This window comes from Macaca nemestrina, chromosome 19 (assembly GCF_043159975.1).
Source record: "Macaca nemestrina isolate mMacNem1 chromosome 19, mMacNem.hap1, whole genome shotgun sequence".
Lineage (NCBI taxonomy): Eukaryota > Metazoa > Chordata > Mammalia > Primates > Cercopithecidae > Macaca > Macaca nemestrina.
In genome coordinates, this window is record NC_092143.1 from 51,923,059 (window position 1) to 52,067,237 (window position 144,179).

A 144,179-nucleotide genomic window follows, 5' to 3' on the forward strand; every position below is an offset into this window, starting at 1 on the left:
CCCAGCTGTCTAGTTCACCAATTCTTTCTCAAGTATTAATGTAGAGACAGTGCCCTTTGTGTCATTGGCTGCTGTCTTTTTACATGCATAGTTTCAAGGATGTGCCTATCTAAAATGATCAAACCTAAACACAATTATTGCCTTCCAATAGGGACACAATTCAAAGGCATCTCTGGTTACTATATCCACAGAGAATATCACAGGCTCCTTTAAATGCTGTTTGTCTTGGAATCCACAGTCTCCATATGTTGTATATTTTTCCTCTAATTCCATCATAATTCCACCCAGATGTTACCAGATCATCTATAAACTATGGACTACATAGTAAATTGAGTTACCAATACAGTTAGTGAAGAGAGAATAATTAGAACACATGCAAACACATATGAACAATGGCAATAATAACTAGGCACAGATGAAAGCTGCAGTCCTTTTTCTACTTCACAACACGTTAGCAGGTTTTGTTTTTTTGTTTTTTGTTTTTTTTCTTATTTTCTCTAAGGCATATTCTTATAGTCTTTGGCTTTCACCCAGAACCCTAGTTGGCCATAACTCTTAGTATAATGGTGTGAGACAAACCCCTGGTTTTTCAGAATCCAAGGCCTTTGTGGTCTTGCCTGTTCAATGCAGTGTCAGACTACTGCTAACTTTTACCACTGGTCATGGTCATACAAGAACCATAGCAGAGATCCCCCAAGTCCCAAATTCACCTGCTATGAAAATTCACACCTAAGATTTCTGCATAGCATGATAGCACCTATGATCACTTGTTTCTCTAAAATCATGGAGTTTTGAGATTGTTAATGTGCAGTTTTAGTTTCCATCTTAATGAAATGTAGGTCTTTTCTCTAGGTTGAATGACACTTCTTTTGCCTTTTATCACTGTAGAGGAGAAAAAGTAAAGATTTTGAAATTTATCCATGAAGAATAATCATGAGAGATTAAATCCAACAGCTCCAAAGCACGGTCTCAAGATTCAAGTGTTACTGCAGGGAAAAAAAGAGATGATGTTTCAGATTGCAGACCACATCTTATAAGACAAGTTCATCAGGAAAACCTCATGAATCCCATTTTAATAAAGATTCACTTCTAGAACAGTCACTGTTGGTTGCCAATCCCAATATTCATTTTTCTATCCCAGTTTATCAAAAGAATTTAACTTGTATTCAACTACCCACCCCTCAGGGAAGCTAACACTATTCTAAGTTCCTTTTTTCTTAGGTCTCACTGTATTACCCCAGCTGGAGTACAGTGGTGTGATCACAGCTACCTGCAACCTTGATCGTCTGGGCTCAAGCAATGCTCCTACCTCAGCGTCCTAAATAAGCTGGGACCACAGGTGTGTGCCACCACATGTGGCTTGATGATGATGATGATGATGATGATGATGATGATGATTTGTAGAGATGAGGTCTCACTGTGTTGCCCAGGCTGGTTTCAAACTCCTGGGCTCAAGCAATCCTCTGACCTCGGCCTCCCAAAGTGCTGAGTTTACAAGTGTGAGCCACCGCGCCCAGCCTTTCTCAAGTTCTGTCTTAAGCATAGGCTGGGCGCGGTGACTCATGCCTGCAATCCCAGCACTTTGGGAAGTCGAGGCTAGCGGACCATCTGAGGTCGAGACCAGCCTGGCCAACATGGTGAAACCTTGTCTCTGCTAAAAATACAAAATTTTAGCCGGGCGTGGTAGTGGGTGCTTGTAATCCCAGCTACTCGGGAGGCTGAGGCAGGAGAATGGCATGAACTCGGGAGGCGGAGCTCGCGGTGAGATCGCACTACTGCACTCCAGCCTGGGCGACAGAGCGAGACTCCGTCTCAAATAAAAAAAAAAAACCAACAAGTGTAGTAATTCCATTACACATACACTTACCAGTAATTGGTTTAAGGATGAGCATATAACCTAAAAGGTAGCTGTTTTGAAGAGCTTCTGAAGAACAAGAAAAAACACAAACCACGAATATATACATGAGATATTACTCACCTTGGAAAAAAGCGACAAGAAAGTGACTTCTACTTCTGCTACATGTTGCTTTGTTGCCATCAGATGTATGTAACTTCAGCAGTCCTTTGAAAGTGAAAGGAAGGTAGGGGTTTCACTTAGAGGAAAACCTGGAGGGCAAGCCCCCAACCCTGCATGGAAAGTGTCTGTCCTCCTGGGGAATGAGCCCAAAGTATGGGAAAACTCAGAGGAAGATAAAACTAACTTTCCCTTGGAGAGTTGTAAAATGTCTCAGAGAAGGTTAATTTTTCAAATGCAAATTAAATATTCGTTCATCAAGGACAAGTATGGCAGGAAAAAGTGAATCAAGCAGAAGGAATAGAATATGCAGAGGTGAAGAGGCTTAAAAGAGCATGTCAGAGTAGAGAAAATTTCTCAGTGGAGTATTTAGGGGAGAATGAGTCAGAAAATAAAGCTAGAAGAGTTGATCAAGACCAGATACTGGGGATCATATTAGGAATTGCTTTAAAGGGTGTGAAATTCAAATGCAACTGATGAGGAGCAGTTGAAAGTGCTTCAAGATGATACATATTCAGATTCGCTGTTAGAAAATTTCTTGAAAGAATGAATAGGACAATGTAGACTTAGGAAGCAGGGAAAACCATGAGCAGACAGTTAAAATAGTAAAATAGGAGAAAAGTGAGGGAACTAACAGAAGAAATTGGTTTCACTTAATTAACTCTTGCCTTTTAGAAAATTTTATGCCCTGCAGCTGATACAATACCATGTGGATTTAAAAACCTGGTTTCATTTCTGCCAATTTCTATGGCAAGTCTTTTTATAAAATGCTCACAAATATTTAATGTTTTCAACCTAGGATAACTAACAACTCTAATTTTTGATGTTCTTTCTCTATTCTTAAAGAATAGCATCAATTGTCTTTATGTTGTTTTTCCTCTTTCCTAAATTACATTGAAAACTTCTGCCAAAGGCATAAAATCATCATTTAAAAAAAAAAAAATTCAGTCAGCCCATCTGTTGCAGAAGTGCCACCTTCCCTGAAGACTGCTAACACATTTTTTCCCCTCTCTGGCAGTAAGTGTTGCTTCTAAATTGCCCATCAGAGTCTTTGAGAGAATCTCAAACTCTTCCCCCAATCTTTTTGGTCTCACTCTCTGAAACACAGGTAAGACTTAGACTAGGTAGATGGAAAATATGTTTTCATCACATAAATATTTCTTTCAAGTTTGGAATAACTTAGTCTTTTACACGCTCAAAATGTCCATTATATCTTCACTCTCCTAAGCCTTGCATGAACTTTGCTGTCTACATAGACTATACTAGTAGGCTTTGATTAACCATAGCACATCAGGCTCAGGAAAAAGGAGCCCTGGTCCTGGACCCTGACTTTAGAGAGCACCTTTGCAACCCTCCTGTGGCGTGGCAAGTGGTAGGTGTCCATGAAGCTGTACAGATGTGCTCAGTTGGAGCCTGTAGGCCTCATTTGGACAATGCTCCAGGTATCTGGAACCTTGAGATTTTCAGCCAAACAATCCCAGCCTCTTTTCCAAACTGTACATATCTCTTCACTAAGTCTTGCTTCTGAGGAAATGGCCATTGTACTCACCCTTGGGGAGGGGATGACCATAGGGTAACTATTTACAATAGATGTTTGATGTTCAGACTCAGTCGGATTTTCAGACTGCCATGCTCCTAGCACAGAACACTGAAGAGTTAAGTAATTCTCTAAATTCAAATCTATTCTTCCAGGTTTTTATAAAGGAATATTCTTTAAAATAGGAGGATCAAATATAATTTGATAGTTTATTATCTCGGTTTTTTAAAAAGTAAATATTTAGCATATGTTATATAGGTATCCGTTTGTACTATTGCTCCAGGAATCACATGTGGTAGGAAGTAGCAGATGATGAAGTATGATTTGGTGGGTTGTAGACAACTTTCTTGTTCTAAGATGTTCCTCTATAGCAAGTTGCTGCAGCTGAAATCTTACCATCATTGTTCCTTGTTCAAATGTAAATTCACCTGAGGGTATCACTTCTGTGGGATTGGCATATCTAAATTATTTCCAGATGGTAGTTTTACAGAATATATTTTAATAAGTGGAATATAGAAAAGCTATGAAAACAGATGATGGCTGTGTAGGTCTGAGAAAGACTCAGGGAAAACCACAGAGAAGAAGGAATGATAAAGGGAACCCACAAAGTGACTATGCACAATGTAGTGGACTTGCAGAGATGATGGCTCCCAAAGGTTCATCAAGTTCAGTTGCATCAGATCGTCATTTCTGACCTTCAGAACCCAAGTGCATTTTGCTCATGTCTTCTGTGGGCTTGGTCCAGGGCTAGTGTTTTTCTCAAATTCATAGCAAAGTGAAACAGGTGGGACAGGACTACTGTACCAAATTCCATCTCTGGCACTGGCAGGTTGCACGGCCTTATGAAAACAACTCTCTGTCATGAGTTTCTCTTCCCTAGGATAGAGAGAATATTTCCTGGCAAATCTTTTTCTTGAGGCATTTTTGGTTGGGTTTTACCTGTGTTTTTGTTTCTTCCTTTTATTTAGCTTTTTATTTTTTATTCTCTTTTTTTAAACTCAGATAATAATGACTTTGAAGGGGATCCTATAAAATAAAATATTTTGTACATGAATATATGAATAGGCTGCTAACGTTGTGTGTGTGAGTAGGAGAATGCATTTGTGTTGGACTTCTAATCACGTTGCATCGTGCAACAGGAAACACCACAAACTAATGGGTTGAGGTTGCTGTAACTGCTGTGGTTTAACACAAGACGGGGGCCACCCCCACCATTTGTAAGAGAATAGTACACAGAAACAGAATTCAATTAGGTCACCAAAAGCCAAGTCCCTGAAAGTCCTCCCCCAACAAGCTGGAGGTTGGATAGAACTCTGAGGTAATGGATGGTTTCAGGACCGTTGAAAAATCAGAGGAGAATTTTGGGGTGGAATTTTCCTTTTAGTGGTTGGATACGAAATGTTACCTAGAAGATGCAAAAGCACCTAAAAGTGCTTCTTATCAAATTCAAAGTTATTCTAAAATCAGATATAATTAAAATGATTATTATAATAAAAATTATGATTGAACGTTTACTGTATACATAATGTGAGATGGCACATATTGAGGGCTTACCATATGCCCGGCTTGTATTACATAAAACATGACCTCATTTTAGTTCCACAACAATTCCCCAAGAGTTAGGTAAAATTTTTATCCTTGTGTATAAGTAAGAATCAGGCAGGAAAACAGATTCCGTGACAGAGGTCTTGAAATGTTTGGAGGAAATGGAGTTAGTGGTAATGTCTGAATGAATGATAAGTGGCTGGGAAGCTGTTTGGAAAGGTGCCAGCAAAGCAAACTGTTACAGGAAAGGGTCTCGATCCAGACCCTGAGAGGGTTCTTGGATCTCACGCAAGAAAGAATTCAGGGCAAGTCCATAGAGTCAAGTGAAATAAAGTTTATTAAGAAAGTAGAGGAATAAAAGAATGGCTGCTCCATAGATAGAACAGCCCTGAGAGCTGCTGGGTGCTCATTTTGGGGGTTATTTCTTGATTATATGCTAAACAAGGATAGATTATTTATGCCTTTCCTTTTTAGACCCTAGGCGTTGCCATGGCATTTGTAAAGTGTCATGGTGCTAACGGAAGGGTAGTAGTGAGGAGGGCCAGATGTCACTCTTCTCGCCATCTTGGTTTTGAAGGGTTGTGGCCGGCTTCTTTACTGTACCTGTTTTATCAGCAAGGTCTTTAGGACCCGTATTTTGTGCTTACCTTCTATTTCATCCTGTGACTTAAAGAATGCCTTAACCTCTGGGAATGCAGCCAAGTGAGTTTCACCTCATTTTACCCAGCTCCTATTCAAGATGGAGTTGCTCTGGTTCACATGCCTCTGACAATACTACCAAAGACAAGGTTTGTTGTTTCAGTTCCAATCATGAGTTATATATTCAATGAAAATCAGAACAAAAACATTGAGCACCTAATATGTATTAGAGCCTCTACAGAAGGTCAGTGTATTTGTTTGTTCTCATGCTGCTAATAAAGATATACCCAAGACTGGATAATTTATAAAGAAAAGGAGGTTTAATGGACTCACAGTTCCACATGGCTGGGGAGGCCTCACAATCATGGCAGAAGGCAAATGAGGAGCAAAATCATGCCTTACGTGGTGGCAGGCAAGAGAGAGCTTGTGTAGGGGAACTCCCCTTTATAAACTCATCAGATCTCATGATACGTATTCACTCCTATGAGAACAGTATGGGGGAAACCACTCCCATGATTAAATTATCCCCACCTGGTCCTGCCCTTGACAGGTGGAAATTATTACTATTTAAGGTGATTTGGGTGGGGACACAACAAAACGATATCATTCAAAATATGAAATAAACACAATTCATGCTTCTTATGAGAGAGGCAGATATTAAAATATAAATTCAAATTTGGTGTGATAGTTGTTCGATAGTGGCATGCCAATATCAAGGGAAGGACTAAGTATCTCAGCACATGGGGATGGGGAATAACTTTACAGAAGAAACAAGGATGTGTCTACATTTTAAGGGGCATAGGATAATAACCACATATCTTAGAAGAAATGTTGCAGAAATTATTGGCAGAGTAAGCCACACAAAGCAACAAGCTTTTATAATATCTGACTAAAACAGAAAAGAGTAACTTACATTAGGAAATGATTAGATACAAATTAAACTGTTGTACATATCTAATTGACAAACTAACTTTTTAGCAGAATAAGATATTATTTTTGAGTCTATCAGATAAAGTATTTTAGGAGTCAAACTATCCCAAACTTAAAAAGAAAAAAATATTAAGACTCAGATGCAAAGAAAGCTTGATTGCTTTCCTCCAACTACCCCCTTGAATGTCCTTCTCGTTCTTCACAACCCATTTCTCTCATATTACACAACCCCAAGCAAGTGATACAATTCCAAAACAAATACCTCCTCCCATGCACTGAATAATACTTAATATTTCTCCTCAGGTGATAGGGAAAAAATAGGGTGCTTCTTGTCACCATTCAGATCTTAATAGTCAGGGAAGCTATATATACTCTGAAAAGACAAATGAGTTCAAAATAACATCTGAAAATAGCCAGAAGTTAAGAAGTTCCATAATAGGAAGCTGTAAAGTGCTACCCAAACAGATGAACAAGAGAAATCAAGCAGAGAGAAGCAGAAAGGCTGCTGATTACTTTGCTCTAATATAAATCATTCTGTTTGGGGCTTTGTTGGTATTACAGTCTCTAGAGTGTGTGCTACGCTGGGAACCTCTGGTAGCATCTGATTAGAAAGGTGCAGTTGTCAGTGCATTTCTACTCTTTGGAAATGTGAAGTGATGAAATATCAAAGTCAATATTTTTGCCAATCTTCCCTGCCCTTTGCAAATCTTGCATCTCTCCAGGGGCCTGAAATCTGCCGGTCCTGGAGCGGATCCATGTGTGACTGCCAACAAAGCCTCTCTAAGGAGAAGCTGAGTGTTTGATTCCACATTGGGCAGACAAACACACTCCCCTGTGTTCTCCCCAGTGAGTGGAGGAAACTCCAAAGGCAGACACAGTGATGGAGTAAAAGATACTGCAGCAACGAACCAAAAAGCTCTGTTGTGATTTTATTTCCCTATTTTGTTTTTTCTATTTTTTAATAAAAATATTAATATAAAATGGATATATTTTGAAGAGAACGATAAAAAATTAATTTGGAGCTTAGAGCAATGTGGTAGAGGAAATTCTGCAAAATTCAGTGGAGTACAATTTGCTCCTGCTAATACCACTTTTAGTAGAGTCTTTTTCCTTTAATTTCTTTCTAAATAATTATGATAAAGCCTGGCTTTCCCATGCTTGGCTATCTTACCAGTACCTTCGACTAGATATACCCTCAGAAAATTTTGAGTTGTCTTTTACTGATTTATTTCTCTTTTTATTTTTCTATCATCACTATTCCTTCAATGTTTGTTTCCTATATATTTTAAATATTAGCCTTTTGTAGAAATGTCAAGGTGATTACCATTTTCTGCACTATGAGGCTTCTCACATGACCTGGAAAGAGGTTGTACCTATGCTCTAGAAATCTAGCTGTCTATAGTAGTCGAGATATACTTTGAGTCCAGACTTGATAACAAGGAGTAAACTGCATGATTATCGTTCAAGAATTTTGTTAAGTGTACATGTTCTCAGGACAAAACCCTGGGATTCTGATTCCATATGACTGTTTTGGAGCTCAGGAATCTGATTTTTGACATGTACTCTTAGGTGATACTGATATAAGGGATTAGTACATCATACATCAAGATGCTGGTCTAGAGTATCATGCTCAAATTCCTTAGTGAGTTATCCAAGCTTCCTCACCATTGGCTGTCTAATGCATGGTTAGTTCTCAAAATTTCAAAGTATTTCAAAGGGTATTCAGAATCATTTTCTCACTCTCTCTTTCTTCCTTATGCCCTCTTCACTTGCCTCAATTTACATTATATTACATGATATAGTTTAGAACTCAGCTTTATTATCAAGCGCTCTTTAGAGTCAAAAAATCTTTCCTCTGCAGCTTCACAACCTTAGTTTCATAACCACATGCAAGCCAATTTACACGTCTGTTCTCAGTTTCTTCATTTAAAAAATGGAGATCATTTAGGTTGTCACATGAATTTAGGACTAACTTTATGGGTGTGCAAGCTGTGCAGTCACATAGAACCCCAAACTTACAAGGGCTGACACCTAATTTAATGGTCTACTCTTGGTGTCTTCAGGTTCACAGTAACTTTTAAGACAGGAATCTTGCATTTTAATTTTGCTCTGGGCCATACAAAAATTTTGTTTGGTCTTGTTTGTGTTAAAAAAGATAATTAGGTAACACTGAATTTTCATGGATGCATAGTTGTTATTCTTTTTATTATTCTTGCACATCTTCCTATTCTAACCTAAAACAGTTGGTGTCAGCTCTGCTTTGAAATGTTGGTTTATGAGTGGTGGAGGAGGAAAAATGCTGAAACATTCAAACCAAGATCTCCAATATAACCAAGAGGCAGATTTAGCTTTTCTGAGGAGAGCATCCCCATTCATCTGTGGTTCAAGTCCTCAGGCCCAGGGGCAAGCCTTCTGACTAGTCCCTTGCCTTCAGAATGAGTTTCTTATATCAGCCATTGAACTGATAATTATTTATATCTGCTTTGAGACTTTCAGTAAAATTTATTTCCATGACTTCTAAAATCAAAATAAATGTAAAGTCTTTAACCCAAATTAGCAAATACAGGATTATGCAAATACAGAAACTAGACATTAAAAAAAATTTCCAGCTTTCCCTTTGGAAAATCAATTATCCACATTTATAAGAACACCTAGTATTATTGTCTAAAATGCTGTACCTGAATTCAATAAGTATTCCATGTATAACTGTTAGTTTACTGGAAATATTTGGGATAGAGGAACAAATTCAACAAGAGAAAGGCTTTATAAAATAGATTTTAAAAGATGTAACAACTCAATGTCATTACTGATCTAGGTTGAATCTTGATAAGCAAACCATCAAGACAGTGTGATTGACAGAATAGTATTCATATAGGGCTTAAAAAGGTAGACATATAGACAGGGTGTGATGGCTCACGCCTGTAATCCCAGCACTTTGGGAGGCCGAGGCAGGCAGATCATGAGGTCAGGAGATCAAGATCATCCTGGCTAACAAGGTGAAACCCCGACTCTACTAAAAATACAAAAACTTAGCCAGGCGTGGTGGTGGGTGCCTGTAGTCCCAGCTACTTGGGAGGCTAAGGCAGGAGAATGGCGTGAACCCAGGAGGCAGAGCTTGCGGTGAGCCGAGATCGTGCCACTGCACTCCAGCCTGGGCAACAGAGCGAGACTCCGTCTCAAAAAAAAAAAAAAAAAAAGGGGTAGACATATACATCAACAAGAACCAAACTTGGAGTCCAGAAGTAGACTGACACATATGTGGTAAGATGTATTTGTGACAGAACTGACAGAGTAGTTCAGTAGGAAAACGATATATTTTTCAACAGATGGTGCTAGAACATCGGATATCCATAAGAAAGAGAGTAAACCTTAACTCCTACCTCATATGGTATACAATTTCTCTTAAAATGGATAAAAGTTCAAATGCAAAAGTTAAAGGTATAAAATTTATCAAATTAAACATAAGATAAATTATATAAGCATTTGGATAGGCAAAGATATCTTAGAAAACAAAGCCAGGAGCCATTAAAAAAAGTGAATGAATTGGACTTCATTCAAATTAAACACTTCTGTTTTTTGAATAATTCAATTATTTAAAAATGAAAGAACAAGCTGTAGAATTGTATCAATAACACCCTTCAACCTCAAAATAAGAAGACAAACCTATACAAATTTGGGCAAAACATGTGTGAACACATACTTTACAAGAGAAGATGTGTGGATGGCAAACAAGCACTAAGATCTCATGACCATTAGTCATTAGAGAAGGGTGCAAATTAAAACAACCATGGGATGCCACTAGACAGCCACTAGAATTGCTAAAATTAAAATGACTGGCTATAGGATGGCAAGAGTGTGGACCAAATAGATCTTCTATATTTGTTGGTGGGAATGTAAAACAGCACAACCAATTAGAAAATTTAGCAATTTTCCAGAAAGTTAAATATACACACAGTATATGACCCAGAAATTTCACTCTTAGGTATCTATCTAAAAGATATTTAAAAAAATCTCCAAACAAAGATTTGTTCTCAAATGTTTATAATAATTTTTATTTATAATTAACTGCCAACCCAAATGTTCATCAACAGGTAAACAGATAAACAAAATGTTGTCATCCATATAATGGAATACTACACAACAAACCATTGATACATGAAATGATATGACTGTATTTTTAAAACATCATACTGGGTGCAGTGGCTCATGCTTGTAATCCCAGCACTTTGGAAGGCTGAGGAGGGTGGATCATGAGGTCAGGAGTTTGAGACCAGCCTGACCAACACAGTAACACCTCATCTCTACTAAAAATACAAAAAATTAGCTGGGCCAGGTGGGGTGCGCCTATAATCCCAGTTCTTCAGGAGGCTGAGGCAGGAGCATCACTTGGACAGGGGACATGGAGGTTGCAGTGAGCCAAGACTGCACCATTGCACTCCAGCCTGGGCGACAGAGTGAGACTCCATCTCAAAAAAAAAAAAAAAGAAAAAGAAAGAAAGAAAGAAAAATCATACTGACTTAAAGCAGATAAAAAAATGTATGTACTATTTGATTATAGTATATAAAATTATAGAAAAAGCAAACAGACTGCAATCAAATCAGTATTTGCCTGATGCCAGGTGTCAAGGACGAAAGACTGAATGAATTTGAAGGTGTGCAAGACAATTTTGGGGTTAGTGGAAATGCTCTAAAATTTAATTGTGATGGTAGTTAAATATATGTGTACAGTTGTCAAAATTCGCCAAAATGTACATTTAAAATGGGTGCATTTTGTTGTATCTACATTTTACTTTAATTAATTTAACATGGATTTCATGTGGTTGAGGAATGTAATTCAAATTAATTGAATTAGCTGTCTATTACTACAAATCAAATTTTTAATGTAAAGCATATATTGTGCCAATTCAATACTTTACTAAGGTATGACTTTATGATAGTGACATTAAGGGAAGTTTGAAGCCATTTATAAACATAATAAACAACAAGGATCTGGTAAGGTTTAAGGCTAGGGCATTGTAAAATAAATTTTTCTTTGGAAGTTAGAGGTGTGTGTGTGTGCATGTGTGTGTCTGCATATGTGTTTTTTGTGTGTATACATTTCTCTACTAAGTGTTTTTTGAGTTGGGTAATGGAAGGAGGATATGAGATTTACAAACTATAACAGGCCTAGTGCTAAAGAAATACGGTGACAAAAAAATGCACATATGCTCCACCAATTGAAGATTAATTTGAATTAAGGAGCACAATTTGAAGATACCAGTTGTACCCATCTGCAACCATTCAGACTGTATTATCAAATATAACTAATGGAATTAAAGCTTGGATGTTACATGACATAGCAAATGAAAATTCTCATCAGGAAAGTGGTTAATTCTATAACCTTGGGTTTTGATGGGGAGTGCAGATATGAATAAAATGACACAAACTTTAAAAGTGAGAATTTCTTGTCAGTGAAGGAAAAAAAGACCCATAGCCAGTAGCAGAGGAAACTGGATCATAAACTTGTGGTTGTTTAGCTTTGCTGATTAATAATTTCTCTTACATACGCACACCTTTCTATTTAATTGATCTCTAACTAATTTTTCTCAAAGTGTGCTTTGCATAGCACCTGCAGAGAATCACGTGCATGTTGAAATTGGGATTCAAGAGATGCCACCAAGCACACTGAACTAAAATATTTGTGAGTTTTCTATTGGAGGGACAACAAACACCCAGGTTAATTAATCTGTGGTACCCTGAAGTTTGAAAACTTCAGTTAAGATTGCATCTATTTAAATACCGATTGGATTTTTATAAAGTTCTATAGCCTATAAAAGTAAGGTCCTAGTTTTGGTCATTTAATTCATCCCATTTTCTATAAAAGAAGTGTGAAAAAGAGCTGAAGGAACCCCGTGAAGAACACCTGAGGAGCCCGTATGGTTAGAGAATGCTATTATAATTGTTTAATCTTGAGGCATGAAATGGCCTCAGAAAAGCGGTAACAAGAATTATGGTTCCTCAAACTGCAAAACAATATGAATGGAAAATTAGGTTTATAACATGCATATAACATATACATATGTGTCTATATGTTCATTAAATTTTTTTGAAGTATCCACCTGTTACTTACTGAACACTATAATTGGTTAATTCATTCCTTGCTTCAGTAATTCCTCACATATTTACTGCCTACTCTGAAATTAGTATTCTGAGGGATTAAAAAATGCTATAACCAATGGAGGTTATTTTCCACTGAATGAGAACAGACAAATATACATCTCTTAAAAACAATATAAGTTATATCTAAAATTCTATGAAACACTATATAAATACTACATGAGTGGAGGTCAAAACACTGGATAAGAAAGTTTCATAGGGATGACAGGAAGATAAGAGATGACCTGTGCTTTAAGTTGATTTAAGGTTGAATAGAATTCAAACTGGGTTGTTTGTCATGGCTGTCACTTGGGAAGGGATGATATAAGCACGTCATAGACTGCAGGATAGGGTACTTCCTCAGTGAGCTTAAAGGGGTGAAGGTGGCATATCTCAAAGAGTCAGCAATATTGGGGTGAAAATAGGACATGAAGCTTAACTGCCAAACATTTTAATTTATTGGGGACACAAGTCATATACATTCCTAACATTGGTGAATAGTCAGTGGTCATTTAAAGAAGGAAGAAAATCATACTGGGGGGATAATCCTGAAATTAACAAGAGTGGGACTGAGTCTAGAAGAATGAGTAACTAATGTGAGTGGGAGGGGGGTATCCTACCAAAAAAAACTAGTGGATTATAAAAGAGATATTTAAGTATTTAAATAAACCAATTTTTGAAGATAAATACATTAAATAAACCAATCCTTGAAGACATCGGAAGGACCCCTACCATAAGGTATCCTGATGGTCATATTGAGGAATTTTCATTGATGGAGAGCCTGAAGAATTCCTGAAAGGTTTTAATCAGAGAACAAATGCAACAGATTATGGAAAAAAAAAATTCTTGCTGCAAGGTGAGAAGTAAATCAAAGAAGCACAAGGGTGGGTAGCTGGGCCAGTTACAAAGCTAATGTGGCATCATAATTCATTTCAGAAATGGCAGCGAATTCTCTAGAGTGGGAATGAATATGGGGTGGGGACTGAGATGTAGGAATGGAGACGAGTAACAAGAATCAGCAGCAGGAATCAGCAGCATTTGCTATCGGACCCTCACCACTCACCCACTCCCAGACTCATAAGATCCTCATTCCTTCCTTTCTCTTTTGATAGGGAAGTGCCAGAATATAAAAAAAGTAAATATTCCCCTTTGTTTCTTAATTTGTTGTATTCTTCATTCCCTGGTGCCCATGTGTATGCTTAAGAGTGTGTGTGTGTGTGTGTGTGTGTGTGTGTGTGTGTGTGTGTGTGTATGGTGTGTGTGGGGTGTGTGTGTGTGTGTGTGTGCCTGTGACTATGTGTCGATGAGAGACAGAGAGAGAGAAAGAGTGAGAAAGAGGTGGGTTGGGGTATGGGGTAAGGTTGCTTGTTCCAAATACAGGGGCGTTTTCTTGGACCGGTGTAATATCTTGTTGGCTAAATGGAGATGCCTGTCATCCTTCATTAATAAAAATTAACTGTAAATCTCCCTGCTTCCCACAGGAGGGCCTTTTAAACATTCCATCAGGGGCCTGTGGAGGACGTCTGGCGGCGAGTCAATCAAGAAGCTGCATGAACTGGCAGCAGAATCTATGAGGAATTTTAAAACATATATTTATATATACATGCATATACTCTTTTTCTTTTTCTATCTGCCATTCCCAGGCAGCCCTCCTCTGAATTAGCTTCCATGGTCTCTCCACAGACAGTTGTTTTTTCCGCTCTCCCACCCCAGCCCCTTAGGCTTCCCTCACCACCCCAGCATCCCCACCCTCCGCTGCCCCCCTAGTGCTGGAGCCCTGTGCAATATCATTTTCCGCATAATGAAATCCGGAGTGACATTAATATAAGTGTAATTTTATAGAAGGGAATGGCCCTGGCTGATGGTTTCTACCTGCTGTGTTTTGATGATAGACATCGGGATGTCACCATCTGTGTAATGAAATTTCACCTCCGTAATGGTTCAGATTATCAACCGTTTTTCCAAGCTGGCTCTGGGAATCTATTTATTTATTTATTTATTTATTTATTTATTTATCTGCAAACGGGTGCTGTAGGCCTGTTTATCATAGAAAGTATGGGTGAAGAGAGGATTAAGTGCATTAAGGAAAGTAAAGGAGAAGTGGATGTAAACATTGGCTATTGCCCCATAAATACGTTGATCGTTAGGTGAAGTTACTATGCCCAGTCCTGCAAATGAGTTTTTTCTTCTACATTAACCTACATAGCTCTCTAATTGGGACAGATACTGATAAGTTAATTTCAGATGAGTGTAAAATTAAGGTAAGTAACATATATGGAATCCCTATTATGTGAATGTGTAGAAATTATCTCATTTAACTTCCAAATAATATTGTCAAGATGCAATGACTTAGCAGGTATAAAGTTCCAGAAGACAAATATAAAACAAATATGTAATACTCAGCAAAAGGTAGCCCCTCTTACTCACTTAAGTGAGACTCAGAGAGGATAATTAACTCAGAGATGAAACGCAATTTAACCCAGAACCGTCTTCCTCATAAATTCATTCTCTTTTCATTACCCCAAGCTGCCTCCTATGCACTGAGGCCAAATTGGGGTTGGTGAATTGGATTCAGATATGTCCAAATGCACAAATATGGCTTTATAATTTCAAGTTGGAATATCAACGATTCGTGTCTCCAGTTGCTAGCAATGACCTAGATTTTGTTTGTTTTCTATTTCTCTAAAGCTTAGCTGTGACAACGGCATTAAACAGATAAAGGAGACAGGAGAGAGGATAAATATTGATATGTAATTATTTCAGTTAGATTGCAACCTGCTTATTCCATTACCTAACAAGTCCATTTGTTTACGGATAGTTAGAACTACACTTCATATGATATCCAGGAATAAAATATACATTTTTGATAATTTCTGAATATTATGACTGATTATACCTTCTACCCATTTTTTAAATAAAACTGCTAGTACTATTATTTCATAACCATTCAGTGCTTTACTCTTTTCAATTCTGATTTTTTATTTTTAAACTAAAAGTAAACCTAGATTTTAATTTCTGTCTCAACTGTTTTCATTAGTGAGATATTTAACTTTGAGGTATGCCACAAGTAATAGATAATAATAAGAGTTACATCATCAAATTTTTAAATTATTTACCTTTGTTGTAAATATGTTTGAGCAGATTCAAGATTACAATGTAATTTTTGATAATTGGAAATTCTCATATGACTTCTTCATATCAGTAGAAAAGAAAGGAATAGAGTTACTATTGCTTGCCATATAAAATTCAAAGTCTCTGTACTTATATCATGGCTTGCAGAACCCACCTGAAATTTACATGAGTCCTCTGCCAGGTGCAATGGCTCATACCTGTATTCCCAGCACTTTCAGTGTCTGAGGCGGGAGGATCACTTGAGGTTAGGAGTTTGAAACCCGCCTGGCCAACAGGGCGAAACCCCGTCTCTACTAAAAATACAAAAAAATTAGCTGGGTGTGGTGGTGCATGCCTGTAGTTCCAGTTACTTGGGAGGCTGAGGCAGGAGAATTGCTTGAACCCAGGAATTGGAGGTTACCGTGAGCCAAGATCGCGTCACTGCACTCCAGCCTAGGTGACAGAATGAGACCCTGTCTCAAAAAAGACAGAAATAAAAGAAAAAGAAGGAAAGAAGGAAGGAAGGAAGGAAGGAAGGAAGGAAGGAAGGAAGGAAGGAAGGAAGGAAATGAAGGAAGGAAGGAAGGAAGAAAGAAAGAAAAAGAAAGGGAAAGAAAGAAAAGAAAGAAAGAAAGAAAGAAAGAAAGAAAGAAAGAAAGAAAGAAAGAAAGAAAGAAAGAAAGAAAGAAAGAAAGAAAGGGAAAAGAAAAAAGAAAATAAATTTATATGAGTCCTGACAAAAGCTTGAGAATCCAGGATCTACTTAGGTAAGTGTAACTGGCATTCCAGCCTCTTCTGAATAAGGTGTGATTTTTTCCTTCCTCTTTCTTTCACCCCTTCTGCATAGTCACTCTTTTTGTGTTAACTTGGTTTGCATCTCATTCTGTGTATTTGTCTCACATCTCCCAATTCTATTGGAACCTCCCCAAAATGAGGAGCTAATTTTACTCATCTTTATTTCTTACGACACCTAGCATAATACACTGAAAAATTAAGGATGCCATTTACATGTGTTCAATCACCCTGCTTTAACCAGTATTAAAGTTTGAACATCATTCCTGGTTCTTCAGTTCTCCTGCATAGAGTCTTGAGCCTTTCTTCATCACCTCAGTCAGGAGACTCTGTGATTGGAGATTCCAAGAGATCATCCTCGATCACCATTTTATGTGGGCAGAGGAAAGAATACAAATGCTTAATACCTGGACAGATGGCCCGAGAGTCATTGGAGTGTGAAGCTGGCAATGTTTCCTTGGTGGTGAGCACATGCTTATCCACTTTAGAATAAACAAACCCAGTGGTATAGGTTTGTTTATCAACAGGAGGTAAGAGTAGAGGTGGGGGATAAGTTTATTTTCTTGACAACTTCCATCTGTGTCTTGGGCAAAAACCCCTGCTAAATCAAGATTAGAGTACTTCCCTTAAAAATGTGTTTACAGTTGCCTGAAACCTTTGCATTGATGAGAGACCAGAGCGTGGGGTACCGATCCCAGTTAATGCAGCCCCCTAATAATTTTGCCTATATCTAGGGGTATCTACAGCCTCTAAAATCCCATCTTACACTTTCCCTTATTTCATGCGATCTCCTCTCCAAATTAAACTGAACTTCACCCAGGTTGACCTAACCATTAAAAGAGGGATGAACAGTCCTTTGCATTGAGTGAGATGAGCTTATCCTAGTCAATATTTGTTGAGAGAAGCCCAAATCTCACTCACCACCTTTTGTCTGCTTTCAATTTCTGCCAACTCCCTCACTTTTCTCTTTTGGGAAGATGCCATTATCTAAGACTCATTAAGAGAAATTATTCACCATAATGACTACAATTGTTACATTTACTAAGCTTCTAACCCTGAAAAATCAAGTTCAAACATTCCTACGTACACATACTGAAACACGCACTTCCCACACATACAAAATCTATTCTTTATTTCTGGTCACATTTTGTTGAATGCCCTCCAGGGTATTAAAGCTTCCTCTGTAGCATTGACACTTACTCTCTCTTTCCAGATTAGAGGTGGAACATGAGCAGTTCAAATGCAGTCCTATCTCCACACATTGGGTCTGGAGTAACATCAGCAAGATAATTCCATATAAAAGTTGAGCTTCAATTAATTGGGAGTGCTAGGCCTATAAACTAAGGTTTAGGAAATTTGCCTTTGCTATAGCTTTTGAAGAGGAATGAGGAAGAAATCCAGGTAACTCAGGAAAAGTTAGGAGAAACAGGAAGAGTCAGTGGCCATAAACGGTATGAACAGATGGACTTCTAAGGGGCAAGAGGTCTTGTGTTTCAGTGTGAGAGGCCAGTAATCAAGGTCCTATCTGACAACAGTGAAAGTGAGGTAGAGAGTTCAGAGCTGGGATCTCATTAACTTTCTGTGAAGTTTGTAACAAGGGCCTGTTGTCACAGGTCTCAAATCTCTGATAGCTTCTGGGTTTATGCAAACTGTATTAGCTATAAGAATGATCTAGTCCCTTTTCCTACTGCTCTAAATCTACAATTCAGGCAGAAGGATGCAGTCACGTGCAGCATGTTCTTCTGTTCTCATCGCTTTATTTTGTATGGAATCTGCTCAGCGGCCTCCGTTGGTGATGTTTTTTCTATTTTACAGAGGAAAGCCAGGAGCCTAGTTATAACCTGATGGCATGACTTCTATATACCTATTGGGGGTGGGGAGGGGGAAGAAAAAATCTCACATTCAACTGTGAAATGAAATTAAAAGGTATTAGCACATATATTGTTTGCAATTGCATCCTACACTTTAAAATTTTGATTACAAAATCTTAAATATTTAAAACTTTACCTTATCTAGCCTGTATTCAAGGAAAGTTTTTTGACATTAGGAAGGTTGTAGACAATGTAGGCGTCTCAATAGGCGTTACTCAGAGCTTCAAAATCATCCCTCCAAACTGTTAGAACTGCAGAGCTTCTCATGCTGAAATTGCCTAGGGATCTCAAAGGCCTGCTCTGGTAACCCAGAACACAGAAACAAATGGATGAGATTTAGAGGAGCTAGCAAATCATAACCTATAGGCCCAATCTAGCCCATCGCCTGCTTTTGTTAATGAAATATTAGTGTTATGTATTGTCTATGGCTCTTTTTGTGCTATGTTTGCAGAGTTGAGGAGTTGTGATGTGGCCTGCAATGCCTAAATTATTTGCTATTTAGCCCTTGACAAAAAAAAGTTTGTTAACCCTCACGTAAATATGAACATATAGAAAGTGTCATGTAAACATCCTTTAAGTGACTATGCAAAATAGGGATAAACAACTAACAAAACAAAATAAAATGCCATGTATATTATTTTATAAGTAGCTAAAAAAATCTTAACTCATATGACAAATAGTGTGACATTTATCCTGAAGAAGAAGAAAGAAGGGGACACTAAAGTCTTAGTTTCAAGATAGTCCATCATAATAGAATTTTTGATATCAATTGTCCCAGTTTATAGAAGTAAAAGACAATGCAACTTAACTCAAAAAATAAATTGGAACTTTCTGTTAAAGGAATGAGTAAGTGTTAAAGTAAAGACATGCCTCATTCCCTAGCTGGAAACCATTTCCAAATCAGGTAATTTTCTTTACGAGGCATCCAACTCCACTTTTCTCCATCTCCAATGCCCACCTTGGCTCAAACCATCACTATCTCCCAAATGAATTATTAGGTTCATAACTGGTTTTGTCTATTCACATCAATTCTCTACAATGCTGTTGGAGCGTTTCTTCTACACACAGACTTGATTGCACTTAAAACTGTTAAAAGCCTTCATACTGCAGGGAGGACAGGGCTTAGACCTCTTAGTCTGGCCTATAAGGGTGTCTCTCATCTTTCCTTCTCCATTTCATATCATTGGTCTCAACTCTTGAACTCTTATGCTTCCCATCATAAAAGTAGTTAACTAATTGCTCTTTCATCAATGACTAAACTCTCAACATCCTCCCAGCTTTTGCCTTTACCTGTTCCTCTTCCTGGACTGTCTTTTCCCACTCCTGTCCCAATCTTCAAATAGCAAGGCTGAGCTAGATAGGTATCTTCCCTTAAGTCTTACCGATGGAAGCACACTCCATTTACTACCCCACTGTATTAATTGGTTACTTTTCTCTGTCCCCAAATAAGTGGAATCAGCTTCAGAACAGAGGTCATAGTTTCTTCATTTTTCTATCATTAGAGTTTAACATGCCTGGCACAATTGTGAAGCTCAATGAACTGTCTCCAATGACACAGTAAATGAATAAATAAATGGATGAAAAGAAGGATGAGAGAAAAAGACAAAGAAAGGGATAAAGAAAAAATTTGTGCCCTCTTGCCCAAGAAGAATATAAAAATACTGTTGGTTTGGGGGACATGAGGATGGGATCAGAGGCACATGCTACTGTAAGATGCAAGTGTATTTTCAGAGCAAATAAATTATAGTGTGTTTCTTGTATAGCAAACTGTAAACCTATCACCTCCTGCTGTAAATCTGACCCTCCATGGAATAAATCTGTCCTGTAATCTCAGTGTTTTTCATAAAATAGTATTCTATTCTTTAAAAGAGTAAAATGATCTAATCTGCAGTTCCAAAACTTCACTTCTCAAAAAAAATGAAAGGATTATTGAAATTTATATATTTGGCCATGGCAAAATGGCATTTATATTTTTCAGAGTTAAAATGAAATAAAATATATAACTTGTTGGGTTTTGCTTTCATGACAAATAGGCACTGACAAATACATACCACATTACCATCCTTGATTGCTCTGATGGAACTCATTTTCATCCTGTGTTCCTCTAATTACATGAAAATTGCATACTTTTTATGCATGACACATTTTGCACAGCTTTAGCAAAAGGTTGTGAAGAGAAGGAGAAAAAAAAAAACATTTATCAGTTTTTCCCCTTTCACAGCAGCAATTGATCATCTTCCCAGCAATCAGTCTCGCTTTATGGGCCTACTTTTCTCCACTATTGTTGTAACCAAGTGGCAGCAGAAGGCCCTGTATACAAGAAAATATGGTGGGGGCTTTTAGATCCTTTTCTCTACTCTTAATAGATGAGATTTAGGATGCCCTTGCTTTCCGATGGTTGTTCCTGAGTTTTCTTTGCTTTCCACATCACTGTCTGCCTGGATTTGAAGGCTTTCACCTTAGAAAGACTGATAGGACTCCTGTATAAGAATCCCATCCCACCCCTTATTTCTCATTCATTCAAACTACTTTACATTTATAGCAAATATTTAAAATTGTAAAGCACTTTTCCATACTTTTTTCTTTTTTCTTTTTTTTTTTTTTTTGTACATTTTAGCTCCACAATTAAAAGTAATATATTTAGGGAAGGCAATTTTAATCTACATTTTTAAAATGAAGAATGATTATATGACTTGCGGTTTACCTAAGTTGATGTGATTTATTTATTTTAAATCTTGAAGCTGGCTCAGACCTCCTGGCCCCCCTGTTCCAGCTTTTCCCAGAGTGTTTGACTTCTCTTTACTGAAGACCTGGGAAAAGAGTTTTTCTGCTACCTATCCCTAAAGTGCATACAAAGAATACATCAGTAACAAATACCCGAGCAAATTACAGGCCATCAGTTGGGTGTTTCTTTTCCCATTCTTTATTTCTATTCTTTCTGAGAAAGAAGGCATTGGCATTCAGAGGAAGCTCAGCGTCATTGTATTTAACTCGAAAGGGATTGTAGCAGGCACATCTCATTCCTTGAAAATAATGACAAATTATGCAATTTTTGTTTTACCCAACTAGATTGAAAATGCCTGGGGAATAGCCAAGCTGCCTGGCAAAGGGAGGCATTTGATGTTCAGGCTTTGGAGCTCAGGGAACGACATTGCTTTTTAAACAGGTGTGGGCTCCTAACACTGCGCTTGCTTCCCTTTTTTGGACAGGCACAGCACCTGACCAACTTCGGGAGAACAAAGCCTCCATCTGGACCAAAGGGAAAGAGAGCTGGTTGCCCGTGGAGCAGCAAAGAACAAGGCTTTGCTTCCCTTTGAAGCGCTGGCGTTCTTGTTAATCACCTGGCAAAGTCTTAATTTAAGAGGGACTCTTAGAGAAGGGGAGAATCCCAAGTATATTTGACTTTCATATCAAATCTGCCTACCTTTCATCAGCTTTATTAAAATTGGTGATGTCTCATGTATTAATTGTGAACCCCATTTGTATCTGAATGTGAAGTATTGCCTTGAGGTCCTCTGTCATTACTCTCTGGTCCTGGAATGTCCTCACATTGCTGCCTTCTCCATGGAGTAATTATTTCTGGGGATAAATACTGTAGTGTCAGGCACACTGGATTACAATTGTTGCAGGGTAAACACAAGGGGACTTTGGGTTTTTAGAATGCCTAATTAGATGTCAGTAAATGCACTGTGCGATGACTGAAAAATACAAGTCTGGAAAGTACTGCATTTTCACCATTGCAGGATACATGCATTAACACATTTCATATATTTATTTTTATGAAATAAATATCCTGAAGGAATTATCTTGCCCTGTTAGAAAGACACCTGAAATATTCACTTTGGAAAAATATGTGAATCCACAAAGCTATAGTCTTGGGAGAAGAGGTCAGCCCCATCTCATGTGTGGAATATGTCAATGATTCCTCTGCATGTATCTCACCCATCTTCAACAATGGAGTGCTATTAGCAATCAGAGAGTAAGTGATTTCTTGATGTTACACTTGATACTGGGTGTTGCATGCAGCCAAATGTGGGAAATACAAAAAAACTAGGGTACTTCTGGCCATAAAAGGGTTTGCAATCTATGTGAGAAAAATAAAATCATCTGTGAACATCATCGCAAAAAAAATAGAACTAAGCATTAAAACAAGGTCAATGAGAAATAAGAATAAGAGAGTTTTAGTCAAAGAAATAGGTAACAGGGTCCATGGAATGGCAGCTTAAGATAAACCTTACAGTTTGTATGGAGTTAGAAAAGGAAGGATACAGATGATGTGTTTTTAGTTTGATGAATTCAAAGAGAAAAGACATATAGCATGCAAGAATAAACCAGCAGAAATTCTAGTGGAGACTTTCACCATGTGATAGTCGAGTTTTGAAATGATCCCTGGATAAATGGAGACTTGACTTTAGTCAGTTATCAGATTAGAAATTAAAGATGAAGGTTGGTTTTTGATGAGAGGAGTGTTTGTATGCGTGCACACCATGCACGCTTGTGTGTGTACATTCAGAAAACCCCTTGCTTTCTCCTTGTCTCATGCTACAGATTTCCATGAGGTGCCACACCCAGATACAACCCATTGACCCGTGATTTATACTTCAAAATGTCCCTTTCTTTCTTCATCTTGGCAAGCTTTCACTTTGTGGCCTGTTTCCAGCTGACAGGGTACAGGAGTGACCAACAGAATGGTCTGACACCAAGTTGTAAGTGTGTGACCTGCTGTAACACATGCTCCTTCTTCCAAACTGCATATATTTGCAAAGGGTATGCTTAACCCTAGGAGCCAGGGGGATGCCTCTCTAAGAAACAGATAACTGAGGAGTTTGAGAGCAGGAGGGCATCTGAGTGTCCCTCAGTTTCCTCCAGATAAGTTGCTGCCTACTCACTGAAATGTACCCTAAGACAGGAAGGGGCTTGCTCTGTAGGCCTGCAGACATTACCAGGTCTATAAACAATGAAGCTTGTCATACTGGGGGTTGGAAGTGAAAAGCTAGGCAGAGAGCTGGTGCTAGCAAAATCCCATTTAGAGAATTGTTTATTATTCTAGTTTGTAGTTTATGCTTAGAGTATCTGTAATAAATAAACATGCTCCAGAAGAAGCACAACTTAACAAGGAGTAGATGAGACTGAATGTGGCGACTCCAGCCCTGTACAAGAGGCACTGGCCCATTAAATGAATGTTCACAGCTACTTCTTAATGCTCTCCCTCAGTAATCAATTTCTGAAAATACCAAATAATTTTGAAACAGCCCCTTCTGACCTCACTCTCCAGTGACGCTGGACCAGTCCTTGCTGATTTGCCTACCTAGTTTTTAATCAATCAGATTTGACATTTATGTTGTTTTGTTTCTTTCCTTTGCCTACCCCTGCACCTTTTCTCTTTCCCTGGCAATATTAAATGGTAGCTGCCCCCTGCCTCAAGGTTAGGGTCCAAAATGTAGCTTAATATTTATAGATTTGGGCATCTTTGGAAATAGCAGCAGAGGAATCTAAATGCCATTGCAAGGGGCTAGAACATTCTGATGCTGCACTAGGATTTGCTTTCTGTTCAGATAAAAAGACCCAAGATGCCCAGAGCCTGAACACAGATAGAACTTGAGAAAGAAAAGCTGTCAGCCTGAAATATCTCCTATCAGACTTTTAAACAGGGTCTGATTCAGACAAAAGGGTTAAAAAATCCAATTTGAGTCTTCTTTCTCTTTTTTGACTGATTAGATTATCCAGGTCATCCAAAAAATAACATCTCCAATTTCCCAGTGTATAAGAGATAATGTTTGTGAAAGGGTTTTTAGAGAATCGACTTTTTAAATATACACTGTATAAAATAACCCTCCTATTTATTTGTTCATTTTTTTCTTTGAGATCTCAATTCCCTCTTCTTGTTTTTCTCCTCCTCCTTTTACATTCTTTTATTTTCTTTCCTGCTCTTCCTTTCTCTTGTCATCATTCTTATTTTGAATATAATTATAGTTGTTAATATGTATCTTAGTAAGGGTGGAATGCTGGGGATGTCAGAAAGGGAGTTACCATAGAAGGTCATAGGAGTTCATGGTTTTATAAAGAGGGAAAGGAGAAAGAAAGGTTAGGAAGATCAAACGAAGATTAGCGAGATTGGAAGTGATGCTCCATTAAAAAAATTAAAAAGCTTTAGATAAGAGAAGAAATTGCTTTGACAGATGAGAAGATCACAATTCACACACAAAAAAGTTTAGATTCTCAGGAAGCAAGTTGATAGTTACTGAAAAATTAACTGTGATGATGAGGAATATACTCAAGAAGTAAATATTTGTCAAACAGTGGATCACACAAAAATTTAAAATTTAAAATTTAAATTTTTTTAGAAAAACATGGGCCAGGATCTTTGCCTATAAGATACACAATCTTAACAAGTTTTAGAGGTCAATAGTTTAACAAACTAATAGCAAATGATATAGGTATAAATCAGTGACCTGGAAGACTGTCTGGTAAGGGTATGTCTAAAATGACTGCTAGAATAAGACAATGCTATTAATATGAATTATGTCAAATAACAAATATGCTAGGCAATTAGTAGAAGGGAAGAAATCAGTTGTGGTCCATATAAAGAACTGACCAAATAAGGAACTAAAACTATAACTATACTGTAGCATAGATCAACAACTAGAGCCAATATGGGCAAAGTCCAGCTGCCTGAGTTTTATTGCATGGTTCTTGAGCTAATTGTTTCAGCATTTTAAAATGGTTATAAAATAATCAAAAGAAGAATACTATTTTATGACACTTATAATTTATATGAAATTCAAATTTCAGTGTCCACAAAAAAATTTAATTGGAACACAGCCAAGCTTATTTTTTTTGGTCTGCAACTGCTTTCATGCTATATAAAAGAGTTTAATTGTTGCAACAGAGACCATATGGCCTGTACAGCCTGAAATATTTACTATCTAGCTCTTTACAGAAAAGTTTTCAACTCTTGATCTGTAAGCTCTGATTTTGGGAAAATTGGGTTCTTGTCCATATATTTAATTCAATTAAACAGATATTAATTGAATGTCTACTGCTTTCAGTGATGTGTTCTGTAATATATGAAAATACATTGTAAATGTCTGTTCCTTTGGGATTTCTTTGATGAACAAAATTGATAGGAGAAGTTACCATAAGCCCGATACAAAGAATGAAATAAAGAGGTCAACATTAAGACTCTGTGAGAGTTTTTCTGGCTCAAAAAAATAATAATAAAAAGGAAAGATTATTCTAAAAGGAGATCACACCATGAGTTTTGGACAACAGGTATCAGAAAACACATGTCCTAGAAAAAAGTATCTGTTTAATATGCCCAGAACATGTCTGTGTGCAAGGAAGAAGTAGCAGAATCAAGGTTAAAAAGAAACACTAATTTGGCCAGATTATTAAGTCCCTTCATGTGATGCTAAGAATTTAGATTTTTCTCCGGATAAGAGATCATGAATTTTTGACCTCAGATTGATTGTAAAGAAGAGTGAGTTTGGGATATATTTCAGAGAGAGAATCAGCGAACCAACTAAATATTGGAGCGAGGAGACCGAAATGGGGAGGTTCCTGGATATGTTGCCTGCATGAACAAGGGCCTTCGTAAGGTGATGATGAAGGAAGTAGTAAGAGCATGGGGAGGCTGAGGTCTGAGGGTAGGTTTGAATGGCCTCTGGGAAATTCATGGGCACAGATTTAAGCACAGGAAAAATATATCTCTGACTGGACAAGAAGCATTGGAAATGATCATTATAAGCCAGGAGCCAAAGGCCTGGGATAAGTGGGATATCCAGGGAAGGCAAATCAAACAGAAAACAAGGGGTACACGGGGCATGATTAGAACAATAATACTCTTTAAGAGTTATCAAATGGATATAATATCAAATCCTCCTAAGCCTCCTTCGGACTTAAGACCTTATGGAACTGAGAGTTAGCACACTGAGTGCATGAGGAAAAGAGAAAAGAGCTTATAAAGGGCTGCATGCCTCTCACCAAACATGACTCCGATCACAGTCATGGTTTTGGAGAGAGTCTTCCCTGTGCCCTTGATTCCTAATTATGAGCCTAATTTCCTATGGTTACAAAGGAAATAAAAATAATTTTTAAAACTTTCAAAAAGCGGGGTGACTTTGTGGCCCTCTGCTTCTGGGACAGCAACCTCTCCTCCATCCCCAATTAGTTACATTGTCAATTCTTGATTTCTCACCCTTTTCAGAGGCTGATCATATTTTGTTTTCTACCATCTCCCTTTATTTCTTCCTTTGCCAGTTGCTAAGCACTCCCTTGTTGCTAAGTGGGATATGAGCACTTAATTTACTCCATTCTTTTTTCTCATACCAGATTTTAGAAATTGCAGATCCTGTTTAATCAATGTGTAAATGCAATGCTTTTGATGTATTTTTCCTAAGAGCAATATTTTGATCATTCTTAATGATACTTAATGAAGTCACCGCATGATTTCTGATTGTACCTAATTGAAGCTTGTGACTTGCATTTAAATATTATCATCTTACAGCTTTAGGTCTATGAGATGAAAATTTTCCAGGGCCCAAAAATATTAGAAAACATAAAGAATTGATGTTTTATTTTAAATTACAAATTATTCTAAAATATTTTTATTTGTAAGCTAATGTACATCTATGAAATTAAGTGAAAACTGAAGCAAATTTTCCAAAGTGTGTTTTGTATGTTGACGATAATGGGAGAAACCTCTTTGATGAAGCTGTTTAAACACTAGTTTTGTCAACGGAATCTAAAAAGCCTTAATATTAATACTTTTATATGGAGCCTACGTTGAACTACATATGATATCCAAGATGCAAACAAAGCCTGGCTCTCGAAAAGGTAATATATTAGGAATTTATTTTTTCTTGAATCCTCCTCTACTGACCTAACCTCAGTGATTTGGTGCCTAAAAACCATTGGGCCAAAATTTTAACTGGATCCAAACTGCCATTCTTCTGATTTTGCTTCCCTTTCATCAACATGTGTCCATCATGTGCCCTGATCCCCCAGGGTCCTTTTCTTTCCTACAAGACAGTGGGTAGTAATGATTTAATCAGAGACAATAACCCCTGCTAATATGTTAACTAGCTAATATATGAACCCTCCTAGGATAACACATTAGGCTTGACCCAGATCAGAAAGGAAAAAAGAAAAAAAAAAAAGAACTCTAGCTCCACTAGAAACCCTGAAGGAATAATGCCATTACAGAGACTTAACCCCATAGGAAGCCAGTGGGGGAGTTACTTAAGGGCAGCTTTTAACATTCTCCGGTATCATGTGGTAGTCTTTATGTTGAGTCAATGGTGGAAATAAATAGTAATTGTGGTGCTGACAGAAATCAATTTCACTAGTTGTTTTTAATACCTCTCTCAGGGATTTCCATGAAGAATCATAAAGCACACCCAAAGCATAGATTTTGCTTAATATCTTTATAAGAGGAGAGAAGGCACCAAAGTCAAGGGTGGGGGGAATACTTTTATCATCTACATCACTTTAATTTATTCTTAATGCTTTTTCTAAATATTAAGGATTTATAAAGATATCTCCAATAATATATTTGTTTTTCGAGTCAGCTGGTTAAAATACTGGTATTTCTTTCTATTTTATAAATAAGGAAGTCAAAGCCCAGATGATTTAAATTAAATAAGGCTCAAAGTTTAGTAAACATGAAAGCTGGGACACAAATCTAATACTTTTAGTTCTAAGGCTGGGGCATCTCTCTGTCTACACAGGTATTTACCACCCTATTCCTCAGAGAGATTGGGAAATGTCAGGTGTAACCAATACACACATGGAACAGTACTAGCAGGTTGGACCTGACTTCTGGGGCACTGAGCCCTATCCTTACCTCCAGCTAGCTTCTGACTTCCCAACTCCCTAGAGAAAAACACTAAATCTATTGAAGCAGAAGGAGTCCAAAAGATAACAGTAAATGTGTTTTCCAATAGACATATTATCTTAAAGGTTGTTAGTTACTATAGTATGGATACTGTAGTAGTACTGCTAGGAGTAGTGCTAACCATGGTATAACTAGTGGAAGCTTGATCATTACTTGGACACACATTTGAGGATTAGGTTAAGACCCCACTGAAAAAAAATGCATTCCAAATGCCATACTGTCTCAACTAATAGACTTTAGACAAATAATCCATTTGTGGCTTTAAAAACACCAGTATAAGACAGCAACTTTTCATCAAGTTTCTTAAAATACAAATATGGAAACAACATATGACAGAGTCTATTATGAACCAAAGCAAATTCTAATAGACATAGTAAGAATTCAGACAAGGAAGGGAACATTGCTACATATGAAGCATTGTGCTAAGTTATTTGCATGGATTATCTTGTTTAATCTTTTAACACAGCTAGGAGACAGATAACATCATCATTCTCATTTTACAACTGAAGAAACTGAGACAGGAGGATAAGTAAATGGCTCAAGTCACACTGAGAGTAAGTAAGTGGTCAAGACAAGATTGAAATCCAGGCATCTACCTTTTGAACACAAACTGCATTCAGCCTCCTTGGCCTTGGTTCACATTCACACATATTAAGAGCTGAAATATAACTGGGAAGGCATAAAGTGGGACATCGTTTTAAAAAAACCTTACATTCTACTCTGGGGAAGTGATACAACATGGCTTAAATTACAGTAGCATTAGAAGTTCTCCTACTTCTTGAGCTGTCATATACAAAGACATTATTAACTGGTCATTACTAACTTTGAAGCAATTCTCTGATGTGCTATATTGGTTAATATTTTTCTCAACTCTGTGGATAAAAAAGAGTGTCTCAAACTTTAATATGCATATGAGACTTTGTTAAATAGCGTACACATTCATATTTGTTAAATAGAGTATGCACTCATACATACTTCGGAGCATCTACTCATTTGTAGATACTCATTTCTGAGTATCTACTCAGAAGTTCTGGGCCGAGGACCTAAGAGTGTACATTTCTTACAAGTTTCCTGGTGATACTGACATTGCTGATCCATGAGCCACATTTTAAGCATCTGGGATGTAGATTATATATTTATCTAACAGGCAAATGATAAAAAGCTGTTAGAAAATAAATACTCAAACCATTTCAATTATTAAACTTTGAATGGATTAACTAAAATTTGAGAACACTATGATTATTGGCAATAAAGTGCCCAAACTGGAAAGATAGCATCTAATTAAGAAGAATATATAAGGGAGCATTCAGTTAGTTAAAAAAACACAAATAAAAAAAAATTGATGCCAACAGATTAATCAACTCTTTCAAAGTCTCTGAGCTGTGAATGGTCAAGACAGAATCTAAACGCATTTAGATCTGGTTGCAGTGTTCATTATCATACTGACTGTGCATACCATTTCTGAAAGGATGCAGATTAGAGTACGTATACATGCTTTATTTTAGGACACAAAGGGTTATTTGAACAAGCTAACAGCCTCTGAGGGAAGAAATGTAATACAATGTCAAGAAAAAAAGTCTAAAATATTAATTCTGTTGAGTCCTTGCACTCATACTTACCAGACTACACTTGTAGTTTCGTACTTAGCAATGGGTCACAGTTTAGGTGTGATATTGACAACATAAAATATGTTCAAATGAAATAAAGAGTCATTTTTTAAAGTCTTAGAAATATGTCAAAAGAGCTACTGAAAGAAGCAGTGATATTCAGAGTGAAGGAGAACATACCGAGGGATGATGTTAGTTAGTGAGAGACTGTAAAGAAGGAGTGGGATTGTTCTGTGCATGTTCTGAGAACACCATTACAACTAATAAATGGAAGTTGTAGCAAAACAATTTGTCAGTTAAATATAAAATATTAGCATTGGTAGCATTCAACTGGAGGCCAAATAAATATCTTCAAGTAATCACAAATTTGAGATTCCAGTCCTGTGTGAGAGGTAAGAGTGGATGGCTTATGAAGATCCACCTCTAAGTCTTTGTGTATAAATACTGTGAACTTAGGAATCACGTGATAAAGTCTTTTTGCAATATAGTACTCAAGAAGCAGTTTAGCTAACAGAATAAATTAAAAGAGTATTTTATTATTTAGTTACATGTTGAAGGATATTAAAGGAAATCTAATTTATGACTCACTGAAAAATTGTATAAATTGCTTCCTCCTCTCTCTATTTCTGTTGTATAGCTGTTTAAAATAACCCACATGCTCTAAACCGTAGAAATTTCCGCTTCAGATTAGTTACATATGGCATTTGTTTTCTCTCTCTCCTCCCTCCTTTCAGCAAGGAGAAAATCGGGAAAGAGAATCTGTTTTTGAGAAAGTGAAAAAAGATTTGTTAGCTACATTGAAGGGAGAAGCAGGTAACAGTTTTTTACTCCTCACCCATGAGTCCAGGGTTGGAAGATTCAGAAAGTCTTTGCTCTAGTTCACTCTGGTCAAAGTCCAGCTTGGACTTCAGCATGCATATATTTCTGGGGAGGAATGCATTGTAGCAGATATTAGGAGAAGGAGTATCAGGGAAAGCTGGCTTACTTCCTCTCAGTTATGGAACAGAAATACAATTATCACTAAAGAAATGGAAGCGCCATTCCCTTCAATTCTACCACTTAGAATGGTAGGAAAAAAATGTTGGGAAACATTAGAATGTTGGGGGAAAAAAAAGAATAGCAATCTAAAATCCTGTAAATGCCAAATTGCCTTCCTTTCTTTAAGGATCGAACTCGCTTCCTTAAAGAAATTATCATCATTCGATGACCATGGAATTTCTCCCTGGCTATATATAAAATAGAATCTGCAGAGTTGGTAACAGTTTAAAAAGATCAATCAATACTTCAGTCAATTTTCTGAGCGCTGACTATGTGCTCAGTCACTTATTTGGTGTTCTGAGAGGATATGAGAGAGAAAAGATCTGGCCTTCAGAGGGCTGTGTTTGAGTTCAATACTAGCTAGTAGTCAAATTCTCTTTCTAAATCTTGAATGTGTTTATATGTCTGTGTATGTTTGTGTGCGCTTATATCTTACATGCTAGTGTGTTTAACACCATGTGGAATGGTGTTAATCTGCCAAAAGCAGAACCACACGAAGGTTTGTTGTTATTAACAATTTGGGACAAGACATCAGTTAAAGAGCTTGCATTAGAGGCACTAGTTCTGGGAATGTATTTGTCTGCTTATCAAGAAGCTTCTACTGTTTTCTGTAAGTATAATAATGCCTAGTAAGCTGCTGCAGATTTCCACATCATATGCAACTAGATGGTAATGTACCAATGTGTGGCTCTCAGCAGAAGTTGGAGTAGTTAGTGTCTTTTGTAATGGCTCTACTGATAATGGCTAATACACTATCACTGAATCATCATAGAAACCGTGATAGATACACCTACTGTATACATAATGCTTATTGAATACTGCATACTGTTAGGAAAATGGCTCATAAAAATCCTCAATGTCTTTTTTGTCCTCTCCTCTTTTTCTGTTTCTCCTCCTGTGTTTGCTCAGTGTCACTGTGCTATGTAAATAACTGCGCTGGGGTATGGGATGGATGAATGAGCATATGGATAGATATCCCTGTCATTTTTGTTGATAGTTCTAGAGACAATTCTCTTGAACAATGAAAAGTATAAGTTTAGATGGTCCAATCAACAAAAATTATGTGCCAAATGTAAAAGAGAAATGAAGACAGTAGAAAATATGTAATATTTATACGGCCTCATTTGTTAGGCTCTGTGAGACAGCTTATGATGTAATAGAGGACACTGGATTGGGGAGTTAGAACACCTGAGTTCTTGTCCCGATGGCTACTGACTACTCATGTAACCTTGGGCAAGTCGTTTATATTTTCTGAATTTTGAAATGTGCATGTGTGAGTGTGTGTGTTTTGGGTGAGGTTTGTGGTTAGAGTCTAAATCCACTTCTGGTTTTCACATATTTTTGTTTTAGTGCATTGATTCCATCAGAAAATTATTCAGCAAGCATTTATTTACTTTCTTTAAAAAAGTTGTGTCCACCTGTGAGTTGGCTCATGTCTGTAATCCCAGAACTTTGGGAGGCCAAAGGGGGTGGATCACCTGAGGTCAGGAGTTCAAGACCAACCTGGCCAACATGGAGAAACCCCATCTCTACTAAAAATACAAAATTAGCTGGGTGTGGTGGCACATGCCTGTAATCCCAGCTACTCAGGAGGCTGGGGCAGGTGAGTTGCTTGAACCAGGGAAGTGTAGGTTGTGGTGAGCTGAGATCATATCATTGCACTCCAGTCTTGGCAACAAGAGTGAAACTCCATCTCAAAAAAAAAAAAAAAAGTTGTGTTCTTTAATGTGTAGAGAATATAGAAAGATAAAGGGCATTGTCCTTGCCATTGTCCTTGCCTCACTTTAATTCATCAGAAAAAAATATATAAATCTAGAAATCAGAAAGTATATAACTAAAGGCTTGTTCATGAATTCAGATCATATAATGAGTAAACATGAGGTTACAGAGAGCAATGGATGTGGTAGGATAATTTGTGAAAAGCAGTTGATGGGAATAATTCAGCTATGCAGTCTCACCTCTCCACAGAGTAATTCTCTGTCTTCCTTCCATACCATGTAGTCTGCTCACCTGAACACCTGACCTGATACTAATCATTTATTCTTTGTCATGGGGGATAGAAACAGTATTTCTAGTCTCATTTTAAAGTGTGAAAGTTTAGACATTAGCAAAGGATTACAATTGACATGGGAGCAACAAACACGGAAACTTTAAGAGTCACACCATGGAATCAACAAGCTATCCTTTTTATCATCACAATTGTTACTATTAGAAAATAACTTTCTTGGTTGCAAAATTATGGGTGTAAAATTAGGTCCTGTCCAGGATTTCAGTTCTCTTCTCTCCCAGGTAGAATTGCTTATAAGCACAGACTTCTAACTTAGAGATTTCATCTGTCATGTGGCAGAGTTCCATAAGGCTGGTCCTATTATACCAGCAACGTCATGAGGCTTTCAACATAGCTTTAGTAGACAGACTTTCGTTCCCTTTTGGTCAGAGTCTGGTGGAAGTTCTCTCTCAGGACCTGCCAGAATGGTAGGCAACTGTGGAAGCAGCAGCAATTAGTTAATAAAACTGTATTGTTCCTGACAGCTTTTACACATCTATTTTCTTCTGCTGACTAAGAAGGTCACCCAAATTCTATCTTTTCCAGCATCTTATTTTTGGCTGGATCAAGAAAGAGCAGTGACAAACTCTGCAGAGATGCCACAGTGGAATTTTTAACATTAATTAGAATCTTTGTTTTTCCTAGGGAATCTCATAAGCAAAAGAAAGAGGTTAAGTACAAGAAAGAATCCGACATTAATTCAAATTTAAGTCTTGGCTCCTACAGTGACTAGCTGTGTGATCTTGGGGAAGTTATTTATATTTTCTACACCTCAATTTATTTATTGGTAATAATAATGAAAGTTACTTAATAGGGTTGTTATGAGGATTTAAAAGGTCTATTTAAATAATTTATCACAGTGCCAAAATAGCAGTAAACATTTGTGGTTGTGGTGGTTGTAATCTTTCTTGAGGCTAGAGAATGATGGATTAAAAACCAAGCTTCTATGTGTAGGAGGAAAGACACTACAAAGTATTTGTCTGGTGGCTACTCCTCAACCTTCTTTGTTTTTGTAAAAATCACAACATAATGGCCTTCCTGAAACATGGGTATCTTAAGAGAAACCAAGGATAGGGAAACCCAAGAAAGCTAGGAAATCATTGCAAAAGGTCTAGGAATTCATATTTAGGATAAGCAGAGACTATAGGTTGAACAAATTACAGATATAGATATAGATAGATAAATAGATAGGTGATAGATAATGTACTAGATGTATTGCATGCATATAGTACTCAATGTAGTAAAATATATGATTAAGAAAATACAAATTTATTTTGCTAGAAACTGAATTATGCTAAACATGCTATAAATCAGGAGAGATAAACAAACACCTACTACTCTGTGGAGGCTCAGAAAAATATGGGTCATGCAAAAGGCATCCTTGCAACGGATTTTCTGGAAACTTCTGCTAAAGGCAAATAACAAAGTGACCTTTATGAAGGTTCCCTACTGTACTGGGTTCTCCATGTCATTGAAAAAGATTTTTGGGGGACAAAAAGATATGATTACAACTGAGATAGGCACCAAATACATAAAGTTGGCTCCATGAATATCTTCACCATTATTAAACCAACACCTAAGCTACCTAATGTCTATGTTTGCCAGAGAATTAAAAACAAAGAAAATGAGAAGAAGCTGTTGTTGTTTTTTTGACTGTACAGATATTTTTTGCTTGTTCTGCTGACATGCAATATTAGTAAATAAAGAGGAGAATATGACTCCTTGATCTTCATTCCTACATAAATAGTGCAAAAATGGAAACTTGAAGGATATGACTAGAGTAAAAGAAACAATATACAATATTATGCCCTTTTGGATAGAATCAAAATTTTGTGGCAAAATTTTGCTGCCTAAAACCCTGAGACAGGAGACTAAAGCTAATTCCAATAAATGGAACAAGTAGAGGGGTAACTTATTTTTTCATATATATGCTATACTAGTTTGAATTAAGTGGTAAGTTTTCTGTTCTTGAAGGTATTAAAACTACGATGTGCTGGGAAAATTGGAAAAAAACATATCCTATTCTAAAAGAATAGGCTGGATGACCATTTAAGTTGGAAAAAAGGATTGAAAAGGAGTCCTGAGGAAACACTTGATTTTTCCGTTTACCTTGGATTGATCTTAGTAGGAAATTTTATGATTAGTGTTAAGTGCAGGCAACATGAAGCACAGAGCTGGGGCAATAACCAAAAATATAATTCTGTTCTTAAGAAAAAATATCAGACCCAATTGCTTCCTTTTTGGCCTGACTTATTTAGATCAGTTGATCAGCTCGAATTTACCAAGGGTTAGTTTGAGATCCCCCTTGGGAGAATGTAGGCTTTTATAAACCCTTTTGTGGAGGAGTGTGAGAACTGAGCATGGTGAGATATAGGGCTAGGGGTCTTGCAAATGTCCTTCATGCCATGTTGAATCTCCCTATCCTGCTTCTAGTTTCTCCAAGGCCCTGAAGCCCTGCTGTTTCTTACTGACCACAGAGGTCACAGCAAGGGCCCTACTCGCATATAAGTTATGGTAAATTATATTCCTATTAGATTGGTCCTTTCCCCTAGAGCAATAATTTTCGATAGCAGCAGTATAGGGCATCTCTGAGAGCATTGTGGAAATTTAGCTTATTGGAGTTAGGGGTTGCATTTGTGTTTGGAGGATGCTACTGAAATGTAATGGGGTGGAAACAAAGAAACCAATCTATTGCCATGAATAAAAATCTCACACGAAAAAATTATCCCAAGCCCCACCCAACTTCTCAATGGCTTACCAGTCTTTCATGTATGTAGGCCTAGACTCTACATCTGTTTTGTATGTAGAGTTCGTTGTAATATATGTTGGCTTTTCTGTAAATGCAACTGTCATGCATATCAAAGGAAGACCTTTTCTTTTTTTCCAGAACTTTATCAAAATGTTTTGTTATTTCAGTAAATAATGTCACTGGTGACAGCACCACTCCTGGTATTTTGACTATCAATCTTACCTGATATATTATTCTGATTTGTACTTCATTCGTTCACAAATATTTCATGTTTAGGTGAGCGCCTCCAACTACCTCATCATGTTTCCTGGTATAGCACTGCCTTTGCATTTAGATATTGAAATACATGTTGTCTTATGACATATAATTTTTAATTTTTTCTAAATATTAAAGTTGTTACATTTCTTTTAAAAATCTGTATGTTTGGCCGGGCTTGGTGGCTCATGCCTGTAATCCTAGCACTTTGGGAGGCTGAGGCGGGCAGATCACAAGGTCAGGAGTTCAAGAGAATGCTGACCAATGTGGTGAAATCCCGTCTCTACTCAAAATACAAAAAATTAGCCAGACATGGTGGCATGTGCCTATAATCCCAGCTACTTGGGTGGCTGAGGCAGGGGAATTGCTTGAATCTGGGAGGCGGAGGTTGCAGTGAGCCGAGATCATGCCACTCCAGCCTGACCCACAGAGCAAGACCCCGTCTCAAAAAAAAAAATCCGTATGTTTATAAGTTATGTTATTCATTAATTTCATTTCAGGATACTACCCTAGCAATACTAGTGTTGTACTGGAGGCATTTGTAGCTGTTAGCATTGAGAACAAATGCTCTAAAGAATTTCCTCTTCCAGGTATAAGGCTTTCTCTAGTCTTCCAAACATCTAACTTCTAAACTTCTAGATCTGTGATGATTAAATTTATGATCCTTATCCTTAGGAAACAAATCCATGGAATACCTGCTTATACTAATACCCTGCCAAAATGATTTTTCCAATTTGTTTATGTACTTCTTGGAAAATTATATGATTTAGTCATATGGGAAAACATACGATGTAGTCAGGCCGAGGTACATTTTTTACCTACCATCGTTACGTATGAATCATTATATGCATTCGGTGTCATGTTATGCCTGAGCCCCAACTATTTTAAAGTGTGAGCTTCAGATGGATCAAATTTATTCTTGGTGAATAGAAAATAACAATTTTAAAGTAAGAAAAAATGGTTCAGAACCAGAATTGAAGCTCCAACTAAACTACTTCCTCCATAATTCTCGGAAGGTTCAGTTTAGTGTTTAGTTAATTAAGTGAAAAGGAAGACACAGAGGAGGAAAAAAATGAAAAAAAAAGAAAGGAAAACCTCCATCCATGTTGAAATGTAAATTTCACAAAAGTATTTGGTGCCATCAGCAATGAAAAGCCTGTGGCAGGCCATGTATGTACATACCCTCTCCTCTTTGAATTGTGCATGACGTGGCTGGCAAGAACACCTACTCTTAATATCCATTTCTCATGGCTAATATTAAGAGATTTTTTTTATACCTTTGAAAATTGTTTCTCTCCTACTTTTTAAGGCTTTGTCTCTGTTTTTCTCTTTCCCTCTCTTTCTTCACACACAGACACACCATAGATGTGCACACATTTTTACTTTTCTTTTTTTTTTCTTTTTTGAGACAGAGTCTTGTACTGTGCCCATGATGGAGTGCAATGGGACAATCTCGGCTCACTGCAACCTCTGTCTGCCTACTGGGTTCAAGCGATTCTCCTGCCTCAGCCTCCCAAATAGCTAGGATTACAGGCGTGTGCCACCACACCTGGCTAATTTTATATTTTTAGTAGAGATGGGATTTCACCATGTTGGTCAGGCTGGTCTTGAACACATGACCTCAGGTGATCCACCCACCACGACCTCCCAAAGTGCTGGGATTATAGGCATGAGCCACTGAGCCTGGACACATTTTTACTTTTAATCAAGGCTCAATCAGGGCTTTTCCTTGAGATTTTGGGACACCTTTCATATGCCTTGACTACTCTGTCTCTTCTAATTGTTCTCATGCATGCCATGAAGCCATATTCAATTTGCATCTCTCCTCTCTAGCATATTAATTCAACTTAACAAATAATCAGTAGATATTAATTGAGAATCTCCAAGGTACAAAATATTCTGCCATATGCTCTAGAACACTTCTTTGCTTAAAGACATTATATTTAATTTGGATAGACCAGAACACATATAAGAGTAGTAAATCAATTTTCCTGGTTATCAGGAACTTTCACAGATTTTCCTTCCATAAAGCCTCAAAATTGTAAAGTAGGACATGTTATCATTATTATCTTTACTTACAAGTTAATGCAATGAAGCTCAGAAAGCTTAAACGAGGTTCCTGAGGGTGATGAATGATCAGCTTAATGTCTTGTCAGTTGATTCTTAGGTTTAAGTTAGTTCCGTTGTTGATGCTGCTTCCTAGAAAATAATAAACAACAATAAAATCATTCCCCAAAGTATTATATAATTACGGTCCCTCTAGGGAATCATCAATGAATATCCTTAAGCGTTCATAGAGGAGAGATACCACTATAAGTTTGATAGGTCGGGGGAAACCTGCTAAACCTAATGGAAATGAATAAAGCATCTGTTTCAAATACACAGGGCAGAGGAAGTTTTCAAACGGAAGGGAGTATAATAAAAAAAATATTGGGGCAGGAATACATGAGACTTACTTGAGGAAAAGAGAATATCTAATATCAATTGAGTGCTTAGTAGGCCCAGGCACTGTTCCAAACACTTTACCTGAAATTATTTATTGAATCCGACCAGTACAATCACAGTTTCACAGACAATGATCTAAGAAACAATAACTTGTTCAATGCCTCACAGCAGAGGAAGGGTTTGAATTCTGAAGTCTGGCTTTAGAGCCTGTACACTTGTCAGGTTTGGCCATGCCACCTGGCATCTCCAACACTTTGGTGAGGTGGAATATGTCTATATCAATCTATCTACAACTAAATCTAATCTATATCATCTATAGCTATCTCTCTATCTATATCTCTATCCAGGTGAAAACAACCTCAGTTTTTATATTCTTCCCTTCACCTCCTGAATATATTTGTACATTTCAGTTTTCTATGCTTACATTGTTTTAACTGTAGGGCGTGATTGGTCTGTTGGCTTTTTAAAGCATTTCCCCAGCACATACACAAATTATAATGCATTTCTTTCTTACTAGAATTCTCTGATACCAACACACCAGATATTATTTCTATTTCAGAGACGGAGAAAAATGCCCTATTGGAGGGTCATATGGTACCAACTTGGCTCTCTGCTTCTTATTGTCTTTCATTCACTGCAAGTTAGCTGAATCACAGCCTGCTGGGACATGTCACCATCTCAGATACCTTTCATTCTCTCTTCTCTCTCCATGTCTGGCTTCTACTTGGTCGTCCCAACATGCTGCATATCTGAAAAAGGATAGGAAATACATTCGTCTAAATTCTAACCCTGAAAGTGGAAGAATAGAAGAAGACAGGAGAGAGGGAAGGAAGCTCCAGAGTCCATCTTCCTGCAGCTGTTGGACGTGAATGATTTAGTTACCCTAAAATTCTCTAGAAGACCAAGACACCACATCCCATGAAAGCCATCACCCTAAGGAGGGGATGAACCCTGAGGGAGCCTTCAGGAATGGAAAAAAAAAAAAATGTATTATGCATGACCAAAATAAGCGTCAGGCCTAAGCTTTTGATCTGCTATTGACTCAATTGGCTATAACCTCTACAGAATTGTGTATTTCAATTAAAAACAGAAGATAAGAGATAGAAAGCGGGAAAGTGTGAAACTTTGGGAGATTTTCAGCAATAATAGACTTTTACCAAATTAGCTGGCCTAATTTTCGGGAACTTTATCGCCTCTACAATCTGTCAGGGCTGTTTTTCTTTGCTATCTTCTCTTCAAACAATTACAGGAAAGAAGTCTGAAAGGGTGGCCAGGTCTGGCCTAGCGGCACCTGGAGGCCGAGGCTCATTTTTCACAGCAAACTCCAGGCATTCAGCACTGGGCTAAGGTTTCCATCTTCACTCATTATAGCATGGGCTTCTTTAAAGCAGAAATGCCTGCCAAGCCCCAAATACACATGTCCCATAATGAAGACAAATGTCCCCTTGAAGTGAGTTCAAACTGTGGAATTAATTTTGCTATGGAACTTTATTGCCGTCTAATTAGAGTGACATTTGGTCCGTCTAGTTATATCTGGAATCAAACCAGAGACTTGGAGGTAAAAGCCCCTTGGCCAGGCATGGTGGTTTGGCTGGTGCGGTGACTCACACCTGTAATCCCAGCACTTCGGGAGGCTGAGGTGGGCAGATCACCCAAGGTCAAGAGTTCAAGACCAGTCCAGCCAACCTGGTAAAACCCCGTCTCTACAAAAATATAAAAATCAGCCAGGCATGATGGCAGGTGCCTATAATCCCAGCTACTCAGGAGGCTGAGGCGGAAGAAACACTTGAACCCGGGAGGCAGAGGTTGCAGTGAGCAGAGATCATGCCATTGCACTCCAGCCTGGGCAATGGAGCAAGACTCCGTCTCAAAAAAAAAAAAAAAAAAAAAAGCCCCTCTATGAACTGTCTCCCTTCCAGAACTAAGCTGATTTATTGTGTAGAGTTGGATGGTATTCCTTTTGATAGTCCTGGTCTTCACAGCCTGATTAATATTGAGCTCTTTACTAGTAAAAGATGCCAGAACTTGGAGATCTGTCTTTTAAAATGTGGCGAGTTTTTACTCACCCGTGTTCCATTTCTGGAGTAAAATTAGCGGTGAGTACCAGGATGGGCTCTTTTCTCACCCTCTTCCCTGGAAGAGTGAAGCTATAAGAACACAGATATGGCAGATGTGCAATGTATGGTGCCCTTTCTTTGGAGAGCTGACTGGCAGGGGACAAGGATCACAAGGTATTGAATTTGGGGGATTGTCATCTGGAAATCTCAAATCTCAGCATTTAAGCTATGTGGAAATAAATATATAGAGCCTACCCTTGGCATGTAGAATCCCTGTATTCTGTGATATTTCAAAGAGCATGGAGTCCAGGTGGTAAATCTTCATATAGACCTATGAGGCTTAAGTGAAGGAAAGGGAAGTGAGCTACCAGAGGAATGAGATAATGTGTACGTTACAATTCCTGTGGCTGAAAGCCTGAGTTTCCTCCCATCATGGACCTCAGATAGCAGATGTCACATCTAGATCTGCCTTGCACGTAATAGAATAATTTTGTCAGGAGCCCTCATGAGGCCTGCCCTGCCTCAGGACCCTCACATTCAGGGATAATGTTTGTCTTTGTTCAGCCTTAAATAGCCCTTCGCCTTCCCTATTCTCACACCTTCCTTTTCCTCCATGGTAAGTGAGATATTTTGATATCCAAAATCAATAAAAAATGCACAGTGCATAAGATAATGGGATGTGGGTTGCCTATTCAGTTTATAAATTTCCAGATTACTGAGCAACATCTTTCTTCATAAATGCCCTTAGCATTATTAGTTACACTTATTTTAAATTCATAGAATGGTAACACCAACATTTCTTTCATACCTGAATCTGGTTCTAGCACTTGTTCTGTCTCTTCAAACTTTGAATATGTTTCATAATTATTTGTTGGAAGCTGGACATCATGTACTGGTAAAAGGAACTGCAGGAAATAGGTCTTTAGTGATGAAGTTACTAAGGTATGAGGTATGGGGAAGCAGCCTAGAGTCCTCTGACTAGGTGTTAGTCTTTTAGTGAGCCCGTACCCCTGGGCTGTGAACTTTGTGAATGCTTCTCAGTTTTTTTGTTTGTGTGTGTTGGTTTGGGTTCTTTTCTCACCCTTAGGTGGGGCTGAATATCTAAAGGGGGTTGGATTTATATATTTCCCTTCTCCCAGGTGAGTTAGACTGTGATAAAACCCCAATAGGTTAAGCTCTGGTAAATAATTTCTCTTGCAAACAGGTCTTATTAAGAATGAAATGCTGTGACTTATTTCAAAATGATTACCTTTGCCCTTCTGCAGAAAGAACAAGGGGCTTTTTCTCCAATCTTCTCTGTGAGAACTAGCAGAGCTTCTAGAGATAAAACTCACAAAAGTGGGTCTTCCTCACTAAGATTGCCCCCTTTCCTCCCATTTCTGTATCTGGGACTTTCAAACTCTCACACTTGTCTACACTGAGCCTGCAGCAATTTGTCAATTACAATTTAGATTTTTCTACCCTGGTACTGGTTCCTGTGAAGGGTTCTGATTTGGGGTTACTGCTTTCATAAGTTGTGAATCACTGTATCTCTCTGTCTCTCCATTTTGGGAGCAACAGTTTGCTCTGTGACCTCAATTCTCTGATAGATCTAAGAAGGTTGTTGGTTTTAACTTTGTTCAGCGTTTTACTTGTTTTTAGGAAAGAGTGAAAGCTTCCAAGCTCTTTACATACTGGACCAGAAACTAGAAGTACAATATTTTCTTTCAAATATCATGTTGGTTTGGTACTACAAATCCTCCAGTATTCCTATATTACTTTGCCTAATATAATAATCATTACCGTTATTGGAGCACTATTCCTATACGGGATTAGATCTTGATGGTTAACTCTGTTATAGAACCGAACTGGGGTCTACTTGTCCAGCACAGTGATACCAGATATCCACACTGAGGCTTTGGCAGTGACAGAAAGAAAGGCATTAAGTTACAGGGTGCCAACCAAGCAGGAGCTGGCAGCTGTTGTTTAAATCCTGACCTCTCTGATGGCCTGCAGGCAAAGGTTTTTAAAGGCTGAGGTCACATTCAGGAGAGAAAATTGTAAATCAACACACAGCTGTTACACATTGGTTTTGGCCTAAGGACTGGATATCTTGAAGCAGGGACTTACAGGTTGTCGGTGGATTCAAAGGTTTTCTGATTTGCAATTGGTTAAGGAAGAGAAGCTTTGCTTAAAAATGTGGATTCAGCAGAAGAAAAAAAAATGTTGACTGGCTCTGGGGTGTGATTCCCTCCAAGCCCCACCGGAAGAAATTTAGAACAAAGAACAATGGTCAGAGTTCAGTTTTCAGCTCCTCCTTATCTGAGGTCTGTGTGCCAGCAGATCTGGATATATTTGGTGGGGGTCCTCGGTGGGGAAATCCAGTTTCTGAAAGATAACTCAGAGACATATGTTAAGATATTATCTTTAGTTTCAATAGGAAAACCAAACATCTCTGGACCCTACTCCTTGGCTATTGTTTTAGGTATTACTTTCTCGCATAACAAGTTATTTATGTACTTTTCATGGCTAGCTTCCCTTGAAGAAACTCAAGATTTTATTTTATTTCTATGCCTGGGAAAGTGGGGGGCATGCAGATCCCCAAAAAGGGACTCCCTGCTCCATCTCATAAGGTTATGTATGGATTTTTATACGTCAGCCCAGCTACGGCAAACTTAAATATCTACTGGGTCAAGGCAAGCAATGAGCTAAACTGACCAAGGCAGATCTGGGAGAACCCTGGCACTCATGCTCTTGTCTAAAGATGGCGGTGCTACTCAGCCCCAGAAGCTATTGCTATGAAGAAAGGCAGGCCAACTCCTGCTAGATTGTCATACTTTTCAACAAAAGCTACAGCTATAGATACGTTTTTTTTTTTTTTTTTATGTTAAATTTCTAAATTAGCTAATGGTGTCAGCTACTTCAAAGACATTTTAATTGATCAAAACAAAACATGTCTGCAGGCTATAGTCATTTGGTGGGTTCCCCGTTGTGGAGCCTCTGAGTTATGGCAAAAAATGTAGGTGCTTTACCCAGTTTTGCAGTTACCTATGCTATGGGAGTAAATACTCTTTAGAGACTAATATATTACTCCATGTTGAAAATAGTTAAATCAGTCATCCTTTACTCTTAAGCACAGTACTTAAGAATAGGTCATGTTTATCTGTTCACCAACTCACACTGACAAAGAACCATGCCGTTAGATCATTGTGCACTAGCCAGTCACTCCTTCTGTGTGGATCAGCAAATACTCACTGAAAAGTCTTCTGAGGCAATAACTGTGCTGTGTTCAGCTGATTTAAGATGAGGAATAAAATACAGTCTTTTATTGAATGCTTTATGTATATCCATACAGTGATATGCTATACAGCTGTAAAAAATAATGAGAACATGCTCTATATCTTGATATGGAACAATTCCAAGATAAAATATCAAATTAAAAATAAAATGCACGACAGTATACTGAAATTTGCCTTAAAAGGGGATATATATGTGTCTGTGTCTGTGTGGGTATTTACGGATCTAAAATGTCTATTAAAGAACACATGGTAATTGATAAAACTAGTTGCCCTAGGAGGGGAATTAGGAGGAAAACAGCATAGAAAGAAAACTTTTACCCCTAGGTTAAGTTTGCTATATGCCCAATTATGCCAATAAAATGGCAAACATAAAATATCCTTTAAGAAAATATCTGTCAGTGGGTTCTTACAGCCATTGACTAAGTTAGATTTCATGGAGGCAGACACAGAAAGATACACTGGCATCACTTCCATCCCCCACCACCCAAACAAACTCATACATTTTAAAAAGTTAATAAATAAGTAGAAAATTAACACTATGCAAATATATTTCAGAAGCAAAGCTCTCCATGGCCCAGGCAGCTTTTGTTTGCAAGAAACCAGCATTGTAAACTGTGAAACAAATCCCAAATTGAATTTTCTTGGTCCCCAAAACATATTCTGGCTGCCCTGCTGATGAGAGACCCAGGGAGCCACAGCAGAAATCTCTTAGTTATTCATAAATTCTCTCCCTTAAAAAAAGTTGTTGTTGTTGTTGTTTTAAACACAAGAGTGGAGATGAACTCCAGAGCTCAGAAACCATTTTCATGCAAAAACAGGCAGCTCAGTATACAAATAAAGACCTAGCTAGAAACCCTGAACAGAGCAACATAAATACTCACATCTGGTATAAATAAATAACAAGATACATTGTTTTACGATTAATGCCCAGCTCATGAATAAGTACACACAATGGAGATAGAAATATTTAATTTTGTGTTGTAGAACATAATTAGAAATTATTAAACGAAGTCAGAACACAGAAGGGACTTCTCAAAATGCACAGGCACCGGGTACAGCCTGGGTGTGTTTGGAACCAGTTTTGTCCAATATCAGATTATTTCGCTTTTTAAAGACAAGAAAAGCTACAACCTTAGTGTTTCATTAAACAGTTCATGAGAGTCATTCACTCTCCCTTTTTTCCCACTCCCTTCTGGGAGTTTAATGCACTGTGATAAGATAAATATCTGCCTTTTAATGATGATCACACCCTATTAAAACGTCTCACCCTGTTACCGATAATGCATGAGATTATGAAAGATGGAAAAAGTAAAAGTCTCATTTTCTCCTCCCTGCTGATGCCATTTGTTTACCTTTAGCATTCCCCTAGCTTACACAATGAAACAACAGAGGCTAATTTTACTACATTTCTGTTTATTCTACTTTGATTTCTCCCACAGATGAAATCCCTGCCAGTTCTATTATTTTCTTCTTAGATCAAGAGTCCCAATTTTGTTTCATAAAATGTAACTGGACTTATCACTACAGCTTGCTTTAATCAAATAGGATAGAATTGGGTAAAACGAGGACAAATTGCCAGGGTTCATTAAGATAGCACAGAATGCCCAATCTGGAAGTGTGGAGAGGGGATGCAGATCAAACCCACCACAGCTCCTAGACACATATAATTGCAATGTGGCCACCAATACGCATGGATACCATGGTTCAAAGAATCAGGGGAGTGATTTTCTTCTGATTTTAATGTTTAAAGACTGTTCTGAATCAGAAGAGTGGGAAATTTATTCAGACTTTGTTTTTAAGTTTTAGGAGTAAATAAGTCAAGAACAAAGGCCAAAAGAAGAGCAAGTACAAAGAGTGCTATGATGCGATAAAACAGGACCCAAATGGTGTGATTCTTGGCTTTGTATGGCATGTTTCAGAAAGCAAAGGAAGGGCTTTTGTCCTCAGTGGGTATTGTCCCTTGCTCTGACTCTCTGTCTGAGTAACCTTTCTAGCTGATTTACTCCTTCCTAGAGACCAAAATGATAAAAATACTGAATCTCTTCTTTCTGGCCTTTTCCTCCATTCCCCTGCCAGCAACTTAACTCTTATTTGTTTTGAAAATTAGCCATTTAACAGAGCATTGCCTTTACCAGCTATTTGTTCTGCTGACCTATGGTGGAAGCTGGAATTGGTACTGCAAATGTGCTTCTCTAACAGGTCTGTTATTGCATTATTCCTTTATGGGGGCTTCGACGTAATTACACCAAATGTTGTTATAAATCCCACCGGAAGCCACCTCTCGGCTGACGTCTAGAGGACACTTTCAGTGTATATCTCCCTCATCTGCCATTAGCACGCCTCCATGTTCTTCCTAGTATATTAGAGGGCACACTGAACAGAAACAAGGACTACATAATCCAAACGGAGAGTTGAATGATTTGACAAGAAGCCAACCAGCACTTAGAGGAAAACTAACTACCATCAAAACACTTCCTTCAGAACAAAGGTTGAATCATAACCTTATTCCCCTAGCATATGAATTAGAAGAACAATTGTCTGATTATGATTAAAAAAAGAGCATTACATTTTATGTTCCACCATAATTGGTATTTATGACAATTTATGTAAACAGTAATGAAGCCTATGTGATTTTTGCGGGGAAATTGCATTATGACACCAATGATCGTTACTGTTAATTTTCCTGAAGATGATGGCAATCAGCAGGCATAGTTTCATTGTAAATAGGTTAATTTAAAATTCAAACACTGCTGCTATTTCAAAATGAGTTCACATTTGATTTCTGAAAGCTTTGGCCCAGTCTTTTTCCATGTCAAGATAAAAATGCATAGATGATGTGTATCAATGTATAAAACCTTGTTCTTCAGGGTTATGTGGGAATAAGCATGTATGTGATATATATGCAAATGTGTGTCTTACATACTACATATCCTTTTAATTGTTTCCCTGTTTTTGTGCTATGGAAATAAGTTTCAAAAACATATTACTAATGTAATCACAAAATATGGTTATCACAAACTAATTTGCTATGTATTAAATAGTATAAGTGAAGAGTGACATGTCAGCATTTTCTGTTATTTCTATTGTGTATTGAAAATTGCCAAACCAAACTTTTAACAAGAAATTAAAACATAAAATGTTCTTTCTTTATTGACCTTGGGCTCCTAGCTAGTTTTGAGTTAAATTGTTGTTCTACCAGTACATATTTTGGACAAGTCAGCTAATTTTTTTTATTTTAATATATATGCTTCTTACATGTAGATCAGTTTCTGCCAATTTGTCCAAGCAAAGTGAAAGGGTCTAATTTTCATCTTTGAACATTTGAAGAAAAGGGTAATTAATATTCTTGAATACACACACATTTGTGTGTCAATATATATATGTATATATTTAAACAATGAATGTCATAACAATAAGATATTTGGAATTATAAGGAAAAACAAGAAAAATTTTAAATGCTGACCAGTGTCTACTTACTTTAAGTAGTATTTGAGTAATTATAACATATTTTCACATTTTTGTACTATAATATATGAAAGTTGTGCTAATATACGCTACTAATTCTTCTCAAAAGTAAAATAGTATAGACTATGAGTGTGAATCATTGCGATAAATGTTATTGACAACAGAAATTAACATGCATGTAAATAGTTCTCTTTCTTTCTCACTCTCTGTCTTTTCTCTTTGAAACCAGTCTCTTGGTGGCCAATCAACTGCTCAGAGTATGTTATTCTAATGAGAAAAAACATAGGTATAATTGTTCAAAATGTATCATAATTTGACTATATTAATTCTACTAGTTTGATCCTGAAAATTTTATTATTTTGGAAGAACTTGTGTGACTATGCCTATCTGTATATGTGGTACTTTTAATTAAAATGCCATTTTCACAAAAACATGCCCAGTTTGTTTTACCCTGGACCACTTATTTCAAGAAATAGGGATTAGAAAACAAATATTAGGTATCTAAACACCTGAAAAGCTGGAATAAATCTAATATGATTTCTAACATGAATATTATGAAGTAGTATGAAATCTAATAAGCTTTCAAAAACTTAGATATGTATACCCTGAAATCATATTGCTTCGTATTGATTATAATTTTTGAAAATCAATAATTAAATGTTAAAGTATATTTACTTGTGGAAAATATCCATATACCTATATGTGAAGTAATACACTATATAATCTGAAGCAGGTACTTCTATTTCTCCCAAGAGAGGGAATACAGGATGTTGAAGAGGTTGTTCAAGTGCTTTCTACATTTTTCTTGCAATATTCCTTTGTAACTTTTTTTTAAATTCAACTAACTGTTGTTAGTGGACTAGTTCTAGCCAACTCTAATGCTGTAAAGGGGAAATATGAAAGAAAATCTGAAAATTAAGAAAATCATGTATATTTATTAAATGTTCTGAGAATTAGCAGAAGGCTCAGTTGAATTGCCTTCTTGAGCAGGTATTTCTTCCATAGGAGTTTACATTAGAATTACTGCTCTGAAATATACTCAGAGTGATAGTTTGCTACTTAACACATTTTTTTTCCTTTTTACTATTTTTAATCAGCAATTCTCTGCTATGAGTCTAAGTTCCTGTTTGGTTCCTGGGTAATCACATTTATTGTTCTTCCATTTCCCTACACACAGAATAATTCCTAAATCCAGACAGATTCCTTAGTCAGAGAGAATGAATTACTTAACACAAACCCTTTCTCATACTTTAAAAACAGAATCAATACAAGGAAACAAACTAAAACATATATTCTGTTACTGAGAATTCAGTAGTGTTGAGTCTGTATTTTCATATGAAAAATGAGAGTCTCAATTATTTCTCTAGTTGCCTCCTCATAGAAATGTTTTACTATACTATCTCAGGATTCTTGGACTTTTCAAACTTTTAATAATGCCACATTCTATATGGGTCAGATATTAATAAAACCTAATTATGCAACTAAGTTTGATTTAGTTAATGTAGTAAAACAATTGGCAAGTTACTAATCAAAGAAAAGAAACTCAACCAAATTGATACATTAAGTAAATACAACTTAACTTGACGGTAGGGATATTTACCTCAATCATAAGAACAAATGAAAAGAAAAGAGAAAGAAAAAAAAAATCCCCTCAGGCAAAATGGTAAACTAACCTTAATGATGATTGTGTCAATTGACAGATCTTCTTTGTGTATTCCTGTGGCTCATGAGTTGTTTTGGTTATACTATATCATAAATGAGTTCTGAATCTTAGGTTTGATGTCAGTATGGGTTATTGTAATTAATTTTGTAGGCAATATATTTAGTTTTCACCAAACTATATTTCTAAGCTTAAATACAACTGGTGCTCATAAAATTGGCCTCTAAACCAACTGAAATATCAGAAATGGCTATTGGTCAGCAAAAAAGAAGTTGTGGCTCTGTTAACCCACAGTCTATTAAAAAACAAAGCAAAACAAAGTAAAAAAATGAAAAAAAAAACACTAAAAAACAAAAAAACCACCACCTCACTACTTGCACCATATGATGAGATTGCTTGTTCAAGATAACACCTCCCATGCTCTTTAGAACTTATGGATGTTTAACCAACATACTACAGGTGTAGAATAGGACTTCAGACCTGCACATTCTAAATCCACAGGGTCCTTACCTTATAGGTTGGGCACTGTAGCATAACTGGTAGAATCAAAGAAGTTATCTATAATAATTTCATTCATTCATGCATCTTCTCATGATCTGCCAATAATTTGAATTCAAAATGTTACCTGAATATGATGGATGAATTACACAGATGTTAAAGGTTTTGGCTTATGAGAGACCTTTGAACATCCTTTATTGTGTTGGAAGAGTATAACATGACAGCAGTTTCCCATGTCTTTACCTTCTTGAAAGGGAGGACATAAATGCATTGATCATAGCATGTGGACAGTGTTACTAACATTTTCCAGTGATCCACAGAACATGTCCACACTATAGCTGATCAGCTGGTGTTTCATACTCCCAATTGTATTGGGGTGGGAGCTTACTAGCAATTATGCAAACCTTATGCTCTCTGTCCTAATGGGGGAAAATGACTGACAAAGTGACTTACCTCTAGAGTTTTTGATCTGAGGATAGTCAGAGAGAGTCTAATTTCATTTGTTGGTATCTGTCTTTCATCACTCATGGCTGATGAGAAAGAAAGAAAATCATACTCAAAGAACATTCTTTTATTTCCGAGAGGAAAAGGAATTTGACCACAAAGATGACAGAGTTACAATTCTTTACTTTTAAGGGGCAACCTTTGGAGGATGACTCTCTCACTCTAAAAATGCAGGCATTGCTTTTTTCTTTTGTACCCTATTAAGAATTGTGCGTGAAACCACTCAGAGTAGATGGGGACTCTGGGTCAACAGAACAGTGAGAAAGGTGACAAATAGCAATTCATTTCAGTGTTTGTTTTCTTGATGATGGCTGCCTCTTTCTCCTGGTGTTCTCATGTTTCTGGGGTGCTACACAATGAGTTCTATGTCCTTTTAAATGGGGGCAGAGCTGCCACAGTGTAAACTAATAAATAGCACATTTGAAGCCTTCTTGGTCGTAAAATACAGCAGATTCCTCTCAGTTACTTTATTCATCCTCACAGTTCTCTTTTTTAAGGGAAAGAAGTTATTTTTTTACTTTATTCTGACATATAGGGATTAATTTTTTTTTAAACTAGTGCTGTTTCCTGTACCTTTAATGATGTACAAATTTAGACCAAACATGTATTATGCTTGCTAAATTAGATTTAAACTTCTTATCCTAAGAAAATGTCTACAGTTTTTTATTTGGTAATTGGGCTATTTATGATATATTAATTTTATGTTTTACTTTTACTAGAAAAAGAATTTGGCAACGGAGTGAGAAAGAAATAGAGAATTTTCAAACTGACCTTATTCTAGATATGTGAATAGAATCACACCAGTCAGGATGCCAAATCTACCTAAAAGATAAAAAAAAAAAAAACACTTCTACCCAATCAATACACTAATTTCAGTTGTCTTATAATTAATATATATCAATCTATTCAAATAGATATTCAGTGATCTATACTGGTCTCCAAGACTTCCTGAAAACCACTAGGGAAAAACAACAGCATGCCAATGTGTGTTAATTGCACTCATATTGACATTTTCTAAGTGCCAGAATTTCTATGATAGTGAGAAGTCAAATATTAGAATGCCAAATCCAAGAAAAGTGATATTATAATATTGATTTAATCAGATAACATTTTCTCCAAAAATGCAAATCGTCTTTTCCTTTAATCAAAGTCTCATATATTTTCTAGCTCAATAGCCCTAATATAACACCTGCTGATTTTAGGGACCAATGTAGTTCTCACATATTTTGACTTAAGACCTTTTCCACTGTTTACATTACATTGTTTTAACCTAGCTTATATTTATATACTATCATTGCAATCACTTGACACTCTCTCTTTCCATAATACCTTAGATTGGGTAGTAGTTGAAAAGATTTGCCACTCTCATAGGAGGATGAATACATTTTCATTGATGTCCAGCTAAATTTTGTGATCTCTTTCAGTCAATGCAATGGAAATTGAAGAGGCCTGTAGCACTTCTTATTGGAAGCATAGTAAGATTAAAAAATAAAAATAAGAGGTCAGGCACGGTGGCTCACCCCTGTAATCCCGGCACTTTGGGAGGCCGAAGTGGGTGGATCACAAGGTCAGGAGATTGAGACCATCCTGGCTGACACGGTGAAACTCTGTCTCTACTAAAAATGCAAAAAATTAGCTGGGCGAGGTGGCGGGCACCTGTAGTACCAGCTACTTGGGAGGCTGAGGCAGGAGAATGGCGGGAACCCGGGAGGCAGAGCCTCCAGTGAAGCGAGATCGCGCCACTGCACTCCAGCCTGGGCGACAGAGCGAGACTCCGTCTCAGTATATAAATACCTAAATAAATAAATAAGAAAAATAAAAATAAGAAAAATACTACAACATGTGCTTTGCATTGTACTCGTTTTTTCCCTCAGTCGTGAACCTAGCAATGTCATACACAGAGAGAGCTCTGCCGAATGAGTGAAGACCTTTTGAAACTCAGCCACCTCTGACAGACAGTGAGCATGCAAACAGAGCAAGAACTAAACTTTTGTTATTGTAGACTGCCGAGCATTTAGGAGCTGTTGACTATAGAGGCATAACTTAACTCGTGCTTACTGCTGCATAAATTGACACCAGGAAAGGAATGGTCCTGTGTTGTGACACACCCTAATAAATGTGGCACTGCTTTCAAGACAGAGTAATACAGGCATGGAAACAATTTCTGAAGACGTTGTTAGGAAACAGTAAAAGTTTTGACAGAATTCTCCGGTGCAATAACTTGAAAGACAAGATATCTACCAAATGGACTTGGATTTGAACTAAGTTAATTCTGGACACTGGAATTTTGTAAGCATGCTTTGGTTGCAATGGGCTATATTGACAAATGACTAAAATACAGAGGCGATTTAACAAACAAACAAACACATAAGCAAAAGTGGTTGTGGGCTGGGCATGGTGGCTCATGCCTGTAATTCCAGTTATTAGAGAGGGCAAGGTGGGAGGACTGCTTGAACCCAGGAGTTCAAGACTATCCCAGGCAACAAAGTAAGACCCTCATCTTTACAAAAATGAATGAATAAATAAATAAATAACTGAGTTCGGTGGCATATCCTTGTAATCTCAGTTACTTGGGAGGCTGAGGCAGAAGGATTGCTGGAGCCTAGGACTTTGAGGCTGCAGTGTGCTAGAATCATGCCACTGCACTCCAGCCTGAGAAACAGAATCAGATTCCATCTAAAAAAAACATGGTTGTGTGCAAATTGTACAAAGGAGAGAAAAAAGGACTGGAAAACATCCAGAATTCAGGATATTGTAATATTGAAAGCTACTTCAAGGTATCACCAAAACAAGAACAAGTTAAGCAGATCTTTGGCAAACCAAAGTACACACGATGAGGTGCACAAAGAGAAAGGGATAACTTAAAAATAACGGTAGGAGTGACTGTTGGTAAATAGAATTGTCTAGAATCAAAAAGTTAAGAAACAGAACAAGTTTTTGAAAAGAGTCACCACTGAGAGACATCCTGGATATTTGAGGCTGAAAATGACCATGGGGGCTCTCTGACTTTTTAAATGTAAGCCTCAAGCTAAGAGAGATTCTCAACCAACAATAGGTAAACAGAATGAGTTTTTTAAAAGAACCATCACTTAAAGCCATAGTAAATATCTGAGGTTGAAAATGACCATTGGGCTCCCTGACTGTTTAAATGCAAGCTGCCAGGTAAGAGAGATTCTCAGCCAGCAATAAGACATATCCCCAAAGAACTGCGGATTGGGCAGCTGTTTATGGGAGAGTAATATCAGCGGTTTAAGGTTTAAGGATACTCCCAAAGCCCAGAGTAGAGTTTCCTCATAATTCTACCCAGCACTACTGTAGACCAGTGATAACTATGTATCTTCCACTCCGTTTCCAAATGAGAATGTTTATTGCAGTTATCATGTCCTCTTCTCAACAATGCATTTGCTATCTGAAGAGACTGGATAATCTCACTTTGGAGACATAAATCTCTGGAGTCAAAAGATCCACATCTGAGTTTGATGTAGAAATCATCATAAGATCATGGATTTGAACCTGTTGCTATGGTTGGATAAAACTGTTGTGGTTTTTTTCCCCCTTCAAGTTGGGTAAGTAAAGAGCTTTTATTGAAAGAGGCGATTGGTTTTAAACACATGTTCTGCTATGCACTGTGGGTGTATGTATATATACTTCTCTGCATGTTGGTGTGAAGTTGTTCCATTTGATTTATGGTGTTCCACCCTGTGACATTATATTTACCCTTATCTTTCTGCTTGATATCAGATTCAACAATGTTATATGTTTTGGCAAATGACATGAGAATAGAAGTGAAGTGTTTTAAGAACACATTTCAACACAGAGTCTTTTTACCTCTGCTGCAAGACTGGAAATACCTTCAATGGAAAGCAACTCCATTAGATTGGATGTTAGAGTATCTAGTACCTGTTATTGCAAGCTACTGATTTATATACATCACCCTTTAAAAACCTTAGCTGTGAATGTATGAAATCATTGTCTTTATCCTTGTGATATTCCAATTTGTTGGCCTGTACTTGAGAAAGTAGACAACTATACAATTTATCATCAATATAAAATTCATAAACACTAACCTAAACTCTGTGATCAACACTTTGGAGAAATTCTACTGTGGAATTCAAGTATGCTTGTTCTCTCACTATAACAACTGCTACTATGTGTATTTCTTTTTTTTTTTTCATAGCTTTATTGAGGTATAATTGACATACACTAAACTATACATGGTTAGCAAATACAATTTGGGAAGTTTTGAACATATTATACCTATTTCAAACCATCACCATAACCAAAACAATTAACACATTCATCACCCTCAAACATTTTCTTGTAATACTTTGTAATTATTTCATTCTGCTCCTCTCCACACTAAGAGAGTCACTGATTTATATTTTTTCAGTTTAGATTAGTTTGCATTCTCTGGAATTTTATGGAGTTGGCATTAAGCAACATATATATTATTCCTTGTCTGGTTTCTTTCACTCACAATTATTTTCAGATTGAATTCTGTCATAGTGTTTATCAACAGTTAATTCTTTTTATTACTGAATAGTCGGTATCCCATTGTACAAATATGCTACAATTTATTTACCCATTCATCTGCTGACAGATACTTGTTATTCTTTTTTCTTCAGTTTTGCCTATTAAAAATAAAGCTACTTAAAAATCCATACACAAATCTTACTATGAATTTTTTTTTATTCTCGTGAATAAATGTCTATGGATGGAAATGGTAAATCAAATGATAGGTATATGTTTACCTTTTTCAGAAACTATCAAACTGTTCCAAAATGGTGTTGCACATCTTTTATCAGATTTGTCCCTAGTATTTCATATTTTGATGCTTTTATATGGTATTTTACATTTCAATTTGCTTATTCATGGCTAATATGTAGCAGTGCAACTGAATTTTATATTAATGTTAATTCCCATAAACTTATTAATTTCATTTATTAGTTCTAGTAACTTTTATGTAGTAATATCACATTTTCTACATAGATAACCAGTTTTCTGGAAAAAAAAAAAAGAGAGTTTTAGCTGGTTTTTTTTTTCCAATATGGTTGCCTTTATTTATTTTTCTTGCCTTATTGCATGGAATAAAACCTATGCTACATGTTGAATAGATGTGGTGGACATTTTAGTTTTGTGTGTCTGATCACAGGAGGAAAGCTTTAGCCTTTAAACATTGTATTTTGTTAGCTGTATGTTTTATAGAAAGTCATTATCATGTAGAGGAAACTTTTCTCTTTCTGGAATGTTGAGAGTTGTTATTATTTATAGATGCTAAATTATATCAAATGCTTATCTGCATCTATTGAAACAATCATATTTTAAGGTTTTTATTTTGTTAATTTGCTGAATTATATTGACTGATTTTTTATATGTTTAACAAACTAAATTCCTGGAATAAACCCCACTCAGTCATGCTGTACTCTTGTTTTGACATATTTTTGGTTTTGATTTGCTAAAATCTTGATTAGAATTTTCTCACTTGTGTTTATGAGGGATATCACTTTATATTTTACTTCACTGGTAATGTCTTTGCCTGGTTGTGCTAAATGGGTAATGTTAGCCTTGTAGAATAAATTAAAAATTATTCCTTTGTTTTTGTTTCTTCTGAATGAGTTTGCATAGCATTGATGCCATATCTCCCGTAAATGTTTTGTGGATTGTGCTAATCAAATCTGGGCCTGAACTGTTCTTTGTGATATAATTTTAAAAGACAAATTCAATTTCTTTAATAGAAATGTAGCTATCAGCTTACCTCCCTCCCTCTTTTCTTTTTAACGGAGCTTTGCTATAATGTTTTTCAAGCCATTTGTTCATTTAGTTTGCATTGTTGCTTATTGGCCTAATGTTAATCAACATGTTCTTTTTACTGTTTTAGCAACTGCAGAATCATTACTGATGGTCATGGTCTTATCCTTGATATCAGTAAATCTGCATCTTTTTAAATTTTTCCTGATTAGTTTGTCTAGAGGCACATCACATTTATTGATTCTCTTCAAATAATCAGCTTTTGGTTTTGTTGATTTTTCTTTATTTTTTTAATTTATATATCTCTGTTCCGATTTGTATTATTTTCTTTCTTCTTTTTACTTTTAATTTGTTCTTTGTTTCTTAAGGGTAAAGCTGAGCTCATTGATTTGAGACAATATTTTGCTCTAATATAGTTATTTATTGCTATAAATTTTCCCATTTTAAAAGATGCTTTACTAATTATAGAATTCTAGATTGATCGTTTTCTTCCATTACTTTAAAGACGCTTACCTTATTTTCTCACTCGAATTGTTCAGAAGAGAAATCTCTGTCACTCTCATTTTTCCTCTGTGTACCAAGTAACTTTTTATTTAACTACTACAGATTTGCTCCTTATAAATAATTTTGATTTATCACGTATTTTGTAGTTTACCTAATATTACTTTTCTTTGAGATCCATTGAGCTTCTTAAATATGTGGTTTTATAATTTCCAACAAACTGAAAAAAAAAAGTCTGGTCATTATTTTTTCAAATATTTATTTTATTTCCCCTTAGGGAACGCTAATTAAACACACACAGACACACACACATACACATACACACACACACACACACATACACATGCATGCACCCAGCACATACACACACCCACACATACACTTTTTCAGTTTTTTATTTTTCTCTCTGTGTTTTATTTTTGATTGTTTCTATGACAATATACTTAATTGCCTTGAGTATTCTTGTTTTTATTTTACTTTATTATTTTTTTAAACAACAATTCCCTTGTTACTGAACCTTGAGTATTCTTATCTATATTATTCTCAGCAACAACTGAGGCGTTGAAATTTTCTGCACCAGCTCCCTGTGTTCCAATGCCCAAAGGGCAAAGTGAACACATCTGCACATGAAGTGGGTTGCACAGCAGAGGAACACTGAATTTTTGGAATCCAGGTATTTTATAATGGTCAGTAAGCTTGCTAGACCTCTGCCCAGAAGCAGATACAGCCTATTTCTTAAGGCTTTAAATAAAAGTGTTCTTTGCTCTGGAATGAGACAATATGCCTAACTTCCAAGGCACTTTGCTATAGCAACATTCTCAAACAGGTAGTTCAGAAGCAAGTGCAGCCCATTCTTACGGTGGCAAGATGCACAGAATTGTGAGAGCTTCATGGAGAATTGTTTCCTAACATGCAATGGCTCATAAAGCTCTCTAAAAGCAAATAAATTGAAATCCAACCAAATTTTTTTTAGGGAACTGTATTAGCAATGGAGCCACAAACCTGGACTGAAGATTTAAAAAATAATAACATTTTTAAGCAATTAGAAAAAAAATTAAAACAAACAAACAAATAACAACAACAACAACAAACCTTAGATCATCAAACTTGGTAAGTATGAAAGCTGTGCATCCTCAAAGAAGACATTTTTACAAACGCCTTCTGATATGGTTATAAAAAGTAATGGACAAAGATTTATCTTTCAGCATGAGGCCTCAGAGCCCTGAAGAAGAGGGGAAATAATTTTTAACAAAGTCTGATTATGAAACAGCTTGATCTTTTGAGCTAGTATATTTTAAAGGTTTGTTTATAAAGCAATAACTGATATTATTACTTTAATATATAAGCCAAAGTAAATGCTGTGAGTAAAAGTTTCGTTGTCTTTGACCAAGGATTCTTGTTTTTTCTGCTAGCATTCATGGAACTGTGAGAGGCTAACATGTTAGCTTCCAAGTAAGGTAAACCCTCAGACTCTTCAAAATGTTGACAGTACATATGCTTAATACTTGCCTGTAATATATTTCTCACGTCTGATTAATTTCTTTGTTTTCTCATCCCCATAACTCTGTCTCTCAGTTTAACGGTAACTTGTATCATCTGAAATAAAACACTTATTATGAAAATAAGACTTTTAACTTGATCTTTGATGCATAGTGAATAATTTGTTTCAACTGAAAAGTTTTAATAGTCTATGTTTTCTTTCAGTCTTTCTTCTTTCTCTTTAGGGTTCAGAAGTAGTGGCTTTTCCCTTTAAGGACTGTAATCTCTGTATTTTCGGTATTTTTTTCCAATTCTGTTTGAAAAATCAATACATTTTTGCCTGAACTCATCTTTCTTATAACATCTTGCTAAAGGCAGGCAACAATAGCCACGCCACACTAGCTCTCTGAGCACTCTTTTTAACCACTTGTCCTAGAGTTACAGATTCAATAGCTCTATCAAACACTGTGCAGAGGCACAGGAAGGAACAGATTACTTTCTTTAATTATTTAATTAATTTAATTAATTCTTTAATGGAATTGTCTTTGCAAAAACTTGGAAGGAAGACACATTTTGTCTGCCACTGCACGGCATGGGTCTGCATCTTTCTAGCCTATGATACGTATCCTTTCACAGCCCACTACTTGACTGCTCAACAGCTGAGCCAATGTCACTCATTATATTATCCTTATTTTTACTTTATAGCCCCTCACTTGAAGAAATAAACATCTATATTTGCTAGGTAATAATAACTTTGAATTAAGCTAACTATAAAACGTAGAGTAGCACTACATTTCTCAAGAACGTGAAGTATAAAGTAGATGTTCCTATCCACAGATGGTTTTTCTCCAGGCAATGATTCAAGGGCCAAGGCTTGTTCTGTTTTGAAACCCTACTATTATTAACACATGCTATTCACACTCACTATTCTCACCTGTACTAAGATGTTAAATATTGGAAGCTTGTCAAAAATCACCATGGTGATTACAGAGGCTGGGGATAGGGGAAATGGGTTAATAGGGAAAATGATTATCAAAGGGTACAAAATCTCACCTAGGAGGAATGGATGGATAGATAGATAGATAGATAGGTAGATAGATAGATAGATAGATAGATAGATAGATAGATACATAGATACATAGATACATAGATACATAGATAGATAATTTGAGTTATTTTCTACACCATGGTGAATATAGTTAATAATTGAGTATTGAATATTTCAAAATGTAAAAATTGAGAGAATAAACTTCAAGTATTATGACCACAAAAAAGGTTAAATATTTGAGGGTATAGGTAAGTCAACTAACTTGTTTTAAGTAATCCACATTGTATTAATAAATTATAACATCACTTGTATCCCATAAATTTATACAATTTTAATGTGTTCATTTATAATTTAAAAAGTCATAATCATGAATGGAAGACTGTACTGGATAAGGCCTGAAAGTTTCATACATTGCTTTCTGTTGTGTTTTGCTAGCCACCTAACTGCAAGGGAATATGGAAAACACAGTCTAGCTGTTGGCCCAGGAAGAATAGATAACTACCTGGCCAACAGTTTTTCAGTCTCTGCAATAGTATACATGTATATCTCCATCACTAGAAAATAAGCTCCATGAAGACAAATTTTATGTATACTTGTTTAGTAATTATACTAAGTGTTTAGCATTTAATAAAATATTTGTTAAATAAATGAGTGAAAGTGAAGCAGCGTCTGGGGTAATGCCCAAGGTTCGTTGCCTCATGCCAAGAAAATCAAGGACACAGATACACACAAGGAGTGGGTTTAGGAGTAGAGGTTTAATAGACAAAAGAAAGAGAAAGAAGACTAGCTCCCTCCCCCAAGAGAAAGAGGGGTGTTTGAGTTGGACTTCCGCCAGCTGTAGAGTGCACCAAATTTTATGAACAGGCTTGAGGAGGCGGTGTCTAATTTACATAGGGCCCACAGATTGGTTGGACCAGGTGTGAGATGCACAAGGAAGCTGGCAACCCCACCCTAATTTTCTTATTATGCAAATGGGTTTTCGACTTGGCCAGGGTCATGTTGTCTGTTCCTGACTGCACATGTGGTTGGAAAGGAAAAGGGAAGATAGAACCACGATTTTGAACATCTCTAGTAGCATTTTCCTATTGGCACAACTGCTGGCATTCACCTGTGCAAGCTTCCAGCTTGCTTGTCTATGTCTGCAGCTCGATTTTACAGGCTGCTCTTTGTTAGAAAAGAAAATGACTTTGAGGCTGCTTTCTAATAAAAAGAAAACCTTACTGAGGACTTCGGTACCCTCATTATCTGCCTAAATAATTTCTTTTTAACTCCTATATCAAAAGAATTAAGGAGATTTAATATGACCACACATCCCTGGAGATAACAATACCAGCACCACAATATATTTTACTTTCCCATTTTACAAAGTTCTGAAGTGTAGAAGCAATATGAAAGCTCTGAAGACTATACTCATTCAGTGTTCTAGATAATTTTTTATCAGTAATCCTCCAGAAGTTTCAGTGGCTGAAATTATAAATATACTCAGATATGCATTGATCTTTAGAAATGTAGTAATATAAAAATAACGTTAAAAATATTCCCCAGTTCTATTTACAGATGACCTAGTCTTAAACTTAGTTGGATCATACCTCAGATTCAGCTTCCTCTAACATGTGTAAGTATGCTCTTTGTCCAGATACTTGAATAACAAACATGAAAAGTTCTTACATACTGTTTCTTTTCCAGCTCTAGCTAGCTCTTGTTCAGCTCAAATGTGATTACCATCTTATTTGTTTTTTTGTCATAAACCAAATCAGGCTAGGTTTATGTGAAAATTTGAAGTTTATTTGCCTTGTTAATACAATAATATAGTTTAAAGAGTTTTTCAAAGCTGAAGACAGTTTATGTTGCTCATTGAACAAAACATGTCTTCAAAGACAATGTCACCTCCAGGCCATTGTAACCATGGTGATTATTTTGGTATGAAAACTTGCGTGTGCTTGAAATATTCTTATCATTGGCTAAGAACAGTGATATATTTCCACATTGGGAGAAGGATGATGAGAAAGTCTGGAAGATAGCTCTGACTGAAGATTGTGGAGCACCATCTACATTTCTTTCTGACAAGGTCGACGTCAAGGGCAACATTAACAACTTGTTCTCAGTCTAATGACACATTTAGATTAGAGTTTGCAATGTACACAGTCTCCATTTTTTTCTTCTGTTCATTGCCAGATAAGATACTTGATAGGTATCTCCACAGTAACCTTTCAGAATTCATTTATTTAGATGAGTCAAAATAATGAAATGCCAAACAAATTAAGAATGATATTTTTATATCAACTGAAAACAATTTAAATAGTCCTTATGCATAAGCTCTGTGACATGAATGATCTTTTTATTTCATGGCTTAAAAAAGTGAAGAATTTGTTAGTTACTATTGCTGTGTTTTTGTGTACAGAAGGAGGAAGAAATGACTGTAAACTGAGGATTCACAGCTCCCCTTTTCCATAGGAGTCTCATTAGACCTACCATCACCAATAAAAAGTTAATAATACACATTTGCAAGATCTATTTAAATTTCTAATGTTTAAAATCACAATTAAAGTTGTCTTTTCCTTTGTTTTCATTCCTTTTGAGGAACTTCAGCTTGTATTTCAGGAAGATATAAAGTAAAAACAAGGTCAAGTGTTCTAAAATTGTTGTCTTTTTGTGATTTGCACCAAACTAAGGTGTCATAATTTGCTTTTCTCCCCTTCTACTCTGTTCTTCTGTAGTTCTTTTTCCCTGATGAATCCTACCTTCTTAGGATACAGAGTAACTCAGCAGCTGCTTGCAACTACATTTCTGGCAGAGTCATCCTCTCTGAATGCTCCGACAAACATATCCTGCGTGTACCCCTTCTTGGTGAAGTCTCAGTGAATATATCATGAATTTCAGCACTTTGTACAGTCCTCAGATTGCTTCACATCTATATGTCTTTAAAATCTCACATTGATTTTCTTAAGCAGGAACTATGTAATATCTTTCTTTTAAATCTCTCATGGCAGTTAATGTTACATGCATAACAAACATTCAGTAAAGAGATATTGAATTGGATCAGTTAAAGATAATTGCCATTTATGACCCTGGAATTGTCTGCTTTATTGACAAGCAGACACTAGTATGAATGAAGCCTGATATTTGTTGAAAGGTTGCTGAATGCCATTTTGTCTAACTTTCCATTTATTCAAGATGGCTCCCAGCATTCTCTCGTGTTCAGTGGATAACTAACGTGGGACTACAACAGAGAAGCATGGGCAGATGAAATGCCATACTCATTATCATGTGTAAATGTCAACAGAGTTCATGTTTAAAAAAAAACACCTTTTAATGTGAGAATAGGCATTGGGCCATGCTTCCTCATGTACCATCTGTCACATCACCTTTGAAGTCCTACTGAATCCTCATCCTTTGAAGTCACACACTCATCCTTCTACACAAAAGAAGCTGCTACATGCGGCAGCAGCCAAGAGATGAAAGAGTGTGCCTCAGCTATGCTGAATATACTGTCGGTGTTTTAATTTAAAGAGCTAATATTCACCTTTGACATAGAAAATTGGCCTCTGGTTATAGTTCTTCTAGAAGTATATTTGGAGCAGATGGGTGCAACCTTTACAGATATTTTCTGGCCAAGTAGTCATTTCAACTGTAAACTTTTCTCATAAATGTTCATTACAATATGATAGCAGCTGTGATAAAAACAATTAAACAGAAGTAAAGATGACAAAGACTCTCTCCTTGAGCAAACTTTAGAGAGGGTCCTTTGAGCCTTTTTTGAGCAGGCCTCACTCATGGCCCCTGTTTTCAGCCTGCCGAGTCCAGTTTAAGCAAAAATCCTGTTAAGTCGGTTAAGGTATAATCTTTCCATTTTGATATCTGATTACCTTTGATATCTGATCAATTTCCTTTCCCCACATTGATATCTGATCACCCTGACCTGCCTTCAGCAAGAATCCAATTAGTTAGTTTAAAAATAATTATCCTATGCTGACGTCTCCCTTTTGTAATTGTCCATCTACTGACTCTTATCATTCTGCTGGTTGGCTGTGAATCCAACCAGTTCTTGCTGTATTCGTAATTAGGCTCAATTATTCTATACTGTGATCTCTTTTCCCCCAATTTAACAGTTTCTAAATTATATCTGTTTTTACTACTTTCCCTACTATCTGGCTCTGGTTCTTTTTAATAAAGCAGATTATCTCCTTGTATAGATAATATGACTAAAGAAAGATATGGTACATAGGATTAGGAAACTCATCCTATAGTTCTGTCTGTGATATTAAAAATGCTTCAAATTGTTAAGAAATAGATTAGGTTTTGTTTTTTTGTTTTTGTTTTTTTTTTGAGACGGAGTCTCGCTCTGTCGCCCAGGCTGGAGTGCAGTGGCTGGATCTCAGCTCACTGCAAGCTCCGCCTCCCGGGTTCACGCCATTCTCCTGTCTCAGCCTCCCGAGTAGCTGGGACTACAGGCGCCCGCCACCTCGCCCGGCTAGTTTTTCGTATTTTTTTTTTTTAGTAGAGACGGAGTTTCACCGTGTTAGCCAGGATGGTCTCGATCTCCTGACCTCGCGATCCACCCATCTGGGCCTCCCAAAGTGCTGGGATTACAGGCTTGAGCCACCGCGCCCGGCCTAGATTAGGTTTTGACAGAAATAAATGTGTTTTGTGTATTTTATTTTTCTACCAGAAGAGGTATTTTCAATTAGAATATACTTACTAGGTGCCTGCTACGTATTGTATAATATAATAAGCCCTTGGTGCAAGAAATTAAATACAAGGAAACCCACTCTTTTATTTCACACACATATGTAAATATATATATATACACACACAGACACACACACACATACACACATTTTAAATTTAGGTTTGGGAGTACATCATGTGAAGGCTTGTTACATAGACAAATGCGTCATGAAGATTTGTTGTACATATTTTTTTTGTTTTTGTTTTTGTTTTTGTTTTTGTTTTTGTTTTTGAGACGGAGTCTCGCTCTGTCGCCCAGGCTGGAGTGCAGTGGCCAAATTTCAGCTCACTGCAAGCTCCGCCTCCCGGGTTCACGCCATTCTCCTGCCTCAGCTTCTCGAGTAGCTGGAACTACAGGCGCCCGCCACTTCGCCCGGCTAGCTTTTTGTATTTTTTAGTAGAGACGGAGTTTCACCGTGTTAGCCAGGATGGTCTCGATCTCCTGACCTCGTGATCCGCCCGTCTCGGCCTCCCAAAGTGCTGGGATTACAGGCTTGAGCCACCGTGCCTGTCCTGTTTTTGTTTCCAGAGACAGAGTCTCCCTCTATCACCCAAGTTGGAGTGCAGTGGTGCAATCTCGGCTCACTGCAACCTCTGCTTCCTGGGTTGAAGTGATTCTCCTGCCCCAGCTTCCCAAGTAGCTGGGATTAAAGGCATGCATCAACATGCTGGCCAATTTTTTTTTTTTTTTTTTTTTTTTTTTGTATTTTAGTAGAGATGGGGTTTCACCATGCTGGCCAAGCTGGTCTCGAACTCCTGACCTTGGGATCTACCCATGTTGGCCTCCCAAAGTGCTGGGATTACAAGCATGAGCCACTGCACCCCGCCTGTTGTACATATTATTACATCACCCGGGTATAAAGCTTGGAAGCCAATAGTTACTTCTGGTCCCACTTATAAGTGAGAACATACAGTATTTGGTTTTCTTTTCCTGTGTTGGTTTGCTAAAGATGATAGCCTCTAGCTCCATCCATTTTTTTTTTTTTTAATGACTGCATAATATCCTGTGGTGTATATGTACCCCCTTTTTTTTTTAATCCAGTGTATCATTGATGGGCATTTAAGTTGATTCCTTGTCTTTGCTATTGTGAACAGTGCTGCAATTATGATTCATGTGTCTGTGTCTTTATGGTAGAATGCTTTATGTTTCTCTGGGTATATACCCAGTAATGGGATTGCTAGGCAAAATGATAGTTTGCTGTTAGCTCTTTGAGGAATTGCCATACTGCTTTCCACTATGGTTGAACTAATTTACACTCCCTCCAACATTGTATAAGGGTTCCTTTTTCTCTACAACTTCGCCAGCATCTGTTATTTTTTTACTTTGTAATAGTAGCCATTCTGACTGGTGTGAGACCATATCTTATTGTAGTTTTGACTTGCATTTATCTAATGATGAGTTATATTGAGGCTTTTTAATCACCTGATCCTTGAAAGATGTTGAGTGATTTGTGTGCTAAATTAGTAACGACTGGAAAATATTGGTTGCATGTATGTGTTCTTTTGAGAAGTATCTGTTCAGCACTTTGCCCACTTTTTAATGGAGTTGTTTTTCTCTCATACATTTGTTTAAGTTCCTTACAGATGCTGGATATGGACCTTTGTCAGATGCATAGTTTGTAAATATTTTCTCCCATTTTGTAGGTTGTCTGTTTACTTTGTTGATAGTTTCTTCTGCTGTGGAGAAGCTCTTAAGTTTAATTAGATCCATTTGTCAATTTTTCATTTTGTTACAATTGCTTTAGGTGCCGTTGTCATGAAATCTTTGCCGTTCCTAGGTCCAGGATGGTATTGCCTACGTTATCTTCTAGAGGAAACCACTATTTCGATGAGTACATGACCTTGTGCTAAACAAAATTAATAAACATAAATAAAATATACAATGAAGAGGTGCAACAATAAGTTTCTATAGAAATTAATATTACTTTTACTAAGGCCTTGAAAGAAAGCTTCCTGGAGGCGGTGGCATTTGAGCTCAAGTATGAGATAAGTATAAGTAACCACAAAACGTAGAATGGTAGTGAGTAAGAAAGAATAAAAGGGAAAACAGAAATGGAATTTAGGGCATTCAAAGCGCAGGGACAGGAAGAGAGAAAGAACAGGTGTGAGATAGATAGATTCAGGTAGTTCTCAAGATGTGATCTTTAGACACACTTTGGATCAGAAATCACCTAAGATGATGGAAAATGTACGTTTCCAAGTTGTTGAAACTACTGAATAATCCTCTTTAACAGGTACTAAAAAATCAGAGTTTTAAAGACACTTTCTACTTTATTTTTTATGTAAATAAAAATTTCAGTCTTTGGCTGAAGACACAATGTCTGCTGTTGCCCTCAATACAATTCAAAATATACAAGCCAACATTTTCCAGTCATTACTAATTTAGCACACAAATCACTCAACATCTTTCAAGGATCAGGTGATTAAGATGATTATTCAGGGAAGAGTGAGGTGCAGAGGCTTCTACTTTTTAGAAAGAAAAATAAACCTGTATAAAATTATGGCACCAATATAGAGAACTAAGAACTTTGGAGGAACATGCTGGAAAAAAATCCTGCAAACATAACACTGAGAGAATTGCTGAGCTCACAAGAAAGCAAAGGGAATCTCTAAGGAAAAATAAATACTTTTAAAAAAAAAGAACTACATAAATAAATGATAGTGACTTGAAACAAGAAGAAACTGTAGACAAAAGAAATGATAACCTTAGGGTAAAATGGCACCAGTGCTGGGATCCACAGAAAAAAATTGTATAGATTCTGCTGTGTTAAAGAACTGTATTTGAGACAGAAAATTAAGCTGGTGTACTTAAATAAAATAAAAATAGTGTCAGATCAATGTCACACCCTACAGAACCAAGAGCAAAACTTCTCTGGAGTAAGGTACAGCGTTACACAGAATAATTTCAGTAAAACATATCTTTCAATCCCAAATCATCAGACAAGTAAACAAGTCACCAGCCTTAAGAGGTAAAATAATAATAAATACAGACTCTAAGGGCTTCATAAATTGATGTTATTATAATAAATTATGAATTATTATTCATAATTATAAAATGTTCACAGATATGTCTAAAACATAAAACGTTCAGAGATATAAAATCTGAAATAAAAAAATCAACATATATTATATATATTCAACATTGTGCTACAGTTACAATTCCTAGACAAGAACATAGGCAAGTAAAATAATTACTATAAGAACTTAAAAGGAAAAATATCTATCATAGGCTGGGCACGGTGGCTCACGCCTGTAATTCCAGCACTTTGGGAGGCTGAGGCAGGCGGATCATGAGGTCAGGGATCAAGACCATCCTGACTAACACAGTGAAACTCTGCCCCTACTAAAAATACAAAAAAATTAGCCAGGTGTGGTGGCGGGTGCCTGTAGTCCCAGCTACTCGGGAGGCTGAGGCAGGAGAATGGCGTGAACCCAGGAGGCAGAGCTTGCAGTGAGCCCAGATGGCACCACTGCACTCTAGCCTGGGCGATAGAGCAAGACTGCAACTCAAAAAAAAAAAAAAAAAACTGTCATAAATAAAAAATAATATATCTACATAAAATACAACAAATTATCTATAAAATAAAATCATTAATAAAATAATTTAGCAAAGTGGTTAGATGTAAGTTCAACTACAGAATGCATTGCATGTTAATATACTTGTAACAATGTAAACTAAAATATTAATATCCTTTACAACATAAATTTAAAAAGAGTCAGATATCTAGGAACACATTTACCACAAGATGCAGATGACCTTTATAGAGGAATTTTAAAATTTGATAAAAATTCATTAGAGGAGACATAATACATACGAATAGACCACAGTTATAAGAAAAGCAATATTGAAATATGTCTATATTTCTCAAATTGTGTTAACTATTCCAAAATAGAAAAAAAAAAAGAAAATAAAAGCTATAATATACTTGACAAGCTATTTCTAATATATGTGTAAGGACAAAGTCACACCAATAGCCAAGATGTTTCTGAAGGAAAGGTATAGTAAGACATAGTGATTACAGCAACTTATTTGTGCTGCGATAGTCAAAGTGATAAATGCACAAACTCACCAATGGAATGGAATAAAAGGACTAGAAACAAACCCAGACAGAGATGTAAGATAACATTGTAACATTTTGTTGTTGTTTTTGGAATTTAAAAAATATTTACCTGGCAGGGTGCTGTGGTTCACGCCTGTAATCCCAGCATTTTGGGAGGCTGAGGTGGGTGGATCACGAGGTCAGGAGTTCAAGACCAGCCTGGCCAAGATGGTGAAACCCCGTCTCTACCAAAAATACAAAAATTAACTGGGCATGGTGGCATGCAGCTGTAATCCTAGCTACTCAGGAGGCTGAGGCAGGAGAATCGCTTGAACCCAGGAGGCGGAGGTTGCAGTGAGCCGAGATTGCACCATTGCACTTCAGCCTGGGCAACAAGAGGGAAACTCCATCTTTAAAAAAATTTTTTTTTTTGCCTTACACCATACTTATTTTTAGGTGTATTAAAGACTTAAATGTAAACATCAAAAATCAGAGACTCTTGGTAGAAGATAAAGAAATATAGCCTTATGACTCAGATTATGATAAAGTTCTTCCTCTAGATACAAAATCCACAAAACATAACAGAAGCGGTATAACGAACCATATTAAAAATTAGCAAATTGTATTTATCGAAAGAACAACCATAAAAAAGCAGAGGAAAGTCAAAACTGGCAGGAAATGGCTCCAGCTCACGTAACTTACAGGGAATGTGTGTCTATAATATAAAATAATTTTAAATTATTCCAGCCAAAGAAATGCACAGATATATTTTTAGAGAAGAGAGAAATTAAAAGTGGGCAATACACATACGGAAAGACACCATGTTTTTGACCAAAATATTAACGAAAGTTTTATCTGAAACTATCACGAATGTATGAGTGTGGAGCAACAAGAATCCTTCACCACTGCTGGATTCAGTAGTTATAGAGTATCAGTGGGAAACCATTTGACAGTCTTCTGGAAATCCATATATGGGCATAAATATTACTGATTAGTTCTTCTCTTACAAATATGATTCTCTAACCTATACACACAAGAGAGGCACACAAGACTATTCATTCTGTAATGTGGTAACTGCAACATAACTACAGAAAAATATGAAAATGATCCAAGCAAGAGAATACATATTGTATATTTGATCAATAAATGTTATAGAGCAGAAAAAAATGTACAAACCGAAATAACTCACAAATATAACAATAAATGTTAGAAACATAACATTTAATGCAAAAAAAAAAAAAAGCCCACAGATGGTATAAAATCAGCAGGTTTAATCCCATTATATAAAGGTCTGTTACTGGTGAGAGGCCTCCATAATCTCTATTTAATTGAATTCTGAAAACAATTGTAAAGTATGGGCTCTGGGTAGAGCTTAACTCTTGGTTCTTAAGCACACTGGGTTTGATCCTCTGTCAGTGGTCTGCTGAGACCTGGTCAGCACAGAATTTCTGACAAATAATTTCCCTTAAAGATGAAGCCCAAAATAGCTTGTGTAGCATGGACAGGACTGAATGCTCCATTCTGATAATGATCTCCTATGGCTAGCGAAAATAAGTTTCGAGGCAAAGCGGACACATTTATTTTCAAGGCGGGAGACTATTTTTCAATCACATTGTCCAATTTCATTTTCATTAATGCTATTAGAACAAAACAATTTGTGGCAAGAAATGAAAAGTAAATAAACAACATTAACAAGATCCCAGTGTTACTGAACTCTTGGGCTTCTTCTGATTTAGGGGTTAAGTGTTCCTGGCTAATAAACATCCTATTTAGGAAAAATAAAATTAGAAAAGTCTATAGCAATAAAATCTTCATTTAAACTTTCCATAATTTATGTTTAGAGGCAGTCTTTCTCTCAGACTTATTTCAGTAGATTTTAATCGCTCTGTGCTCCCACTGGCTAGTAATGGCAAATTTTAGCTCGTGCCTATCTGGAGAAACAGAACTTACATTCCCATTGAGGAGTTATGTAAACCATCCAAGGTGATAAGACAGCCCAAAAATGCTTGTTTCAAACTCGATTTTTGCTTTGCTGTCCTTCCTTTTGTTTTGTTTCAAATAGTAGGCAATTGCTTCAACTTTCCTGCATAGATACAGCCTTAGATAACAGGCTCCCAGAAATGCTGAGCAATTCTGAAATACAGATACAACAGAACAATGAGAAGTATATTTTTCCTCTGACACAGGTAGATACTGCGCTGAAAGGCATTTTTATTCTGATATCTATATCTTACTAATGTTTATCCATTGTTAGCAGAGGCTGTGGGATTTGGAAATTATTACTAAGGTTTCTAAAAATCTAAATCAAAATGCCACAGTTCTCAACGGCTTATGGTGAAGCGTCTGAAAGTAAAAACAAGAACTACTTTCCCAGCCTCTGAGAAGATTCCACCTGTCATCAGAGCCAATTTGAAAAGGTATAATTATCCAACTCTCACACTCCGTGTTTAATTGTACAATTCTAAAGAAGACTTCACATTGAGTCACTGTATTCTTAACTTATAAATTTCTTTTCAGGTCTTTACATTCTTCCTGTGACTCTTTTTAAAAGTGTTCTGGCCAGGCGCAGGGGCTCACGCCTATAATCCTAGCACTTTGGGAGTCCGAGAACGGCGGATTACGAAGTCAGGAGATGGAGACCATTCTGGTTAACACGGTGAAACCCCGCGCCTACTAAAAAAAAAAAAAGAAAAAAAAAAAAAAAATAGCCGAGTGTGTTGACGGCCGCCTGTAGTCCCAGCTACTCACGAGGTTGAGGCAGGAGAAAAACATAAACCCGGGAGGCGGAGCTTTCAGTGAGCCGAGATCGCGCCACTGTACTCCAGCCTGGGCGACAGAGCAATAGCCCGTCTCAGGAAAAAAAAAAAAAAGTGTTCCATGTGGCTTTCAGTGGCCCATGGAATCCTGAACTACAGTGTTTAAACTTACTTTGACTCCCTCCTATCTCACCCTTATTCCTGCTTCTGATTCATACACCTTTGGTCATGCTCTGCTCACAATCCTGACTGATCTCTCTTCATCTTTCAAATCAAATTTATCTTCAAAGTCAGATTGAGGTCCACTCCATGTTATCTCTCTTACTTTCCTACCTTTGGCCCCTCTCTCTTCGCCCACGGTATGGACTTCACACTGTTGGGCCACTGCTTGATATGTTTGTGCCTGATCTCTAATGAAATTAGAACCCCTCAAAAATAGGTATTAGTTGAATACTTTGCTGTGTGGCCCATACAGACCTAACGTAGGTAGAATTACATGTTGGAACATACCCAGCTTAGGAAATGAATTGAATAAAAATGAATGAAAAATAATAATTAGGAGCACCAAAAAGATGCTCCTAATTCTTACATATGTAATAGTATTTTCTTACTCGTTGAAATCTTGGGTGATTTTTGAATGGATTTTTTCACCCCAAGATCAAAGTCCCTAGAGAAGTTCATTGCCAATGAGTAACAAAATAAGGAAAGATTTACACTGAATAGAAAATATCATTTAGCTCCAATGTCTGAACATTATATGATATTTAGAAGACACTAGTTTGTCCCTTCATTTCTCTGATACTAACTTGATAGGACCTTTTATAGGATGCCAATTATTAATGCCTTTCTGATGTTCTCCATCTCTTCAATATGTGGCCTCTCGTCTTTTAACCTTGAGTGCAGCTGAAAGCCAAAGCGAGGCTCAAGCTCTTGAAAGCTATCAGTAGTTGATTTCTAATATCATGATCACAGAGGGCTTACTCAGAGTCCCTTTCATCTTATGCTCTTTCAAATGCATTAGAAACCAATTACTAAACAGGACAGCCATCATGCATTACTTTCCAATCTTTTTTTCTTTCTTTTTCCTACCTCTCATCTTCTTGGTGCTCCTAATTATTATCTTTTTTTCTGTATTACTTCCCTCTCATTATGTTGAAAATATGAAAGAAAAATAATTGGAGAAAAAAGACTTGTAATTATATTAATGGACAACGACGAGAAGAACCATAAGTAATAGAGCCCCTGTTCTCTGGAATCATTATCTATACCACTCTCATATACAGTTAACTTACTCTATCAGTCTCAGGTTCTTCTGTAATTGTAATTGAATTTCATAATCTCTACTGTCATGTCTTCTCTAATGCACCAGGAGTCTAAGTTACCTCTGTTCTAGGATAGGTCTTAAAGAAGGATTTGCCCTTAAGAACACCTGAGAATTAGGTAAAATTTATTTTTAAAGACACCTCGCTGGCTTTTGTTCTGAGATCATTGTCATAGAAGCAATGCCTGCCCGCTATTTAATCCTGCCCAAGGATCCATCCATTAGCACCAAAACAGGATTTACTGTCTCTGAGCAGCTTCCTTTTTTCCATCTTGAGTAGTTGTCATAATATTGTCATATTTTATTTCTTGATATGAGGAAAGTTCTAAGAACTTGCTAACTTTAAAAACCTAATGTATAATAAAGGAATAAAATGCAAATTTCCATAAAAGAAGTTATAATCAAAACATTACCAATCAGGCAGAAACGAAGTCTGCAAATAACAAATATTTCCCTAAGAGCTTAGTCCCATCTGGTAAATTTTCAAATAGTACGTCAGATGAGTGGGGGAGATCGTTTTGCTTACAAGTTTCTTCCTCTGAGGTCATTGACCCCTTCCCCAACAGATCAAATCACAAGGGAACATTTCTACTGTAATCACTGCGTAAAGTGTGTTAGAATCTTTAATGCATGCAGGGAAGACAGCAGAACATGGGTGCCCTCAGAAGCCTGAGAACCTCTGAAAGGAGATGTTGGAGTCAACTTTCTCCACTACAGAGATGTGCTTTTGTCAGAGATATCTGCACAGTAGTTAAGTGTATGAGCTTTGTAGACAGATCTGAGTACATAAAAAGGCAGCAATGGTTCAAGGGGTGGCTCAGGACTTTTTAAAATTCCCAAATCATTATCAGTTCTTTTCAGTTCCCAAATAAACATACATGCGAAGTAAAATTAGTACAATTGTGATTCAAATGCAGCTTTAAGACACACGCACAATTACAGTAGTCTAATCGAATTATCTCTGTCCTATATAAAATCATGAAGTCACTGTGAAACCTCCATCTTAATTAGCACCAATGCCCCATCCATATCCTTGGAGTCTTGCCACTTCAGTGCCTGTAGGCTGATTGCCTACTTCTAGAATCTATAGCATTTGCCTGAGGGCTTTTTCTGAAGCTTAGGAAAGTGACTCTGGCTATGGGTTATGTAGAAATGCCACCCCTCTAAGTATTCCTCAATTAATGACTGAGCAGAATTAATGTATATTTTGCAGCTCCCACCACTTAGATTGGGATATGTTTGAGGTATGTAGTCCGCTGTTTCCAAGATTTTCTACTTAAGATAAAGCTCCAATAATCCACAGTCACAGCCTACTTAATGATGCACCTAAAACTGGCCACTCTCTCAGCTTCTCAGTTCCCTTCTTTCTACTGCTGCTTCTTGCACAGTCAACTACTTTTACTCAAATCTTCGACTAGGGTCTCCTTCTGTGGGAAGCCAAAGTACGACATCCTGGATTTACCATTTATTGAAAGTGAGCTCTAAAGATGTTAGTTATACTTTTTTTTTGCCTCCATTTCCTTACTTTAAAATAGGAGTAACAATAATACCTGTCTCACGGATTTTTTATGAGAATTTAGTAAAATAGCACTTCCAAATCACTTAACACAATGAATGGCAAATAAATGGTAAGAGCTTAGCGATGTCAGCTTGATGGTAATTATTATTGTATCTCTCTCATGATTAGAAATGGGGTACAGCAAATTTACTAAGGGCATGCAGAAGTACATTTAAAATATATACATGCTAACATAAACCACCACTACCCTGTTTACAATGACAGGTTTTCTGGGGTTTACACATTATACATACTCACTGTCCAATGGACTTATTTGAGATAAGAATTTTTTTATGTGCACACAACTGCACTGCTTATGGTATCAGTGGGTAGTCTACTTCATCAAGGCTGCCTAGGAAGCAACAAGTACTTTAAAGTACCCTAAACTTTAAGATGCAAAGTTCCGTATGCTTCTGGAGAAGAGTGGAACTGTCATTCCGGTATTGTCAAAAATGAACAAAAAGTATTGACAGGTCCATAAGCAACTTTGTGCAGTGGGGAGTTTACTGTCCCAGATTCATGGGTCAGAATATGTTCAAATTGATGACACTTTCTGGAATTCAGGAGAATAAAGGAATAGTCTCACTTCTGATAAGTTTATTTTGTCTGCCAGTCTATTGTAAAATCATGCTCAACCTAATGCAATAGAGTAGCAATGGAAACAATACCGCATTTTTTAATTTTTTAGAAACTAAGAACTTTGAGCCAGTGTGTATGTGTACACTTGTGAAAATTTCATAATTTATTTACAAAAATTAACCGGATCATTCAAACCTTCACTGAAAACATACTTCTGCCTGAAATATTGATTACTATTGTTGCAACGGTTGTTATAATTTGTTTGGATTATCCAAATAATAGATCACATTTTCCAGAACAGTCTTCTTATGGAGATGTGCCTACTTAAAATATCCAGTCAGAGAATATTCATATTCATACAATTAAATTTATGTGTCTGTAGATGGCACATTCTCTTGATGAAATTCAATGGTGGGAAATTATTATTTTGAATATAGATTTCCTTTAAAAATCATGAACACTTATGAAAAAACAAGTTTTTTTAAGGCTGAAGTAGGATATCATTCTGAATCAAATGTTAATGTAGTTGGTCAGTTTTCTTGTCAATATGATTTAAAGATTTTTTTAAATGAAAGAAAATATCATATGATGTGCATATTTATTTATGCATTTATGTATTTATAGAGATGGTGTCTTACTCTTTTGTTCAGACTAGCCTCCAACTCCTGACCTCAAGTGATCCTCCTGCCTCAGCCTCCCAAAGTGCTGGAATTACTGATGTGAGCCATTGCATCTGGTCTGAAATTTAAAGTAATTTGTAATTAAAATTAAAAATTAAAGATTTTTAAAATATTAAAAATGAAGATTTAAAACTTTCATTTTGTTATAAATGAAAATCATTATAAATTGTATTCTAGAGGACAGCACTAATTCATATTGATATATCTGATGTTTTTACCATCACCACCTCATATTTCACTGTCTTATTATTTTATTGTCAGTCACAGTTGAGAGTACTGGCCCATTATGCTATAATATGAAATATTAGAGTACTGGTTCATACACACAGACAAATATAATTCCTGTGAAGCTTGATACAATAAAAAGTGTGTGTGTGTGTGTGTGTGTGTGTGTGTGTGTGTATTGACAGAAATGGACAGAGATAAATCAGATGATTTGGGTTTGTGCCAATATGTATACACATACACACACAAAAATATTGTAATTGAGTGGTGATCATATGCTGCTGATAGCTCATCTATATAGGCATATGCAACATCCAAGACAGAAATGAGGCCAGCTTCCAATCTGAAATGCACTTTCGCCTGATATATTTAGGTCAGTCTCTGGAAGCAAACGGAGTGATCTCATTTGAAAAATATAAATAATTGTGTGGATTCTCCTTATTACTACAAACAGGGTCTTAACCATGGTGCGTGGGATTGATAGGAATTCATTGGGATTATATGTATAAAGGATGAATGTGAGCTGGATTTCTGTATGTCTGCAAAGCAGCCTGTTCTTTTGGTTTACATTGTCTTCACTATTGTGTTTTCATTTGCATGAGTTGGCTTATGCATGTGTGTGTGCGTTTTATGGGGATGAGGGCAACAGAGTCATTACAAAAGAAACACATGTGTTTGTGGGTGATTAGATGAATAATAGTTTTATTACTATCCGTTAGAGAGAGTTCTCTGCTTTGTCCCCCCAAGGTGTGAGTGGGAATTAAAGCGAGTTGGCAATTACAAAGCTCCTGCTGCTGAATGTGAGAATAGGCACTGCAGTTATTGGCAGAGATATTCCCCCCCTTTCTTTCTTTCTTGAGGCTTAAGACTAGTTTGGAGGCCAGTCGTTTCTCCTCTGCACTCTACTGGCTGTTGCAGCCTGAAGCTAGCTTGTTATAACCTACTTAGGCGGTGGGGAACTGTCACTCACCACTTCAGAATCAATGGTTGCAGATGGAAGCTTGGATGCAGTGCCTTTTCCCCCTGCAGTAACAAGCAGTTAATAGATTTTATTATAATTATTTTAACTGCACAAGCTCAGAAGGAAACTTAGAGGAGGTGTGCAGGTTTGCTAATCAAAATCACACACACTTGCACACAACAAAGGGCAGTGGAATCTTTTGAAGGCATCCTTCTCAGAGCTGAGTGTAATATTAATAATGATACAAATAATAAATTCATTCTACGAGGAATCTGTCTGCATGAACCTGAAATATTGGTTCATCAGAATTTTGCTAGAGGAAAGAAATAGTCACTGATTTGTCATCAAGGGAGTGGCGTTTTGTTGGTACACACACACACACACACACGGCTATGTCTCTGTGGATATGTGCATATATATATGAACATATAGCTGAACTTTTTCTTATTTTTCTCGGGAAAATAGAATGTTTAAATATTTTCAAAAACCGAGGGTCACATTTCAATTCAAAGGAAGAAAATTCATATATTCTGTTTCTTTTGTTAAACTTAACAGTTATACTTCCTGACCTGGAATTTGCCTTAATCCAGAGACTGTTTGATTAGGGAAGGCAAGGGTGAACTTCTGCCATCATCTCAAGTCTGTATTTACCTATGACTTCCTGCTGCAGTTTAGTAATCACACTGCATCTCTTTGACTTTTGAATTTTTATAGTGGGGATTAAGGAAAGCGCTGAGAACAATTCATGAAAATAAGTAATAGAAATGAAAGGGTTCATAGAAGGACTAATCTAATACACACTTTCAGGGTTACTAGAAAGTCCTCTGTATTTGAAAAAATTATTCTCAGTCATATAACTTTAAATCCTACCAATAATTACTTCATTTTTATAAGTTAATGCCTTTTGTTTAAGAAATGTGACATGATTCTACTATGAGCCAATGTTGTAAATACTATTCCCTTTGTCTCTTCTTTTCTTCTTCAATGTCTGCCTCCCCAGAGGGAGGCTGAAAATGCCAGAGAATGACATGCCCAGCATTTCTTTCCATAGTGGTGGCCATCTGACCCAGTTACGGTCAATAAGACCTAGAGGCAAGCCTGTTGAAAACTTCTGAGGAAGTTTATCTCCCTTACAAAACATAAGAAGAGAACCCTTGCCTCATGCTACTTTCTTTAGACTTTTTGACATGGCTACCATAGAGTTGCTGTAGAATCTGTCTAGCTGCTAAGCTTAATGACCAAGAGAAGACATCACTCACTCATTGATTATGGCAAAATGAAAACAGGAACAAGCACTTGGTCAAAATACTGGTAAGCCAGTGAAGACACGCTGGAATCACCTGTATGCAGTACAATTTTTATGAAAAACTCTTTCAGAAAGCCTTTCCAGACTTTCTCAAAATTAAATGAGTTGGAAGAACAATAAAGCTATATATATATATTTTAATTTTATTGAGATACAAATATTAAAACACAATTCACCCACTTAAAGTGTACAATCCAATACTTTTTAGTTTTCTCAGAGTTGTGCAATCATCATCACAATTTATTTTGGAATATTTTCATCACCCCCAAAAAGAAGCTCTAGAACCAGCAATACTCATTCCCCATTTCTCTCCCCTCCCCACTCCCTAGACCCAAGCAATCATTTACATACATTCTGTCTCTATTCTTGCCATTTTCAAATAATTCCCCCTATCTAACTATAATAAAATCTATTCATTGACCAACCTCTCCCTGTCCTCCTCTCCCCTAACCACCCAAGTCTCTGGTAAGCACCATTCTACACTCTACTTCTATGAGATTAACTTCTTTAGAATTCACATGCAAGTGAAATCATTCTTTCTGTACCTGGCTCATTTTACTGAAAATGTCTTTCTGGTCGATTGATGTTGTTACAAATGACAAGAGAATTGGAAGAAATATTTTCAAATTTTATATCTAAAAAGACATTAATTTCCCAAATATATATAGAACACAGAAAACTCAAGAAAACAAAACACCCTATTAAAAAAAAGTAGGCAAAAGAACGAAATAGGCATTTCTCAAAAGACATACAAAGGACCAACAAGTATATGAAAAAAATGCTCTGCGTCACTATCCATCAGGGGAATCACATGAAAACCACAATGAGATCACACCTTACACCTGTTAGAATGACTATTATCAAAAAGACAAAAGAGAGTAAGTGTTGACAAGCAAGTAGTGAAAAGGGAGCTCTTAAATACTGATGGTGGGAACACAAATTAGGACAGCCATTATAGAAAGTAGTATGGAGCTTCTTCAAAATACTACAAAATAGAACTACCATATTATTCAGCAATCCCACTACTGGGTATATGACCAAAGGAAGTGCAAACAATATGTCAAAGAGATATCTGCACTTCCATTTATTTTTGCAGTACCATTCACAATAGCCAAGAGTTAGAATCAACCTCAATGTCAATTGACAAATGATAAAGAAAATGTGGTACATACAACAAAAGAACTATAAGTTTCAATAGATATCAGGCAAAAATATAATAGTACAAATGCAATAACAATATTATTCAATTCAAAAATCAATTGTATACAAAGTAAATTACCCTGTATATTAAATAAAATTTTAGTTTTGTTGGGCTTTTCTTTTTAAAAAATAATATGCCATTCTCTCGCTTTTACTTTTCCCGGACCAAATGTGATGCAAGGTATTTCACAATCAACATGTCTGAAAAATACTGGGAAAGAAATTCAACGGGGTAATAGCAAACTTAGCATTCACTATCATCAGTTTATTATATGTCAACTCTATCATGTGGTTCGCAAGTCCCCGCATTCCTTTTGTGTTTGAGAAAGAAAAAAAAGTGTTGACTGAAGGCCCAAACTATGATTTGGTTGGGGAATATAAGGTGACTCTTTTCCCTTTCCTTACCCAACCTGACAACTCAATAAGTTTATTTCTGCCAGTGAAAAAAGAGCCAGGTTGTGGACACATCAAGATACTAATATGATTGGGAGGTAAATTTTCTCTTAATAATATTTATTTTTGTTCTGTTTTTTTCTGAGAAAATATAGTCATTATAATAAAAATTGAAGGTATTGCTTTTCAAATCCCAATAGATATGTTTTACTGGAAGCATGAATTTGATTTTGAAAATGTAGTTTTGACTCTATAATAAATTACATTAAATAACACATTTAACTTTTATAATATATTACTAAAAGAAGTTTTACAAAACTTCTTTCTTGACTATGGAGCCCCGCAAAATTGTGACAGGATTCGCGCCTCGGACTGAATTTGATTAGATCTTTGGGGTTTTTTTTGTTGGTTTTTGTTTGTTTGTTTTGAGACTGCGTCTTGCTCTGTGGCCCAGGCTGGAGTGCAATGGCACAATCTCGGCTCACTGCAAACTCCACCTCCCAGATTCAAGTTATTCTCCCACCTCAGCCTCCTGAGTGCTGGGATTACAAGTGCCCGCAACCATGTCCAGCTAACTTTTGTATTTTTAATAGAGACAGGATTTCACCACGTTGGCCAGGCTGGTCTCGAACTCCTGACTTCAGGTGATCCGCCTAGCTCAGCCTCCCAAAGTCCTGAGGTTACAGGCGTGAGCCACCACACACAGCCTGTATTTGATGAGACCTCAAATCCACCTTTGAGAGGTTTCAGATCAGACTTCCTCTCACACAGTTGACAGAGTGGAATGAGGGGTAAAAGTGGGAGCAGGAGTAGAGGCATCTGGTCTCTGATTTATCCTCAATAGCGGAAGGCTTTTATGTAATAGCACCAGATTTCATACAATTATTCACCCCTTACCTACCCTCAAATATAGACTGCCAGGTTTAGTCAATGGAAGATATCTCCTCTATTTCCTGAGATGCCAATAAGTTTATTTATTTATTGAGATCTTGATAAGTTCCAAGATAATTTGTCACTCACATGCAAACTTACTCACTTTCTCATTTATTAATTCACTAAATTATTCATTTGACAGATATTTATTGATGATCTACTGTAAGTGTTATAATCTGAAGTAGACAATTATGATTCAGACACAGTCCTTATTGTCCAAAGGCTTATCAATGTCTTTATTGTCAAAGAGTTTATTAATGTCCTTGTCATCAAAGAGAAAAAGGAAAAGCTGACATCTGAAAATATGATGTGGTTAGTAACCTGAGAGGTATATAGTTTAAGGGATAAGTAAAAAGGACCTGGAAAATTATACTGGACCAGGTTTTGCTAGTTTACTTTGTAGTCATTTCCTTGCAGATTTAGACAATCCTGCCAAGGTAAAGCTGAAGAACTCGAGGTAACATAAAAAAATAAGAGTACAGAAAGCTAGTAATGGATTTCTTTGCACCAGTGTTTGTCAAACATTAGTGTGCATCAGAATCCCCAGTTTATGCACAGACTGCGGTACTATCCAACCTTTCCAATCCCCAGAATTTCTGATCCAGTAGGTACAGGATGGGGCCCGATAATTGAATTTATAGAAAAAAAATCCCCATATGCTGCTGGTGCTAGTGTAGGAACTGCCTTTTGAGATGCATGCTATGACTTGCTGTGGTTCTTCTGATGATTTGAGTATTACAGACACATGGGTAGGTGTGCAGGGGAATGAGTCCTGTAGAAAAGACTTCTTTTCAGGCTACTCTATCCAGGACGGGCTTTTACCCTCCTCTTGTTCCTGGTAAACTTTCTAGAAGCTAGGCTGGATTCCTAGTGACCTAGCAAGAGAGTGAAATGGGGAATAACATTGTTAAAGAGATTAATTGGCTGCTGGTTCCCCTAAAAAGAGGGCCATCCAAATATAGCAAAAAATATGTATACTTCAGAAGTGGTGTCATTAACATACACTGAACTATCTGAATTCCCATATTACTATGCCCTCAGATGGGCGCGTATTCATACTTAAGCTATTTCGTTGCAATGTAGAAGAAACAGAGAATGGATTATATGTTTCCATCACTTCAGTATCTTCACCTCTCCAATGCACATGCTCTTCTATAAACCTATCCCATTTCATGTGAATTCCTTATTACCCATGTAAAGACAGGATTGTTTTTTAGTTGCTAATTAATCCATTTGTGTTTCAGTTTCTTTGTCTGTAAGGTGGGGATCAAAATAGAATCCACCCCAAAGAATCCTTCTGAAGACTAAAAATCCTTACATGTGTAAAGCATTTAGAATAAAATGTACATAATAATCTCTGAGTAAATGCTAGCTATAGTCATATAGTCAGCTTTTTAAAAAAAGTAAAATTTTAAACATAAAGTTGAAATAATTTTACAGTGAATCCCTTATATCAACTATCTAGATTCTTGATGTATTTCAAAGCAAATTTCATACATCAATACAATTCCCTAAATATTTCACCATGCTAATGATGAAGTTATAGCTCAATATTTTTATGGATTTTTCCTTTTGAGTTAAATTTACATTTAAAGAAATCTTAAGTGTACAGTAACTGAATTTTGATGAATGTATATATCTCTGTAACCCAAGCCTCTATCAAAACATAGAAAGTCGCTTGAACCCCAGAAAGTTTCCCCATGCTTGTTCCTGTCAGTCCCTGCCTTTATTCCCATCCCAGTCATCACCCCCAGGAGCTATGACTATTCCACATCTTTGCCAACATTTGTTGCTATTTCTTTAATGTTGGCGCATAGGTACTGGTGTCTTATTATGGTTTTAATTTTCTCTGATGACTAATTATATTGTGCTTATTTCTAATTCATATATCTTCTTTAGTGAAGGTTCTGTTTAAGTAATTTGCCATTTAACAAATTAGTTTGTTTGTTTTTTATTTTTAGTTGTAGAAATTGTTTACCTATTCCTGAGATCATTAGCATGTCAGATGTCTGACTCGTGTATATTTTACTACTGATTGTAGCTTTCTGATTTATGTTCTTAACAGTGTCTTTAGATGAGCAGAACATTTAAATTTTAATTAATTTGAACCTATTACTGAGTTTTTTACTATGGTTCTTTTATCTAATTGTCAATTCTTCTACAATATCGCACTGTCTTGATTTGATGCTGTGGCTTTACATAAAGTCTAGGGAGCAGGCAATGTAAATTCTCCTACTTTTTTGTTTTTCAAGATTGCTTTGGAAATTCTAGGTTTCTTGCATTTCCATGTCAATTTTAGAATAACTTGCCAATTTCTAAGAGCTATTTAATTGGAATTGTGATTAAGATTGTGACAATTCCATTTAAGTTTGGACAGAATTGACATTTGAGAAATACTGAATCTTCTGATCCTTGAACACAGTGTCTCTCTCCATTTATTCCGGTCTTCTTTAATTTATTTTAGCAATATACTATATTTTCAGTACAGAGACCTTGTACATCTTTTGGTAAATTTATTTAAACATGTGTGATGGATTTTGATGTTCTTATAAATGAGATCATTTTGAAAGTTTATTTTTTATGTTTTTGTTGCCAAGATAAATATCGTCATTTTTATTTTTGTGTATTGAGCTTATATCCATGGTATATTTATAGGTTAGTTGTAATGATCCTTTTGTACATTTCTTTGAATTGCCCACATCAATAACCATGTCATTAATACATAGTTTTAATTCTTCCTTTCAAAAGTTTGTGTCTTTTTAATATTTTTCTTGTAATACAATACTTAATACTTTCAGTGCAATAAAGACTAGAGGTAGTGAGAACCCTCTCCTCATCCTTGCCTTATTCCAGATCTTAGGAGAAAAGCATTTACTATTTCACCATTAGTATGTTAGCTATAGATTTTTCTTAGATGATTTTCATCAGGTAGAGGAAGTTACATTTGACTCCTAGTTCATTTAGAGTTTTTATCATGACATAGTGTTAAATTTTATCAAATTTTGATAATTAAGTGCAGCTTTAAATTGATTTACATATTTAAAATTTGTTTAATCTTGAATCGACTTTCATCATTTTTTGAGAAATATTTCTGTTTATCAAAGTTGTTGGTTTCCTTGGTGGAAAGTTGTTCTTGATGTTTCCTTATTATCCTTCATGACCTGTAGAATACGTACATATGCTTTTGCCCTCATTACTGATATTGACAATTTGTGTTCTTTCTCTTTTTTAATTTCGTTAATTTTATTAATATTTTTAAAGAATCAACTGTTGCTTTATTAAGTGTCCGTATATAGTGGCTTTTATATTTTATTGACTTCTTGTATATTTATTATTTTCTTATATTTGCTCAATTGATTGCTTAGCTCTTTGTTTTCTAGCTTCTTAAGTTGAAACCTTAGGATATTGAATGTAGACTTTTTTTTTCTAATATAAGCATTTAAAGCTAAGCCCTAGATAACCTGCAACCTACACATGTTGATATTTTGTGTTATTTTATAATTCAGTTGGAAATATTGTCACCATTTTCTCTTTTTTAAACTCATGGATTATTTAGTGGTTTATTTTTTAATTATTAATATACACGATTTTTCTAGATATATTAAACTGCTTTTTAATTTAACTTCATTCAGGTCAGAGAATATATCCTGTAATATAATTTAGTGAAATCTTTGCATTTTTTTTGCCTAGCATGTGGGCTTTGTTTGTGTATATATCATCTGCCCTAAACTTATAATTACAAATTATGTCAGGAGTTTGATTGTTCAGGTCATCTAGTTGTTTACTATTTTTTTGGTTTTGTTGTTTCATCAGTTCCTAAGAGTGAGTTGCTATAAAGTTGATTATTTCTCTACAGAATTCCATCCATTTTTGCTTCGTAAATTTTTAAGCTTTATTATTAGGTTCATAGGTATTTATGATTATAATTTCTTTTCTATGAATTGACACTTCTATTATTACAGTTGAATTTAAATTGAAAACTATCTTTTGGGTGGTATTCAAACCTCAATTCCATACTTTTATGTTTAACAAGGAGAGAGATGGAGTCAGGTTAACATATGTGTGGTTCAGAGGTAACACAGACATTCAGGAATGGTTCATATAGAATTTAGATTTCTCCTGCTCTGGCTGTCTCCTTTCTCATATTCCCTACTTTCCCTTTCCAGTGGCTGTAGTTGCCACAAACTCTATCTTCTGGTTCTTCAGGCCACTACAATTGTGAGTGTGCAGAGTTTTAGCTTTCCTACACAGTGCAAACTGGGGCCGTTCGCAGGATAGAATTCAGGAAAAATGAGAACCTCACCCAGTATCCTTTCAAGTGTATTTTTTTAAACCTTGACTTCCTTCTAGCATCTGCTTGTTTTTCATCTCCATCTAGTGTCTTCAAATAAGTATTTCTTTGCCTCCAGAATTTATAGCTATCACCTCTGGAAAGGCTGTTCTGATAGGTGCTTATTTATCTGTTCCTGAAAATGAAACCCTTAGTTTGGTTTTAAAATAATAACTTATTTTCAAAAATTATTTCCCTGCACCTCCCCACCCCCCCACAGCCCTCTTCTCTCCCCCTCCTTCTCTTCCTTCTTCCATTTTTAGAATTTTAATTCCTTTGCCAAAGACTGAGATTTTATACCTTTCTGCCTTGCCCTTTGTACTCATACATTTTAAGAAATGTAGTTCCTGGCCCGGCGCGGTGGCTGATGCCTGTAATCCCAGAACTTTGGGAAGCCAAGGTAGGTGGATCACCCGAGATCAGGAGTTCAAGACCAGCCTGGCCAACATAATGAAACTCCGTCTCTACTAAAAATACGAAAAATTAGCCAGGCATGGTGGTAGGAGCCTGTAATCCCAGCTACTCAGGAGGCTGAGGCAGGAAAATCACTTGAACCTGGGAGGTGGAGGTTTCAGTGAGCCGAGATTGTGCCACTGCACTCCAGCCTGGGCAACAAGAGCAAAACTCCATCTCAAAACAACAACAACAACAAAAAAAAAAAAAAAAAAAGAAAGAAAGAAAAGAAAAGAAAAGAAATGTAGTTCCCACACTTTTTCCTATTAAAGATAGTGGTCAAGCTTGCAGTTCTTATTAAAAGAGCTAGGGGGAAAGAGGATCAACGTGGTAATCTAGAGTTCCTTAGTTCATGAAGGAAGTAATTCATACTCACAGAATAAAATAACACAAGGGACAATATTTAAATAAGTAGGTAAAATTAGAGTTCTGGATAATAAGTCTATGTTTAAATTAAGACAAGAGGAAGACCTGTAGGAAGACAACTCAGATGTCAGGAAGTGAGTCAAGTTCACAGTGTTTCAATACAAGGCAGCAACTCCAATGGAAATCTTTGAGGTATGTAGAAAATAGGGGCAGGAGCCAGTGTGGCAAAAGCTACAGAAGCCAAGAATGACCCAGTGTTCCAGATCAAAGCAGATTCCAGGTTTTAGGAGGCAGGACTAATCCAGTTCACACATTATTTGTTATCATGTTTGCTAACATCCCCTCTGAAAACTTCAGATCTGTTACAAGGCAGGACAGCCTAAGCCTCCTGTAATGTTCATCAAAAAGTACACACTAGCAGGGGCACGGAGTCAAAGATTTGCATGGAAAAAGCAGAATTCTTCTGCTTAAAACTACTGTATAGAACTACCATATAAACCAATTTTTTAATTTCACCAAATGTCACTGTTCCTCATATATTCATTGAAGGAGCAAATGAAAAATTGGAAAGATCAAACCAAGGCTAACCATAAACCATAAATGGAACAGAGCAAGTTCATTTTTCTGTTTGATGAACCAATGAACTATTATAACTTATCTTAACATTCCATATCCAAATTCAGTACCCTTAGAATGGCAGACACTTGAATATCTCCACTAAATCTTATTTTCAGAAGAGTGGAAACTTGGATTTCATATTCACTTGCAAGGAACTCATTCTTGATGTCATTAGACATCTCTGTGAACGCCAGAAAACTTAACTGGCAGAAAAGTCATTAAACAACAATAAAATAAGCCAAAGTCCATGTTGTTCAAAGTTTTTTTTCAAGAAATATATTTATTGTAATTTATATTTAGATGAAGTTTACAGCAGCAGATGGCAAGAATTTCAGGCAATTTGTAAGATGTGTCAGGCATTTTAGCCAATAAGATAACAAAATGCAATAGCACCTGTCTTTTTCCTTATGTTTCTTGATAACCATATGAAAATAAAAATGTAAACCCAAGGTTTCCCATATTTAAAAAGCAGAAAAGAAATTATTGCATTCTGATGGAAAAAGCCAAAGTTTTCCAAAGAGAACATTTAAGCAGATAGGATTCAAATCTCTAAGGAAACAGTTAACAACTAGGTAGAATAATTGTCATTTCACCTATATAGTTTTATTCTAAAATTATAACTTGTAACTATGAAAAATGCATGTGATATTGAACATGTGTACCTACCTATCTTTGAGTTTATCTCCATAACTGATTGTCTATAATGCCTTCTAAGATTGAGTTACTTTTCATAAAATATGAAATAACATTGTCTACATATTGGCAAAAAATTAAACTCAATATGTGTGAAAATTTATGTGAGATATATATGAGAATTTTAAAGTAATTTACAAGTCTTTATTATCATAATTAATTATAAAAATTATATCATAGGACCTAAGGGAACATTAATAAATATTTTCAGAATTTTAATAATATTTTTTAAATAATTAGAATGATCAGCATACTGAACATTCCAAAAATAAATAAACAAAATAAGAAATAACCAGAGTATACTGATAAATTTATCTAAACTAGTGTTCTTTTATTCATATAATTACCAAGCTGTTGATCAGGTGACAGTCTCAGCCTTAGAAAATCTTGGTTTTAGTAAAGATCTGTCACAATTTCTCAAAATATTTTATGCATAAGATTTTAGAAATGTTGAAATATATAATTTTTAAATTTAAAAGTAGCTAATAGTTATTTATAGCAGCATTGATTATATAATGGGGGAAATATTAGAGTATGAAATACAGTAAGAGTTCACAGCATATGTACCAGAAGTATATATGCAAAGAAACAAATATGAGCCAGGAAATGAGTAAATTATTGATAATCCATTCCTATAAATGTGTTGCATCTACATCCTTACTGCCAGTTTACCATTATAACTTCATGACCTGTAAGACTTTTGGAGGTACAGGGGTTCTACAGCTCACATAAAGATGTTATCATTCAATTTCTTAGTTCCACTTACAGAAATTCTGTTTTCGTAGATCTGATTAGAAGGAAAGAACCCCTTGATCTGAATAGTTTGGGAGGTGATTTTGATATGCAGTTACGTTTGAGAACTGGTAGAATAGTGTATTTCTTTATTTTGCATTTTCAGAGAAGTAAAATGAGTTGTCAACGGTTAAAATATAAATATAAATTAACCTGGGAGTCAAACTATCTTTTGTTTGCTGTCCAAGAAATTCTAGCAAATTATAAACTTGTTATTGATCCTCTGTTACTAGATAAAAAACATGTGGGTAGTCAAATTTTATCAGGTCTGATTTAAGGGTATCTAAAAAGGTCTTCAATCCTACCATCAATGACAGGCACTTTTTAAAATATGTTTTCACCCAGAAACCTCTATAATATGAAGGCTTTTGTGGCATAAAGAACTCACTATTCCAAATCAAAATACATGGGCAGTGTGTGGGACACGTATTACTAAGTATTTGTTATACAGTAGCAGCTTAGTTATCAGCAGTGATGTGCTGGCAACTGTTTAACCTCTGATTGTCTCCTCCTACCCCCAAAACTCTTGTGTGTGTGTGTGTGTGTGTGTGTGTGTGTGTGTATGCATGTGTATATACATACATACTTACATATTTGTGTTGTAATTTTTAAAGTTAAAAAATATAGCACAATTTTAAAATAATAACAAAACACACAATGCACATTGAAAATTTCATATAGCCAACTGATAAGCCTGAAATGCTTTGGTGATTTTTGCTGATTTCTTACAGCCAAGACTAATCTGTATTGTAATTGACTACTGAGTATAGTTTGAGCATAAATTTTAGGTTGCTATACTTGTGTGTGTTTACAAGTAATAAGAAATGAAAGCAATGAAGGCATGCCCATACTTCATTCACTTAAAAGTAACATTATTTGCTGAATTGGATAATACTTCTCAGACACTAGAAAAATATTTGCTCAGTTTTTGTGGTATTCACAGTATAACGGCCACTGAGGTAAACATATCTAAGTTTAATCTGCATTAATAACACTTTGTCAATCAGTTTCTTAAGTCAAGACAACAAAACAATAAATCAAGCCTTTATTTGTAGTGTTTTCTAGTTTCCATGGATTTCAAGAGATCACATGAAACAACTGAATATGGGGTTGGGAATAGATGTGCAGTAGCCATCATGATGCCATACTTCCACTCGGCAAACAGACTAAACAAAACTATCCTCAAAAGCAAAGATAATAGTCAATATAGTAAAATATACAGGAAGATGTATATTATCCATTTTTTTGGTTTTTAATATAATGCATTTAATAAGCACATGGGATTTTATTTTTAATAATAGCTTTGTTTAATAACTGACTTTCAAAATTCCTGACAATTTAAAAAATGGGGCTCTTAAGCCAGTATACCCAGCACACCACTGGTTCAGTTAACAGTTTGCCTGAAAAGATAAAGAAAGAGGGGAACACTCATATGACAGGTGAATGCATTAGGGGAGGAAAACTTCAATTAAAAGTTGCATACTTTAAGATAGTGCAGTGGAAGGAAATTTTTTTTCAAGATAATTTCTCTTTTAGTCTTTTTCTCTTCATATTTGGTGTTAAACTGAGGTTATCACATAATTGTAGAAAATCATATTTTCTTTCTGGAAGAGTAATTTCACAGGAATTCATGGAGTCAGAAAAAAATGATTTGTAAGGAAGTCAGAGATAAACCTGACACAAATAATGCCTGGAAACAATGATAGGCTTGACAAATTGGCCCCCATCACCACAGTCCCTGAATTATTCTCTTGTTGAGATCATTTTCTGGCTTGAAAGTAATATATTTTTTGAAGTTTAATTACAGATGAACTTTACCTTACAGATGAACTTTACCAATGCCCACCACGCCCATGCTTCATCTTCTGGGTAAAATTTGAACAAAAGTGAGCATAGTTTATGAGATAGCTTTTACTATGAGTGTTATAAAATTTCAAAATATTTCCTGTGAGTTTATAGCCTTTAAATAGAACATTAAAAAGAAGCAAATATGAAGGAAAGATATACCTTTCTAAGTTTTCCAGTTCATGCCTTGTCTATGTCAGAAAATTATTTTAACCAATAAATTCATTGAGCAACTATATACATGGTTCAAGAAAATTCTCAGTGAATTTTAAATTTTAAATTGATTAACTTCTAAATGTTTAATCAAGTTTAATGGATAAGTTCCTTAAACATAGATGAACTTTGCATATAATAGCTGTGAAAAAGTTAACGACACTTTTTGGTTTTGTTTTCTGCATGAGCCATAGTTATCAAAACATTAAACCCTTCTTAATTCAACGTTTCATAAAAAACAACCTAGGTTGTTTTCTTCAGAGATGGCTTAAAGGTGTTGGAAAATGAACTTCAGAAAACTTTTAATCAGCTCTTATTCTGGGACTAGTCCTTTAACTTTAATTGAGTCACTTCAGTTCTTCTTGAGTCTCAGTTTCCTCACCTATAAGATAAACCCTGGGTCCTGGGAGTGTTTCAAGGGTCAAAGGAAACCACCTGTGACAATTCTGGAAAAAATATGACATTGGGTAACAGCTCTTGTCATTTCCATGACATTGCAATATTTAGTAATATTTTCATGTTATGAGTTGAACCGTTGAAATGCTCTAATTATAGAACTATAATAAAAGTATTTATGTATTTATTCAGTAATATAATTTATAGGGATGGGGGCAGAGAAATTCTAGGCAGAAAAGGGTGGGTTTTTGATGAAACCCAACCCTCAAGCTGAAAAGCATGAAACCACAGCCCAAAGTAAGAACTTATATCCCTGTTTTCCTGCTCAAATGTTGCTTTCTCCTAAACCACCCATGACCCTACCCCATCCCATCCTGTGCCTATGAAAACCCCAGACTCAGCCAGTAGATGGAACGACTACATCTGAACGTTGGAGAGAAGTGGGTTGACTTCAGAGGGACATCTTGATGGCATAACTTTGGAGAGGAATCTGCTGGATATGGCCAGAATTCAGAGGAAGATTATCTACCCACCCCATCCCTTTTTCAGCTCCCCTTCCCACTGAGAGCCACCTTCATCAGCAATAAAATCCCCTGCATTTACCATCCTTCAATTTGTTTGTGCGACCTCATTTTTCCTGGGTGCTGGACAAGAGCTTGGGAGCCACAGGTGTGGATACAAAAGGCTGTCACACTGGCCCTTCGCTCTTGCTGGCAAAAAGCAGCCACCTAAAGTGAAAAGGCAGAAGGCCAACTGAGCTGCTAACACTAAAGACCTCTGCAGATGGCAGAGCTAAAAGAGCACTGTAGCATTCCCTCTGGGGCTTCGGAGGTCACAGGCACCCCCACCTAGACACTGCCACGGGGCTCGCAAATTCACTTCTGCTGGCGCCCAAAAGTGCTTGCTACAGTTCCTGGAGCCGCTCACCGGTGTTCTCCCTCCCGAGGGGTGGAACACAGCGAGTCTGAATGAGTGGAGTTGGATCTCGCAGGCACACAGAAACGGCCAGCCAGTTCCAATGCTCATGTACTCCAGTTCCCACCTTATTCGCTCGTGCAGTCACTTCCACAAAGAGTTGAGAGCAGCAGGCTGAGTAAACAAGGTAGCCCTGTTGCGAGTCCCAAGGAGGGGTTAGGGAAATATCCTGCTTCATAATTAATACCTGTGAAGCCCTGGCTACTCCAGCAACTAGAACACTGGAAGTAACTTCTATCTTCCAGTGTCGCTCTTGACCATACCTGCCTGCTTCCACAACCCAAAACAAAGAGGAAATGGGAATTTTTATCTATTTGTATTTTATGCATATGTGAAATGAATATGTTATGAAAACAAATAAATATACGTAAAATACGTATAAGTATGTTTTCTATGTCAGCCATAATTATCAGGAGTTTGAGCTGCATGTTGTCAGAAATTCCAATAGTTTTCAGTAGATACTCCTAAGAGCTGACAGAAAAGAAGAGGACATCAAATTTCCTGCACAGAAAAGGTAATCATCCACTTAGTGAAATCAACTTATTCACAAGAAACTACTAGAAGTATTTTAGGACAAGAAATTACCATATCTTAAATTAAATGATAGAAATTATATGATATGTATTATATGGCTTGAAATATAGGAGCACTATGAACCTTTACAAACAGAGAAAAAGTGTTTGTGGGAGTGATTAAATGCGTATATAGAGGGAGGAAGTGTATTTCCATATTTATTAATTTAATTGTGTATAATACTGGTAACAACTTACTAGGGGGGATTTAAACGTATGTCTTTCACCCTTTGAAATTTTAGCAGTACGTTGGAGAAAAATAAATAAATAAAGCAAAATATAGACAGAAATTGATTAAGCAGAGATAGAAACTTGATATATTTAGTTTTTACACAGTGAGGCAGTGTTCACTGTGGATCTTGTGAAGGGAGGTCATCTTTGGCTGGAACTGACTGGGAAGACCTAGCAGAAAAGTAAGAATTCATTTGAAGTTTATGGCTGATAAATGCTTCTCTGCTGAATAGGAAAACAGAATTCTAGGAAGGAAGAACAAGGCAGCTGGAAAAATGGAGACTGAAATAAGAGTAGGCTGTCTAAATAGTAGTCATGATTAACTGAAATGATAGATCGATTGTAGATTTAAGAATTAATACTAAGTGAACAGCAGAGGGATAATGGATTTTGGAAGTTAGGCTAAGGAGCTGGCACTGAATTCTCATGGGCAATGGGAGACCAAGGGAAATAGGAATTTCTCACAGAGATATTCAGAGTTAACAATGGTATAGAGTCAAGGTTTCTTTCGGAATGTCCAAGCATGCCACTGATTCCTCTAAACTGACTTAGGTACCCCATGCATTGGGTAGTTCTCGTCAACGATTCTTCTGTAGCAGTACCTGGCTGGCTAAATCCTTTACTATGGTACTGGCCCAATCTGAGAACTAAAGTGATACCAGTGAAGCATTCACCTCAAGAGCAAAATTTAAGGGGCAGGAAAAACTCAGTAAACAGTATGAATATTTTAGTGCAATATTTCTAAAAATAAAATCAAGGCAAAATTTAAAATAAGCAAAATACCAAAAAAAAAAAAAAAAAAGAAATTAAATACAGTATCAGTACTCACCATGTGCATGGCCTGTCTCATTTGATCCTAACAATCACCATGTGAGGACCACAAGACAATCATTGTTCTTCTCATTTAATTATCAAGGACAATTGAAACTCAGAGAAGTTCACTCACTTGCTTGAAATGGGGAATCAGAACTCAAACCTAGATATTCCTATTCAAAAGTAGTATATTTTCTGCTCCAGGAGACTAGCAGGTCCTTTTATGGATGTTCTCTGAATAGATTCAGGGAAGAGGCAATTCGGAAAGCTCAGAACGTTCATAGTTCTCACTGATTTAAATCTAGGAAGTTTAGCTGTGTAGGATGCTGATTCTGTAATGTATTTTTCTCTCTGAGTATTTCTGTTAAGATTTCAGTGGAATAAAAGAAAAAAATTGGGGAAGAAATAAATAGGATCATCGTGAAAGAAAAAATATATAGAAATTTTTACTTGAAAAGAGACTGAGAATAGACCGCAGAGTCTAGGTAGAAGATGGTAAATTGCATGCTAATCGCATGCCAATAATGCATGGACCTACTGTTTCATATACCTCCATATGACCGTCAGGGATAAAAACCAGCTGAATCCACTGCATCTCAGCATAGTCCTTGAATTGAATTCACTAGTAAAACCAACTCAGATGAATTTTTATTTATTATTTAGCCAATGAGAATGTTTCCAAGGTCACTAATTAGCAGTTTTATTTAAACCCCCATCTTATTTGGATTCATGGCTCTGATCTACATCTTGTGTTCCCATCTGCATTTACTTTGATTTGCCACTTGGACATTCATACTGACCCCATCTGCACAATGGTGTCTGCCAGCCCAGAAGCTGGTCAGTTGCATTAGGGCTCTGGATGCTGGGCCTGGAGATGGCAATGAGGACAGTAGGCAGCAGTGACAGTGTATCAGAGGCCAAGACCCGAAGCCAAAGCAGATATTCAGTTGATTGGGCCTAGGAGTTGGGACTAAAGCACAAGGTGCACGGCAGGTGGACTGATGAGATTGCAGAGCAGCAGCGGTTTGGAGTTGGCAAGGTTTTGCTCACAGTGTGAGTGCAGCAGCCTTATTAGCAGGGTTGAAGCAGTGGTTTCATCCACTGAAGTTTCCTGACAAAAACATTGTCCCACTTTCAAAACTCAAATAAAATCTCAACAGGAAAGAAAACCTCCTGCGTGTAGAAAGGTATTGCTCTTTGACCAAGCACTTTGCTTCTGGTGGGAGAGAGAAGGGAAGAGAGGGTATCTACCTGCCCACCAGGTTAGCAATAAACCTCTGTTTATCTCAGTTATCCAACCCATAAAATGGAAAGAGTAACTGCCTTATCTATAGCACAGACACATTATAAAAATTATGTGAAATAATGTGCATAACAGAGCTTTAAAAAGAACAAAGCCTCATATTTTAGAAGTTGTCTTTTATTAAAAATTAGCATTGCTTTTGAATATACTAATATATAGCCTTTTGATTTCTCCTGAGAAGGACTTTAGAATCATCTAAGCTGTTGTTAATCTTGTATTGTTTCGTTTTTGTCCCCGAATTCCAGCTAAGGTGAACTTTGTATATTCCCTCATCATAATCTTTTGGATATTTTCCTGTTTCCACGCTGAAACTCATATTATTTTTTTTTCTACCAGGAAAATATTTGCTGTCTATTTGTCTAAGTCACAACTTTGTCATCTTTTCAAATCCCACCTTAAATATCATTTTCCCCATGAAAAGTTTCTGTCTCCTTCTTACTACTTTAAACTTCTAATATAATCTTTTGAATTTTATTATGCTACAACTTGCCTCATCCTTACGACAAAGTCATTTGTGTCCTTGAATTATTCCTTCTCACAGATTTTAATCTTCCCTTGAGCAAGGAGACCTATAAGGCCTAGAGAAGGGCTCCACCCATATAATTCTTCAACAGATATTTGTCAATAAGAACCGGACTCACTCTGGAATTTTCCTCTACAAATTTCCTTCAGTAAAGTATATTTGAACAAATTGGAATGTCTTCACTGTTCTGAAATGGGAGGACTGAAATACGGCAGGAATTTCATTTTTTGCTTTTTTTTTTTTTTTGTGAGTGAAGATGCAAATATTAGAGGAGTATTTCTTAAACAGCAATCTTAATAAATCTTTCTCCCACCGTTGGAAACCTGGCAGAAAGTGTCTGGCGGAAGGCTTCCTATGTAACCTTAGGACCCATAGTGAAGCAAGCAGCCTCTAAGATACAAAACAAAATTGTCTGACTCACTGGGAGGAGAAATTATTCAAATCTTAATACACAATAAATCACAGTAATATATGTAATATCCCCTAGCATATTTCTGTACCCAACAGGTATTCAGTATACGCTAAACTAAAGACAAAATAAGCAAGAATAGCAAACATGTTTTGCAGACACCAGAGTGCTAAATAGAGCAACCAGGATAATTATTGATGAAAAACAACCTCAAATGGTCATTCCTCCCTGAATCAGAGGCAGGACACAACCTCTGTGCACCCAGGGAGTTCATGAGATGAGTACATATGTGCAGAAGGTCATCATGCCTCTCATTGACAAGTTGGCCAAGTCAAAGTGGATCATGTCACCCTGGTTTGGTTTGCCCGAGGGGAAAGCATGCTGTCAGCATCCTTTACCATCTCAAGTCCAGTGAGAAGTTAGGAGAATGCAGTTGCAACATTAATTCCATTTTTCTTAGGTCAGTGGTTTGATGCGACTTGTCTTCAGACCTTGGGCAAAATGATCAATGCATATTTCAGACTGAAAGACCGGGAGCTAGCTAACTCCTCTGTTACAATGTATTCTTAATGAGACACTAGGAAACCTGGTTTCTGATGTTGTGTAGCACTTCCAATGCATGAGCCCAAACCACTTATGCAATCTTTGTCTTAAGACTAGGATGACCATTAACCCTTCATTGTCTGTCACAGTTCCTGCTAATACCTGTTGTATCTGCCTAATTATTAGTAGTATCCTTTTTCATTTCCAAGAGTACATATGTTTAGATAATAAATTATATGGTTATTCTACTTATCAATCGAGGACGGGGCAAATGACTTTTAAGATGTTTTTCTGTTGTATATTTCTGGAATTTTAACTAATTGAAAAACACATCTAAAATGGAATCTAGTTAAATATATATACATATAGGTGTGTGTATATATAATTGTATAATTATATATAACATATATAATTGTATAATTATATATAACATATGTATAATTGTATATAACATATATAATTTGAGTGTCATATTGTGCTTATTTTTTTATATTCTATACACAATAAATTCACATTACCAAAAATACATTTGCAGAGTTAGACTCAAGCCATAGAGCTTATTGATATCCTCAATCCTCTACCAGGGCTCTTTGATAGAGAGATGAGAATAGACAGAGTAACTTCACAGACTGATGTAAAACCTTTTCTTATTTACTTTTATTTTTATCTGTTCTCATCTTTGCTAGTCTATGAAGGAAAGGAGTGCTTTACCTTCTGAAGTCTTGTCTTTGGGAGTTTACTGGGCTTCAGTCTTCTTGATGGAATGTTTCTCCACACACAAAAATATAAAATTTGTAACAGCAAGAAATGTAAATTTAGTTTGTGTGTAAGAGTGAGAACATTAAAATAAGAAGGGTTGCCATGGATAGAGGCAGGTTGACAAATGCTTCTGAATGAAGGAGAGATAAATGTGAAAATATGAGAAAAATGAGAAAGTGCATTCAGACTTGCTAGGTCATGTCCTTGGCTGTGAATATTTGTCAGATATTGTGACAGCTGTGCCTCATAGTATGACTTTTGGAAATAGGCTATTGTGTTTGTTTAAAGAGGAATTCACATGCTTAGCCAATACCCTGGAGCCAGAAATATCAAGGAACATTTAAGACAAAATGAGAAAATCTCAGGAAATGATAAGGCGAAGTTTTGAGCACAAAGTTTCCCCCAAAACACACATACTTTGGACATGCATCTGATTGGGTAAGGGTGACAGTTTTAAGTAAGATGAGAAGAAAAGTAATAGCAAAGACAATGATTTATGATGTCTTTAAAATTGCTTTGACTTTAGCCTGTGTCTTTGTCTCTTAGATTGTTCTGTTTAATGATGTTAAATAATCTCAAGTACACTTTGAAGTTGGGTAACCCACAAAGCTCTTCAGAGGAGCTTTGAAGTTAGATTCTGTAAAGCCTCAAATTGAAGTATAATTTAGGAATCCTGGATGTGGTATACATCTTCAGTCACTGATTTGAAAGTAGGCAGACAGAGACTGCATCTGAAAAGCACATAGTCCAACAGGAAGTTGAAAAGTTTGCCTGCTGACATAATCACATCTGATAGGCCAAATCAATATTTTTTTACATATTCTTTACTATTGAAATTTTAGCTATTATTAATATATTGAACATTTTTGTTAATATTGTTTTAAATGTTTGAGAGTTGTTACTGTAAATTACATCATGCCTTCATTTTGGCCAGAATGAAACAAAACTTGAAAGCAGAAAAATAAATGAAGAAGTGGCAAACAAAATGGTGAGGGTTTAAATCAATGTGACCGTCTCTTCAAGATTTCAAGTTCCTGAAAGAAGGAATTAGGTAATGTGTACTTATCATTGTTTTGTGCCCAGCAAAGCACCATATAAACTTCAAATCTTCCTATAGGCTTTCCAATTGAGAAGACACAGGAAGTCATAGAAGCCATTTATCTTATGGAGGAAACTTCTGCTGGCAGAACACTTTTGTGGATACTATTTGAGAGAATCCAAAGAAATGGAAAAGAGTTCCCAGTCTTTTGTAACTCAGAGTGAATGTACTAAGATATAGCACTAGGCCTAAAAACAACATGGCTCTCCCACTAAAAATAAATATATATGAAGAAACATGTATAATCATTAAATATATGAAGAGATGCTCGAAGTCTTTAGTAATATTGGATTAAGTGAATAAAACCCAAAGTAAGGTTATATTTAATGCAATATAATTGGCAAAAATTAACAACTCTATGATACCAAATGTTGAAATACAAATAGGCTCTTTTAAACTCTGGTGTTGGGTGTAAACTGGTACAACCACTTTGGAAAGCAGTTTGATATGATCATGTAAGAGTGAATATTCATATAATCTATTATCACAGTGATTTGTCTCCTTGGTAAATACCTAGAAGAAAATCCTTACAAGTGTTCACCAAAGGTATACAACAAAACTCATAGCAACACCATTTGTAATAGTAACAATCTACGAAAGATTAAAACAACAAAAATATTCATCAAAATGAGAATAGTCATATAGTGTGTGGTATATTCACACAATAGAATAGCATACATGTGTGAAAATAAACTTAAGTCAAATGCTACAATTTTGATGAACCTACATAAGAATATTCAGTAGAAAAGTAATTTCTGGGAACTAGAAGTTAAAACAACAGCTAATACTAACTTGATATAACTGAGGAATGTTTAGCTTTAGCTGTTTGTGTGTGTGTGTGTGTGTGTGTGATATATATAAACACACATACATATTTATACATATATTTATAAATTTACATTTCAAATACATTTCACATATGCATAGTATACAAATAGGTATAAATGCCCAGTTCCTAGTTTTTTTGGATTGTCGAAGTAGGCAGGTGTGGTCAAGAGGAACACTGGAAGATAGAAGTTATTTTCAATGTTCTAGTTGCTGGGTTGGCCAAGGCTTCACAGATATTCATGATATTATTGAATAAATACGTAGATATTTTTATAAATTAGTGCTGTAAACAGAGTATTTCAACAGTTCAGTTTCTTACACAGAAATATTGCTAAAAATAACAATGCCATGGAAATGGAAAAAGCTGTTACACCATGTGCTATATTTTTCTTAGAATTTTCACATATGTTCTTTCCTTTGAGCTTTAAAACACTCCTACAACCCAGTGTTTATCTGATAGATAAGGGAACTGAGACTCAAAAGGACTGAAGTGATTCCATCAAAGTCAAGGGTCTAGTCCTAGAATAAGAGTTGATTAAAAGTTTTCTGAACTTAAGTTGTCTATTTTCCAACATTCTAAGCCACATACTTTGCAAATATCCTCTGAAATATTTTTTACAAAATTTGAAATGAGAGAGATTTAATGTTTTAATAGTAAGATGATGCTAAGTTAATGGAAATCTCTCTCCTCCCTGTATATTACCTTGGCAAATAAGAGCATAGTAAATGGCTATATTAGAATAAGATATAATATGTCTTTTCTGGCCTACACAAATGAGATTTCAGCTCTCTGAACATTGGCTAGTCATGCTATAAAGAGGCTAAAATGGGGAAGGACATTCTTTTTAAAATATTTATTCGTTCTTTGACTTATCAAGAAATAGAGAAGAATTGTCCTTCACCTTCACAAGTTTGTGCCTTTATTTGATCTAATATGAAAGAGAAGTAGAAAGGTTTTCCTGATCCCAATAGAAAATGAAATGTTTCTATATTCCCCAGTGGTGTCACTGAAGAAGCCAATACTGAAATAAGCGTAGCATAGACTTTTATTAATTATTTCGATCTTTGTGAAGTAGACATCCTTCTCCCCCCATTCTTTACAGATGTCTGGATAAAGGTGATGTCATCATCTCAAAGAAGATCAGAAACACTGGAACAAAACTTTTGATGTCTTTCAATATTGTAAATGAGTAGAGAAACTCAAGCCTCATACTTAGAGATTCATCTTTTTCTGAATAGCCTATCTAGGAATTACTTATCTCCATAGACTCCATTGACTAATTTAGTAAACATTAAATACCTTACAAAGACCACTTCAATAAATAGACACATGGTTAGATGCTAAATGTAGCTGTAGACATTTAGAGGCAAGTAGGCCTTGATAAAAGCTGGAGTGGCCAGGGAACATTTACAGAGAAGGAGAAACAATCCAGGAGACAGAATATCACACTGAGTCAATAGGATCTGTGTAGATCTGGGAAACATGAGAGACATTTTAATCAAAGGAAGACACACCATTCTTGTAAATATTCCCTCGACAAGGGGTTATCGCTCAGGCCCTGAGTCCTGTGAATGCACCTCAGCCACAAGAGAACCATAAGATAAATGGTTTACTTCCTTAAACGTGGCAACAATCTATTAGGGGACAGGCCTATGAGCTTAAGGGCAGAGCCTCCTTACATTAAAAATTAGTTTGAGTAGGATTCTATATAATTGGCTGATGTGAAGTTTCATAATAGAAACTTTCTTCCTATCATAACTCTCTTATGACCTGCCCTGAGATCTTGTATTATCTTTGTGTATCTTATAGAAGCTTCAACGTCCAGGAGGCATTGTTTATGTACACATGCCCCTGGGATAAAGGACATCAAACACCTTCAGAAGAAAGTGGCAAGCCGGGCGCGGTGGCTCACGCCTGTAATCCTGGCACTTTGGGAGGCCGATGTGGGCGGATCATGAGGTCAGGAGATCCAGACCATCTTGGCTAACACGGTGAAATCCCATCTCTAATAAAAATACAAAAAATTAGCCGGGCGTGGTGGCAGGTGCCCGTAGTCCCAGCTACTCGGGAGGCTGAGGCAGGAGAATGACGTGAACCCAGGAGGCAGAGCTTGTAGTGAGCCGAGATGGCGCGACTGCACTCCAACCTGGGCGACAGAGCGAGACTCCATCTCAAAAAAAAAAAAAGAAAAGAAAGTGGCATTAAGACAGGGTCAAAGAGAGGATGGTCTTGTTGGAATAAAACCAGCAAGTAAAATTATCATTTAGTGGGGATATTCCAGCCTCAGAACATTAGGACAGGGCTTATTAAAAGAATGTTGGAAAGCCATCACAGTCGACCATTTTTTCCATTTTTATTCTCCCAAAAAGCTCACTGAAACATGGCTTGAAAGAAGTGAACTTGGATATACTTCAGCAGTTCAATCTCTCCCCACCAGGGTGAGCCAGGCCATTTCCCTATTTTGGTGCTTAACCTAATTTGGAATCCTCTTTTGCAAAATGCCTTTACCACCTGCCTGAGGTGAAAGGAACAAAGCTCATGCCAACTGACAGGAATGCTTTCTGCAAGGCTGAGTTAACAGGGCAAACTTACATTATCTTTTGCTGAATAAGGAGATTTTTTTCCAACGGTGAAGTCTGCGAATGTTCTTTTTTTTTTCTTTTTCCTTTTAAATGAAACTCAGGTTAAGTGGAGAGCAGCCAAAACAGTGCATTTCACACATTGAGGATGACGGTGGTTTTCTCATGGCCTGAGGAATGAAGGGGCTCACGGGGAAGGGAAATGTGCTTCTCTATAGACCATTGCTGGAAAAGCAACATAAATCCCATAGTGGAATATCCTCTATGGGACACCCTTGTCCTAAGCAAGAATTTTCGTTTGATGGCCGCCATGTTATTATTTCCCATTATTCATTAAGAAACAAGCCCTCAAAACTTGCCTGGCGCATTGCAACAATCTTTAAACTCCCATCCCTAAAACACAACCTTCACTCTGTCACCAAGGCCACTTTCTCCCAATATCCTCTATATCATGTCTCTCTGGGGCTCAGAGACTTCTAGGGCCTCCCCAGCACCATTAGAATGGTGCTTGAATTTAATTTGACATTGAAGGTCTTGCATGCAGGTCCTGGCTCACTTTTATAAATCAAAGCCCCCCTGTTCTATTTTAAAATGCTCTTCTATGGCCAGGTCTCTGTGGCCAGTCAATTCTATGGACAGCTGCTTCTTACCCAGTTTTACTGATTTATTTTGTAGTTATCTCAACTAGATACAACATATGTTCTTTCATAAAATCCTATCTACCCTTCATGTCTTCTTTCTCCTCCTTAAAACCTTTCTGATAACTTCAGTGCATACTGCATTGCTTCTCTCCACATCTTTCGCAGCATTTATGGCTAAAGAAGCCCCACACTGTCCACTGTGTCATAATACAGTTTGACATGTTGTGTGCATCAAGTATGTTCATCTCATTCATTTAATCAGCTAGAGTCAAAAAATTATTATTTTTGCAAGTTTAGTGCTGGATCTTAGGCTGGTTTCTCTCTTCCCACCAAAAACCAGCACAATGATCACATTCATGATGACATTTTAAAATAATTTTGCATTAATTTGTACCATCAAAACAATAGTAAAATGAAAGCCATCCCCATTAAATGCACTACAAATTTGGAATTGACTGCAAGAAAAAACACTTAGGGTACAGTTCTTTTTTAAAAAATTGATGTTTTCTCCTTCAGGACAAGTCACAAAGGATGCTGTAGTAGGTTTAACACTATTGTCCAAAATTTTTATATCTACCAGAAACCTCAGAATGTGACCTTATTTGGAAACTGCATCTTTGCAGCTGTAACAAGTTAAGTTAGGATGAGTTCAAACTGGATTAGATTTGGCCCTAAATCCAATGGCTGATGACCTTATACGAAGAGGACACACTGAAAGACACACAGGGAAGAACCATGTGACAATGGAGTCAGAGCTTGGAGAGGTATGGCTACAAGCCAAGGAAGCCAAGAATTTCCAGGAGCCATCAGAAAGTAGAAAGAGGTGAGGTAGGATGACACGTCTTAGAATCTTCAAAAGGAACATGGCCCTACTGAAATCTTGATTGTAGACTTCTAGCCTCTAGAACTGTGAGAGAATAAATTTCTGTACAGTTTGTAATTATTTGTTACAGCAACCCAAGGAAATGAATACAGATGTTGAGGGACGCATTTAGTGTTCTGAATGTAAGTGAGGCATTTCACTCAAAAATAGAAAGTTTGATACTGGCTGAAAAACAGTTCTGACCAGGGAAAATATTTTTCTACAGATGGCCTTAAAAATAGAATAGGTTCTTTTTTTTTTTTTTTTTTTTTTTTTTGCGATAGTTTTGGTGTGATCCTCCTTGAAAGGAGGTGAATGAACCAAGTGACCTTTCCAGATCTTCCTCAATCCTTTAATACTGGGATTTTATGAACTCTGCTCACTTGATAATCTAGGCCAGCTTTACTTATGCGTGTATACTTCCAGAACAGTTTTCTATCTCAAAACTTCTACTGCAGGCAAGTAAATTTGCTCATGGCTCCTACCTCTCTTTCTATACATATACACTAAGGTGCAACCATATCTGTGTTTATACTGATATATTTGTTTTTACTATTTTCCTTAGAAAGACACCCCTACAGTATGTCTCGTAGGCTGCTTTTGTTCACTATGTTTGGCAGACTTGTTTGATATGGTCTTATTTTTATTTTTAACCACTGGGCTTTAAAGTGTTTTATTAAACTAGTGACATTGCTTTAAACTTCTGGATTAATCATAATTGTATAGGTTGCAATAATAAATAATCCACAATTGCAGAGGCTTCAAACAAAACAATTTTTCCCTTACCTACCCAAGTTGTACATCCTAGATCAATGAGAGGCTTTGTCCTATACCCTACTCATTAGAGAAGGCACACTAATTGAGTTCTGGCATCTGGGATGGCTCAGAATCTGAAAGGGAACGTGGAAATGGGGCACTGATCCTTAAAGACTTCTACTTCCACATGAAGGATATTGTTTGCTATCACAATTCACTGGCCAGAGCGATAATATATCCCTGTCTAACTTCTAAAGAGCAGAGAAGTGCAATCCTACCATGTCTTTAGAAGGAGGAGTATGAATATTGGTTATTAGTATAAATAATGACCAGCATTCCAGGCTACAAATCAGAGTATTTGTTACTTTACTTCATACACACCTTAATGGGTTCTCAACAACTGAGTCCTCCTAGTCTTAAAGGAATTTATATTCTAGATGAGAAAATAATTCTCCTTGGGCGAGAAACCACAGATATAGACACCAAATTTGAGTTGAACCTCTAAAACAAAAGCAGTAATCTAAAGCCAGGCGCAGTGGCTCATGCCTGTAATCCCAGCACTTTGGGAGGCCAAGGCGGGGAGATCACCTAAGGTAAGGAGTTCGAGACCAGCCTGACCAACATGGTGAAAGTCCATCTGTAATAAAAATACAAAAATTAGCCATACATGGTGGTGTGTGCCTGTAATCCCAGCTACCCAGGAGGTTGAGGCAGGAGAATCATTTGAACTTGGGAGGCGGGGGTTGCAGTGAGCCAAGATCATGCCACTGCACTTCAGCCTGGGCAACACAGTGAGACTCTGTCTCAAAAAAGAAAAAAAAAAATCATAAACCAGAGGGCATATTTTTTTTTAAGTTTAAAAACACACACACACACACACACACACACATAAACTAGACCAAAAGAAATCTCTCTCCAGAACTACTGCAAATCCATAGATCAATTTCTCGAGTGTTGATTACTCTCCGTTGGCCCTCTCACACACTGCACACTTCTCTGTACTTGTCTGTCCTGCCCTGTGTTCCTATAGTAAGCCCTTTCTTCCATATTTCCAGTTCCCAGTGGGCTCTACTGGGACTGTTGCCTCCCTGAAATCCTTTGGCTCTGAGGATAGTAGAGGCTTCTAGTACCTGAATGCCTCACTCCTTTCTTCCCCCTAAACCTATCCACACCTCTATAAAAATTTCTTCATTAGTTTCATCTGAACCTGGGGCGAATTCTGTTTTCTTCTGAGACTGACTGATAACACCCTACTTAATCCCAAGAATTGATGAAATGGTATGTCTTCCATTGGTGAAATGTAGGAGAAACAACAGATTCCTGTTGCATTTATCTATCATGACTCATGTAGACCTTTGCCTGAGGTGAGTTTGCAGGTCGACCACATTTGTATTATCTATTATTATGATGTTCTCCTTATTTCAGTTTAATGAAAAGACCTGTCTTTCACCCTTTAACATAGCACACAAACTCATGATTTAAAATAATAATAAAATATCAAAAACTCATACTTTCCTCAACACAACCCTGAAGTTTCTCCTGAGAGGAATAAAAGCTGTTTTTCTGGCGATAAAAACCCACCAAAAAGTTTATAAAGAAAACAAACTCCCCTCGGGCAGTAATCAGTGGTCAGACAGTATCTGACAAGCACAGCAGAATTTTAGCTATTGCTCTAGGGCTGTTCTTAGTTCTGGTCAATTCCTTTGCTAACTGGGATATGAAAGGAACCCAAGTGAAAATAGTCCAGAGGGGGGAAAAATAAGAAAGATAATGTAAAACAAACTCATTATATCTGGAATATTAAGTTTTTTTTCTTAGAAGATTTTCTTCTTTTTGCCCTAGAGCACTTGAAAGTTCTGAAGATCCATTTTATGTAAAGGCAAAATAATATTTTACATAACACTTATTTTAAGTTTAAAGGCTTGCTACAATGAAACTGTTACTATAGTGGACTTAAAGCAGCAAAATAAACTGAAGAGGCCTCATAAAAATATATAGGCACTAGTCAACTGATGCAAGGAAATAAGCTTCATGGCATGAGACCTCTGATTTGCGTTAACGCCTAAATTTCCCCTGCCTAATTCTGGAGTTCTCATGCAGTAGTAGTGTTTCTTCCTAGACTTTTTTTTTTTTTTTTTTTTTTTCTCTACAAGGAGTAGCAGTCCTATTTCCTGACTAATTAGAATGGTTTATAATTAGGTTTTGGCCTGTAGGAAGGGATTAATCTCTGTAAGAGGTGTGAGAAATTCAACAGCTTCTGTCAGCAAGGGTATTCATGCCAACTTTGTATTTATTTATTTACTTACTTTTGTTTTATGCTTCATTTAATAGGAAGTTCTATTTTCCATAGATTTAATTTTGATGTCAGGGTTAAAGTTTCAAACTCACTCTCCTTTGTTCTCACAAATTTTAAAGTAAATGGTCAAATTCACTCTCTTCCATACACTAACCTCCAGGTTTAAAGTAGTCATTGCATGCCTCAAGATTAAGAACCTGCCGATTTTCACATCTTCTTCAAAGACATGTAATTTGGCTATATCTGCTATTCCCCACCACCACCAATCAGTTTTACAAATGCACTGGGCTCCAGAGACTCTGCCAAATGCTGTGTGACATGAAAATACAAGGACAAAGTCTTTATAGGAATTTAGAGGATAGCGGAAAACTATACCTTGTCAATAACAATACCAGCTAAAAATGGACATCAGGGTCATTGTGCCAGGAATGCACGATTAGATGTCATATGAGCTCTCTATATAGTAAAAAATGTATCTTTAGAAACAGTTTTTCCAATTACATCCCTGCCACCAATGAAAGCTCTGATTTGGGGAAGCCTTTTTCCTGGTTAATACAAGAAGAAACATTATCTCTGTGGTTTCTTCCTGGTTTAAAAACTTTTATTATTATTTTATATAGTTTTTTTATACCGGATATCTTGGGCATGGGGAAGCCTCTGTAATTTTTACTTGGCAACACGACCACACTCTTAATGAAGATGTTGAAGTAGGTGAGAATGACTTTTAGTATAAAAAACCCACTCTAAATATAGTCACTACTCCTCTCGCACATTATACAGTTGATAAAGTACCTGAAAATACTCTTTTTATATAAGAACATTTTCTCATTTTGTAATTGGAAGATATGCAGTTAAAAGTTTTATTAAATAAGTCATACATTGTTGAAGTTGTGTGGGGTAGAAGTAAAAGTTGTAGTGTCTCCAGTTTTTCATATTCCAATTCCTCTGGAATCAGTTTCTTCACTCAGAATGATGAGAGATAGGGCACGCACTCTCCTACTCATCTCATATTCTTAGCATATAGCAGTACAGATCTTTCTCATGAGTCAGACTTTCATTCTGCTTCTATGACTAGACTTAGAGTCAGAATCAAAGTGAGATGGAGATATGAAATTGAGATAACAGGATGGATGGTCAGACTTCAAAACAATGAATCCAGATATTCTTCTCATTTTATCCCTCAAATTGATTGGTGGTCTTGTCTCCCTCCTACTGTGCCAGTTCAAATCTCAACATACCTTATTCATCCTTAAAAGTCCAGTATACATTTTTCCTTCTCAAAGCCATTTATGGAGGACCCAGTTCACAGGGACATAATACTCTGGGCTCCTAAAGCAGGCATTGTCTCTTTCTGGTGTAAAGTGGCTACAGCATATGCTCTTCAATCAACTCTCTTGCCCTTACACCCTAGAAAGCCTATTCACTAGCTGTGTGACCTAGGACATTTTTCAGTAACTGCTGGTTTCTCAGATTCTCCATCTGTAAAATGAGGATGATCATACGATCTACCAAAGAGTTGCAGTGAGAATCTCCCCTAAAGTAGAACTTGGCACAGAGTAAACATTAAATATCCAATTATGTTAGCTAACCTTATTTTATACCTAATAATATTCCAAGGTATATGTCCTTTTACATAACTTGGCTATAAACCCTTTGAAATCAGTTTAAATATTCAGACTTTTGGGTCTCTCTCCCAGTGCCCCAGCAGAGTACAGTGAACAGATCAGACACTAAGTCAGTATTAGTCAACTGATACTTAGCAGTAGTTTCTGGTTTCTTTAAGACAGGGAATAAATTACAGGTGATTACATAGTGGAATAGGTTTTGGAAATGTAGCTCAGGGACAAGCTAACTGCCAGATATGCAGACTACATTAGGCCAGAACTGAGTACACCTCCATCTGAGTTTCTCCCTTGAAAGTTATATTCTGTACATTAGCAACTGTCTTCCCCAGCTCATTCTACTTGTGCCCCATTTGGGAGAGAAGACAAAAATAACTCAAATTTAACTTTTGTCACAAATGTATATGTTAAAACAAGTACCTCTTGGTTTTCTACATATTCTCTTCCTAATAAATATATCAGCATGAGCATAATCTCTTTTTCTCACATTTTTGCTAGTGAACCCACAGAAACACAATGTATCAGCATTTCTTATGCTCTTAAAACATTTTTTTTTTCTGAGAAGAACAGAAAATATGAGAGCAACTTTTTTGAAAGTCCACAGTCCAAATGAAAGTTCATGAAATTCCTCTGATGGCCCCAAACTTTAGAAGTGGCTTCTGTTAAAGTGGCCAGAGAGGCCTAATGATGGTCACAAGCTGAAAAGCATAGATAAGAGGAATGAAGCAATAGAAATGAGGATAACATAAACTTCACTATACAAGATAGTAAGAATAAAATGCTCTATTTTGTAGAAAAGGACTCTTTCTACACACACAGATACAGACATAAGCACACACCTTCAAAAATGACTGAAATCTAGAGAGACTTGTTTCCAACAATAATAATTGCAACTACTTTGTAAGTTCTAATTAGGTATGAGATACTTACATGATTAATCAGCAATTCTTAAAGCAATCTTCTAGGAAGCTGCTGTCATCTTATCATATAAAGTTGACAATGAAGCTCAGAGAGCCTGCTCAGGCCATGATTCTGGCACATGGCTGGGCTTGGTGCAGATCAGGCAGCTCCTGTTCCACACAGCACATAGATCTGCATCCCACTTGGCACCTTCACACTGAATCATCCTTTTACTTCCATTGTATGTGATTTACAGATCCACCCACATGATAGTTTAAAAAATAAATGGCTAAATTTAGTCAATGTTTCGATTTTTCTAACAAAAACCTATTCAAATGCCCCAGGGACCTTCAAACTTTCCTAGACTACCTCACCAAAGCCCTATACTATACATATGCACATACACACATCCATATATATTTACATCCATATCTGTATCTCTGTATCTATCTGTATCATCTGTATTAGTCAATTTGCACACTGTTGATAAAGACATACCTGAGACTGGGAAGAAAAAAAGGTTTAATTGGACTTACAGTTCCACATAGCTGCGGAGGACTCAGAATCATAGAAGGAGGCAAAAGGCACTTCTTGCATGGTGGCAGCAAGAGAAAAATGAGAAGGATGCAAAAGCAGAAATCCCTGATAAAACCATCAGATCTCATGAGACTTATTTACTACGACGAGAACAGTGTGGCGGAAACCACTCCCACGACTCAAATTATCTCCCACTGGGTCCCTCCTGCAATACATGGGAATTATGGGAGTACAAGTCAAGATGAGATTTGGGTGGGGACACAGGGTCAAACATATCATTCCACCCCTGGCTCCTCCAAATCTCTTGTCCTCACATTTCAAAACCAATCATGCCTTCCCAACAGTCTCCCAGAGTCTTATCTCATTTCGGCATTAACCCAAAAGTCCACATTCCAAAGTTTCATCTGAGACAAGGCAAGCCCTTTCTGTCTATGAGCCTGAAAAATCAAAAGCAAGCTAGCTATTTCCTAGATATAATAGGGGTACAGTAATCGGATAAATACAGCCATTCAGAAGGGGAGAAATTGGCCAAAACCAAGGGGCTACAGGGCCCATGCAAGTCCAAAATCCAGCAGAGCAGTCAAATTTTAAAGCTCCAAAATGTTATCCTTTGACTTTAGGTCTCACATCCAGGTCATGCAGATGCAAGAGGTGGGTTCCCATGGTCTTGTGCAGCTCCACCCCTGAGCCTTTGCAAGGTATAGCCCCGTTCCTGGCTACTTTCATGGGCTGGCACTGAGTTTCTGCAGCTTTTCCAGGCACACGGTGCAAGCTGTCAGTGGATCCACCCTTCTGGAGTCTGGAGGACCGTGGCTCTCTTCTCATAGCTCCACTAGGCAGTGCCCCAGTAGGAACTCTGTGTGGGGGCCCTGACCCCACATTTCCCTTCTGCACTGCCCTAGGAGAGGTTTTCCACAAGGGCGACGCCCCTGAGGCAAACTTTTGCCTGGGTATCCAGGCATTTCCATACATCTTCTGAAATCTGGGAGGTTCCCAATCTTCAATTCTTGACTTCTGTGCATGCACCGGCTCAACAACATAGCTGCCAAGGCTTGGGGCTTCCACCTTCTGGAACAACAGTCCAAGCTGTATTTTGCTCCCTTTTAGTCACGGCTGGAGTGGCTGGGATGCAGGGCACCAAGTCCCTAGGCTTCACACAGCACGGGGACCCTGGGTCAGCCTGCGAAACCATTTTTTCTTAGGCCTCCAGGCCTGTGATGGGAGAGGCTGCCGTGATGCCCTCTGACATGCCCTGGAGACATTTTCCCCATTGTCTTGGAGGTTAACCTTCACTCTTCGTTACTTATGCAAATTTCTACAGCAGGCTTGAATTTCTCTCAGAAAATAGATTTTTCTTTTCTATAACATTGTCAGGCTTCAAATTTTTCAAACTTTTATGCTCTGCTTCCTTTATAAAACTGAATGCCTTTAACAACACCCAAGTCAGTTCTTGAATGCTTTGCTGTTTAAAAATTTCTTCCGCCAGATACCCTAAATCCTCTTTCTCAAGTTCAAAGTTCCACAAATCTCTAGGTGGGAGAAAAATGCAGTCAGTCTGTTTGCTAAAACACAAGAAGAATCACCTTTGCTTCAGTTCCCAACAAGTTCCTCATCTCTATCTGAGACCACCTCAGCCTGGACCTTATTGTCTATATTGCTCTGAGCATGTTGGCCAAAGCCATTCAACAAGTCTCTAGGAGGTTCCAAACTTTCCCACATTTTCCCGTTTTCTATTGAGCCCTCCAAACTGTTCCAACCTCTGCCTGTTACCCAGTTCCAAAGTCGCTTCCACATTTTGGGTATCTTTTCAGCAATGCTCTACTCTATGACTACCAGTTTACTCTGTTAGTCCATTTTCATGCTGCGGATAAAGACATTCCCAAGACTGGGAGGAAAAAGAGGTTTAATTGGGCTTACAGTTCCATACAGCTGGGGAGGCCTCAGAATCACAGCAGGAGGTAAAAGGCACTTCTTACATGGTAGCGGCAAGAGAAAAATGAGAAGGATGCAAAAGTGGAAATCCCTGATAAAACCATCAGATCTCATGAGACTTATTCACTATCATGAGAAGTGTATGGGGGAACCACCCCCATGATTCAAATTATCTCCCACCAGGTCCCTCTCACAACATGTGGGAGTTACAATTCAAGATGAGATTTGGGTGGGGACACAGACTAAAACCATATCATCATCTATATCTACTTAACTCTCTGAGTTTGTGTATTCCTTGCCTTGACTATTATAATCTATCTCATCACCAAAACTGTAAACTATTTGCATCCGTCTTTAATATGGTATTGGACAACAACTGACAGATGAGCTATATAGCTATCGATAGATAGATAGATAGATAGATAGATAGATAGATAGATACATACATACATACATACATACATACATACATACATATTTAATCTTGTTTCCAAAACCTAATGTGTATTAAATAGTAACACTATAAACACACACATACACATATACATATATACACATGTGTGTGTGTGTATATATATACACACGCACAGAGAGAGAGAGAGAGAGTTGAAATAATGACAGTATCCCCCTCTATATTTTAGGGATGCTTACTTTTTCATGAGCAATTTTGAAGTGTTTGTATAGTACCGTTAAACATAATATTCAGAAGAAGATAAAGTCAGAACCGTCACACAAATGTAAAAACCTAAACACATTAAACTTTATGGCTTTTCTTATATGAGGGAACAAGGAAGACGTTATCACCAGTTCAGGAAAAATAATTATATATACATACATACATACACACACACACACACACACACACACACATACATATAAAGGAAAAGAATTACAAATGAGTACAAAACTTTTTATTTTTAATATAGAAGCAGAGAAAATCAATGGCCACTCATTGAAAAAGATAGAGTTTGCCTATATATGTGTTCTTTACAGTTAATAAATAGGTGCAAAATGCAGGCATACCTCATTTTATTGTGCTTTACTTTATAGCACTTCACAAATATTGTGTTTTTTTTACAAATTGAAGGTTTTTGGCACCCCTACATCCAACAAGTCTACAAGCATAATATTTCAACACCACCTGCTTACTGTTCACTTTGTGTCTCTGTGTCAGCACTTTTTAACAGTAAATTAATTTTAATTAAGCTATATACATTATTGTTTTAGACATACTGCACACTTAATAGACCACAGTATAGTGTAAATATAATGTTTATAAGTGCTGGGAAAGAAAAAAAATTATGTGACTCGCTTTTTTGTATATTGATTTTGTTGCAATGGTCTAGAAACAAACCCACAATGTCTTCAAGGAATGCATATAATTGACTATAATGAATAGCATTCGAATCAGATAGTTCATAAAGTTGTTCTATAGACAATGCTTAGTTTTCCACCGAAGTGCTTTTTTTTTCCCCACGGTTTCTTCTCCTTTGATCAAAAATAATCTCAAATATTTTCCTTAATCACAACATAAGTCTGGTCTCATTAGTCTTAGCCCTATCATTGACATAGAAACAGCAACAGCGTTAATTTACTACATAGGTCTTTTCATGTTTACTTTGCTGAAAATCTTCATTAGTGATCAGATTGGATTTTTCATAGCCTCTTTACACTAGGAAGCCAAGCCAAGAAACTCTCTCTACCAGATTTGACCTATAATACCTACAAATTGAGTGAATTCCTTTCTTTTTAAGGTCTCTGAAATATTCTGAAGTTCTTGGGCATGTCTGAAAATGATTTCTCTTACCCACTTTTAAGGCTGAGAATCCTAAAAGCCAGTTACAAGGCCAGTTTTACAAGAGTGCTTCCTAAGCATTGATTCCATAAAGTCAAATGTGGTTACTCAAAAGTGACTGGTAATATGTGATTAAACGATCATCATTCTCAAACATGACATTCCAGATAAACTTGGCTATCAGCCAAGGTTTTCAATTATGTCTTGGAAAAAGATGGCAAATTCTTAACGAACCTAGGCAAATAACTAAACTGCCATGAAAACAAGAATACTCAATAATAGAGTTTGAAGTCTATAAGAATCAGGCATGGAAACAAAGAATAAGATGCCATTGTTGCCTAATATTATAAAGCAAAGCAACACCAGAACTCTGATAAATAGAAACATATCTGGGAGAACTCAGGCATTGACCCATCTCCAGAAGCAGTCTATGGAACATAGAATTTTTCTGATTTAAATAATGGTATATCCCTGGAAATTTAATGTAGGGAAACAGCATCTCTTCGGATTTGAAAAACTCTTTCTATAAAATGCATCAATATTAACTTGTCAAGTAAACTTACTTATTTCTGGTCCCTGTTTTTTATAAGGTAGAACAAATCTTTGTGATTTTTAAAGGAGACTTTTGAAAAAAATCTCAAAGATACATTAGGTGCAAAAAATATCATGTGAGTTTATGCTAATTTTATTTTATTTTACATTCAAAATTCATTTCTAGAAAGAAGAAAAAAAAGCAGTTGTCAGGAGATTTGCCCTCTCAAGACAGAAATAATACTGGTCTACCTATTTAAAAGTGACAATAAAACATTTAATAATTAACATAGAAAGTAACATGATTATAAAGAACCTTGGTTCTTTTGTAAGTGAATAGTTTTTGTTTTCTTAAATAATCAAGAACATAATAAAAAAAGCACAAAGCCCAGAAAATTATCTTGCTAAAACACAAAATCTGTGCAGATTCCACAGAATTATATATCATGGCTTAAGGCAATAAACAAAGAAAAAAAAGCACACCCATTAAAACAGAACAGACTTTGTTAAGATTTTAACATATTTCATAGTTTTTTTCACTAAACATTTACACACACTCTATAGGCATATCTTGTTTTACTGTGTTTTACTTTATTATGCCTTCACAGATAATAGTTTTTTCCAAAATTGAAGGTTGTGGCAACCGTGTGTCAAGCAAGTCTACTGGCACCATTTTTCCAATAGCATGGGCTCACTTTGTGTCTCTGTGTCACATTGTAATTCTTGCAGTATTTCAAACATTTTCACTATAATTATGTCTGTTATGGTTATCTGTAATCAGTGATCTTTGATGTTACTGTTTTAATTGTTTGGGGACATCATGAACCATACCTATATAAGACAGCTAACTTAATTGACTCGACAAATGCTGTGTGTGCTCTGACTACTTCATCGACCTGTTGTTTCCTTGCCTCTCTCCCTCTCTTCAGAACTCCCTATTTTCTGAGACACAACAGAATTGAAATTAGACCAATTAATAACCCTACAATAGCTTCTAGGTGTTCAAGTGAAAAAGTCGTGCATGTGTCATTTTAAATCAAAAGGTACACCTTGGGAGGCCAAGGTGAGAAGACGCCTTGAGGCCAGGCGTTCAAGTCCAGCCCAGGCAATAGAGGGAGGCCCTCATCTTTACAAAACTAAAAAAATCAGCTGAGCATATTTGGCCCACCTGTATTCCCAGCTACTTACAAGGCTGAGATGAGTGTATAGCTTGAGCACAAGAGTTCAAGGCTACAGTGAGCAATGGTTGCACCACTGCAATCCAGAACAGAGTGAGATTTTGTCCCTCAAAAAATTAAATATAAATAAATAAAATGCTAGAAATAGTTAAACTTAGTGAGGAAGGCCTGCTGAAAACTGAGATAGGCCAGAAGTTCAGATTCTTGCACCAAACAGCCAAGTTGCGAATGCAAAGGACAAGTTCTTGCAGGAAATTTAAAGTGCTACTCCAGTGAACTTACAAATGATTCGAAGGCAAAACAGCCTTATTGCTGATGTGGAGAAAGTTTCAGTGGACTGGATAGAAGATCAAACTGGCCACGACAGCTGTTCTAATTAAGCCAAAGTCTAATTCAGAGCAAGACAGGTCCTAACTCTATTCAGTTCTATGAACACTGAGAGAGAAGAGGAAATTGCAGGAAAAAAAAAAAAAAAACATTTGAACATAACAGAGCTTGATTCATGAGTTTTAAAGAAAGAAGTCATCTCTGTAACACAGAAGTGCAAAGTGAAGCAGCGGGTGCTGATTATAGAAGCTGCAGCAGATTATCTAGAAGATCTAGCTAAGAAAATTGAAGAAGGTGGCCACACTAAACAATAGGTTTTCAATGTTGACAAACAGGCTTCGTTTGGAAGAAAATGCCATCTAGGACTCTTACAGCTTGGGTGGAGAAGTCAATGCCTGGTTTCAAAACGTCAAAGACAGGCTGATTCTCTTGTTAGGAACTAATGCAGCTAATGACTTTAAGTTGAAGCCAAAGTTCAGTTTTTCATTCCCCAAGTCCTAGGGCCCTTAAGAATGAAGCTTAATCTACTCTGCTTGTCTTCTATAAATGGAATAACAAAGCCTGGATAACAGCACACCTGTTTAAATAGTGATTTACTAGGTATTTTAAGCCCACTGTTTGCATCTACTGCTCAGAAAAAAAAAAAAAAAAAGAATCTTTTCAAAATATTGCTGCTCGTTGATTATGTACCTAGACACCTAAGAGCTCTGACGGGGATGTACAAGGAGATTAATGCTGTTTTCACACCTGCTAACACAACACTCATTCTGCCCACCATGGATCAAGAAGTCATTTCAACTTTCAAGTCTATTATTTAAGAAATACATTTCATAATGCAATAGGTGCCATGGCTAGTTATTCCTCTGATGGATCTGGGTAAAGTAAATTGAACACCTTCTGGAAAGGATTCACAATTCCAGATGCCATTAACAACATTCATAAATCACAGGACGAGGTGAAAATATCAACATTTACACGGATTTGGAAGAAGCTGATTCCAACCCTCGTAGGTGACTTTGAGGAGTTCAAGACGTAAGAGGATGAAATAACAGCTGATGCGTTGGAAGTAGAAAACTAGAATTAGAAGGGATGCCTAAAGATGTCACTGAATTGCTGTAATCTCATGATAAAACTTGAACAGATGAGGAGTTGCTTCTTATGGATGAGCAAAGAAAGTGTTTTCTTGAGATGGAATCTACTTCTGTGAAGATGGCTACGAATATTATTGAAAAGACAACAAAGGATTTAGAATATTACTTACACAGAGTGGATAAAGCAGTTGGCAAGGTTTGAGAGGGATGACTTCAATTTTGAAAGAAGTGGGTAAAGTGCTATAAACAGCCTCACATGCGACAGAGAAATCTTTCGTGAGAGGAAGAGTCAATTGACGTGAAAAACCTCATTGTTATCTTATTTTAAGAAACTGCCACCTTAATCTTCAGCAACTACCACCCCGATTAGTCAGCAGCCACCAACATCAAATCAAGACACTCCAGTAGCAAAATGCTGATGACTCACTGAAGGCTCAGATGATTGGTAGCAATTTTTAGCAATAAAGTATTTTAATCAAGGTATGTACATTGTTTTTTAGGCCTAATTCTATTGCACACTTAATGGACTACAGTGTAAACATAAATTTTGTATGCACTAGGAAACCAAAAACTAATTGCGTGACTTGCTTGATTGCAAAATTCACTTCATGGCAGTGGTTTTGGAACTGAACCTGCAATATCTCCGAGGTATGCCTGTAATTGAAAGCAAATACAATTTTCTTTCCAAGGCCTTTCTACAGGTTTTTATATCTATTGAGGTTTTTCCTGCACCACCCTCTTTCTTTTTCTGAAACAACCAGTCACTTTAGACCAAAATGATCATCTTTCCCCTTACTGAACAAAAGCAGATTACATCACTTCACCTACCAGGTGATAGTTCTCTGCCACTATTGTTCCTAGTGCATGTTCATTCACTTAAGTAGCTGTAACTTTTTACTAAAGTAACTTCTATTTCACAGAGAAAAATAGGAGGTGGATAATAAATGCATGCATGTATTATATTTAACATGATCGCTGTTTTCATTAAACCAAAAATATTAAACTGGTCTCATTTGCCAAAGACTTATCTATATTCGGTTTCCTTGATTTCTTAAAGTATTTTTAAGCTGGCTTATATAAAGATACCATTTTTTATGATACATTTAAAGTACTAAAGTTCAATTTTCTGGAAATTTTAGGAATATTCAGTTGATATGTGTTTATCTGCCAACTAGAACGAGTTCCTTTAGGAGACTTTTTAGGCTAATCTATCAATATCATCTGGAGATTGGAAAACACTACACATTCATACGGTCTGTGGTAAATGTGGTAAAGCCTTCTCTGAGTGATAGACACAGGAAATACATACAGTTAAAAATAGAGAGCTTCAGCTGGGCATGGTGACTCACGCCTGTAATTACAGCACTTTGGGAGGCCGAGGCGGGTGGATAATGATGTCAAGAGATCGAGACCATACTGACCAACATGATGAAACCCCGTCTCTCCTAAAAATACAAAAATTAGCTGGGTGTGGTAGTGGATGCCTGTCGCCCAGGCAGGAGGCTGAGGCAGGAGAATCACTTGAACCCAGGAGATGGAGGTTGCAGTGAGCAGAGATGGCACCACTGCACTCCAGCCTGGGGACAGAGCAAGGCTCCATCTCAAAAATAATAATAATAATAAAAATAGAGAGCTTCACTTCTAAAATTGAGCCAAGGATTAAGAGCAAATAAAGAACCACAGAATCTTACTGGCCTGTCAGAAACCTGATCTCCTTCTCACTGGAAAATTCTTCATTGTCTAGAGCTAAAAATAGATAATTGAAAAAGACTAACAAACTAGATTCTCTGTCATCTGTTATTTAACAGAGAGTAAAAGTTACCAAGTGGTCAGACCATGGAACACAACTCTTAATCAATAAAATTAATAAACCAGCGTATCGGTTGTCTGTTATCCAACAGGGAATAGATCTCTGTAAACAGTTAATCCTCATACAGATATTATCAAATAATCAATCAATAAAACCAAATACCCAAATATTGCTGCCAACAATCGGGAATAATTTTTATTGGCTGAAAATAAGCCAAAACCAAAGACAAAACACAAAATTAGTAGAAAGTAAAATTAAAATTGGATAAACAGAGAGTCATTGAAGTTCTTTCACCTTTTTGAAGTCACCTCTGGGAGCAAAGAAAGGATATACTTTTTCCCAAGATGCTCACCTCTGGTGAGGAAGGTTACCTGGCCCTGGTAGGAGAATCCACTGGGCATATTGGTGGAAGATCTTCAAAACTGTTAAAAGATAAATTTCAAAAAGATGAGATCATGACTGTCTTACAGGTAGCAAAATGAACACGTATTAAATATTTGATGTTTCTCATATGAGAGAATCAGGCAGATGCTATAGCTTGTTCAAAGAAAAAGTCAAAGAAAGTATAGATTTATATTAAATTACACATGGATGCAAAACTGGTTTTTCTAGGGTAGGAGAGAAGTCAATGAAAATTCTGTTGGAAAAGATAGTTTGACAATTTATCAGTTACCTATAATTTACAAGAGGTACAAAATAGCTCAAAGATAATTAACAGGGCTACAACTAGAGAGTTTATGAATGTGTGCTATGGGCACTGAAGCACAGCTCATATGTATCATTGTGTAAAACTCTCTTAGCTACTCAATGTGGTATAAGAATGTCACTGTTATCCCCATTTTATAGATAACAGAGTAAATAAGGTAAGAGCTCAGGGTGACAATTTACATTCAGGTGTTCAACAAAAATGATTGATGCTCTTTGTCCTTCTTTACTAGGCTTAAACCTGTACTAGACCCTGTGGAGGATATAAAATAAGTAAAACTCTGGACTGATGAACTTGGCAAGTTTAAATACTGCAAATCATACAAACTTGCAAGAGAAAATATGTGAATCTAGTGACAATGTTTAAGAGCTCAGAGAGAGATGTGATCACTTAAAATCCAAATGCACCTTTTGTCTAAGCACAAGAATTCAGGATAAAAATCTTCCATTTATTTAATAAATTTACTTTCATAGCAGAAATAAAAACCAACACAATTTTTTCGTATGCATACCATCTTACTCTGCTCTCAACATTAGCCTGATTTTTGTTTTTGGCCCGGGCATTTATCCAGTCAAAGAAAAGGACATTTGACTGCAACTAGCCAGAAATGTGGGGGCAGTCATGGCTGCATATTCAGCCATTTCAGAAAACAGCAGTAGCCTCCTGTGTCAGACTGAAACACCTTCAGTTAAACATCTTCAGTTTGACCTTAAGTCAACACCTCCTATATCAGGTCATGCAGTAATAGGGGCTGTTTGACTAAGAGGTCACTGAAACTGGCATCAACCAGGAAACAATCCTTGAAGAGGAACAAACAGTAATCTGGAGAAAGACTTTGAAATGGAGATTGTGCTGAGGTAAACTTGAATTGTCAATGAGCTGGCCTCTCAGTGGCTGTCTTTCTGTAAAAACAAAACCTTCATTTCTGTGTTCTCTAAACAAGACTGTTTTTTGTGCTTCTTATAGGTTTTTGTATTCAGATATTCTAGGGTTATCATCACAAAAATGGAAAACAAGGAAGTAAACTGAGACTGAATTGCAAATTATGTTTTTAAAAGGCTTACAGTAAAAGAATGCAATAAATGGAAACCGTGATGAAAGTGAGAAGGTAGATCAGCGAAAATGAAGGCAAACATATCCAAGACCAACTGAGCCCTCCAACAATGAGAATGGTAGTTTCCCTCCTCACATTACTCATTTCCAATTCCTCTTCTTCCATCTTCTGTGGGCTTTCTCTTTGTAGTTTCAAGATGGCCATCAATATCTCCCAGGGATAGGTGCTTCCTTGTTTCTAGTTCAGGAAAAGTTGTGAAGTTTACTCTGTATAGAGCAATTTTATCATAAGCATCCTCTGCATCACTTACTGTGACCATTGTGTTGGGATATGTTGATATATTAATCCAGTAACAACCAACTCTGGAGTTGGTAGTTAAGTAAAAGTGCCGTCTAAACTTAGAGCACAATGATAAGATAAAGATGGCTTTCCATAGCAAATACAGGGTCCTCTTTTCTTGGTGGAGAAACATTGGATTCCGGACAGATAAGAGCCCCATCCACCATCTTCTAAATTGATTTTGTAGAGCACTGCTGAGTGCAACGCTCATTTTCTTGGCATGAGGAGCCAGGAGCACCATTTCTGCTGTGACTGCACATGAGCCTATGTGAAATCAGTCAGTGCTTCTTTCTCTTTATCTGTCAAATGGAGGTAATGTTTACCACATATGGTGAGAAACTACATAATTTGAAAACTTTTTTAAATAAAATTTCTATATCCACACAATGACTTTTTTGGGTTAAGATGTGGTTGCTTTCTTTCTTCAGCTCTCTTCTCTCGGTTCAAGTAAGGAGACAATGACTTGTATCAGTGTTACCACATTCAGCAAAGAAAAATAAAATAAATATTTTACCTGTCAACTCTATGTTGCCTCTTAAAATACGTCAGAGAAGATCTGAGTGGGCTGGAAATGGCCTTGCCACCTGAGATAGAGCATCTCGGGCCTTGCAGGCTCTTCTGTCAATGAAATCCTGATGGTACTCTTGGAAGTATCTCAGACATTCAGCAAAATTAAAGATTCAGGCTTTGATCATGGTGATCACTCATTGAAATTACATTCTTACAATTTGGTAGGCACTTTTTGTCTACAAAACACTTAGTGATTACTTGAAATATGGAATTAGACACATTTATAGCTTGCCATTATGCATACTCTCTTTTGGTTTGCCTGTGCATTCTTATCTCTGAGTGTCCTGATAATACTTAATGTGTCACCAAATGAGTTTGATTGCTGACACAAAGCCTTAGAACTGACTACTGGCTTACCCTGCAGTTGTGCAGTGATGGCACATTAAGGGAAGAAGAGTGATTCTGTCCTTTTCAAAGCTACTTCCTTCACTGTGGGGGAGAAATGAGCTGTAGTGCATCAGTTGGAAACTATGCTGATTATGGCTTATTTACAAGCGATGGACCTCCTAAAGCCAATATGGGTGACTCACACTACTAGGAAGAGAACATTGTGTAATGTACTGAAGATGCATCATGGAAAATATTAGAAACATCTATGCAAAGATAAGCTCTGATAGGCCAGAAAAGCAGTTGCCAAGGCCAGCAATGAAGAGAGCCAAGAATAGGTTGAGAGAATCCTCTAACCTTTCAGCTTTCTGATGCTTTCTGCCCTGCCCGGAAGCCCTGGTTCAGAGAGGATGACTCAGCCCTAAAAAATCTTGGGGAGTGACAGTGTCATGTATTTTACCTTCTCAGAACCAGAGGACAGCAAAATTAAAAAAAAAAAAATAGATCAGCTTCAATTAAATACTTTTGGACACCAGTTTCTGTATAAAGGATAAATTTTTCTATCATTCATACCCTAGAATATATAAATTGCTGGGTTTTTCTCTTTTAAAAAAAATCTGAAAATAGAGCCACAAATATGATATGGAGGGCCATATCTACATAGAACTAGTTCATCATTCAGCTACAACTTGTCGTTACAGCACAGAAATATGGAACTGATCGGAATTACAAAAAATCTAGTTCAATTCTTTTTGCTTTTAGGTGAGGAAACCCAGGCCTGGAGAGAAAAATTGGTATTAGAAAGTCACACAAATTTTGAATATAGTTTTTTTATATTTTAATACAGTTTGTTGAGTTGCTTCCAAATTGGATTATTTTACATGAGAACTACTTTAACATTTTGACCTACAAATGAAAACACTTGGATAAAATATATATTGTTAAAACATATATAATGCACATGTCCATTCCTTCAAAAAGTAGTCAAGCCAATTGTTTAAGTAACTTATTTAATACTTTAAAAACAGATAAATCAACTAAAATTCAGCCAGAAAGGAAAAACACATTATATAATATTTTTCAACTTACCTAGCATATTTTTTGACATTGTAATAAAAAGTGGGGTAAATGCCATTTCCTATTTAGGTATAGATGAAATCTTAATATCAGGTATCTGTGGTTCTAAATCTTCACCATGCATCAGAATTACCTTGAAAACTTGCTAAAATGAATCAGTGGGACCAATTATAGGAGTTTCTGATTTGGTAGTTCTGGAGTGGGACCAGAATTTTCATTTCTAACAAGTTTCCTGGTGATGCTGATGCTACTCCTTTGAATATCACACTTTGAACACTACTTGTGTTTGTGATATAAAATATAAAATTCTAACCCAGGAGTTAAAAAAAAAATGGATTCTAGGTTTAGCTCAGATAATATCTTGCCATGTGACTTCAAGAAAATGAACTGGATTTTCTGATCAGTATTTTTTCAACTGAGAGGGGAGAAATTTAAATTGAATCCAGTCTAATATACTGGAGTTGGCATTTTGCAGTAACAAGGGTATTAAGATACTTCAAACTTAACCCATGACTAGATTTAAATTCTTTGCTAAAAAATCAACTCATACCACTTTTTAAAAAATCAATTTATGTACTTGAAATCCCTGCTGATCCAAGATTTTTGCCATGGACTCAACCTACACTGTCACCTCTACCCACAGAAGGCAGAGCTCTAGGTAGCCCTGACAATCTCTGTCTGTGAGGCTGCTTTCTGGCCACAAGAGCATGCTCACACCAAGCACAGGGCAAGCTGGACTTGATGAAGAGTAAGTGCCTTGGAAATCTGCTCTCAAACAATGACTAAGACAAGTAAAAGGATAAATACACCGTTGCCTTGCACCTGGATTGGGATGTTTCAGAGTCACATTCTACGCTGGCTCCCCGATTCCCCCGGTAGGATGGAGCTCCACTTGGCACAGTTATAACTGGCTCGATTGTGCATGTATATTGGCTTCTACTCTTTCTTCGCTCCCTGCTCCTTCCTGAAATCACCTCAAAAAATTAACTACTTTCACTTAAGTCCTTCTTATAGGATCAGATCCTTGAGAACACAAACCAGGGAATTGTTTATTTATATATTACCGTGAATAACAATTCATTTTTATTCTTACTATTGCTCAGTGTTAATTTAATACCTACAGATTTGTTGATGTTAAAAAAAATCTACTGGTTTTGTGTTCTTAATGTACCCCATCTATGGCATTTCAAGTTGTAAGATTCTTGAAAAAAGGTAATTTTAGTGTCTCCTTTTTGGGTTTCATATTTAATGATCAACAAGCTTTATATCAGACAGTGATAGAATCACTAAGAAAAAGTTAATTTATTAAAAATTATTAGTTAATATACTATTAATAATAGAGTGTTTATATACAATGCACACTTTTGGCGGTTTAAGTTTGGATTGCTTTATCTCACATTTAAACTCCAACCATAGTAAGCACACTTATAATTACAGCTCGGAACAGACCCTAGATTCATTTTTAAAACAGTCATCTCTCGATATATGAGCAAACCATAATCTATGGATTGAATGAACTTCTGGACAGGGAATTTGTGATGTAACTAGGAAAAGAATTTGTAATGTAACTAGAATTTGTGGCATTACTAGCGAATTTGTGACATAAATAGGAAAAGTATGATGTCTTAACTTCTAGAACATTTTTCTCACTGAGCTTCTAGAGAGTACACTAAAGACCATTTCATTCCATTCTCCCTATTAACCAGAACTTTTTGAATGAAGAAGAAATCTCCTATAGAGTATATCATGAACATCTAGAATGTCTGAAGAGTAAAAAATATATCAGGACTTATATCCCAAATATAGCTACTTGAGTAAAAGGTGGTAGTGTTATGCCTTCTGAACTAAACTCACAGAAAATTGAGGGAAGAATAAACTAAAACACTAAAGCAGTTGATCAAAATATTAAGAAGAGAAAATGTAATTACAGATAATATTAGAAGAGAGACTCTTATGGTGAAGATGGGAGGAGATATAAATAAAAACCACGCGGTCTGGCGCGGTGGCTCATGCCTGTATTCCCAGCATTTTGGGAGGCCGAGGTGGGCGAATCGCGAGGTCAGATCAAGACGATCCTAGCCAACATGGCGAAAAACCATCTCTACTAAAAACACAAAAATTAGCTGGGCGTGGTTGCGGGGTCCTGTAATCCCAGCTACTTGGGAGGCTGAGGCAGGTGAATTGCTTGAACTCAGGAGGCAGAGGTTGCAGAGAGCTGAGATCGTGCCACTGCACTCCAGCCTGGTGACAGAGCAAGACTCAGTCTCAAAAAAAAAAAAAAAAAAAAAAAAAAAAAAATCGTACAAGCTACATTTAATACTTATGAGAACCTTGGATACATCTGGATACGTCTGAATAGTTTTAGGATGGTTAGGTGGTTTTGAATCTGTGTCCTAAATAGTTTAAGCAATCAAATACCAAATTCCTGGGCTCCAAAGATAGCAAATAAGAAATGAAACAACTTGCTGTAAAATTGAAACTAAAACTATGCCTCAAAAAGTAAGAAACTAATGACTAACATATTTTTGAGCTTGCAGGATAATCAATAAAAGAGACAACTTGAGGAAACACTGAAACTCCCTCCACTTGTGAGATCAAGATAAAACTGGCTGAAATAGATTGAAACCAATATGGCTGAGTGGAGCCTGTGCAAAGTGAGCTTACTAACATTACAGTCTGAATTGCCACAGCGTGCTTTATGCTAACTCCCCCCGAATTTGCACATGCAACCCATGAGGTAGCATAAAGAGATAACTGTGCATGCCCAAGGACTTCCCAGACCTCTTCTTTCCTTCCACAAATCACCTGCTAATCTCAGAATTCACCTCAGAAACTTTTCTAATAAAAAATATTGCCTTGAAGCGCAGACAGATTTGAGCTTGATTCCTATCTCTTTGTGAGTCAACTTGCAATAAAGAGCTGTTTCGTTTTGTTTTGTTTTATTTGCGCCTCAAAAATCTAGTGTCATAGTATTGGCTTCCAGTACATTGGGCAGCAAGCCTCTTGCTAGGTGACAGTTTCATGGTTTCTGTTCCACTTCACGATTAAAATATTAATATTACTCTTGTGTTTTGGAGTAAACCCAACTAATTTTTTAATTGAAAACTTTTGTGAAATATACCTGATGAAAGTTCATATTCTCTTCAATAGAAAAGCCCACAGTGGTATCACCCCCTAAAACCTTGGGGAAAAAAAAAAAAAAGCATTACACATACATAGAAAAAAGGGAGAAATCTCTCAAACCATCAATTAACCAAAGAATGAAGGAAAAATGTAGATGGCAGAAACTAATAATTCTTCCAATATAGGTTCCAATGTAAGCCAATTGCAGGTAGAAAAACAACTATGTATATTACTTTTTATTGGGATGTAATTTACACACAGTGAACAGTTGGATTTCAAGCATAATGTCTAACAAATACATATAAAGGCATAGCACATTTTTTGAACCCCAGAATCCTTCTAAGTCAACCTCCTCACCCTAGAAACAGCCGCTGACCTGATTTCTATCACCTAGATTAGTTTTCTTATTCTACAATCTCGCTCAAATGGAATTGTACAATATTGACTCTTTTGTGTCCAGTTTCCCAACATAACATACTTGTGTGCCTGTTGTTGAATTTATCAGTAGTCATTCCTTTTTTCACTACTGAGTAGTATTCCCTTATATCAAAATGCCAAGAATTTTTCCATCCATTCTTCTATCGACAGACATTAGTTTTCTATTTTTGCTTTTTGTGAATGAAGCTGCTATGAATACTGTTATACAAAGATCATTACAGCCTTATGTTTTAATTTCTATTAAATAAATATCTAAATAAAACTACTGGGATATACATAAATTATAGATATTAATTTATCTGACAAATCTCATGTATCCTATAAAAGTCTATGGGAAAGTATATCTGAATTTTCTGAGTTTTGGACAGTCAATATGACTATCTCACTCTATTTTAATGTCTGCACTGATATTAACATGGTTTCTTCTGGCATATATTAAATATATACATTTAATTATTGGCATATAGGCCAATAATATTAACCAACTTAAACTGAGTACCTCTAAGATATTTAAATAGTCTAATAATTGAAAAGCTTTGGTAGATAATTAGATTCTGTAAATTGGTAGTATGGTATAAAAGGAGCTCACATATTCTTTGAGATTAAACTTAATGTCAAACTCCATGTACTGTCAGGATTCTGACAGTCACTAAGGAACAGTTTGAGCTCACTAATTTACTAAGGTTCTATAAAAATTCTACCCCTCCCTATTAATAATATATTAGGTATCTTATGAATTAAATACAAATACCTCCAGTTAGATTCCATAGCCTGCCCAGCTGTCTTTCTATTGCTCACTCTGACTGTTTTCAGCATGTATTTTGTGCTGTAAACTTGGCTGTCCCTTCATTGAGATTTCCCTCTACTCAAGGCATTTCTACATCCTCAATGTTGCCCATTTTCTTCCCCACCTTGGGATATCCTTTCATCCATCTTTTTACTCAATTCTCAGTCAAAACTCCTCTGGTTCCATCTTTTGGTGAGGCTGATGTTAGCTGTATGAACAAGCTTTTCAGAATTACAGTAGCTCTGAAAAAAATTATGTCATGGGAATTGACAATTATTTAGAACTTTTTCACATTTAAAATTTTTGTTTAATTTTGCTCAGTTTTATTTGATCTTATTTTATTTTCAGTTTAGCCTCACCATTCTATCATAAGTCTGTGAGCATGTATTAATTACACAAGTAATGATAGTGCTAAGTGCATTGTATTATCAAACCTCTATGGCTGATTGATGGATTCTTATATATTACTACTCATTAAAGTGGTAGGTGTAGTAGTCTCTAGGTAAAGTGATGCTTGCCTCCAATTAAGTAATTTCATATTTTAAAAGTGCTTTCATGCACATCATTTTATAATGAAGTAGAAAAATAAAATTTCCTTTCTGTGCTACTTATACATTTTCCACTTTCAGTCTGACCTGTTAGTTTTGGCCTTCATGTACACAATTTTAGTGTATTTTAAATAAATTATGCTTTAGTAGGTGTGTTCCCCAGTCAGACTCCAATTTTGGGTCTCAGTTTTTGACTTGCCATCCGTGTCACTGCTTGGGGACTTAGATTCTTTATAGGTTAAAATGTTTCCACTTGTTAATTTCTACAATTATTTCAAATTCTATAGTTTTCTAATTACAAATATATGGATAATATGTTAAATGATTTTAGAAAATGTGGTAATCAATGTAAAATTGAATATAGGTTTTCTTGTTTATAATAAACATATTATAAAAGATGATATTTATTTAGATTGTAAAAAACAAATTTGAACTTTGCTTTAACAATATATATTAAACAGTATTTAAAAGAAAGTCTAGGTGTTTATTTTTTATTTTAAATTGCTTCAGTTTCCTGTAAGACAAGTAGTTCTTTAGACATGGGCTTTGTGACAAATAGCATAATGTTAAAATGAGGGCTCGTCAGCAAGGCTATGCTTGGGAAGCCCCCAGGAAAAGGTAAGAGCCGATTTGTCTTGACATATTTTTCATGAGATATGGCGGTCAGAAAGATATGGACTATCTAATCCTTCATCAAAGGGCTAATTTGTATATATTAACACGTGTTTATTTGTTCAAATTTTCTGTGGAATCATATGCAGATACAGGTTTGGTGAAAAGAGTTTCAGACATCAATTCATAAAATTTGCTTTGAGGATTATATGTTCATTCACCCAGACATCTACCTGGCATTTGGAGGATGTGAAAATTACAAGCAATAAATGAGTAAATAATTTTTCCCTTGTCTTTCACATTACCTGTGCTGCAAAACAGTCAAATGAATTGTTCAGCTTAATCAACATAATAGAAAAGAACACTTCCCCATAGATTGTTTGGTAAAACACAAACAAATAATTGATAAAATTTCCACTTTTTTGCTGGCAGTGGCGTCATCTCCCCTAGCTAGTCAGAAGTTATTTCTCCCCTCTATTTTCAGTGGCAAATCTCATGACTGGGAGCCACACTCTGGCTTGCACACTGTGTAGATGGGCCATTCAGGAGGAAAATAAAGGTGAGAACCTATGACCTGCTTTTTCTACTGACACTTTGTGTATTTTCAATTCTAGGTGTTTACTGTGAATCTGACTATTCAAGTTTCTTAGAATGTTCTCACTTGATTGCATGCAGAAATTATAAGGAGCTGAGTCAGAAGACCAAGGAAAAAAAAGTGAGAGAATCTTCCAACCAAAGACAAAATCCTGGGTTTTGTATAGCTTGGCCTGATGTTAACCCCCACCAAAATGAGACAGAGAGAGAGAGATATAGAGACACTAAAAGAAAAGAAAATAAATCCAACAAGAAATTATTAGTCTCATTAAAATGAATCTAGGTTGATTTACTACAGTTGTAATCAAAGGTTGCATGACCTTATAAGCTTTGCTACTCCATTTATGATAAATCTAGGCAGTTAAAAATAGATGAGCTTTAGGACAGATAATATATGGAACACTTTGAAAAAGTACATGATTATAATGAAAGGACTGCCCCACCACCACTGGACAACCCTGCTTAATAATTAGGCCTGTGGGCTTATTGGTTGAGCAGGTGCTTTGGCCATGTAACATGGAGTAGAATTGTCTATATTTTCACTTTTTTTAATGCTGGCTCTAAATGCTGGGGATGCAGAGAGGCTCAACTTAGCAGCCTTTGGCTCCTGGCCAAAGGTCACTATTATAATTGGAACTGAGTCCATCTATAAGTATAAAGCAACACACCTAGATTTAGATCATAAATATAGATGTCATTCATCATTACGAATAGGGAAATTATCAGGTCATCCAAAGCTTTGCATTTTAAGAAATTATATCAACATTTATATGTGAGAGGAAAAGAAACAGTTTCCCTAAGTTCTTTTCTGGGAAACAGACAATACATGGTCTAGTTGCCTCCTTCTCTTTAAACAAAGTTTGGCAAGAGAGAAAGGAGTGACCTTGTCTGTATTAGAGAGGAGTGAAGTTAGTTTGTACCAATTAAGGAAAAATGTAATTTTATTATAGATGATTCTACTGTATTTAATAAACGTGTGCTGCATCTTCCCATATCTCTATTATATTTCCCTGACACATCAATGTTAAGAATGGCATGTAACTTGTTTCATCAAGTTGAATGTGAGAGAAGTGATTATGCTACTTTGAGAAAAATGTTTAAAGAGCTCCTTGTTCTTCTGCCATCTTCTGTTTCTCTTCACCAGAAGGCCAGCAATGTTCCAGCTACAGGCTGCTCCTTTAACCTGGATTCTGTAATCAAGTTTTATCTGAGCTAGGTATGTAGCATGAAAAAGAAATAAATCTTTGTTGTGTAAGAACTCGGGGTTGGGGTTTTTGTTATGTGCCAATATGCAGCTTATCCTGAGAAAGGGTGCACTCTGCCTGTTTATTGCATATTCAAGGGCAGATTTAGAGGTTGATAGAAAATTTGCGTGGAAAGGGAATTAAGGGTATTTAGTAGCTCCAAAAGTAGGCCTGGCTAGTTTGAGGTAAAAGATAAAAGTAACACCAGTAAAAAGAAACGAAAGTTTTGACTTTTCAGGTGAAGGCTAAGATAGAGGAAGTCAGAGGATAAGGAATTCCAAATTCAAAGAAGAGAATACAGAAGACATTGATAAGAAAATAATAGGAGGCCAGCACAAGTTGCTGACCAAGAACTAAAGAGGACTCGAGGACCTGAACCAATGATAATGTTCCCATGGTGAATAATGAATGACACATTTCTGGGGCAGTGATGCCAGACACTGAATGTGAACTTATTTGTTTACTAAAGATATAATTATACCCACTACCCACAAAAGTTCTGTAAATATCTATCTCACGTGTCAGACTCAGTATTGATCCTTCGGATAAATTAGGATGAAACTATGACAACCATTAAGCAGTGGTAGACATAATGCAGAGAGCAAAATAAAAAGGAAGGCAGAAGAAATCTGAAGTAAGAGCTGACAAGAGAATAATAACTCAACCACATGTAGTTGAAGAAACTTGGCGGAATATGGGATTTGAGTTTTAATCGTTTGTTTGAGTGTTAAAGTGCTTTTGCCTATGGGAACATCAGTGTTACACAGACACAGTTACATATGGAGGGTGGAGGCTGCTAAAATCATGTCCTGAAGTTTGACCCAGTTCGGTGCATTGAGATTAGAGTCTTTCTGCTAACACCAACAAGTATGGTCTGAGAATTTATAAGGAAATGCTCTTATATGGGGCAAAATGGAACCATGGTGCTTGGGGTAAAGTTTATTAGCATCACCATATCATCAACGTCATCATACTAAAGTTTGTATTTATCGCATAATATTATAATTAATTTGCATAAATTTTCTTATTGGATTGCTATATAGACTCCTTAAGATGGGATAAACAGATAATAGACTATTTTTAAGATGAAAGAAAAAATTTATCAAGATGATAAGTGGCTGAAGAAATATTTAGTAAATATTAAAGCTGGGAATTTGACTGAGACTTTTTGATGTAATAATACTTTTATTCTGTCAGTGACTTTCTAAGAGGATAAGCAAGAAATCAGAACAACCTTGGGCCCTAATCCATATCTACCTGGATGCAGGGACATTATGAAGGAAAAAAATCCCACGTTCCCTAGCTCAAAGAAGATGGGTGTCTGCCATGAGGAACAACTGTTGCCGAGCAGGCGTGTTTTATTCCTTGGAGTAGAAAACAAGATCAAAATTCCTCAAACATATGAAAACAAGATAAACAAAATCTTCTCACATTAAAAGTTACAGAAATTTTATTCATATTTATTTTAAATCATCTTTATTAGGATTTAAGGACTTAAACATGTATACACACACACATACACACACACACGTATTAGTCAAGGTTCTCCAGAGGAACATAATATATCTACATATGTAGATATGTAGATATATTTACTAATATATATATTAGTATAATATATAAAATACATTATATACTATATTACATATAGTATAATATATACTAATAAAATATACATGTATTTGTAGATATATTAACTAAGAGATTCATTATAAACTATTTTCTCACAAAATTATGGAGGCTGAGAAGTCCCACAGTCTGCTGTTTGCAAGCTAGAGACACAAGAAAGCTAGTGGTAGTTCAAAGGCCTACAAACCAGAGAATTAAGGGTGTAGATTCCAGTCTAGGTCTGAAAGCCTAAGAAACAGGAGTCCCAGGGGCAGGAGAAGATCTAAGTTCAGCTCAAGCAGACAGGCAGAGTTTAGTCAACCTTTCCCCAACTTTTTGTACTATTTCAGCCCTCAGTAGATTAGACGGTGCCCATCAACATTGAGGTGGGCCATTTGCTTTACTCAGTCCACAAATTCAGATACTAATCTCTCCCAGAAATATCCTCTCAGCAACATCCAGAAATAACATTTAACTTACAGCTATGTGAGTATCCCCTGGCCCAGTTAAGTTGACATGTAAAATTTGTCATCACAAATCTACCTTTTGTCAATTTGATACTCATAATCATCTCCTTAAACCATATTTAATCTCCAAATGAAGATAGCAACAAGGTCATAATTCTGCCTAACATGATACAGCTATTCTGCACACCACGTAAAATGCACTGTCTGTGAGTGAGGTTTACTCTTCTCTTTGATATTTCATAACTTAAATACTTATAAGGTTTGGATTTGTGTCCCCGCCCAAATATCATGTTGTATTGTAATCTCCAGTGTTCTGGGAAGAGTCTGGTGGGAGGTGACTGGATCATGGGAACATATATGTCCCTTGTCTCATGATAGTGAATGAGTTCTCACGAGATCTGGTCGTTTAAAAGTATGTAGCACCTCCCTTTTCACTCTCTTCCTCCTTCTCCAGCCTTGTAAGATGTGCCTTCTTCCTCTTGGACTTTCAGAATGATTGTACATTTCCTGTGGCACCCCCAGCCATGCGTCCTGTACAGCCTGTGAAACTGTGAGCCAATTAAAATTCTTTTCTTTAAAAATTGCCCAGTCTCAGGTAGTTTTTTATAGCAATGCAATAATGGACTAATACAGAGACTATGATGCAAAATTAATAATAATTAAATACTATAAAATTAAGTCAATACACATGACGTTATATGATGAGGAAATAAAAGAGGAAAGAAAACCAAAATATGTATACACACACAAACATATTTATAACAAATTAAGGAGAAAATACTCAAGACAATTACAGTAATTGCTTTTGTAACTACTCACTTGGTCATAGTTGGTATTTATAATTACGTTCTTCTCCCACCCTCTCTAGGTTACTTTTGGTTTCAGAAAGCACCTCAGTTGGTTGTGGTTCTTTACCTTGCAAAGTGATCCAAATCTTTATTCATGAAAGGTCTGGGCCATAAGTAGTCCTGCCTGGATTGCGTTTTCGTGGTTTTCCATTGACCTTAATCACAGGGTACAGAAATACTTAGAAACACCCTAAAGGATCTCCTTTATTCCAAACATACTGTTTTTTTACTTCTATTGTACCGTAGTGGTTTGATTTTCTCTTGGTAGTCAGAATCAATCACCCCAGTCAACACAGTAGCTCCCTTCTTTGCCTGTTGATCCAGATGCATGAGAAGTCTAGTCACCCTACTTAACATTGAACTTCCAGTTCAATGGAACAATTGTTGTGTCTCTTGGTAGAAACTTTTTATCTCCGGAACTAAGATTTTTATGTCAGCAGAGCATAAAGTCATAAGAACATAAATCAATTACAGAAAGCATTAGTTTTCAATGGATAGCTCAAGGTACATGGTAACTTGGTGGTTCATGGGGAAATATTTGGTATCTACTAAAACTCTATAGCAGTCTAAGAACTATTTCGCCAAAGAAGAGCAGTTGTCTTTGAAGGGTTGTAGGACTTTGCTCTAAAACTGTAAGAGCAATTTACCTATAGGAATTGCTTTGACAACAGCATCCTTATCTGCCGCTGATACTATAAGCACCATTGGATCTGCTGAATCATATGGCCTATGTGGCAGAGCAACTTACATAGAAGCCTGAACCTGCTGCAGAGCCTTCACCCATTTTGAGCCCCACTCAAAATTAGCAGCTTTTCAGACCACTTGGTAAATGCTAAATGAAACAACAAATTTGTTTTTAATTTTAATGTTGATTTTAATTGGCACACAATAATTTTTATATTTGGGGGTACAATGTGATATTTTAATCACATATGCATTATGTAATGATCAAGTACAGGTAGTTAGCATATTTATCACCTCATTAATTCCTCATTTCTTTGTTGTAGGAACATCTAAAATTCTTTCTTCTAGCTATTTTGATATACACAATACAACGTCATTAAACACAGTCACTCTACTGTACAATAGAATACCAGAGCTTATTCTTATAGAACTGTGTACCTGTTGAACAATCTCTCTTCATCACTTCTGCTCTTATCTCTCTAGCCTCTGGTAACCACTATTCTACTTTCTATTTCTATGAAATTAAAATCAACTTTTTAAGATTCCAAATATGAGTGAGATCATGTATTGTCTTTCTCTGCCTGGCTTACTTTACATAACATAATGCCCTCCAGGTTCATCCATGTTGCCACAAATTACAGCATTCTATTTTTTATAGCTAAGTAATATTCCATTGCATATATGCACAATATTTTCTTTATCCATCATCCATTGATGAACACTCAGGTTGATTCCATATCTTGGTTATTGTGAATAGTGCTGCAATAAACATGAGATTGTAGATATCTCTTCAACTCACCGATTTCATTTTCTTTGGAGATATACCCCAGTAGCAGAATTGTTGTACCATATAGTAGCTCTATTTTTAATTTTTTGAAAGATCTTCATTCTATTTTCCATAATGGCTATACTAATTTACATTCCCTCCAGCTATGTGTTAGAGTTACTCTTTCTCCACAGCCACAACAGCATTTGATAATAGCTCTTCTAATCAGGGTGAGGTGTTATCTCACTGTATTTTTTACTTGCATTTCCCTGATGATTAGTGATGTTGAACATTTTCCCATATACCTATTGACCATCTGAATGTGTGTGTATATATATATTTTGCATATATATATATAGTGTGTATATATATATTTTGTGTGTATATATATATATTTTGTGTGTGTATATATATATATTTTGAGGAAGGTCTAGTCAGGTCTTTTGCCCATTTTTTAACTGGAATATTAGGTGTTTTTTTCTTTTGCTATTGCGTTGACTTCCTTATTTATTATGGATATTAATCCCTGGCCAGATGCATAGTTTGCAAACATTTTATCCCATTCTGTAGGTTGTCTTTTCAGTCTCTTTTTTGCTTTGCAGAAGTTTCTTAGTTTGATGTGATCTCATTTGTCTATTTTTGCCTTTATTGCCTGTGTTTTGAGTTTTTATCCAGAAAACCTTGCTCAGACCATTGTCATAAAACATTTCTCTTGCTTGCTTCTAGTATTTTAAAGTTTCAGATCTTACATGTAAGTTTTTAATCCTTTTGACTTAATTTTTTATGTGGTGAGAGATATGGGTCTGGTATTTCTCTTCTGCGTGTGTATATCTAATTTAGCCAAAACGACTTATTGAAGAGGCTGTTCTTTTCCCAATAAGTGTTCTTGGCACCTTCGTTAAAAATTAGTTGCCTGTAAGTGTGCGGACTTATTTCTTTGATCTCTATTCTGTTCCATTGGTCTATGTGTCTATTTTTATATCAATACCTTGCTGTTTTGGTTACCTAGAGCTTTGTAATATATTTTGCCATCAAGTAGTGTGATGCCCTCAGCGTTCTTTTTGATCAAGATTGCTTTGGCTATTCAGAGTCCTTTCTGATTCCACACACATTGTAGGATTTTTTTTTTCTTCTATTGCTGTGAACAATGTTATTGGCATTTTGATAGAGATCACATTGAGTCTATAGATCACTTTGGGTAGTATGGAAATTTTAACAATATTAATTCTTCCAATGCATAACCATGAGACATCTCCTCATTTAACTGTGTCCTCTTCAGTTTTTCACAAATCAATATTTTACAGTTTTGTTGTTTTTTTTGTTTGTTTGTTTTTGAGACGGAGTCTCGCTCTGTCACTCTGCCACCCAGGCTGGAGTGCAGTGGCATGATCTCAGCTCACTATAATAATCTTCCTCCTGAGTTCAAGCGATTCTCCTGCCTCAGCCTCTCAAGTAGCTGGGACTACAGGCATGTGTCACCATGCCCGACTAATTTTTGTATTTTAGGTAGAGATGGGGTTTCACCATGTTGGCCAGGCTGGTCCTGAACCCCTGACCTCAGATGATCTGCCCACCTCGGCCTCCCAAAGTGCTGGGATTACAGGCATGAGCCACCATGCCCAGCCCTATAGTTTTCATTGTAGAGACCTTTTACCTCCTTAAATTTATTTCTAGCAATCTTTTTTGTAGCTATTGTAAATAGGATTGCTTTCTTGATTTCTTTTTCAGAGTTTACTATTGGTATATAACGGTACTAGTTTTTGTGTGTTTATTTTGAATCCTGCAACTTTACTAAATTTTTTAGTTCTAACTTTTTTTGGTGGCATTTTTAGGGTATTTTATATATAAAATCATTTTGCCTGCAAACAGAATAACTTGATTTTCTCCTTTCCAATTTGGATGCCCTTTATTTCATTCTCTTGCCTAATTGCTCTGGTTAAGACTTTTGGTACTATGTTGAATAAAAGTAGTAAAGGTGAGCATCCTTATCTTATTCCAGATTAAACACATTTGTATATGGTATTGGCTATTTGGATTTCTCTTTCGAGAGATACTTATATGAATTTTTTTTCCTATTAGGTGTCTCTCTTTTTTCTTATTGATTAACAGTAGTCTACACATTATAGATTACAAATCTTTGTAATCAGACTCTGCTGTGTTTTTTACTACTGTTTTTTCTTTTGCTGAAGAAAGTATTCTAGATTTTTGAATAGTCAAATTTATCAAATATTCATATTCCTGGGGATGCTTCTAAACTACTTTGTTTTATTGGCTTCTTGGTATATTATTTTCCAATTCACAGTGGCCTATTAGTAAAGATATATATATATATATATATATATATATATATATATATATATATATATGAAATCTCCATATTTGATAGAGAATGTTCTTTCATTTTGTCCCTTTTGTTAAGAGTGACTTGGTTATAATTGGCTCTTTGCTTTTCCATAGAAATTTTATAATCGACTTATCAGTTAAAAAAAAGATGAAAGGTAGAATGGGATAACATTGAAGTGCTGGGCCGAATGTGGTGGCTCACACCTGTAATCCCAGCACTTTGGGAGGCCGAGGTGGATGAATCACAAGGTCAGAAGTTCAAGACCAGCCTGGCTAACATGATGAAACCCCGTCTCTACTAAAAATACAAAAAAAATTAGCTGGACGTGGTGGTGGGCGCCTGTAATCCCAGCTACTTGGGAGACTGAGGCAGGAGAATTGCTTGAACCTGGGAGGTGGAGTTTGCAGTGAGCCAAGATTGTGCCACTGCACTCTAGCCCGGGTGACAGTGTGAGACTCTGCCTAAAAAAAAAAAAAAAAAAAAAAAATTGAAGTACTGACATTTTGCATTGGCTTTTCCAGTTCACTCCTATGATAAGTCTCTATTTATTTGGTGTCATATACTCTCAATAAAGTTATATAATTTCTCCTACAGAAAAATTTCTATAGAGGAATTGCACATTTTTGGTTAGGTTTACTCATACATACCTAGCATTATTGATAATATTGTGAATGGCACATTTTATATTTTAATTTTCTATTATTATAATATAAAAGTAGTTGATGTTTAGATACCAGTATTTTGTTCTGCAATCCAGCTCAATTTGTTTATGATTCTAAAATACTTTTTGAATACTTTTTCAGGTGTTCTATATTCAAATTCATAATCATACTATTTGAGACTGATCAAAAATATTCCCAAGAGTCATAACTTTATGTGTCACTTTATTACACTGCCTGAGAACTCGAGTACAATTTTAAGAGCTGTAGTAATAGTAGATATCTTTGTATTCGTTGTAATGTCAAAGGGAAAACATTAAAGCTTCATCATTAAGTATGTGATTTGTTTTAGATGATATGATTATCCATATCTACAAATAAATCTACTTTTACAAATTTTGATTTTTAATTCTGTGTAGTTGTAGAATGTTTTCCAAAAATATTTTCTTGTTTGTTTGATTGCAGTATGGAATACTCCTGCTTTCATTTCTTAATGTGGTGAATTACATTGAATCATTTTGTTTTTGGTGTAAATCAATCTTGCATCCTTGTAACCAATCCAAAATTATCATGACAAATTGTCATTTTTATATATTGTTGAATTTTTTTTCAACATAATTTTGTTGATCATTTTTATTTCTCTATTCTGGAATTATATTTGTCTACTCCTCTTTCCACATTGTTCTGGTCATATTTTGGTATAAAAGTTTTGCTAGCTACAACAAATAATTTGATGAACTCTTTCCTAATTCTAGAAGAATAATTGAAAAATTGATATATTTCTACTTTGAGTTTGTAAATCTGTTTATAAACCCATCTTGGTCTAGTAATTTTTGTAGGAATATTTTTATTATAGACTCAATTTATTTCTTTGATTACATGCGTATAAAAGTCTTGAACATATTTTTTAGTTTGCTTTGGTAAGTTATATTTTTCCAGCTATCTATTTCATCTATTTTCAAATAAATAGGAATATAATTATTTAATGTATTCCCTTATTAATGTCTAGAAAATCTATTGTGATGTCCTTTTACTTTCTCATTATTGCTTATCTGTGCCACAGATCTCTCCTCTCCCTTTTTGTTTTGTCCTGGAATAATCCTGGTAGAAATGTATCAACTGTATCAGATTTTTTTAAAAAATTACTTGCAGTATTATGAAGTGCATGTATTGTATATATGTTTATTAAATAAAATATACATTTTTTTATTTTGAAATTGACTACCATTATTTTATATTCACCTCTTTCACATAATCTCTGGGCTTATTTTGCTACTTTTTTTAAGATTCTTAGAAACGATAAAGCTCATCAGTTTTTAGCTTTTCTTTTTCTCAAATATACATACATATATTTCCTTCTCAGACAGACAGATAAATAGGAATATATATCTTTTCAAGGCTATATTAATGTCCACCCGAGTGCTACATTGGCTGTGACTCACAATTTTTTCTATTTCTATTATCGTTTAGCTTAAGCGTTTTCTAACTTTTATTTTCATTTCTCTAACCCAGGACTTGTTGAGAAATATTTTTTAACTTCCAAATATATGTGAATATCTGTCATCTAGCTATCGATCTATCTATCTATGATCTATCCAGCTATTATCTATCTATCTTATTTACCTAGTAGTCAGGAAGTGTATTCTATATGATATATGTTATTTGTATTTTTCACTCCTTGTTCAGGTTGCTTTTCTTTTTTGGGTGATATTTATTTTTAACTAAATGTTGGACACCCTTTTCAAAGAGTTTTGATGTCATTTACAATATTGGTTTTCAGTCTGTTTTGTTATTTTTCAATGGTTTATTTGAAATAAATTAATTACCAGTAAGGATACTCCTATGCATGTTCTCTTCTTTTAAAATTTAGTTGATACATTTCAGCCAATAAGAAAAAATAATTTATACAAAAGGAAATATTGTATTTTATAGTATGATTTCTCTTATTTCCTGTTATTGTGTTTCCTTAAGCTTAGTAAAAATGGTTATGATAAAAACTACACTGAACAATGTCACTATTTATTTAAAAGAAATTTATCTAAAGTTATCTTAAGTATGGGCAAAAACATATCAACACTATTTTGTATTTCACCTATATTTTTTGACCCAAATTTAAAACAAATATCTAATATTGATGAAAAAGCATAATATGAAACATGTAGTAGTTTGAGATTTATAAAGCATTCTTAATGATATACAGAGTTAATCATGATACAAAATTTAGTATAATAATGAAGCAGATAAAATTATTTAAATTCAGATAAAATTATTTAAATAGTATCATCTAAGGAATGCATAACAATACATAGAAGTTGTCTTTGGGTAACAGAAACAAAGAGAGAGAATGTTGTTTGCTCTTTAAATTGGGAAATTTTCAAAATTTCTATTTAAACTGTATATTACTTAAGAAAAAGAAGGAATACCTGGTAAGCAAAGTAAAACCAATGAAAGTAATTGTATGCTTATTTACACTGGCTTTACATAGCAAGGGCAGCATTTTCTTTTTTTACTTTTGTGTCTAATAATTCTAATCTTGAGATTATGCTTTTAGGGGAATGGCAATAATACAAAAAAGAAAGAAAAGCAGCAATAACAGCAAGAATTTTAAAAAAACAGTTATGAAGTTCTATCTTCTCTTTGTCCTCTACTAACATTCTGTAATTTACCTTTAGCCATAACTTATTCTCCCCCTCAGTCTTCTTTTTAAACTTAGTTTCAAATGCTCCTTCTATCCTGCCCATCTTGGGAGCCGAGCACACTTTGTGCTGCCGCCTGCCCACCATGACCTTCGCATGTGTTATTAATCTCGATTGAGTGTCCTTCCTTGTTATTAATCTTGGTTGAGTGTCCTTCCTCTCATCATCTTTGCAAATACTTTTAGGAATCAGAGCCTAGAGAAAGTTACCTGGGCCACAAAGCTGGCTCTTATCAAATGTTATTTAATTTCTTTATTTTAATTGCTGGCAGAGATCATTTTAGAATGTCACTTTTTTAGTTTACCATACTTTACCTATTTATAGAATACCTGTCCATGGGTTCACAATAATCTTTACTCCAAGCTTATTAGGTTTAGAGGCTCCCTAAAATAAAGTTCTAACTGAACCCCAACTTCTTTTTTTTCCTATTATTGAATCTACGGTGGCACTCTGTATAACCAAACACCGTATGTTCTCACTCATAGGTGAGACAACGACAATGAACAATGACAACACTTGGACACAGGGTGGAGAACATCACACACTGGGGTCTGCCATGGGGTTTGGGGAAGGGGGAGGGATAGCATTAGGAGCAATACCTAATGTAAATGACGAGTTAATGTGTGCAGCAAACCAACATGGCACATGTATACCTATGTAAGAAACCTGCACGTTGTGCACATGTACCCTAGAACTTAAAGTATATTAATAATAATATAATGATTCTTATTTTTTCTAAACAGACAACAGTTTTTCCCCATTGGTGCACATTAGATACAGAATAGAATGCTTCTCGTTGCTTTTGCCATCTACTGTTCATTAAAGTAGTCAATAAGGCAAGACAGAATGAGCCCTTGATTCATCATCAGGATACAGAAACAAAGCTGTCATTCTGAAAGGGCCAGGACTATGTGTCCAAGATGGACAGAATATATCCCTTTCTTTTTTGTGGTTATCTGAGATTCTAATATTATCATTGTTTTTTCACCTTCATAAACGAAGATGGCTTTCTCAAACTTCCCCTCTTCCTTTTACTTCCTATAGGTTTCCACGATTAAATATAAATTAATGGGCTTCTGTGTAGGTCAGTCTAATTTAGAAATTATTTCTTTACATCCTCAACATCCCAGAAATAGGAATATATTCATCCTTCAAGGGTGTTTTAAACACAACTATTTACCTGTATATATGTGCAGCCAGCCAGGATTATGCACAAATATTGCCATTCACATGGATTTTGTTCATTAATTTAATTGGCCTATAGTTATCTAGTCTCCCACAGGGAAACAAAATAGCGTGAAACCCTTCACTATTTGTATTTTAAGAGGAGGGAAAAATGCTTTATTTGGAATATTGCAACTTTTATTTGATGAAAGTTACTATTAACATATTTTCATAATCTTCTCAGCCTGGCAACAGCAGGAGTAAAAGGTGTGAGGGCCATGTAATATTCATGAAATTAAGACGACTTGAGATGAAAGGGAGTTCCATTAGAGAGACCAAGTGTGACAATATGACACATATTTGCATATTTTACACTTTAAATCTTTTCAGCACATCCAAGTTGATATATGGATGTAAACATGCATTGCCAGTTTTTAGCATATTATAAGCCCTCAAGACTTTGCATGCATTTTAATATGTTTCATTATTGCTGTAGATTTTAATTTCCAAACTGCACGGCTTTGATGGAAGAAAGCTGGAAGTCAAGGCATCTGGCCTCTGCCCCAGGCAAGCAGAATCTTTTTCTTGAATATTTTGGGCAGAAAACCAGTCTATTTATTTGTGGGGCGGTGGGGGAAAAATTTTTTTAAGAAAAGTGCTGCCCAGAAGCGCATTTTGTTTGGTACACATACTAATTAAGTGTTAACTTAACCATCCTGGCAGGAAGCTAAAGCATTCAACTGTAGGTTTGCCAAAGAAGGCAAATTGTGTGGGGCTTTTATAATCCCTTTTTCCCTCCTTTAAGCCAGTCTCAGCTCCTATACTTTGAATGTAGAGATTATTGAAAACAGGTTAAAAAAAATAGAGTTTCAAACCATGTGTTTTCTTTAAAACAACGGAAAAGATTTTCAGCTGCCCATTTTGTTTTCTGGAACAGTCTCTTGTTAGTAGAGGAAAGATCTTCCCATAGGTTAACAAGGACACATTTGGCCTAAAGAACATGGCATATAGAAAAATATCTCAGAGGTGTTTTGGTTTTTATATTTTGCAAAGCTATATATTTAAATGGCTAAGGCATTTAGCATAAACTAAAGTGCAATCTTAGCTTGCAAGCGATCTTAAAAGTTAATGTAAGTTAAAATAATAAAAACAAAGCATATTAAATTTGGCTTTTAGTGCATTATCTTGACCTTTAAGGAAAAGAGATGACCTTTAAAGATAGTTTCTAATGATCATATTACAATTTATTTTTATTGTTATAGAAGCATCGTGCTTCACCTATTAGCTTCTCTCAAGTGTTCAATAGAATTTTATTTTAATTTCCCATTCGATGTTAAACCATTAAATTCAGGAAATATTCTAGGTACCCATCTTCCCATAAATGATAGAAAATATAGAGCAGTCATCTACTATTAAGGAACATATTTGGATAACTCACATATACAAAAATGCTGCAAGAAACATAATAATAATGGAAAAGAAATCAAAAGCGGTATTGCTACTTTAAAGGAGTTTGTAAACAAATGAGGGAAAAGTAATGCTTGTATTTTGAATACACATTTACCATCCCAAGAATATATTCATCGATTTGCAAATGAAACAAACAAAAAATAGGGGACTTTTGTTTTTCCAGGTCATTATTTGTTTTCTAAAATTTCATATATAATTACAAAATAACTAAAATAATATTTCCATGAACTACCTTGGCCTAAGTTACAGTAGTTCAGCCAGAAGCAGTTGAAGCTCTCATTGTGTTTTCAACCTAAAGTGCAATCATATATCGCTGCAGCAAATAGCCAGTTTACCAAAAAATATCCCCAGTACTCAGGACATTAGAGGGTAGATATGGTAGCTTCCATCATTCTCCTTAGTGAATAACATGTTGTTGCCTTACGGAGCATAGGTCTGACAATACTGACTTAGACAATGGAGGTTTCTTATGGCTGTTTGGTTTCTCTTAGTTGTGCCATTTCTCAGCTCCCCGAAGTTGACCTTTTTTGTGGGTAGAACCATAGGTCCATGGCCCTACCTTTGGAGTCAACTTTGGTAGAGATGGGAGGAAGTTTATCAATTAGGAATTATGAGGTTAGCAATTCCTACATAATATATGATGACCTTTGTTATTGTACTGCCAAATATTAGGAATGTCTAATGACATAGAATGTGTTTTAGATTCTGTGAGGGCATTCTACTGAACTACATTATAGCCCTCCATCAAGTCATATTTAATCCTTACACCTTTCTCTTCTATTGTATCTTGTCTAGTAAAAACTAAGCTGCATTTTATCCTGTGGCCCTGGAGCTCAATCAGCCTGGATGGCATACTATTTCCCTATCTAGACCCAGCTAGATTAATTTCCAAAGTGCTGAAGTCCTCTTCTCTAGCTTTTGCCATTGGCTGGGAATCTGCTGTGAATGAATTGCTCTTCCACAAAAAGATGGCATTGTGCCTAATTACAATAAATATTGGATTCAAGGGTTCTGCTCTGTACAACCATTAGGCTTTCTATCCTGATGTGTGCTGACCTGTGGCGAAGTTAGGTACATCTTTTGGCAGCTTTGACTTGGAAAAAAAATCATCTTTGTTAGAACTAGTATCTTCTGTCAACTCCATTCCCCTCATGCTGTCAGGTCCCAGCCTTCTCTTCTTCACCAGCAAACCTCCAGTTTTACAATGCCTTGTCCCAGAGCATAGTTGCATTAATTCATCTGTATGCTGCCCCACATGTGGCTCTACTTTGAGGTCTAAACAGAGTCTGCATGTGAGAATGCTGTTATCAACGCTATTGTTCACTGTGCAAATCACAGTTGTCAGAAATGAATACATAACATTTGTTGATTTATAATTTTTGAATATTTGATCAAATGAGTCAACTCACTAATTTACAAAATATCAAGTTCTTCTAAATGTTTCATGGTTTTTCAAGTGAATTAAACGGTGTCACAAGGGGTGAAATCCTCCCCACCTTTTATGTTCCCTGGTTCTTTTGTGGTATAACATCTTGCATGATTATTTATTTCTACTTTGACTCTTACATGACATTTAATCAAAAACCACAATCAGAAAACTAATTTAACAAGGATACATAACTCATGCTGAACCTTTCTACCTTAGAATAGAAACTGTGAACACAAAGTAATAAAATAAGCACAATATGTCATGAAAATAATAGAAACTTTCATTGAGTGTTTACTAGGAGGTAAGAACTTTACCTAAATGACATTATTTCTCCCACATGACAGCCTTATGAGGTAAGTTATTTTATCCCCATTTTCAGAGAAGAAAACTGAGGTTTAAGTAGGTTAAATAACTTTATTAGTATCATACAGTTGGGGCATAGAAGCACATTGCTTTAGACTTAGCCATCAGACTAAAGAGCCTGTCAACTTATGTTTTCCGGTATCTTACCTGCCGATCACAGTTTTAAAACGTCATCTTCCAATTCAAGGATTGTGCAAAGAGGGGCTCTTGCTGCTTTAGTTTCTGAATAAGTAATATTTTAGCTTCTTTCACACAAACCTTCCTCTGACAGGTTTCAGATACTGGGTCAAATATTTTATACATCCTATGTTTATTTCCATGTCAAATATAAATTTCTTCCCTGTGATCAAGGCCTTCTACTTTCTTATAACTGTGACTCCCCACATGTAGGTAAGTGTCCCAGTTACCTAGGGTATCCACCATCCACCTACCACTATTGTCAAGCAGATAATCTCTCCGTTATTATACTGATCATTCTTTTTCCTCATATCATTGCCCAGAATGATATGCTCTCTGTGGATCTCTCAAATTCCAGTCAATCTCCATTCTTTCGTGCTATTTTATAGATCAGAGTTACCCTTCTCTTACAAAACTTTATTTTTGTTTTGCCCAGTTTCACATTTATTCACTTAACTGTTAGTTACCCACTTAATTAATGTTGAGTACTGATCTATGCTCAGATAACAAAATAAAGAATGTCAAACTGAGTCCTGCCCCTATCGAGGTACAAATAGTAGAAAGAATAAGCAATGATCATAAAGTGGTCATTTTTTATGGCTGAGAACAAAACACAATAGAAATACAAAGTAATTGATGCAAAACTTTCCAAAGATGGGGATAACAAATGAACCATAATGAAGACAGGGTGTGTCGGGGAGGTAAGGGAGAAGCAGAAAGGAAGTCAGTGGCTCAGGTTGTACATTTTTCTTTTAGAGAGTGGCTGGAGAAAAATGCTAGTATTCAAGCCAGGGATAGAGCAGCAAGAGACTTAAAACCAGCTCAGGCTCTTATCTTAAGAGTAAGAATGAACCATTGAATTATTTTAAACAAGATGGTTTAAACAGGCACAACAGAAGTGATATAAAAGTGTGGATGTATGTATAAAGTTAAAGATATTGTTATTCTTGGTATTTAGAAAGATAGCTCTGGATAGCTTACGGAGAATGGATTAACAAAGGGTGTGGCTGGCCAGTTAGGAAACTGTTCCTGTAGTCCAGGTAAGAGTGGATAGCGGCTCAATAGGATGATGGCAATAGGGACCAGAGATAAATGGACATATTCTAAAGATAGATAGGTGTACAAGTCATATGACCTGGCAGTTGATCAGACATGGGAGGTCAGAAAAAGCCAGTTCTCTGACTGTGGGATCTAGGAGAATGGATACAGGAGGGGAATAAAAGTAATGGAATAATAAATACAATGCTTAAATATCTACAATTTTATATTACTCCTTATCATCAAGTGCACAATTAAACCCTATCTTTTCTCTTCAAGTGGATTGTAAACTCATAAGTCCAAGAACTGTCTAATTTTATTTCTTCTGCATTCTTTTAACAGCTAAGCATCGAGCTAAAAACTCAATGGATTCACACATGTTTTTCAATAGTTTGAATGATTCGTGCTGAGAGGTAAGACATTTGCGTTTGGTTCAGAGATATCACTACGGAGTGTATTTTCCCCAATTATAAAATAACAATTGAATATAACATGTGTATAGATAGCTTTACCTTCATGCAGTTGGTCTCAAAATTTCTAAAACCTGCTTTATAGAAAGCATGCAATCACAAAGTGAAAGTGGATGGGAAAAATCAGTTTTCAAAAGCTGCAAGATGAGAGTATATTCAAAATATTCCTGTGGAATTGGGGGAGGTAGAAAAAAATAACAAAGCTGGCCAAGCTTCTTTTTGTAGAAATTCAGTCAGGCATCACAGTTCTTTTCCCCTGGGTTTGTGCTTTTCCTCTCTCCATGACTATCTATCACTGCTTGTAAAACTTCTCCACTAAAAGATCTTAAAGTTCACAGTAAAGCAATGCAATTATTCTGAGTCATTCCTTCTTACCTTTTAACCTAATCTTCAGAGGTGCCGGGACTGAAGAAGTACAGCTCCTGCCCAA

General features: G+C 36.3%; 1 long non-coding RNA gene across 1 annotated transcript; it reads right to left on the bottom strand.

Moving 5' to 3' along the window:
- Nucleotides 1–29,750: 29,750 nt before the first annotated feature.
- Nucleotides 29,751–116,569, bottom strand: LOC105499249 (uncharacterized). Its single transcript, XR_011616746.1, has 6 exons — nucleotides 116,500–116,569; nucleotides 50,844–50,894; nucleotides 50,022–50,098; nucleotides 39,297–39,359; nucleotides 38,245–38,364; nucleotides 29,751–33,597 (listed from the first exon to the last, which is right to left on the bottom strand). It is a non-coding gene; the product is annotated as an uncharacterized lncRNA (long non-coding RNA).
- Nucleotides 116,570–144,179: the final 27,610 nt, after the last annotated feature.